We start from the raw sequence: 138,613 nt of genomic DNA, 5'->3' as shown, positions 1-138,613 counted from the left end.
AGAGCCGCGCTCGAGAGCAAAACCACCATTGGTGAAGTTCTCGGAATTCAAGAAAGGAATAAGGAAAAATTTCCTAATTCCACCAAGACGCCTACGGGCGAGGCAAGACGCGAACCGTCGGATCAAGCGCGCGAGGACCAGCACGAGGAACGGGAGGAAAGGCTCTCCGCGACGGCAACTACGACGCCGGAGCGGCGGATTGAGCCTCCCCCGCCGGACGTGGAGGAACTCGACCTGAGCCACGTGCCGGACCGGCTGCGCGAGCGGTTCCGTCGGATGTTGAAGAAGGATTCAAGGATGTGGGATGGGACGCTTGGCGAAATTAATACCACCGTCCATCGGATCGAGTTGGTCCCCGAGACTCGTCCCATCGCACAAGCCCCGTATCGGGCCGGGCCTAAAGCCCGCGAAGTAGAAGATGCCGAGGTGCAGAAGATGTTGGAGGCAGGAGTGATAGAACCAGCGCAGTCAGAATGGGCGTCGCCCGTGTTGCTGGTGCCAAAGCCGGATGGGTCAATGCGTTTTTGCGTAGACTACGGCAGGCTGAACGCAGTAACGGTGAAGGACACGTACCCCTTACCGCGCATGGATGAGTGCCTGGACTCGCTTGGTGACACCAAGGTTTTCTCCGCGTTGGACGCGATTTCGGGATATTGGCAGATGCCTATCCCTGAGGGCGACCGCGACAAGACCGCATTTTCGTGTCACTCAGGACTGTATCGCTTCTCAAGAATGCCCTTCGGGCTAACTAACGCGCCAGCGACGTTTCAGAGAGCAATGGATATCCTGCTCTCTCCGTTCCGTTGGAAATGCTGCTTGGTGTACCTAGACGACATAATCATTTTTAGCAAGTCGTGGGAGGAGCACATCGTGCACGTGGATGAAATACTTTCCGTATTGGAAAAGGCAGGTGTCAAGCTCAAGCTTCGCAAGTGCGAATTTTTCGTGGAAAAGATCAAGTACCTGGGCCACGTCGTCCGCCCAGGTACGCTAGAAGTCGATGTCGCGCGAACCGCCGCGTTGGAACAAGTGCGGTACCCGCGAACACAGACACAGCTCAGGAGCTTCCTGGGACTCTGCAATGTTTACCGCAGGTTCGTTCCGCATTATGCGAAAATCGCGCGGCCTCCAAACCAACTACTGAAGAAAGGACAACCGGTCCAGTTGGAAGGATTCGACGAACCGTGCAAGAAAGCTTTTCATAAGCTCAAGGACTCCATCTTGGCACCGCCAGTGTTGGCGCTGCCGAAGAAGGACCTACCCTACTCGGTAGATACCGATGCAAGCGACTACCAAATAGGCGCTGCACTATTTCAAACACACCCGGATGCGCAACGCAAACCCATCGGGTTCTTTTCAAGAACGTTAGCCGCAGCCGAGAGAAACTATTCTGTATCAGAAAAAGAATGTCTAGCGGTAATTTGGGCCGTACAGACTTTAAGACCATACCTATATGGCGAGCACTTCGTCGTGCATACCGACCATGCCTCATTGAGGTGGTTGATGAACGTAACCGACCCCAGCGGGAGATTAATCCGATGGAGGCTCCGCCTCTCGGAATTCGATTTTGAAATCAAGTACAAAAAGGGAAAGGCTAACAGCCAGGCGGACGCTTTGTCAAGGTTGCGAACCGCAGGAGAAACCGTCGACGAAATCGACGACGAAATCCCTTGCTTTATGGCCGAACCGGCCGAGGGTACAGTGGAGGACGAGGACAGTTTTGACGGGTTAGACGACATCCTCGCTCTTGAGGGGGGGACCGCCCCTGATCGCCTCGATCAATTCCAAGCTGTCACTCCGGAAGAGCTCATTCGCGAGCAAGCCGTCGACCCCTTTTGCAACCGCATCAAGGAAGAAATGGACGCCGGAAAGGTGAGAACGTTCAGCACGGAGACCGAGGAACTCGAAGGAACTCTATGCCGTACCGCGGCAGAGTTTGTACACGTGGTAATACCACAATCGTTAAGGGACCGCGTCCTAGGGTTGAGCCACTACGCAAAATTGGCAGGCCACCCGGGAGGCAGGAAACTTTACAAGACTTTGAGAAGATATTTTTATTGGCCTACGATGGCCCTAGACTGCTATGCAGTCGCGAAGAATTGCGCCGCATGCGCACGGGAAAGGGTGAAGTTAAGAAAAAACACGAATGAAATGAAGCTGTTCACGCCCAAAGCGCCGCTGGAATTTGTCGCCATCGACATCCTCGGCGAGCTAATTACAACTAAGCGAGGAAATCGGTATATTCTCGTGATCAGCGATCGATACTCCAAACTGGTACGGACCGTACCGTTGAAGAAGATATCAGCTGCGCACATCGCACAAGCCTTCGTTCACCATTGGGTATTCGTGTACGGACCGCCGGTCAAGCTGCTGTCCGACAATGGAACACAGTTCACGGCCCGGTTCTTTCAGAATGTCTGCCGAATTCTTGGCATACACAATGTGTTCACGACTACGTACCACCCGCAAGCCAACGGCCAAGTTGAGAGATTTAACCGCACGCTGACTTCCGCGTTGCGAAAATACGTTGGAGAGCATCCCAAGGACTGGGACTTGTTTAGCGACGCTGTGACGTTCGCCTACAACACACAAGGTCATCGAACCACGAACATTGCGCCCTTCGAGCTGGTGTTGGCTCGGGCGCCGAGAAACATTGCGTTACAAGCGCAACCAACTTTGGAGAACTTCAGCTCGTCACGAGCATACTACCTGAAATGGCAGTCGTGGTTGGAGAGCCTAATGCGAAGCGCCGATAGGAGTTTGCGAAAGGAACAAGCCCGATACAAGCGAAATTTCGACGCACGCCTTCGCAAGCCGCAATACGAGATCCCACCAGGGTCCTACGTGTTCCTCCGGAAGGAGCAGGGCACGGCTAGCGAACCGAAACATAAGCTCGCACAAGTCGCTACAGGGCCTTATCAGGTCAGAAGATCGGATCAACATACGGTAGTCATTGCCATTGGCGATCAGGAGGAACGCGTATCGCGAGACAGGGTGGAATTAGCCCCAAGCCCAATGGACCATGCGCCGATAACCGGCCTACGTCAAGCGCTACAGTTCCTGGGAGAGCCGGAGTTAAACGAAGAAGGAGAGGCAACGGAGGACGAGGAACGTCCTCACACCCGTGCGCCTACGACGGGGGACCAGGATAATTTAGTTGGTCAAACGCCGACAGCGGAGACACCTCCAAACCTACGCGAGCTCGGAACGTCCAGAGAAGAGGACGAGTTGGAAGATCTTCAGAAGGGGGAAGGAAACAGTTCAGAGAAAGGAGAGGAAACAGAGAACACGGAATATGTAATCGACCGGGTCGTCGACCACGATTATCAAAATGGTAATTTGATTCTCAAGGTGGAATGGTACGGTTATGCGCCCGAGGACGCGACGTGGGAGCCCATCGAGCAATTGCCCCGCAGTGCGGCCGTCACGTATTTCCGAAGGAAGAAATTACTCTTGCCGCCGCAAGTCGCACGCGCGAGACCAGGATGAGCTCCATACGCAATGTGATGATGGAAAGCGAAAAGAAGACGCGAGCCGCAACCAGTTTCCTATGTTTTACCTTCTTCACTATTCTGTTTCGTTTTTGTTTTTTTTGGTTGTTTTGTTTTTTTATGTTTATTTTCCCTTCCCGAGACGCACCTAGGTCGGTCATTCCGGAAGGATCGTGCGAAATATCAGAAGAACACGACAGGCGCCCAAGGGCGACAAGGGACTGCGAACCGCCGATCGTGATTAAGGCTACACGCTGTATCTCGAGTCGAGGAAGGAGAGGACGGATCACGTGAAGGAAGTTCAGAGAGACAAGTGTCGCGAGGAAAAACGCGGAACACAGAAGGGTTGTGTGAATTTTAACAATGATCCGGGAACGGCACCGACGATTGAGAGGCATAGGGCGTTAAGAAAGGCGTGAAGTCGAGTTCGAGAGACTGAGACGGCCGGCAACACACCACCGGTGTCGCCCACGCCCAGAATGAGTCGAGTAGAAGCCCTGATGTGAACGTCGTTGACGTACAGCGATCGATCGTGCGATACCACGCCTAGCGTTTGTCTGATTCTTTTGTCGTCAATTCTTTTTTTTTGTTTTGTATCGCGCAGAAGGACGCGCACGGAAGCGAGAAAGGGTAAATTCCTGTCGACAAGACAACCTCCCGTAGTTCGGGGGGGAGCCAAAAGGGATAACGCCGAGTCGGTCGGAATGCTGTCCCGCGCAGGAAGAACGAGAAGGTGTGGAAAAGAGGCAGTTGAAATGCGCGGCTACGAGCACGTGAACGAGACGAATCAAGAGGACGTGGAGGATATGAAGCGCACCGCGGAGAGAGAGAGTAGCGATAGTCGCCGGCATCGCGATCACAGGAAATGAGAGAAGGAAACTGGAATGAGTTAGGCGATTCTGCATCGGACCCCCTCACATGAATGAAGCCGCGTGCGCTGCCATGCCATGAAATGGAAAAATTTACTGTAGTCTCAGGCTGAGGTAATACACCTCCCTGGATACGATCACGCGTTACCGCCGCGCACACGTGAAGGGACGCTTGGATCAGTGACACGTCCTCGTGGGGCATGATTTAATCAAAAAAATGGGGATGCCGGCAGGGAGCTGCTGGACGGGCGGTGAAAGTTGAAAATTGAACACTGGTCAGTCTTCGAAATTTTAATCAAAATTAAGGGAAAGTACGGAACTGTCGGTCATACAAGAACGGGGTGTCGCTTGCTATAGCCAACGGCACAAGTATCCGAGGCCGTCCGGAAGCCCCGTCACCAACCATCGCCCGCGACGCTGACCACAACACAGAACGACAACGCCGCCGGACTCGTTTCAAAGGCGGTGACTACGATCGGCGAACTGAGAGACCGACGCTCGACGAGCGGGAGGGTCCTCCCACACGAGCACATGACATGCAGACTTCGAAGAAGACCGCGTGTAAGTTGTCGCCCACACTCGCCTAGGAAGGCTGCCCCTTCCTGCGCCAGACCGCGAATATTTTCGTGAAAGACTTCGTCGTTCGAGGCAGCAACAAAAGAAAGAAAAACAGGTAAAAAAGAGACAAGGGAAACGGCATTTGCTTTCTTCATTTATGAGGTGAAGGAGAGTCACTCCCCAGTCTCCTCCTCGCACGCCCTAGAGGACCACTGCGGCGAGAACGACTCCAGCGGAGAGAATGGGTAGCTCGACGAGCTCGATTACGGTGATCGGTCCGTCGGTCATGACGACTGCCGATGTCACAGCTCACGTCAATTTTTTTTTACCCCGAGCGACCAACCGTGGGGGTCCCTCCCCTTTGCTTTCCATGTCCTTTTACCCTCTTTTCTTTGATTCCCCTCCCTATTCCCCTACCTTTCTACTTTATTATTTCTTTCTGTCCTCCTTCTATCTGTTTTTTTGCGAAGGCAGTGAAGTACAACGAAACACAGGGAGGAGATGGAGAGTGTCGTTGTTCAAGCCTGGGGCAAGGGACGCGTCCACCACGTACCAAGATCGAAGATGTCGCGAGTGGCCTTGGCAAGGGCGACGACGCTCCCCAAGATCGCCAAAATTCCCCAACTCCCTCTAAGACACAACTAGAGGGGGACTGTCAAGCCCCCTCGCAATGGAGGACCAGAGAGATATGTTCTGCCTCTACGCTCAATTTTATTTGGACTAGATATGTACCCGAACCGGGATGCAACGCACGAAGACAGTAGAGGCATCGCACGAATGGCCTGTCTCACGGAGATCGTGGTCGACCACGAATGGAATTTTTCCTAGTATGGGAGCAGAGACAAGGACGGTCAAATAACATAATCGTCGCGCTGGTGACGCAGTGGCCATTGTTTTCCCACTTAAAGGGGAAATTCGAAGGGACGATGCTTTTCAAGCTCGTTCCCAGTCGCGAGAAAGAGGGAAGCCCCACTCTAGATGGGAAAAAGGGTCCCTCCGATACGAGGGAAACGTGTGCAGCAAGACGCTGTCATACAAGAAGACATAAATATATAAGGGGGCGACGCCCCGTACACTCGGACAGCGGGGTTACCCGATACCATTTCTTACTTTATTTATTGATGCATTTGGAAGGATGGAAGTCCTCGAAGAGGACGGCAGTTTTCCGCCCCCATAGGAACGAGGTAGAAAATGGGGGAATGACGAGTGAGCAACATTGACAGGATCACCGGTGCGTGCTTCAATCTTGAAGGCTTCCGAGGGATTGGGCTGAGGCCCAACGCACAGGACGAGGAGGTTCGCGTACTGTAGAGTGGTTCAAACTACGATTCGACGATACATTATATGAGGCGGTCGAAGACCAAGGAAGCCGAGTGGAGAGACACTACGTGGGGGACCCGTTCGAGGTCCTCTAAGATGAGATCCCGTTATGAAGCCGAATGGGGGCGTCCCCGTCGTCGGTCGCTCGCAATTAATGACAAGGTAACAGAGAGCGTCGCTACGCCAAGTGTGTGCCTACGTGATGGAAGATACCAGGCGGAGAGTGAATGAACTGATGATGGAAAAGGTGGCGTGGGACGAAGAAATACTAAACTCACGGCCCTACGGAGTAACCATGATGAAGTGAAGTGGACAGGAGACCAAGTACAACGAGGACAAAATTTATTACTCACTATTGTTTCAATCACAGGGGCGCGACATTCTGCGTCATACTGTAGACGAACGCGTACCCGGTCTCGTTGAGAGTATTTGAGGGAGACTGAAGAAGCTCCACACAACGCTTTCTATTTTAAAGGCGCTACATAGCTATAGCAAGCTCAAAAGGATGGGAAAAGATATGTGAGAGCCTGCGTAGCCTCTGCGTATTGGTCGAATGGGCGAAATGTGTGCGGAGAAGAACGCGCATGGAGGGACAAGTTTGTGTCTTGATCGCTGTCATTTGTTGGACCCCTTGGGGCAACTCAAGGGAGGAGTAAAACGGATTATCAATAAGAGGGAAGATCGGCACCATCGGGAAAGAGGATGCGACCGCAGAGATGGTACGCCAACAAAAAAAAGAGGAGGGAAATGTGACGAGGAAAAAGAGAAGGAAATGGCAGAATGGGGATGCGACCGCAGAGGCGGGGCACATACAAAAAAAGAGGAGGAAAGTGAAGGTAACGGGGGATACGCAGGTGATTCATTTTATTATCCAAAAGCTACAGGATGACGTCAATAACCAGACGTCACCCCAAACGGGTAATAATCCGAGAACGGATCACGGGAAGTCGCTCTAAGCGGCAGGTCATTGGGGCGGCACACCCAAGGATTTTTCCTTTGGGAGTGAGGTAACGAGTCGAGCAAGGACTCGCAAATCATCGAGGGAAGCCCCTTGGAGAGCTTCACCTTCGATGCAATGAGCGCGGAGCAATGTGCAGTAGATGTCAATGGCTCCGTCGCTCTTTTTGGGAATTGATGGGGACGGTGGGGAAGACAACGCTTCCCTAACCGACAGAGTTTCGGTATGCCCTGCCGAGGGGATATCGACAGCAGGAGGAGCAGTGGCAGGGGCTGCAGGGAGAGGGGAATCTGGAGCAGACGGTCGGGGGCAAACGTCGTCTGCGCGGGGATCTACGGCTCGTAGGGGAGCTACGTCAGGGGTTGGAACTTGGTTGCCGAATTGGCGACTGAGGCGCGCTTCGGAGGGAGAGCACAAGGCGGATGTCCAAGGGTTGAACCAGACAAAGTCGCCCGCCGCACTGTGACTTCGTCCGGGAGAAAAGGACGGGCGTCGCCTCGCGAAGGATCGGGATGAGTTGATAGGGGGGACAACATCCCAGTCGACCTGATTGATCTTTTCGAGTAAGGAGTGCAGTTCGAAGTTGGTGTCACCTCCGCCCAAGGGCACAGTATAGTCCAAAAGGCACATGAGCTCGACGAGCTTCGGAGGAAGATACCAAAGCCGCCAACAATCGTACGCCTCCCAGAGCAAGGTGGCGGCTACCTTCACGCACCACTCCGTCAAAAAGACAACCCACAACCCGTGACGAGGATCAATGAGATGGCTTCCAAAGTAGGTAAGGATGGGACCGAGCTCTGCCCAAAACCCTTGGCAGACCTCAAATTGTCCCCACCACGAGGGGAGTTGCTGGTACCGGTTGGGATAGTGTGACCGAGCAACTTCCCCCGCCTCAACCATTTGGTAAGCTAGGAAATATCCCGTGTCCGATCTCATCTTACGCTCGAATCGGACCGTATGCTGGAAGAAGGGGATGTTCCCGCGTTTCGTATATCGGAAATTGAGGGGGAGGATTGCGCGCGTGTATGACAGGGCATCGTTAGTCACCGTCAGTTGGTTATGCCACAGGCGGTCCGCCTCGAGCACGGGGTTACCCCGTGTCCAGCTGAAGAGGTTGTCAAGGTAATCACGCTCCCCCTCCGTGCGAAACTTCCACGTGTCACATCCGAAGGACGGAGGGATGAGGGCATCGGATAGGGATAGGTCGAGGCGGTCGAGGACGGCTTCCATTAACCGCAGGGATAGTCCCTGTCGGCCACGAGGGGAGGAACGACGCAGGATAGAAGGGGGAATGGCGACACGGGCACGCCAATCGTAGGAGGAAATGGCTTGAAGGGGAAGGTGACCCGGTAACATCCCCGCCCCGTCGGCAAAGTCGCGCCCGATGTGTAGTATAATCACCCCCAACGACGAGGGGGGTGAGTACTGACAGTTCGGAAAGACCCCGATCGGCGGGAAGACAGAAGCACGGCCCACCCACGGTACCGAGCACGGGCTCGAGGTAGCGGTGGTAGAGCGGGATCGGGGAGGACGCGCGCACGCGCGAGCGGTTCTACGCCTCGACGCCCCGGAGCGGTACTGGGTGACGATCCAGTACCGACGGGCGGAGGCGGAGCCGGCTCGTGGGCGTGCCACGCGCGTCCTCAACCCGCGCGCAGTGCTACTCCTAGGTAAAACGGACGGAAGTACCTAAAAGTAAGCGGGCGGACCAAGGTGGAGGATCCTTGACAAGTCCCTCCTTGTCGTCCTCCACCGCCGGCGGTCCGCTCATATTTAATGTACATTGTAGTCTATCATAACTCTACAGTAGTGCCGGTCTACCGACACTGTAACGCTGTCAGCCGGCGGGGATTACATTCCACGTGTAGTACGCGTCCCGTACACGAGGAGGACTCGTGTGAGCGCGCATGGCTGTAAGGCTCGTTGCCTTACTGTCCCTGATCCGATCCTAATCTAATTTCCGTTTGGGGTTATACCACACGATGCTAGTGACGTCGCGCACGTCGATGGCGGAAAACCAAGGAGTGGCCGCGTACAGTAAGGGATAGTCGCGCATGGATTTGCCTTGGAGCTCGGCTAGTGAGGGGTATCGACAAGGGGCTGATGAAGGATGGAGATCGGGATGAAAGACCGGTTCAGGAACGTTGGTGTTCGGGGGAAGTCGGGGTATAGAAGGAAGGTCGCTAGGAATGGAAGGCGTGTGTGAGAAGCCCACACCGCGGCGACCGCGGGTGGTGTGTCCGACAGTGGGATCCGATGAAGGAAACATGGAGATCGTCTTACTCTCACGCGAGCGGTGACCGATGGTCGGAAGAAAAAGGAAGAAGTTGGGAAGCAAGGGAGTGAAGCCGCTGCGCGAGAGCGCTCAGAAGGGGGATATGTAGTGCAATACGCACCTGGAAAGGGGGGTGAAAAGAAAGGAAAACATTTGGATATGAAAAGTAGTCCGGGTTTGGGGGACACACGTGTGAATAATTGCACAGTTTTAATTTTTAATTATTTTATTTTATTTAGTTAATTAGTTGGCATTAATTTTGCTGACACTAGATTAGATATAGAATCTAGAGCCGGGAGCTACTGTACTCGCCCCGGCGGGGCTCTATATAACTTAGCCCTTTGACCGAACAAGTCAATAAACCAACCCGAGTTGCCGGAGTTGAATGTCGCCTTGGTCGAAGTCCGTCTCTACCAAGACGCTCCCTTTTACCTAAGCCTACGGCATCCTCTATCGCTCGGGGTTCCCTTTTCTCTTTCCTTTATTTCCCTATCCTTTTCTATCTCTAATTCTACCTATTTTCCCTTATCTTGTGTTGGTGCCATCGGCCTCGGTTGCGACCGAACCGGTGTAGGTGTTTCGAGCCATCGGGCGACACAGTTGACGTAGCGCTGCTACTGTGACCCATTTTCCGACGGAGACTGTTGCAACGACGTCTCCCTCGAAGGGCTCCGTCGTATTACGAGCCAGTGTTGGTACCATCGGTGTCGGTTGCGACCGAACCGGTGTAGGTGTTTCGAGCCATCGGGCGGCACGGTTGACGTAGCGCTGCTACTTTCATTTCATCCCGTCGGGCTGCGTTGCGACTCCCCCGTCGAGGGCCTTGTCGCGTTACAAGGTGTCGAAGAAGCTCAACGAGCATTGGCCTTACAACCCAGTGGAACCGGGGTACCTACGTACGCGCCCCCCTCCACACTCGTCGAGCAGATCTCTTCGCAAGTCTCTACCACACCGATCCCGGGCCGGGCTATTTCTCTGTGCCCCCCCCCCCCATCAGGGATCTGAGCTACTACGAATCGCAAGCTCGTTTAAACGGAGAAGGGAGAGTCGGACACTCCGTAGCGCTGTGCCCTCGGCAGTTCTTCTTTTTGTTGCTGTTGTTGTTTTTGCTGGACCATCGGACCGCGGTCTCTGCCCGACAGGCGCATTGCACTACAGTCGCGCCCGGCGACAGGCCGAGCCGCGCGTAGTGCAGGTGCAGCCGGGGGGGCGTGGTTGCGGTTGGTGCGGAGAGAGGAGATGGCGGGCGGGGGAGGGGAGCAGACCCCCTTTTATGAGGGGCGGAGCACGGGCGGATAGACTTCACCGCTTGAATGCTGCGTTTTCGTTGCTGGGACGCGTGGCGCCGCGCCACGCGTCGGCTGGGCGAATGGACATGAGGAGAGGGGCCCCGGCGATGCATCGCTGAGGTTCGGGTCATCGTGGAGGCGGAAGTGCCCCGAAAGTGACGTCGCTTCCACGTGGACGGATCGTGATGTACCGGATGCACCGGAAAGCAAAACGCCCACTCGCCTACTTCCATCAAATGCCGGGCAAATGCGGCATGTGCGACTGCAATGCAACGTACAGTACCAACGGTACTGTAGGCCCAATCCTCCACTTGCTCTCAGGAGCAAGGCTCAGAAAGGGTTTGAGACCAAACCCTTTCTGAGCTGTCCTTCCTGGACCCCCCCGCCCATCTGCTCCTCGTGCTCCGTGTCCGGCAGATCACCGCTTCCTCCAAAGCCACCTTACCTTGATCCCCCCCTTCCCTTCCCTATACACGCCTTCGCTTCGCCCACCCCCCAGCCTCCGCCCACCATGCCTTCCCCCCCCCACTCCGCCCGGCACCGGCGCCTCCTCTCGCACCTGCTGCGCGCGCAATCGCACACCGCCAGCACGTAAAACTACACGCTCCCCACCTCGCACATAGCGCTGCACCCACTGCGCGACCGCGCCTCCTCGAACCTGCTCGTTGTGAATCCCCGCTCCCCGCCGCGCCACCTATCCTTCCGCGACCTGCCCGCGCTGCTCCCCGCGCAATCCTTGCTGCTCCTCAACTCCTCGCGCGTCGTCCCGACCCGCGTCCCGATGCGCAACCTCACCACCGGTGCCCCGGCCGAGCTCATGCTGCTGCACCCGTACCGGCACGCCGACCCCGCCGCCGCGCTGCGCCGCCCGCCCCACGCCCAGGTCTGGCGCGCCTACATCCGCGGCAAAAAGGTCCGCGCGCAAGACCGCCTCGTCCTGCGCGCGGGCGACGCCGTCGCCGCCCACGTCCTCGCGCGCGAGCGCCAGGCCACCACCGTCCGCTTCGAGCTTCCCATAGCCCGCCGCCCCGAACACGGAGCCTCGCTGGCAGACGTCTTGGCCCACGTCGGAGAAACCCCGCTCCCGCCCTACCTCAAACGCCACGCAGAGCCGGACGACGAAGAGAACTACCAGACCGTGTACGCGTCCACGGCCGGGTCCGCCGCTGCCCCGACCGCTGGCTTGCATATGACCGATCGCATTATGGAGCGGCGGCGGGAGCGAGGCGTGCAGATGGAGGACGTCGTGCTGCATGTTGGCGCGGGCACTTTTGCTCCGGTTACGGCGGAGACTGTCGGAGGCCATGATATGCATGCGGAGCTGATGAGTTTGCGCAGGGCCTGCGTGGAGAGAGTGGGTAGGCACGTGGAGAGCCGCAGCCCCATTTTCGCAATGGTAGGAGGAGATTAATGTAATTTGTGTTCTTTGAGAGGCGTGTTGGGCCTGTGTGCTGACTTATTTTTGTTTCTGTTGATACGTTCGTGTTTTTGCGTAAGTGGACTACGTCTGTGCGCGCGCTCGAGTCTATGTACTGGTTTAGCGTGCGTTTGCTCGTGGAAGAGGGCGTGGGCGCAAGGGCGACCATCCATGTCGGACAGTGGGAGCCATATGAGAGGATGGATGAGCTTGGCAAGGACGCGCTCCCGACACCGCACCAGGCTATGCAGGCCGTGTTACAGTGGCATCGCGAAATGGATGTGCCCATATTCGGAACGACCTAACTTCTTATCGTTCCGGAATACCCGTTTCAAATGTACGTTTGCGAGGTGCGCACGGCGGCTCGGCAAGGAAGCTTTGGGTGAGAACTGTCACTAACATGAGTCCATTTCACGTTACCGGTTCCAGTAGAAAGCCAGAGCAAACCAATTGGTTTGCTCTGGCTTTCTACTCGTCACTGTTGTATACCGACGTGCTTGCGGGTTGCTATTCCGGAATTAATTTGGATGCTGGGTATGAGTGCACAATTAATCGAGTTTGTCTACTTCTTTTCTCTATCTGCATATCGAAAATTGTGCTCTCGCTGCCGTCCAAATTCGTGAGTACCACAAGTAATGTGATCCAGTCAACGAAGGCTACTTCGTCCTTTTCAATCCGGAGGAAACTGATTTGTACGGATTTGTACGGATTTGTCCATCATTCGTGTATCATCAGCAACTATCCGGCCCCTATCTCGCAAGACGATTCTCATGTTGAGCAACGCGTCACCAGCACACTCATTCTTATCAGTATCTACGAGTCGTCGTGCTTTGTACTGCTTCTCGGTCCATTGCGAAATGTCTCGCAGTTCTTCATGGAGCGCTTTGTTGGGGAGATGGGGGGAAGAGCAAAGTCACGTAAGCATCCAGAGACGAACTTGTTCCACAAAAGCCATACCCTTCTGTGCCTGAAGTTGCTGTCTGGTGGAATCCATCAGGGTCGAACTCCGAACGGACCAGTCTCCTCTTTCTTCGAGACGCGAGCCAGTCATGCGGGTGTGGAGACAAAAAGTGCTAGTCGTCGCGACCAGGCCTTGGCGTTCTTCCGGACAAACACGAAGGAGTTTTATGCGCACTGCAGACTAGGTGGACTAAGGCTTCACAGTAAAGTGAAACTTTTACGGGAAGACGGCGATTCACGATTGAAACAGCTACGGAGTTTCGTCGCCGGGAGAGAGACGGAACCGCAAGACAAAACTTTTGCGTCTTTGGGTTGTTTCAATCGGAGAATGAAAGCACTGATTCAAGCGCACATTGTGAAAGCCCGGTACAGGCCTTTTTCGGATACGTTGACGAGATTTGGGAAGTTGCAGTATTCGTAGATGAGTCAAACATAACTGAGACTTTTTTCCTCGTGCGCGTCGATTGGGAATATGATATCATAAGGGATGAGAGGATGGAACTGCTATATAAGAATGGGCACTCGAGACGCGGGAAACCGCGAACTTTGGAAACATGCGCTTGCATCGACAGGCTGTTTGGGTTTATGGATATTGGTGATCGCACGTACTTGGTTGATCGCAAATCAAGCTACTATTTTCGAGACATACCAAAACAAGATTTGATGGGAATCAGGAGAATCGTTACGTAGAAAAGGGGTCATTTCCAGTTTCAGTTGTGGTTGTGGTATCGCGCGTGAATTTCGTTGACTCAGGTGATAAGATTCGACGTTGCTCTAAACTCCTTCCAGTGATCTTCTCAACCCATAACTCTCTTGCTGACACCTATGGTATTGGTCCGTTTGTCTTTTCCGGTCGCATCTGTTGATTTCCACAGTTTTACATGGTACAATACTCAATTTACAGGAACGGCAGTCGCTCCGATCCGCTCACTCTGGCACTGCAGATACTTGCAAATATGTGCCTCCCTTCTAATCGCTGGCATAACTGAGACGTTTTCTGGTACGTAATCAATCAGATCTTTTCGGACTCTAGAACTCCTCACAAATATTGCTCTATTTGACACAGAATACATCTCTATGCACTGCTCCTCTTGTCATGTCTGGTGTACACTCCTTTTGGGTTTTCGTATAATTACTTCTGCGTTACTCATTTCTCTGATTTGAACATGGTTGCATTGCAAGAAACATTCACTGACTATCGTGTCATTTCAATGGTTTTTCTGATACATTGAACTCGCGGACAACTATTGAACAGGAATAATACATGCTACGAATAATGACTGAGCGCAGGGGGCGGCGTCCGCGTTCCGCATGGGGCGTGGAAGGTGCGTGCTGCCGCTGAAGGGAGGCGCGGCGGGATGTGCGGCGCTCTAATGATGACGAGTGGCGACTTTGTTTGAGCCGGGGAGCGAGTCCAGCACGGCACTGTGGCGCACGGCGGCATGCGCAGGGCTTGCGTGGTTGCGCGTCGTGCGTTGGCTTGGGCCGTCGGCAAGTCACGCACGGCCGCGCGGAGCGTGGCGGGGGAGACGTCGGTGCTGCTGCGCTCCCATTCGCACGCATGTAGGACGGAGAAGGCGCGATGTGCTTTCGCGCGAAGAACGTTCTTGGAGGGGGCGTTGCGCGACGTGTTCGCAGCCAAAATCGGGTGCGCGCCAACCTTCAGGAAGGAAGGCATGGGCGCTGTCTCTATGAACCGGCGCTTGTAACCTAGCCCGCCCGGCCGCCCCGGTTTCTTCGTCCCCGCGGAAGAAGAGGTGCGCGCGCCCACAAGGAAATCTCAGGGAATCCAGAAATTACAACAATGACAGGAAACATGAGAATGTAAACACATTTGTAAACCAATAGTGCGAATGAAAGATGAGCTAACAAGAGCCAATCGTATCAATCTATCTATCTTGTGCAACGGGCGTTCTCCTAATGACACTTGTCAAATTTGGGTATGTTGCAATGCACCATCGCAAATGCACCACTTGTCATGACACCATTGGGGCAGACTCTGCGTACACAAGCGTCCATGATGTATCCAGAATGCATCTGTTCTGAGCCAATAAACATCCAAAATGTACCTGAAAAGATCCAACTAAGATCTAAAATAGATTTAAAGGGCATCCAAACAACATCCAAAAGTTATCTTTAAACGGTGTCTCTTTGAGGCATCTATTAAGCATTTCCAGGGCCATGCATCCAACAAACATCTTTTAGATGTCTATATACCTTACTGGGCGTACCGGAAAAGGACAGATTGGATTAGAAGTAGGGGAGGTGGATGCCTCAGTTTACCTCCAGCCCGGAACCTCCCAATCCTATACCCCCTAGTGAGACGGTGGCTCCGGATGGACTACAGGAGCTGTACTCACTGTATCCAGCTTGCGGTAGCTTACGGAAACTAGAATTAAACTACTCTACTAACCCGCGGATCAGTCGCGCACCACTTGTAAAACTGCACTAGCTGGTGCCAATAACTACACGTGGGTGCCCACGTGGCCAATTATACACGTACTGGCCACGTATGTACCGTATCGGTTAACGTCGTACTACTGTAGTCGGGCAGGGCTCCTGACGCCCGCCCGGTACGGTAGCGGTCATAAAAATTGCACTAAACTCTGCTGAGTTTAGTGCAATTTTTATGACCGAGCATCAGACATGCAATCAAGGCTAAACTCCGACTCGCGACAAAGTACAACATCGAACCTGGCGACGATGCTTTAGTTCACCTTGAAAATGAGCCCGAATGGAAAGGTCTGTATGCCGTCCGAAGGATCATCAACGAGAAGGTTTACGTCGACTGGAAGAGAACGGAGAAACAGTTCAAAAGTGCCCAGGTTATTCCAGCACCACAATGCCAAGGAGATAAGGAGCTGCAAAGACTTTTCGACGGAATTGCCCAATTTCGATCCAATCGACCCCAGCGATTTTGTCACTGAGGTTTTACACCGTGCCGATCCTCGTGCACATTCTGTAATTTTTGACATGCCAAAGAAGCAGGAGATGGAAGAACTCGCCAGCCGCGTAGTTTACGAAATTATTTGTAAGAAAGGTATTCCTGAAAACGCAAATATTCTTGGCGGTCATTTTGTCCTCGCCATCAAAAATTAAAGACTGAACAAGAAGTCTACAAGGCGCGATATGTTGTCCAAGGGCATAACGATATCGAAAGAACCTATTGGTACACGACAGAAAAAATTTGCGCCAGTCCACTATTTGCGTGCTAATGGGCATTGCAGCCATTTTCGGTTTTTGCATCGGGTCTCTGGACGTGTCGCAAGCCTACCTACAATCAGCAGACAAGTTGATGCGAGAGGTTTATGTGAAACCGTTGCGCGAATTTAGGCTATCAAAGAACCAGTCTCTGCACGTTCTTAAGCTCCTATATGATATTTCAGACTCAAGAGACTATTGCCACGTCACGTTTACCAGGCACTTGACGGAAGATCTCGATATGACACATACCGCTAGTAACCTCTCTCTGTTTTCAAGTTACTTCATGACGAGATATCAGGTAGTACCGGTGCGTACGTAGATGATACCATCGGCACTGGCACCCCCGCATTCGAAAAGGTCTCCCGCTTTGGTCCAAACAAACGAGAATTAGACTCAACCACATTCGCCGTAATCGAAATGATTTCAATTCCGGCGAACGTGGATGCGGTCGATTATCAACCGTACAGAGTACGGATCCATTACGCACCAAAGGCGTTTTGCCACGAAGACGAAAAAACTACAACTTGACTGCACGTACAAACAATACCGTTCTAAACGGTAGGAGCTGGCTCGGGTTGTCCATACCCGACCCAAAATTGCCTCTTATGTCAATCTTGCCGCTCAAGTCATTGAAAATAAATCGGGACGAAAGGACGTTCTGAAAATCGACGAGGTTATTCGTCATATTCACAGTACAGCAACACGAGGCATTCGAAAGCACAAGATAGAATACTGTAGCATAACGGCGGTTCAAAAGAAGATTTAGATGAGATCAATACGAGCCGCGCGCGCGCACACGTGTACACCACGTGTACCGCGCTTGTACCCCATGTGTACGGGGGCGCGTACACACACGTGCACACGTGTACTACACGTGTGTGATGCTAGCATACCCACATGTTCTATGCGCGACGTGCACACGTGTGCTGTCAGCCCCGACGCCTGACAGCGTTACAATGGAGTCCGACCTGCACTACAGTAGTCCGCTACAGTACTTCGGTACTGTAATGTTATGATAGATTGCCATGTATATCAAATAGCGGAGTGGACCAGCGGTGGCGAAGGGGGACAAGCACGGCCTTGTCCACGACCTTCCGTCTAGGTCCGCTGCACGGCCTATTCTAAACTAGCGCTCCTTTTCAGCGCGCGTCTAGACGGAACTAAGCGGGTACGAGACACGCAAGCACGCGAGCGAGCCTAGATCTGCCTCCGCCCGTCAGCGTTAGTACGGTACCCAGTGCTGCTGCGGGGTGTCGAGGCGTAGATCGACCCGCGCGTGCGCGCGTCGTCATCCGTCCAGGCGCTACAACGCTACCCGGGCCCGCTTCCCGGTTCCGTAGCTGGCTGTGCATCCCCCGTGTTCTCGCCCGACAGGGTCTTCCCCGAACTGTGCAGACGCCCCTATCCGTTGGGGGTGATTTTGCTACAAATACAATACGGTCTTGGGCAGAGTGTATACAGATTCGTTCGTCTCGAACACCCCCGATCTCAAGCCACAGTTGGGCTTTGTCATAGTCCTTTCCGACTAGTCTGGACGCGTGAATCTCTTGCATATCGCTAGCGACAAGGGCCGCCGCGTCACTCATTATGTTACGGGTGCTCAAGTCCTCGCCTTTGCCGATGGTTTTGATTTTGCCTTCCTCTAACGGCACGATCTGCGACGCATCATGAAACATAAGCTTCCTTTGGCGATGTTTACAAAATCGGCCACTCTTTTTAAGACGATTGTAAAATCGACGACTACTACAGAAGATATTGATGATCGATGTAGAGGCGGCGTTAGAAGCCTATGGACGACAGCATATCAGTTGTGTTAGATGGATATGGTCACAGGACAACCCAGCCGACGAACTGACTGAGCGGGGAAATGCGAACCACTAGAAAGATTCTTCGACAATGAATATCTCAACGTGCCCGTGTAGCAATGGATTATTCGATTTCTTTCAGAGGAATGCGCTTCCAACGGAGACCATGCGAACTGGGACAATTTTCCTCGACTTACATCATCAGAAATCCCCGATAATCGAACTGTATTGTCATAGACCTTTATGAGATCCCCTATCCAATGGCGAGGTTCCGTGTGCATTGATCTAATTTGCAATTCACCTGCGCTAAAAATGAGGGTGGCAGTAGACGATAAGGAGATGGCGGAAGGTCGAGGATTTCGCACTGTCTGTATTGCTCAATTGATAACTGACAGTCAATTGAGCAAGCGAGAACGACGGCGAATATCTTAGCAGCGAACTACGAGCTACAGCTTGAAGGAGAAAAAGATTGGACAGAATAAACATATCTTGTTAGCATACTGCAACAATTTCCACCCCTAACCCGCGAGTTCTGCTGTTCCGCCTCGCGCAGCTCGCGCTATCGAGAGCAGCGCAAGCTCTGCGCGAGCCTGCTGCCCGAGTCAATATCCAAGCCCCGTCAGTCGCTACGGGTAAAGGTAGGTGGCCCTAATTCTTGGCCAGTGCCCCTAATCATTTGGCCACCTTGTTCGTTACGTAATAATAATCGAAATTATAATAATTATGCACTCTCGGTCCACACAATGGCCCTTCTCATCTCTTCTGAATGCGGTTGTGCCAAAACATGTAGTGGAATTCAAAAACAAATCAAACCAATCGATTCAGCTGTGTCCAAAACAGCGGAATACGATCTATCAGATCCTAGATCCTCATGAATACAGTGAGAGGGCGGGTTTCTGGGATCAATGTCGCCATAACCCCGCCTTCTCATTCACAAGCAGGCACCAAACTAGAATTGCAGCCCTCCTTTCACTGTTCCCCCACTTTTCCTTGTTCCTTCTCCTCAATTTTCCATCCCTGCGATAGCATCAGACGGCATTATGCGCCGTCCGCATGTACCTCGGCGCCGTGAAGACCGCAAATGTCTTGCGGTTCAAGAGTGCCGGGCAGGCCGAATGTCCGCAAGAGATGCCGCAAAGTGGTTTCAAATTCCGCGGTCCACAGTCCAGTACGCCGCAGCAACGCTAAACAAAACAATTACGAAGCAGGCTGGGCGACCAGGCGCGCTAACTGATCAAGAATAGACACCAATTCTCGCTCTCCTTACTGATTACGCAAACAAAGGAATACCGATGGACTCCCATCATGTGAGACAGGCCGTCGCAATCATGGTGTCTCACATGACGCCAGCAAGACAAGCGTTACTGCCATTTCGCGAGGTACAACCGGGTAGAAAGTGGGTACGAAACTTCATTAATAGGCACAACAAACTCATCAAAATTTCGAAACCAACAAAGCAAGAAGCCGAGAGATTCGCCGCATGTAGTGGGGAGGTCTTGGCCACGCATTTTGCTACCGTCGAGAGAATAATTGCTGAATACGACATCGACGCTGAACGTATGTGGAATTTGGACGAGTGTGGAGTTACACCTAGCAAGGATGTCAATGCCAGGTCAAGATCAAGAAAAATTATGCCCCGCAGTTGCTCGCAAGACATAAAAGTCCCCCGCTTCTCGTACGACAAGAGAGTAACGATGATGCCCACAATATCCGCAGCTGGCAGTACAGGGCCATGTCTATTCGTTTTTAAAGGAAAAAGAATTCCTTTCAGGAATGTGTTGCATCATGGAACTGTGGTGTCAGAAACACCTTTATGCGTACTACCGCGGGGTTCTCTTGGTGCACTGCGTGAGGATTGCCGAGGCGTTGATCAAACGAATTTTCTCAACTGGGCACGCTGTTTTGTGGACAGTGTTAGCGAATTGACAGCAAATGGGAGGAAGGTTCTACTCATTTATGATGCTTACCGCTCTCATTTATCACTTGGTGTTCTACAGTTGTTTCATAAAGGCAACATCATCGTGTACGCTTTGCCCGCCCATACCAGCGGGAAGACACAACCGTTAGACGTGGTAGTGTTCAGTGTGTTCAAGGGAGAACTGAACAAAGTCATGAATTCAGTTTCTACAAGGGAGGAAGGTGAGAGTTGGGATGTCTTTAAATTATGCATGCTAATAAGGCATGCATATGAGAAAGCATTGTCTTGGGGAAATATCAAGGCAGCATTTTGCAGAGCGGGATTATGGCCTCTCGACAGTCGGAAGCTCCTATCTGTTCCACGCCCAGCCGCGCCTGGCAGTTTAGAAAAAATACTGGATGAGGGCCAGTTAGCTGATTTATTTGAAAATAAAAGGGCAGTGCTAAGGGAACAAGTGCTTGGCGAAGAAGCTGTTCTACAGTCAAGGGGATATGTTGACACTACATGCGGCCAAGTCATGACGTCAGCGAATGCCCTGACTCTGATTGAAGCGCATGTCAATCGCAAAAGACGTGCCACAGCATCGGCGAAATTGGTCGCCAAGCAGAAGGAATTGGTGGAACAGAGGAAAGTAGTGGCGTGGGAGAAAAGGAGGGCATTGCTGCGAGAGTTTGTGGAGCTGAGGAGGGCAAAGCAATGTGGGGAATCGATAGAAACATATAGAAATCATGTGCGACCCCTCGGAGAACGACGAGCTTCTGCCAAACTCATTGCTGCACGTCGCGCACACGATGCTGCAACAGGCGGTGGTGGATCGAGTGAGTGACGTGGACCCAATAAACGTTACATAATTTTGGCAGTCCACCGGGCCAATTCCGATCAGTGACCGATCTTTAGGCACTTTTTGCCAAATTTCCCTTGCTTCAGTGTGGAATGTTGCCTGTCACCTTTCTTTGGTGGCGTTTCGCTTTAGCGGAAACGATTGGTGGACTTTGATAGAGCTTCAAGTCACGATTCCAACGGTCCAGAAACCATGTTCTCCGGCCCTCATTTCCTAGTTTTGTTTTTTAAATTACTACCGGTGGCCAAGAATTAGGGCCACCTACCTTTACACTGTAGGACCACCCCATCGGACCGTATATCCGACAGTATCCCGCTGATGCCAAAGTGATAAAATATGTTCACCAAAATTTCGTGATAAAATATGAGAGATCACCAGTGATTGGAGAACGCCGCCGCTTTGTCAACTTTTCTCATCTCCACCTTCACTGAAGTCACCGATGATTCGCGCGACTTCGCTCGTCACATCTTGTGCCCATTGCGGGATAAACCCTTTCATTCGTCCCCTAATGAAGCGAACGCCTGTCTCTGCAGATGACGGGCATGTCTTTGAGAGCTCATTTGACACTCACGTTTCGCCCAGCACCATCGACCTTGCCATTATCCAAGCCAATCACCCGATCCCCGCAAACAATTCCGTTAATTCCAATGGTATGTCGTCATCTAGCATCCCTTCCTCTCCGGTCAGGAACTGTTCGCTCCCGAATTGTCCTCCCTTGCAGAGATATGGCAATACAGGAGCTGATATCAATAGTCCGACACCAATGGCACTACGTTTTTACGTCGTGACCAAGAAGAGCACAACAACAATGCAGAGTTGTTACCAAGAATCACCTCTGTGCAGCCAATATCTGCAACCGGCTCTTTAGATCGAGAAAACTACACAACAGCCGACGTACAGTTCCGCAGAACAACTTTACCGAGTGCGTCCGGCATTGAAACGACTTCAACGGAAAGGGGTGAATGCAGTAATCAGAATGACAATTCAAATCAATTTTAGGATAATATGAGTTTACCTCGCCGATCTCAGCGACGAGGCGTACACGCACGTGCGCGTAGACGCATCACTGCGACCTATTCCCATTTTGTTTCACTCAGAATCTCAGATGAAAATGATGTTCCGTTTTCTCAAGACTTCCTTGAGGTTCTGGATAGTTCTTCTATTGGCGATCGAAATCAGGAAGGTTCGGACCACGAAAGCCTAACATCTGATGAAATGCTCCATGCAAATTTTATGAATGAGACAGTATCAGATGAACCGGAGATGCGTGTGTCCCCATCTTTGGGAACAACGCTAACACCTCCGCTCTTGAAGACATGGATTCGGGAATTTTTGCAGAGCCTTTGGACGACGACTGTAATGCTGAGCAAGATGATTGCATTCGTAATGCAGACTGCGGTGAAGGAAACGATACTGGTTTGACCGCACGCCAGCAATCTGACACAAGTCTTAATTGTCTCGCCTGACATCTTGAGCAAAGTATTGTACCAGGCACGCGGTCACACGAAGTTGAGCATTCTGATGCCCTTGTTGCTGAATCGAACATCATGTTTACCCAAAGATCCAGGTATGTGTATGATTTGAGTACCAGTGCGGCTCAAGCGACAACTGCCCTTGAGGAGGCTCCTCAAGAGATCGTGGTCCTACTGGTAGATTGCCTAACTGGGTCTACTGTAGTCCGTTCGCCTCACTTTCAATAGAAGTGGATGATGTGGACAAAGAACGACGTGTAGAGCCACGATATGTACTGGAGGTAAGTGAAATATTGCGAAAGGTGGAACGGGATGTGCAAGGTGGTACGCGTCGGAAAGTGAGATCATTTTCTGGATTTACTACAGGTTTCGGAAATGACGTTGGAAGAAGTGAGACTGCTTCCTTTTCACGACTTGAAGCTCTCGATATTTTCTTACCACAAAGCTTGCTGGAGAAGCTGAGAATGTGAATTAACAGAGCGCTTTCTGAAAGAGGCCAGGATCTCGTGGGAATTGACGAGCTCAGGGGGATAATTATCTTCCATGTCTTGTGTGCGTCTTATGGAAGATCGGCGAAAACTGTCGCAGGCAAGGATGAGACCGGCTGCTTTCTGCACCTGGGAGTATCTGCAAAGCGGTATTGGCAAGTTTGGAGTGCGTTGAGCGGATTCAAAGAGAAGCGATCCAGCCCATATAAACGCTGGGCGTAAAAGGCGATCTAGACGCTGAATCCGTAGTGATTAAAGAGTATTTGGAGACATTAATCACAGATACTTCGTGAATCAGTAGAAAAAAGTGAAGAAAAAATCTCATAGATATGGTATTCCCGTTACATGTTTTTGCCGGTGGAGATACTCAGGCAATACCTAGTTGGTTACAATAAAAAGCATGTCGTTGGAATGTCCGTGAAAGGAAGACGCCACTGCTGTGCCCGATGGAGTTCGTTGAGCCAGCGCGCGTCACCACGGTTGAATTTGCGTTAATTTCCAGTTTTCATTGTCACCAATTTGGTCATCAGCGGGGCTTGGCATCACGTGGGAACGTGCACAAAGATTGCAACCGTTGCGTATCTAATCTTCAAATGATGCTTAATTACCAACCGGGATTTTTGCATAATTTCTGGAGTGTATCACCTCCTCCACCACCTTTCCCGCTAAGCACAGAAAACAAAATCCTTTCCATTCGCACTTGGTCCATATCCCTAGTACGCCAAATGCGCACTTAAGTGAGCATTTGACAGTTTTCAAGAAATGCGTAAAGTTACCAAATGCGCACTTAAGTGAGCATTTGGGCCTTAGAATTGCCCCTTTTGTCAGCTCATTGTAGCCCAATGGTGCAGAGAACATCTTTATGACGCACAGACCTACATTCCAGCAAAAGAACGGAGCATTTTCCATGTTCATTCATTTTCATTGGACAAATGGTTGCCGCCCTACATTCGAGTCAATCACGAACGCCGACCACCCCCACGCCCATTGCCTTCGCCTTACTCCACCACGAAACCCTTCTCTGAAGCCTACAATCTACCTGTTTCTTGCTCCTTTCATTTCTCACACCCTTTCGCGCCTCGTGATACTGCCCAAACCTCTCTGGACCACGTCTCATTCTTTAATCTGCGTGTGCCTTGACGCGCCTTTCTCTACATCCGTCCACTTTGCCTGCGTGTTCATCGCCCGCTTGCAGTCGCGTATCGCTTGGCCCTCCTGCATTCCACGCCTCAGTAAGTGTCAGAACACGGCGTGCTGTACCTTCAAATCCTTCAAATCCCTCTATCTCTTATCAAGAAGCACAAACAACACAGTGATACATTACGTGCTCCTGCTGCAGTGGGTCCCAAAATGGCAGCGGTAATAAGAGACGTACCTGCAGATTATGTCGCTCCTTCTTCCCATGCGGATGATTTTCCAGCATCTGGAGAGAATCAAGATGGGGGGCAGGATGACCAAGGACAATTTAGAAGTCGTAGACGAGGCTCAGGGCGTGGGCGAGGGCAGGGCTCAGGGCGTGGGCGAGGGCAAGGCTCGAGGCGTGTTCGATGTCGTAGGATGGGGCGTGTAAGAGGGCGAGGGTTTGGAAGCGTGCGTGGTCGGGGAAGAGGGGCCGCCGGAGGTCGCAGGGATTCGACTTTTGAAGACCCTTCCAAGGGATGGCGCTTGCGAAAACCGGCATCCCACGGGGTCATGCTCGAAAGTGAGTTTTCAAGGAGCATAATAGTGGAGAGGGCGCGTTTGTTCTGTACTTCGCCGATGAGTCAACTGAGGACTGCACCAGTTGCAAATGAAGTGAATTTAACAAAGGCTGGGCATGTCATTTTACCGATGGACGACTTGTTGCAACAGTGCAGGAAGTGGATGAATGAGCACAAAGCACTGCATTATCTCGGAACACATCGGATCGGTCTCGATGATCTCTATCGGTATGTTGCAGTTCTGCTTACATCGCACCTGACCGAGTTGAGCTTTGAGAAAACAGTTGACTTGTTTACCCGCCCCAACTTCAATCTACCTTCTACTCATCGCGTCTGCTTCATCAGCAGAAACATTCTGGCTCACTCGGAAACTTGTAGGGGTAGAGGCGAGAGTGCATGGAGCGCGGAGCGGGATGAGAATCAATATCTAGATGCGTTCGAGAAGGCCGCGTATGAAATGACTCGCAAAATCTTTTTTTCACCCGTCCACACTTTTGCGACGCTAGACGACGATTTATACGGTACTAGGGCGCGCGACAACCAGGTCAAGACACTGAGCATGAGAAAGGCCGATCGTGAAGATCATGCGGCCGATGCGATTGCAGATGCTCTTTTTCGCGTAACAATTGCAGTTCGTTTTCGTCGGAGAGGCGAATCCCAGTCTACGAACGTTCTCGAGCCTATTCGCACATTGATAGAGGGCAGAGGGGAGCAATGTCTTCATGGTTTGGTGATCACAGCTGACAGAGGGTACGGAAGCGAGTCACTGATTCGCACGCTTCTGCAACATGGCATTGGATCCATACTTGTAATGCCGCAGCATTTGTTTCGTTGCCATCCGTTTGTGGGCAAGTCCTTCCTCAGTGTCAATAGGCAAGACGAAGAAGAAGGAGATAGCGACTCTGGCCAGGCAATTGAGGAGGATGTACTCGAAAGCGCTGTGCTCGCATTTGACACTCACGAAACAGCATCTGCTCATGCCCGAGGGACTTCCAACGACGGGGCAGGGCAGCTGGCGCAAGTGACCTTGCAGGATATCGGACCAGGCGAGAGACGTTCACAGGATGAAATGGATGGTACAAACGGAATTGGCGCCCGCAGGACAGAGCTCGACCGTCGGCGCAAGTTTGTAATTGATGACCACCCGGAAGCTGTACTGGCATCGTTTTTTGCTATCACGTCTGTAAAACCATCTTCTCGGGGACACTCGACTTCCCGCACACCGGGTCGGTCGGAGGTTACCGCTGTTGCAGTCAGAGAAAACGGCACAAAGCATTTTAGTAAGGTGCTTCGATTTTTTTACTGCGGCCCGACTGCTATCGCTCGGACTATAGAGACATGGGTGGCGGTTCCGAGAACAGAGCCCGTTACGCACATGCTTTTCAGCAACCGTGATGACGAAGGATTAATCGTCACTCCTTCTCCTAGTTCTTCAAGTGACAAAGACATGGTGGAGCATCTGTTGCTTCAGAGATGCTCCGTTCTTGTAGTAGGCCAGCGATGTGCTGACTGGTTTGTCATACGACAATTTCGGTTAGCGGGAACAAGTCCCGGGACCATACTTCTCGCAGACAGCACAGTTCGCGAGTGCGTCGGTCTCCCACAACGACAAGGTTTTGACGAAATAACTTCATCAGAACGGCTTAAATCCCTTTCCCGGACCTGGTTTAGTGCTTCACGGTCGACTGAAGCAATGAAGCGTGGGTCTATGAACGAGCGGGCTGTGTTTTCAGCACTGTCATCTAAACCATTTGTGCAGGCCGTGTACGAGTGCGGTATGCTCTCGAGGGCAGACGCAGATTGGATGGCTTGCTCGCCGGATGGAATCGCACTCATCGACACTGGCCAGCTGGGGATTTCTGAAGACGTAGCTGCCCATTCATCGATTGAGCTCGCATCAGTTGAGATCAAGACCAACGTTGGAAAATCAAGTTTAGACAGAGCGATCGGCATGGCGACAGTAGATGTAAAAACTTGCAGAGTTGGAGATGCCACATGGAAGAAATACGTTCCAACGGAACACATGGGACAGGTACTTCATCAACTGCTGGTGCTATCAGTGCACTATCTAGTCTGTGTGTCTGCGGCTGAGGTTGGAATCACGTACATTTTGGTCGTACAGTGTAGTGCTGATACTTTACACATTTGTATCGAAGCCTTGCGGAGACGTCTGGAGTCATCTATTGCCTGGGCACACAATGAGGAACCACAGGTACCCCATTTTGCGGACAGAAACTCTTGCCGTACTATTGAGGAGCTCTTTCCTTTCTGGAGGACGATGAACAAGTACGTGAAAGAGAAGTGCGCATTTCCGCCTCTCAAACTGTTCAAGCATGCCGCTCAAAGTCTTTATTCGAAGACGAAAGGCGGAGTCGATGGTAGCACACAGGCGCTGTCGATACTTCGCTCATCGACATCTGCGGTCGCATGGGAGCAAAAAATTGTGTCACAGACATTCAAGTCGTTGGCTGTAAATGCATTTATTGCGTGGAGAATGGCCCAAGTAGAACATTTGCTTCAAACCGCGGAAGCCTTTGTAGACCTTGACCACTATCTTCACGCCTTAAAAATGTTCAGAGTCTTGCAGATTTTGTCTTTGATGTTTGACAAGAGTTGCTGGTGTATGCGGACCAACTGGAAAAGGAGAAAAGTCGGCAAGAAGACGACACTGAGAAAGTCACTGATGCTGAGGCAGCTCGACTTTTTGCCTTGGCACGAAAGCGTCGGGGAAAGCGGCTTATATTTTTTAACACGTCGGACAGGATTAAGTTGCGTCTGCACGTTCACCCACATAAACAAAGGCGGCTACCAGGGACACCGAAGTATTGCTGCTTTTGTGGCAGCGGTAAATCTGGGGCAAAGCGACATAGAACAACCTTTATTTGCACTGCCTGTGATGCACCTCTTTGTACCAGAGTACACAATGGGCAGCGTAAGAGCTGCTGGAGCATCTGGCATGAATCAAAGAAGCTGAAGCCGAGGGATGGAGGAGCCAGTTCTTTATAAGCGTAGCAAGGACTACAGTGGTGTAGACGGGCACAATTAGGGAAGAGTAAGAGCCTGGTACGTGCGAAGAGTGAGGGCAGCGCTGAGGGTATGCCGAACCTGCGAAATCAGTACTACAAAATAAATTCAAATGCTCACTAAAGTGCGTGCGCATTTGATAAATTTGGACGTAGATGTTGGCTGCAAAATGACTGTTTCTCGAAGCCGTTCATAGCGACAGAAAATTATATTCCTTCATGGAAACTTGGCATAGTGGTAGTGGCACATGTCTTCTATTGTCTCCAGAAGTTTCAAACTCTTAAGCCTCACAACGCGTGAACTACGTGTGTTCAAATGATTTGCGCACTCAAGTGCGCATTTAAAACGTGTACTAGTGTCTAGACGACCGGCAATTTGCCTCATATGAGGTCAAATGCTCTACAGTAAAATTTAAACAACATTTAAGATTTTCCCAAGTATAGAACAAAAGGAGCACAATTTTTACGAAGTAGAACTTTGAACGACTATAAAGACGACTATAAACGACTAGTTAGTAACTGAAAAGCCAGCTCAGTGGTCTGCGAGGATCGCTGAGTCTTAGAGGCCGGGGTTCAACTCCTCGCTGAGCACTTTCGTGGTCGAAAAATCCCTTCGGGGATCTCGATGGTTCTTGTTCGTGACCTGCAGCCCAGGACGCTTTATAGCGCCCACTCGAACATGAGATTGAATACGGTGATATCTCATAAAGGGGCATTCCGACACGGCTACAGGTCTTCCAAGCAAGTCTTTAGACGCAGGATAGAACCATAGGGGGCAAAAGGAGTTTTTATCTCTTTTGCTCTATTACTCAAATGCTGACCAATTTAGTTAGTTTTAATGGCCGAGAACGCCTTAAGCACTAGTAGTGCTTACCTTTGTAAGTAAGATCGTGTCGTTCGTCGACATGTTTCTTAAAACAGTCACGCGCAGTCTGGTGATGACATAGGTATACTTCTTTGTCAAAATATACCTTGCAGGCTGAGCAAATAAACTTTGACTTTTTTGTACCTTTGCAGATACTGCATCTGGATTGATAAAGAGCACAAGTCTCCTCGCCGGATGCGCGTTTCCGCTTGCGAGTGGTTGGAGTTAGGTGAGTACCAATTCCACTGCCAAACCCAACATCTTCATCTTCAACAGCACTGTCTGATTCTCGCTGACGTAACGATATACGATCATATTTGTTATCAATCAACTGGTCAGCAAGCTCACAATAAAACTGATTTGGAGACATCTTAGAACCATCTCCTTTTGCACCTGCATACAGTTTCCATGCATCCACAATGCAAATGGCCAATAAAAAAGTGTTGACACGCATAGACCACTCCTTGACTTCGAACTTCTTTTCCAAGCCGAGATCATCCTGACGAGGTCTGCAGTGGCGGTCAATCTGAGAGCAAGTTTCATAATACTGCTCGCAGACTGAGGGAATACAGATAGACAATTCCTCTTTTCTTGTCACGCCATGACGTGTACGCCATCTATCGCGGTAGATTGGAGTTCCTTCGTTGGATGTTCCGACAGAATTAATAAAAGATCTACGGTCTCGGTCCACCCACACCACTGCCATAAGGTGAGGTCCGGCCACCGGCTTCGAAACTAGTGTGACGTGCTCTCCCTTTTTAGCAATCTCCAGATGAGATAGATATTTCACCGGATATTTCTTGGTAGATGTCTTCACCACACCTGTGAATCTAAGACCTTTCTCATAAAGTGATTCAGCCGTGCGGACAGAAGCAAAGTACGAATCCGCGCAGACAACACGATTGGTGTGAAACCATGGCTGTAACAAGTCACTGCGGTTCCGTGTAAGTGGTCACTTTCAAAATCCTTTTAAGAAGTCTCCTCAGCTGAGACGACGTTCTCAATTCTTATTATGATTCCACTTTTTCCACATGCAGCAGTCTTCAACTCATAGCCATTCTCGGGTTTTCGGTCCATGGCAACATAATGAGGAAGACCGGTTTCAATCCAATCTCCTCCAAGTCCATACCAGCGTGACATACTCTCATCAACGCAGGTGTTCTGTGATGGAATCACATGTGATGCTCTGTGATCATTGATTGCGACCATAAAGTCCCTGATCATACCCCATCTGTCATTTGAGACAGCTGGAAAGCTGAATGTGACATTCTGACGAAGCTCCTCGAATCTTCTGCGGGCCATGATGTTTCCGAATTGAGATTGCGGGAGATATTTGCTGGTTTCCTGTGAGCTCCAAAGAGACCTTCTGGTGCTGAATTCAATCCGAGTTATAAGGATTAGCACCCCGAAAAACTTTAAAATTTCACCTCTTGTAGTCAAGCAAAGTCTCCTTCATTCCATTCCATCGTTGGTGTAAGAAACCATTAACGCTAAGTGCTCCTGTGGGAACATCCACATGAAGTAGTCCATGGGATGCATTTGAGATGGACTGTGACCACGGGATATAATCTCATCAATCGGTCCAATCACCTTCCATCTTGTCGGCGGTATCATACCATTTAAATGCATCGTGATTTCCTCACGATTCCAGGCCCGGTCGTGGACATTCATGAGTCCATCTTGAGAATCCATTTCGTCACTCTCGGAGATCCTCGTACTCAGGCTGAGTGCTCCTTCCAGTGGCGTCACGTGGTCCTGTGTAGGCTCCGATCGCGCATAATGTTCAGTTTCTTGATGGATATGATCTTCAGGGTCGTCATCGATCAGGTCCATCACTTCACCAGCCTTGATGTTAGCTATGCGAAGCCTGACTTCCTTGAAGCCATCTGATAATTCCCATTTAGCCCTGACTGAAGTGACACTGCGACCCTTCACTTTGTCAGTTTTCATGCCAATGACAGTTCCCGTGACCAACTTGATCTTCCAGGCGGCTCCATACATGCCACGACATTTACTCTGAGCTGTGACCAATCTTACACGAGTGTAGACGCGGTTACCTGCAATAATTCGAGGATCATTGACGCTCACCATTTTGAAGAAATTTAGGGAAGAGGAAGACGAAAGTGTTGATTAGGGAAGAATGAGATACGGAATTGAATGTTTTCTGGTTTGCCAACGTTTAGTACTCTAGTCTTAAGCTTTTCACTACAGTAGCGATAAATTTCTACAATTATTCGAATTGCAAAAGCCCGCTTAAAAACTGACCTCATATGAGGTCATTTGTCACCTAGACACTAGGGATATTACCGCCAAACATGGGCGCTAGTTCGCTCGTCCAGACCTCGATGGCCACTTGTTTTGTGATTGTCGGCCACTCTAGCGAGGATGTTTTTTGAATGTTTTTGCAGTATTTCGCAATTAGGCAAATCTTGAAAAATGATACCGTTTTGGCGTGTTAGAAAAAGGTTCAGCCCTTCTCATTGTTCGCTAGAGCCAAACGGCGAGTGATGATGAAATGCGCAAAAACAAATAATAATAATACAGAGAAAACTCTCGATACAGTGACCGCTCGTGACAGTGACCCCCCTCGGTACAGTGACCGATGGCCAGAAAATTCTTGCCACCATTGCCCTGTGTGCTCAAAAAGCCCACTTTCGTTTTCTACAGTGACCCCCTCACTACAGTGACCTTTCCTGTTGAGTGACCCGTATTTGCAGTGGGTCACTGTAGAAAAGTATATTTTTAATTAAAATTTGTAAGGTCACTCACGTGACGAGCTCGGAAAAAATGAGTCGACTGTTGACTGACGACGAGAGCGCTTGCGATAGCCAACAATGTTCTCTATCTCAATGAGTATGACACAGTGTCGTACTCGATGCTGATGTCAGGGCTTACGTCAGTGGCCTTCGCGGTAGCGAGAAGGCAGTTTTTGGATGGCCCTCAGCTCGTTGTTGGTGACACAAAGGTTGTTTTTTGGCTACTTTCAAGACTATTTGAGTTTCGCGCCAGCTTTGAGCTGCATCAGATGGGTGCAGGCCCCAGTTTTATTAGCTTTTTAAGTTGTCAGCTCTGTCAGCTGGACTTCACCCCTTTGTTTGGGGCCGTTGCGGGGCACCTGCATCCAGCTCCAGTACAGTGACCCCCACCGGTACAGTGACCCTAATGGCCTTTCCGGGTCGCCACCTTAGGGGTCCCTGTATCGAGATTTTTCTCTGTAGTATCTGTCTGTAGATGCGCATGTACAGTAGAAAACCAGTTTGCGCGCACCAAATTCATATCTACACAGTAAAATCGTAATTCACTAGGAAATGTGCAGTACAGTGGCTTTACCACATTATTGATTAAAATCGAAGAGAACACAATGCATTACCAGTACAGTACTGTTGCGGTTATCCCAACCGCGTGGCACTCGCGACCAGTTCAATGAGGGCATCCACCCAAACTCTTTACTTCCTGACTGTTCGCTGTCTCCCCCCCTTCTATCTTCCGGAGGGCGTGCTTAAGTACTCTCTACTCCCTGCGAGAAGCTCTCTATCCCTGTCTCCCTTGCTTCCTCGTCCATCGTCCCTGTCTCTCCACCGCCGCCTCACATCACCCCCTTTCCTTTCGCCACGCTCCGGTGGCGTCGACTACACCCCCTCTTCCCCCGCTCCTGTCGGACTCTTGCGTTTCGGTTCCCTACCCAGGTGGTGCGTATCCACATTTCGGTTCGCAGTCCAGTTTTACACGTATCCACGTGCCGTTCCGCAACAGTACTCTAAAACAAACCCCGTAAATGGAAGGAGATGCGCACGTAACACCTCCCTACTCCGCGTCACTGTCATCAAACATTGCACGACGCGTGCCACTAGACATGCGAACGCGGGGATTTTCTGTGTTTTCAACGTGTACACGGCGCCTCTTTCGCATCTGACTAGTTGATATGGCCCGTAGGCGACTACGTAAACCAGTGCTGTGCTACCCGTCCTCGAAGCGGAGAGGGCGGGCCCTGACACTCAGATTGGTCAACGCTAGGCACGCTTTGAACACGTGCTCGTACAATCCCTCTCCCCAGCGCCAATTATGAGAGAGTACAGTCCATAAACTGCACATTCTCCCAAAGTAGTTTTCTATTATGACACGATCAGAAGATACTTGGCGATTTTAGTCCACGTCATCCAATGACAGCGTTAAACGTGCCGGAGTTCGCACTGGGTGCACCACACGTAGATCTTCGGCTGCACCTTGATATGCCTTGTCCGCCAGTATGGCCCAGTAGTCATCCATAAATTCGCTTAATCGTCCCTCATCTGTAAACCGCAAATCACGTAACCCCTTTTTAGATGCCTGCTCATGAAAGGGTCTATTACGACGAAATATCTCCAGATCCGACACGGAGCCCGGATAGTGCTCCGTGCACCCAGTTGCAAGACCAGTAGGAAGTACCGAAACTTCCACTTTGTACCCATACAGCTTATGCTTACCGGAGAAGTATGGCTTCCCCTCTGATATATTTCAACTTGGACGATTGCTCTGCTGAAAAGTGACGTCGACAGCATATCTGGCGTATTCAAAATTCGAAAACACCCGGTCCTCCAGACGACACTTGGCCATTGTCCATTTTTCCTCGACGCGTGCCACACATCATACATTTTTTCTGATATCATACGTAGAAATCCAGTTATTAAAAGTTCGAAAGTAGAACATTTAACAGAAAATAGACGAGCTGTAAAGTTCCATTGCTGACCATGCTTGAGTACAGTAAGTGTCATAAAGAGAACATCCTGGGCCTTGTACTGTGTTCTTTTACCTCTGCCAACATTCCAATTCTTTGACACGTAGTCTTCAATCGTAACCCATAGTTCGAAGAATTGAGAGGAATCAAAATTACACATTGCCTTAATAAATTGAGAACCTCTGTCATTGTAAAACGTGTCATCGTAAATCGGACAATTGGAGTCGTTCTTATCATTGCTGGCGACCACGTCGTCATCAATGTGATCGACGATTTCATTGACGTGTCGGTTGGTGATATCCGAAAGAGCCTGAACAGCGCGGGAGGGATTCATTTTTTGAAATAGTAAATGGAGTGGGAGAAATGAGGAGCAGCTGCAAGAAGTGGGTTTTCTATATCAACTGCGCAGTTGTTCCATTTTATAGTGTTTAGTTTGAGTAGACTGAAACTGCGAGGCATATCTCACAAAAAGGCGGGCTTTTCCGTTTTTGAAAGTTGACTCGCAATTGCAGATATGATGCACAACTTATGCTATAATCTGCGTTTCTGCATTATTTGCACACTTAGTTTAATTTTCTACTGATATTCCCCAAACTCAAAGGGCTTTCACGCAACTGCAATACTTGAGGTACTGTACGTAGCTATCCCACTGCTTGGTGGCAACAGTGGCTACGTACTCGGGGAGTCCCCCTAATCTGAACGATATCAAACATTTTAATAATAAAATACGAAGGAAACGTTCCACGACCTCGCCTTTCCAACTCATACATCGCAGAAAGAACTGCGCCAGATCCAGTTCCAGCGTCACGCCGATTTATTCGTCAGCGATATTTACATTGAGTCCCCCTCGCACCAAGTTCACCTTCAATCAGAGGCAAGATACCACTCTGTCTTGAACGCAGAGTCATAACCAGAAGCCACAATTTTTAACTGAAATTTTCCATCTCAACTGACGAGATCAAGCCGCTACATTTATTTTTCATTGATGCAAAGAAGAACAAGACTCGGTCGCCACCTTGAATTCAAGCTTGCGCCTCACCGCTAAGCTCTGACGCACTTTCAGTGTTCTTGGCATCACGTTCGGATCCCCATACCTTTTCACTCGAGACTAAAGCTTCCTTTGCTCAAACTTGACCCGCTCTCGCCGCACTCTCTCCACGGCGAGCGCTTCACGAGCACTTTTATCTGCAGCATAAAGAAGTTTGCGCGCATTCGTACTGCGTTTCCTCTCCTCCTGTTCTTTGAAGAGCTTCATCGCCTCTTGACTGCATAGACTCAGCCCCTTAGATGTGTCCAAATAGCCACACTTTGAAACTTTTGGTCTCAAACCGATGGTGTCTTCCGTGTTAGCTCAAGCATTTCCTCCATTTCTTTCACTGATAAAATGCGGGAAGCGTCTTCGGAACTGTACGGTCGTGGGGTTCTTAACAGTCTGTGAGGATCTACAGGCCACAAACCGGCCTTTTCAAAAGCAGAGATTATATTCGCACGTGTGAACCACGCCTCGTACGCCTCACGCATCGGTTTGAGGAAGTCAAACTTGTCCAGCTCACTTGCAGTTATTGTAGTCGACGTAGCGCAAATTTACTTGTTTAGATGGTGCTTAAATGGTCCAAATAGCCCAACATCCAGCGGTTGAGTAGACCCGCTCGTGTGCGAGGGAAGAGCATATGCGATTACTCCTCCCTTTTCGAGTGTTTCTAATACTTCTATTCCCATGTGAATTCTGTAACCATCGTACAGCAGGAGTACTTTACGCCCATCCTGCGTCAAGTCCGCTACCTCCTTGACAAACCGTGTAGCCCATTGTCTGAATTTTTTTTGTCCATTTCGGACACCTCTGCGCGTGCTGTGATGTATGCACCACGAGGAATACAATCGGCAAGCGACTCACAAACGTCCCGGTTGCTTACATCGATGATACGATACATTAACGAGCAGACTTCGACAACAAACAAGGGATTGGCAGTATCCCCATTGGAAAATATAACTGGCATGATTGTCACTCTCTTAACATTTTTAAATTTGGGAGCTCGTTGTTGCGGAAGTGTGTATCAGGTAATATAGGTTGACATGCGGTTAGTTCCAGTTCCTCGCTCCAGGGAACATCCGGACTCATCCAAATTTGCCAAGCGTTCTGCATCTATATTATGATCTTTCATGAGCGCTTCGATTTGCGCAAATGTGTTGTCAAGACGTCAGCATTTGTCGCAGCCCATCGGACAGGTTCTTGTGGTTTCGCCTTTCCAAGCTTAATTTGAGCAATATGGCGTGCTGTAAAGAGGCGAACAAATTTCTTTTCGGGGCGACAGTTAACAGATGGGAGCTTGGAACGCCGTTCGAACGGCATGGCCCGAACTAAAAGTTCTACTGTGTCAGTAAGATTATCTCGTGTCAGTGGGTGTCCACGGTTTGAGAATCGCTTCAACACACTTACAATCTTTTTTTCTTCTTCTTCGGTGAGCAGCGTGCGTGTTTTGGTTGGAGGACTATGGCGTCGGTCCGGGCGATATTGGAACGTAGAGAGTGGAAGTTTCGCAATTCGAGCAGCCTGTCGTCGAGTGACTCCCTGGTCCGTCGCCACATAGGCGGCGTCCAACATCTGTTTTTCTCGAGTCTCTCGACGCTGGCGTTTTGTCATGGTTGATGGGTCAAGGGAGTAATTGGACTTAGTGGTGGTTCGCCATCAAGGAACAGAAAATATTCCCATCGGCAATCTGTAGAGACACTGGAATTGCTCGTGATGAGCATTTGGGAGCCATGGTGTTCGACTCAGGATTTCAAATTTTGTTTCCCAAGCAAAAGAACCGCTCATTTGCTATTTTTTGGAACTGTTTAGGCCGTGCGGGCCACCATTGCAGACTTATGACGCTTTTTACAGTAACCCTTTGTGCGAAATACTGGCATGGCGGCTTGATTGTTAGATTTTCAGTTGATTTTATGCATTTTGTCCGTTGTTCAATTGTCTATGGCCTTGTGCGATTTAGGGGGCACGCCCCGAGGACGCTCTTCGGGCTCTTTGCAGACGCAAAAGGAAATTCGAATGAGCAGAAACTGTCAATATTTTCATATGTTTTAATTAAATGTGCCCACGTGAGGCCATATGTTTCAGCGGCTACACCGTGGGCTATGAGATCGTCCACGTGTACAGTTGAAACTATTTTGACACGTGTAAGTGCTGAGCAATGCTGAGCGTTTGAGCGAAGTTTTGTGCCGCCCAGCTCCACAGCTCCCTTGTACCAACCAAGGCGGCTTCCCAACCTCATTAACACGCATGGGCTCCCTCGTCTCTAAGCGCGCTGCTACCGCCGCCACCGCCGCCACAGCTGCTGCCGCCGCTGCAAAACGTTCCTCAGCCCCCTCTCCACCCCTCGTCAAACCCGCACCCACGGTCACACCCACTGTCCGCCCCTCCACTGCCCCTCATCAGCGCAAAACGCCCGACGAATGGGCCGCAACCCTCTCGCAAATTACCCACTCCATAACCTCCACCTCTTACCCGAACACCTCGCCAGCCACGGCAGTTAGTCCAGGCGCCAATCATCCCGCTCAGCGGAGCAAACTCACCGTTGCCAAGCTCCCCGGTCGCGGCGGGGAGCCCCACAAGCGGCTGGAGGACGTCGCTGGAAGACTGTCGCAAAACCAAGTTATCGCCCTCTTCAATATGCGCAAGAAGGATCCCCACAACTGGGGGCCTCATCGAATGGCAGAGCGGTTTGGCGTCGACGAAACGCAAGTGACAAATTTGCTTAGGTTCACTAGGACTTATACGGGAAGACTGGATCCGGATGGCAGGGTTAGGGCCTACTATAAGGCTGATTTGGAGGACACTATTAATGCGTTTGAGCGTGATTGAAAAACTCATCGACACGGTTATGTTGCTCCGGTGATCACCCGACACATGCGCCAATCCGTGGCTTGGACGTAGATCGCAGTTGCGGGGGACTTGCAAGTAGTGACGGAAGCTCATGTCGATGCGATTTCGTAACAAGTCGTCATCTCGATTGCCATTCAATCCGTTATTATTGTTCTCACGGGCCTTGCTTGCATGGGTCTTTGTATGCAGCCGGAAATTCCGTCATGCGACCTGCCTGACGTGAATGCGAATATTGATGACCCATGCGAGGCAGGAGGTGAAGTTATCGGGTCAGACTCTGTGTTCTGGGGCAAAGACGGACCACTCCTGGAATTGGCCCAGCCTCTATATTCGATCGGTGCAGCGAGAATTCCGTGGGTACGCGAATCTCTATGTATTCAAGTCAACCGAAATGTTTGTACGGTTTCTAGGGCTGAATAATCTTCAGTACGGTCTTGTCGTAGAACAATTTTCGGCGATGGTGTGACCTGATGGAGATAAGAATTTCACAGATTCGCGCTGGTTCGCTTCTACTTGTTTGCTTGCGTGTTGCATCAATATTGTATCATGTGCTTTGAGAACAAAATCGACCAATGTAGAGCGATGACTGAATGCGGTCAAATGCGGGCAAGACAGAGAAAACAGAGGATGAGCTCTGACAAGCGAAGATGGGCATGAGACTGTACGCCCATGTACATTACCGGAAGTGAACGTCAATTCTGCACGCTGCAATGCAAGACGTGAATTGCCAAGGGATACGATGTTGAACATCGTATCGAGGCCTAGCGTACCACTTATGCAACCATGCAACGTCATACGAGTTGCAGTCTGTAGGCGTGAGGGGCTGGTGCGAGTCTTATTCTCTGTTCCACCCCGGGTGTTGCGCGCACCTGCGATTGCGAGTTTTGTTCTGCCAAAGCATTATGAATCATTCCGTGCACATGCCCTAGAGTCAGCGATCAAACGAAAGAGCCTCGCAACTTAGCGGCCGAGCCTTTTTCCGAATCCAGAAAGCTCATCTGATTTCTCTCTTTAGCAGCTCGTTTGTACTAGAAGGATACATGTGATGACCGCGCACGTTGGTGTGCTGCAATATAAAATGGGCTTTCAAAGCTCAAAGTTTGATCGCACATTGCGAGCATTTCTCCGTTTTAGAATGGTGAAGTGTACAGAATTCCAAGTACTGTAGGGTTTTTTTTTTGGCGCGTACCGCTTCAGTATGAGGCGCTCCAGCGCAGCACCTCTCTTCGCGCCGAGTTTGTCTGTACTTAAGTTCAAGCAAACCCGAACATCTCTCAAATCCTTCGCTCGACCGCACGTATTGCATACCACGCGCGTGCGACGAAGTCCGTTTCCCACCGGATTGCAGGCAAGAAATCAGCCCAAGATGTTGAAGCTCATCACTGCGATCCCAAGCCGTCTCCACCAGCTGGCGTCATCAATCCTCGTGTTCTTGATGTTCAGACCCCCTCTTCGCGGGCTATTACTGCCCTTCCTGGGCCGTCCGGAGGGTATTCGCGGCGCGCTGCTCGCCCGTTTCATCTTCCCCGCGCTTAACCGCTCCACGCAGGACTCCATCGTGGTGGTAGCGGACCCACCCGAGGATGCGCGTGTGCTCGAGCTTGGCTTCGCCAAGGGCGATCTGCTGCAGAGTTTGATCGACCGCGGCGTCAAGCCACCTGTGTATGGGCTGGATATCATGCGTGATATGGTTGCGTTGTGCCGCAGCAAGTTGGGCAAGCATGCAGTGCTCGGGAGCGCGAATATTGAGGAGGAGGGGCTCGTCGCTCCGGGGTTGACGTATGGGCAGCTGTTCGAAGCAGAGGACTGCGAAAGGGCGGGGTTCAGCGCGAGTGAAGTGGTTGCGCCGTTTGATCAGGTGATCATGACGAATGTGTTTTACTTCTTCTCAGACGAAGGGATTTACCATGCCGCGAAGAATTTGTGGGCGTTGCTGCGAGATGGGGGGAAGGTTCTGACGGTTAGCAGTCCGGTTGAGGACTACTCGGAAGGATTTCAGGCGATGGGGTTTGAGGGAGACATGTCCAGTGCGAGGTATATGGATGCGATGCAAGCGGCGGGTTTCAAGACGCACAAGGAGGAAGATGCGAACGGGGAGACTACGACACTTGTTTCTGTGAAATGTCAGGAATGACAAGGCGGAGCAGGGAAATGGGGTGGTTTGGACATGCGGAGACATTGAAGTGGAGGGCTTACATGCATGACGTGGACGGATGGAAGACCTGGTTTGATTGGAGTGGCGTCATTGATGGGCGCAGCAGATGGGTGATGATTAGGAGGGGCGTGTGAGAAGCAGCAGGTCATGTTTTGATACATGCTTGATGAGTAGGAAGAGAGGCAGGGGCGGGGGTGAGGCGGCCGGAGTCTGGGATACTCGTTCAACGGTGCAGGGTGCCATCTAGGTTGGCCTGGTGTGGTGCTAGATCTCCAGATCGGGTTGGACGTTGGAATGGCTATCCCCTTTGGGATTTGTCAGGGTTGTAGTTGTGCACTGCCAGAGTGGGTGAGGATACCGTACCTATGCGATGCGTTGGCTGAGGTATTGGGTGTCTTCGTTTATTCCGGACGGTTCGAGATGTCGAGCAAGGTAATGCGGTACAAGCGGGAGTACAATACCGTAGCGAAGTGTAGGATACTGGACCATTTGGGAATCGACGCTGGCGGCAGTTCATTGCCGAAAACGCGGGATTATTACTCACTTGAGTAATCCCGCGTTATCGGCATACTTGTATTGAATGTCATGAGAGCCATACGTGCACACGTAGCACACGCATGACAGCACGATCAGCTCACCTCACTCGCCACCGCCTACGGATCCCTACAGGTTGTAGTGTCTGAGAGTGAGGGAGGGTCTTAACTTGCCCGAGTTTGCCCGGGTTTGCTTGCCCCGAGCCATGATTTGCACTACTATTGGCTACTGGGCGTTAATATATGATTTGAAACTAAGTACTACCCTACACTGCAAGCTCAAGTTATGTCAGTGTGTAATGACAAATGTCAATCATATATTGGCTACTTTTGTAAGTTTGTAACTTTCGAATTTGGACGCTGTGCTCCGGTGGACGCAGTGCTTGCCCCTTGCCGAAAACATCCTCAACTCCCACTTTGCAAAAATCTATGCACCTGCCATCTCGCAAAGGCAACCCAACTCTACGAAGCACCTCTCTGCCGACTACTTTCCTGAAAATGGCTTCCACACCTCAATGCCACGTGCGCCGTTCTCCGCGCCTCTGGCGCATCTCTCTGACTCCCACCATTCGGAAGACGGGGGCCACCAACGCAAAGTCTCTCACTATTGCTTCCTCGTCTGCAGCGGACGTTTCTGACCAAATATTATCTCCCCCTCCATACGGTATGTACGGCTGAATTCTTTGTCGTTAAAAATCCTGTTGGCTCTGACAAAAGTCCATCCCCGTCCGAGATCTAAGGGCTTTGTGAATTTTCGGGGTCGAGGATAGTTTGAAATAGCTTGGTGCAATGAAAGGAGGGAGAATAGAGCTGCGGTTGCGGTTAGTGCGGTCGTAGCAGTGATGATTCTATTGCCGTGCATTGCGTAGGAGTGATTAGATTGAGAAGAAAGGAGGGGAGGCGAACGGCGATACTGGACAGTGGTTGTAGATCCGTTTTTTGACCAAACAGCGCCGGCGATAGATACGCTATCCCGCGGAGTAGTAAGGAGAGAAGTAATTTAGGGGGTGAGATCAATTATTTATCCCGGTGATCTGGGATCACCCGCAATGGCCACGTTCTGGGTCGGAAGCGAGCGACGCTGCAGCGTCTCGCGTCCATGTCGACGCGTCCCTGGGGCGAAGTTGTTTGACGCTGCAGCATGTCACGTCCCTGTCGATGCGTCCTCGGAGCGAATTTGTAGAACCCACAGTGTCCTCCCCGTTGCGTTCTGGCAATTTATGGCGCTGTATGCCTCTGTAAGTCAGCACCGTCGCTCTGGGACACCTGTCCACTACTAACGTAAGGGGAAGGCGTGTACTTACATTAATAAATTAATAAATGACCGGCAAACTCGGGCAAGCAAAGCAAACCCGGGCAAGTTAAGACCCTCCCTGACAGGGGCTTGTTCTCATATGAGGACAGCTCTTTTTTTTGCAAAAAAATATAAATTAAACTGAACATTCAAAAAGCCACCTTGAGCACTATTTCCTTGACGTGCTTGTTTTCGGCAATAGAATCTTGCAGAACACTGGGATAGCAGCTTTGAATGCGCGTAAAGCTTAGGAATATAATGCAAATTGAGTAACAGGATTGCCTTTTTGAACTGGCGTTTTTGGTTTCCAAGTTATTTTACATGCGGTTTTAGGGTGGTTTAAAAAAAAGCTTCTTTTCTAGACATATCTGAAAACGACCACGAAGAACATGCAATTCTCACAAACTTCTTTCTGGTCCTAAGTCAGAACTCAAGTACGGTGGCGGGTGTGGGTATCATTTTCTTTCTTGTCGGGGAAGCGAAAGTCAAGAATAAAATAGGTCAAATACTGTACTCATGTGAGACGAAAGTCCTCACATGGGTACATGTGTCACTCAGACACTAGAGCCTCCCTTTATAGGGTACGCACAGGTATTACGCATCAGTAAACAGAGGCATCAGTACACAGATGCTGGACGGTGCGGTGTAGGCGGGAAAAGGGGGGAGACACACAACATCCCCAGTGCCCACCCAACAGGTACCACACAACAACACCAACGTGGGTGTACGGTACACGTGCAGCATTGACGCTCAGCGCAAGGGAAGCAATCTCACGCGAGTTGGAATCCCTGTCAACAGAGGCGCCTTCTCGCCCTTCTTGCTTCTACGACGCCGAGGACCACATCTACAGTACAGTGTAGATGTACAGTACAGTGTCGGCGGTTCTCGCGCATCAGAAACAACGCCACCTCTTCTGACTGAGGCGGGGACCTACTGCAGGGCCGCGAATGCGATATTTAGGCATACACTTGAGCGCGATAACGAGGAATGGGACCCCTCGAAACCAGCCACGACTTGCGTACATTAGTAGAGCTCAAGGTGAGTTCCCGAAAACACTGCGCAACTTTTGAGAGGAGGGGGGGCAGGAAGGGTGATGTACCGTAGAGAGGCAGATGGTTATCTGCATGACGGGCAATTCCAGTTTGTCTAACGGTCAGGCTAGAGCCTGACTGTCGCCGTGGTGGTTCCCAATAGAGCCCGCGAAACCGCCGCCGCCTGCTGCAGTACGTGCAACGCGTGGACGCTCTTGACATCGAGAGGCGCGCGGGGCATCTGCGGCGTGCAACGTTGCGTGTGCTCGACTGTATCACATCTGCTTGTATCTGCTTGTACAGTAGTCAACCGCATCCGCAGTGAAGTAACGAAGGGAGCAAAAGAAGATGTGCTGTACAGTACCAGGAGATGAAGAAAGCGAGCCTCATTCAAAGGCTGCATTCGCCTCCTCATTGCACGCTGGCAACTTGCATCGTGGTCGAGTTATCTCGGGCCATCTTTTTAGGATTCTGGTTGAGATAGCACGGAGATTGCGCTACGGCCCGATTGAAAGGCCAGCAGGCCGCCCTTTCCTCTCCACTGGCGGCGAGTCCAGTGCTGCATACAGCTCTCCACTGGAGGCGAGTCCAGTTCTGCATATAGCTCCTCATGACCTCTCAGCGGCCATACGCCTCTCCCCAAGGCTCGAACGACGCAAGATCAGCAGTCTACGGCTACACGCTTGCCATCACATACAATGTATCCTTCTGAGGCTATGCCTCACCGTAGTGTCGGCACTGTACAATACCACAGTTTACGTGCAGCGACTCCGCTGCATGTGCGCTTGTCTAAAACCTGTCCATCTGCCCTCACCATCCCCTCTTAGACAGTCTCCAGCGTAAAAGGGGTTTGCGCAAAGGAGTTTTACAATGACGGCAGGACACGCGACTGTATTGCCTAACTGTATTGCCTAACTCTCGCAGCGCGTCTCACGCATCTCGCGCACATCCTGAGCGGCATGCAGTCCCTTAGCAAGTGTTCATTACGGTGCATTTCCGTACGGTAATCCGTCGCAGCTCCCTCTCCATCATCCCTTCATCCAGTCCGCATGCCACATGCCCCCCGCGCTCCAACCAAAAGGGGAACACCACCCTCTCCGCTCGCGCGCGGCTCGCGACAACGTCGCTCCCCTACTTCCCGCACGGAACAAGGATTGGATAATATCCGCGTGGGATGCGCCAATCAAGGGCGGCACGATTCTTTGCATTCGTAGAGAAGGATGCATCTGCCCGGCACGACAGTACTGTGGGCGACTCCTCACGAGATATGAAGTGCTTCTTTGATGATGCCCGTTTCACACCTTTTACGCTGGGTTCCCGTTTCTATGGTACCAGCACACACGCCCCCCCGATGCCCGTCAACACTTGTCCCGGTGCCCACTGAATATACCGCCACCCCGCAATGTAGATGGATGCCAGTAGCAGGGAAAGATACCCTCTCCCCTATGTTGCAGAGCTTACCAGTTTTGAGAGGTCCTGCGGATGACGACCTGTCGCACCCTTTTCCCTTTCTGCTTGATACAGTCACACCCCTCAAAATAGAACCGCTCCCCTCCTCTCCCCCATCCGCACCCGTCTCCCTCCTCTCTTCCCTGTCCTGCTCCCACTTAACAACCTCACAATGGCAGTCTACGCTACCCCAGCCGAGCTCGAACACCTCCGCACAGCTCCTGCTACTCCGTTGACTCGTCGCCCCCGCTTCAGGCGCTTCCACGGCCACTCCTCCCCTCCTCCTCCCTCCCCCGATACCGCTAGCGCCTTCGACTGCCCCGCGGAGGACATCCCAAGCGAAAGGTGGCGCGAGGATATCTACTCTGAGTTTGACGCCCGCCCTCGCAGAAGAAAATCCGACAAGCTCAGAAAGCTGTGGCGCAAAATGTCAGAGGACACAGAAGGGGTGAAAGAGTTTTTGTCATTCGCAGGGCAAGGGCTAGCACAGATAGGACTTGTTTGGGGGGGTGCTTTCTTCCTTATGAATCTGCCAACAAAGCCCAAGAGGGGTGCATGGTGAGGGAGACTACGTCGCATTCTTCCGCATAACTCTCGGCGTTCAGATGGGGACACATCGCCCGGGAGCGAGGGTTATGCGAAATGGAGCTGCACTTTTTCAAGTTACTGGCTGACTGTCGTTGAAAGGCAAGTTTGAACATCGCCGTACTCTGAATGGAGACAGCTGACTTCTTTCACGAATGACGAGGTCGCGCACCGAACATGGCTTATCAATAGTTTTGAGTGTTGTTTCTCAATTGGAAGCAATTCTCAGCAGTTGCCGCAGACAGGGCCATGCATTACGGTCAAGGATACTGCTCACGGTTTGTTGTCTCCGTCACAAATCAGATGTTTCTTCAGAGCCTCGGAAGCTCCGTTGGACTACTTTTTAGCGCTCATCGCTTGGCAACTAAAACTCGCTTTTTCCGAGGGCGAGATAGCCAGGAGGATGACGTGGGTGAAAGCTTGGTCCTCCGCTCCATTTATATTTCTTTGGCACTGTGCTGTACGCCCTACGCCCTGTCATGTCGCTTCTTGGATGCAAAACATAAGCAGGCACTCCACGTACTGTACAGGGCGATACCCAAGCATCCGCTCCTTGCGCGGAAGAAGTATTTCCGTCCTTGAACCGCATAGGAGTGAGCTTGCTGCTGGATGAGAGTCGAGACAAGCACGAAACAAGAGTCACGCCTGAGGGTATCGTGTCGGTTGGGACGTGGCATGTGTTAAATGCCCGTGAAATTTTTTTTGTTTCGCCTCTCGCGCTTATTGTAGAATCATTGATAAAAGTAAAGAAACTGCTCTCCAGAGAGGCTGTTTTCCCCAAGCTTGCCTTTGTGGCTGAGAGTTCCTACGTGCAGTGAATGCTTGCGAGGACGGTTCTGCTTGGAGGGGTCGAGTGCATTGCTGCCGAAATAAAAGGCACAGTCAGAGATGCAGGGCAATCCGACAAACACAGTTTCATGGGTGCCATACGTCACGATGGAGTCCCAGGGCATTCATAGTCGGGTCAATGATCAAGAGGAAAGGATGGCTACACAGAAGGCAAGTTGTACGGCGGCAACTGGTTCTGCAGCCGGAAGGAGAACGCATGCAAAAATCAGTTGCTGCGTATTGCAAATAAACTAATGATAGTTCGTCACTTAATGCGATCTTCCATGACAGCGTACAGCATGCTTTGCTGTTTACTCCACAGTAGTGTTTCTTGAACGAGGCGAGAAGCGATTCGGCTCAGAAAATGCCAGCGTTTTTGCTCCATTAATTAATTGCATTAAATCGATTATTTAGATACGAAGCTGTGTGTACTGGCCCTTCTTCATTATTTGAGCATGCGCAATTTCTTTCCGGGTTGTGTTTTGACAAAGACTCCCACCTACTTCTCTAGAGTAGAAAAACACTCAAATTAATTCCCATGTTGATTGATTAAACGACCGACGCATCACGAATGCTAGTGTCTAGGTGACAAATGGCCTCATATGAGGCCAGTTTTTAGGCGGGCTTTTGCAATTCGAATAATTGTAGAAATTTATCGCTACTGTAGTGAAAAGCTTACGACTAGAGTACTAAACGTTGGCAAACCAGAAAACATTCAATTCCGTATCGCAGTGTCACTTCAGTCAGGGCTAAATGGGAATTATCAGATGGCGTCAGGAAGTCAGGATTCGCATAGCTAACATCAAGGCTGGTGAAGTGATGGACCTGATCGATGACGACCCTGAAGATCATATCCATCAAGAAACTGAACATTATGCTCGATCGGAGCCTACACAGGACCGCGTGACGCCAATGGAAGGAGCACTCAGCCCGAGTACGAGGATCTCCGAGAGTGACGAAATGGATTCCCAAGATGGACTCATGAATGTCCACGACCGGGCCTGGAATCGTGAGGAAGTCACGATGCATTTAAATGGTATGATACCGCCGAAAATATGGAAGGTGATTGGACCGATTGATGAGATTATATCCCGTCGTCACAGTCCATCTCAAATGCATCCCATAGACTACTTCATGTGGATGTTCCCACAGGAGCACTTGGCGTTAATGGTTTCTTACACCAACGATGGAATGGAATGAAGGAGACTTTGCTTGACTACAAGAGGTGAAATTTTGAAGTTTTTCGGGGTGCTAATTCTTATAACTCGGATTGAATTCAGCACCAGAAGGTCTCTTTGGAGCTCACAGGAAACCAGCAAATATCTCCCGCAATCTCAATTCGGAAACATCATGTCCCGCAGAAGATTCGAGGAGCTTCGTCAGAATGTCACGTTCAGCTTTCCAGCTGTCTCAAATAACAGATGGGGTATGATCAGGGACTTCATGGTCGCAATCAATGATCAAAGAGCATCACATGTGATTCCATCACAGAACATCTGCGTTGATGAGAGTATGTCACGCTGGTATGGACTTGGAGGAGATTGGATTGAAACCAGTCTTCCTCATTATGTTGCCATGGATCGAAAACCCGAGAATGGCAGTGAGTTGAAGACTGCTGCATGTGGAAAAAGTGGAATCATAATAAGAATTGAGAACGTCGTCTCAGCTGAGGAGACTTCTTAAAAGAATTTTGAAAGTGACCACTTACACGGAACCGCAGTGACTTTGAGGTTGTTACAGCCATGGTTTCACACCAATCGTGTTGTCTGCGCGAGTTCGTACTTTGCTTCTGTCCACACGGCTGAATCACTTTATGAGAAAGGTCTTAGATTCACAGGTGTGGTGAAGACGTCTACCAAGAAATATCCGATGAAATATCTATCTCATCTGGAGATTGCTGAAAAGGGAGACCACGTCACACTAGTTTTGAAGCCGGTGGCCGGGCCTCACCTTATGGCAGTGATGTGGATGGACCGAAACCGTAGATCTTTTATTAGTTCTGTCGGAACATCCAACGAAAGAACTCCAATCTACCGCGATAGATGGCGTACAAGTCATGGCGTGACAAGAAAAGAGGAATTGTCTATCCGTATTCCCTCAGTCTGCGAGCAGTATTATGAAACTTGCTCTCAGATTGACCGCCACAACAGATCTCGTCAGGATGATCTCGGCTTGGAAAAGAAGTTGGAAGTCAAGGAGTGGTATATGCGTGTCAACACTTTTTTATTGGCCATTTGCATTGTGGATGCATGGAAACTGTATGCAGGTGCAAAAGGAGATGGTTCTAAGATGTCTCCAAATCAGTTTTATTGTGAGCTTGCTGACCAGTTGATTGATAACAAATATGATCGTATATCGTTACGTCAGCGAGAATCAGACAGTGCTGTTGAAGATGAAGATGTTGGGTTTGGCAGTGGAATTGGTACTCACCTAACTCCAACCACTCGCAAGCGGAAACGCGCATCCGGCGAGGAGACTTGCGCTCTTTATCAATCCAGATGCAATATCTGCAAAGGTACAAAAAAGTCAAAGTTTATTTGCTCAGCCTACAAGGTATATTTTGACAAAGAAGTATACCTATGTCATCACCAGACTGCGCGTGACTGTTTTAAGAAACATGTCGACGAACGACACGACCTTACTTACAAAGGTAAGCACTATTAGTGCTTAAGGCGTTCTCGGCCATTAAAACTAACTAAATTCGTCAGCATTTGAGTAATAGAGCAAAAAGAGATAAAAACTCCTTTTGCCCCCTATGGTTCTATCCTGCGTCTAAAGACTTGCTTGGAAGACCTGTAGCCGTGTCCGAATGCCCCTTTATGAGATATCACCGTATTCAATCTCATGTTCGAGTGGGCGCTATAAAGCGTCCTGGGCTGCAGGTCACGAACAAGAACCATCGAGATCCCCGAAGGGATTTTTCGACCACTAGAGTGCTCAGCGAGGAGTTGAACCCCGGCCTCTAAGACTCAGAGCCCGTCCCAACACAGCATATCACATCAGTGGCAATCGCGCAGAGCCTCCTGATTGGTTGCTGCTGATACAAATATTAACATGGCAGTCTTAGTAAGAGGTAGTAAGCTCCCTTTCTCCTGGAGTGTAAGCCTCACAGAAAGGCAATTTCATTGGACAACAAATAGATTGAGACAACTCAAAAGCAAGCGACCACAGTAAAAACGGTCTTAAACGCGCTGAACAGAGTCAGTAAAATGCCCAGCGGAAAGTGGGGATGATCTCCCCAACATCACACTATCATCCGTGCAACAAACCGTCTCCCGTCTTGCACCACCTTTTGTCGACTCCACCTCCATAATATCTCCAGCACTCCTGGATGCCATATCCCCCTTCACACCCTTTTTCAACCGAATATCGCCGGCGCATATCCCACCTCATGAATAGAGACGAAATCACGTCTTCTCCGGGAAAGACGAGGTCCTCGGGATCTGAAGAGTTGGCCCTAATCGTCCCACCTCTTGACTTGGAATTTGCCTCCCTTTCAGGAGACGAAGATCATATAAACCCGATATCGATTCAGCCAGCACCGCAAATCTATCCTTCACAAACCCCAATCAAAGAAGTGAATTGGACGTTCTTATCTGTAACTTCAATTTATACCGATGAGGAGTTTTCCGGCGCATTTCGATTATCTCTTCCCATCTTCGCGAAATTGTTGCGACTTATTCAGCGTAAAATTCAGAAAAACATTGAGATAGGTCAAAGGTCAAAGAGAACAACTGTCATGCCAGATATGCGCCTCGGAATCACCCTACGCCTACTAGCTGGAGCAGATATGTGGGACCTCATATCAAGCTACCACGTGAGGAAATCTACTATCCACAGAATTTTTGAGGACACTGTAAGTGTGCTAAATGTGGTCCTCCAGCTTCCTGGACTGCCGAAAACAATAGGAGATCTCTATACATCATCGATCGCTTTCAAAACCTCAAGAAAAACACTTAGTCCGTTGGACGGGTGTGTCGGGGCTCTAGATGGTCTGGCAGTTAAAATCACTAAACCAAGGGAGGAAGAAAACCCCGCGTCGTACTACAACAGAAAAGGGTTTTACGCCCTTTGTGTGCAAGCTATGGTAGACTCCAATTATCGTTTTCTGACATACTCCTGTCGCTGCGTGGGTTCGACTCATGACTCGCTCAGTCATGAGACCTCAAGTTTAGGAAGATATCTCCAGGAGGGTCGTTTGTGCGAAGAATTTTGGATTGCCGCTGACGACGCATATTTGTGCACTGAAACTGTCATAACACCTGTACCAAGCTCGCAGGTTACAGAGACAGAAGATGCGTTCCAGTTCTACCACTCGTCACTACGAATGCACGTAGAGCAGGCGTTTGGGGTTTTAGTAGCCAAATGGGGCATTTTGCAAAGGCCCTTGCGTTTCGCAGTACGGAAGTCATCACGAATTGTGTGTACTGCCATGAAAATACACAATTTCGTTGTCGATGAAGGCGGTTCGAGGCGAGAAGGTATGACAGCAGTGGAGTTTAGACAGGTTTACACAGAAAGCTTGAGGTGGCACAGACAAATGACGCGTTCAGCAAACACAGGAAGGGAAACAGGACGAAGAATGGAGGGTTCGAGAAAACGTGACAGTCTCATAGATCTGGTAAAGGCAAAACGATTGGAACGACCTCCTGTACGCCAACGCCACAAATAAATATTCTTCCCCCTGTACAAGTAGTGCTGCAATTGGATTATTCGAAATGGTTGACGTGGGAAGCTATAGAAGGTCATGGCCTTCTAGACGAGCTCTGGCGCTGGCGATACTGAGGAAGGGACACGAACAGAAATGGAACGAGGTACGCAAGGAGAAAAGTTGAAATATGGGAATGGAGTGGAAAAGGGGAAGCTGGGGTTGACTAAGGTGAGATGGAGCTGGAGTTCAGGACGGGGAGTTTAGACTGTGAGGATGGCGAGGGAAGCAAGAAGCTGCAGTTGGTGATGGAGCCAGGATGCTGGAGATGGTGAGAGAGAACTAAAGCCGAAGATGGGAAGGCAGGGACGACTCTGGGGATGGTCAGGGAGAAGAGAGCTGAGAATGGTGAGGGAGGGGGGAGACTACAGTTGGTGAGGGAGGTAAGAAGCTGCGTTTAATGAGGGAGATGGCAAGCGGAGGATGGGAAAGGAGGGACGACTTTGGGGATGTGAAGAGAGTTAGGAAGCTGGAGCTAGTCAGGTAGAGAAAGACAGAGAAAGAGAGAGAGACAGAGAAAGAGAGACAGACGGAGAGACAGAGAGACGGAGAAAGTGAGATATGGGAATGGTGGGAGAGGAGGGGAGAGGAGGAGTTTGCAAGTGGGGACGCACGAGTGGATGTTGATGATCATTCGATTTGTTGCTACAGTAGTTTGAAGGACCCACTCTATTTGTACATTTTATACATCTCATTGTTTGTGCTGACCTTCTGCTTTAATGTAATTAGCCTAAAATATATATCTTAAGGTTTTCAATATATACTATCATTTTTTTTCACGTGGGCACCTCGCAGTGACCAATCATATGGCCTAACTTGATATCGGAAAGAAAGGCATGGTTATGTTGGGACTGGCCCTCAGCGATCCTCGCAGACCACTGAGCTGGCTTTTCAGTTACTAACTAGTCGTTTATTGTTGTCTTTATAGTCGTTCAAAGTTCTACTTCGTAAAAATTGTGGTCCTTTTGTTCTATACTTTCGAAAATCTTAAATGTTGTTTAAATTTTACTGTAGAGCATTTGACCTCATATGAGGCAAATTGCCGGTCGTCTAGACACTAGTGTCTAGGTGACAAAGGACCTCATATGAGGTCACTTTTCAACTTATTTTTTCTCGACTTGCGCTAGCTCAACAAGATGGAAAAAGATACTCTCTCCACCGCAGTTGACTTCTGCGTTGCGGAAGAGTGGAGTTTGGTGAGATCTGCAAGTCTTTTCCAGCCATTTTTAAAATGCCCAAAAAGGGAGCCTTTTTGACCAACCTCAAAACGTTTTTATTTTGATATCTTCGAAACCAAAACGCCTGTTTAAAAATTCAACTGATCATTGAAACTTCATTAGATTCTTAGTCTCTCTGTGCATTGACAACCGCCATCCCAATGTTTTGCAAGATGTTATTGCCGAGGGCGTATACGTTAAAGAAATGGTGTCCAAACTGACTTTTTAAAAGTTTCGATTTAATTTATATATTTTTGCAAAAAAAAGCTGGCCTCATATGGGACCATGACTGACCTCATATGACGTCAAATTGACGGTCGTCTAGACACTAGACAAACAGTTGATTTACAATGTCAAAAATAGCTGCATTCTTTTTCGTTCAGCAAGAGATTTAGATATGAGTTCATCTCCATGTTATGCTTGCCCACAGTTTTAGCTATTTTGCATTGCCCTTCATTTAGAAACCTTCATTTATGAGGGAAATGAATTATGAAACTAAGTTGTGAAATATCCACTACACAAACTCCGTTCCAAGTCAAGGACTGACCTTCTACCATGAGTCTTCATGTTGTTTTGACAATACGAATGCAGAGTTGTTTACTCCTGGTCTCACTTCTGCAAAACTGATGTCCGTTCATGCTAAATATAAACTTTGGAAACTTGGAGTTGTTGCTCTTGACATTTTTTGGGAAGTCTCTTACATGCTCAGAAAATATTGAGGAGGCATACGGTTCTTTCCGATTGCATTTTCAAAAAATGCAGTCGGTAAAATTTGTGTATTGGGACATACAGTATTCGGACAGGTTAAAGTCCTGAGGTTGAGACAGAGTACGCGACTCTTTTCGGCTTTTTGGTGATAGTCTGAGCATTCGCAAAGCATGTTTATGACGCGCACAGAGAGGGAGACAGGACGGAACTTGTCTATGTCCTTTCTTTTCCTTCATTCATGTGTTGGTATGTTCGCTGGGCCCCCTTTACGTTGCAAACACTGAAATATTTTGCTGCATATATGACAGACGTGTTCGGCTCAAATACCTCTAAAGCAGAGCACGACAGAGGTAAAGGAACTCAATCAGAAAAGGCTCTAGTAAAAACACAAGCGTCGCGACAAGAGGCGCTCCTCCTCTCGCCTATTTCCACACTTGCAGGCTGGAGTAGATTAATCCACCTGCTTTCTTTCAGCCTCCTTCGGCGCCCGACAACAATCACGAAACGCTCGCTTCTGATCACGGTCATGGAACAAATACCTACCCATTCCCGACTGTTTTGGATGGCAAGGATAATGTTTCGTTTCTCGCAAAACAAGCCTTGAGTGTTTATTGTACGCCCCACGTACAGCAACGCTTCTTAAAGACATGTGCTTTTAAACTGTATTCTGCAGGGCACAATGTTCATCAGAGGACTAAGTATCCTGCAAGGGCTACCAGGAACAGGAAACTGATATCAACTACTGTACAGCTTGATAATCCTGTACAGTACCGTTACAATGGTACAACAACTACCCTTTGGAGGGGTAACACGGGCGTGACAGGCGCAGTAAAGCTTATTTTACTGTACTTGTACAGTTGTAGGGAATCCCTGCTGCACCCCTACTAGGGATGCAGCATCCCTTCTATGGATGCAGCATCCCCACTAGGGATGCGGCAACACATCATGTTACGAACGCAGTGGTGCAAATTTGGATACCGTGCTAGTGGCGCTGCCAATGGGAGAGCGTTTTGTCCTTACTATATTGGTACAGTATCCGTTTGCTAGACAACCCGTGGATGCCTGTACGGTGGTACTAAAGAGCGTTTCGCAGTATTCCACTCTTCGCAAAACATGCCATGGCTCTTACACCGGACGGGCGCTTTCCACAGGTACCGATGCGGTTGCATTGTTGTCCAGCACTCAATGCATTTGCCCTGATTGGATTGACAATTCGCTTGCCCCGAGGTCGAGGAAAGAGGAGAGAGGGAGAGAGACAGAAAGAAGACAAAGGAATGCTGCGGAGGGCAAGTATGACCTGTATGCAAATTGATTTCTTGGACCATGACTGGCTCTAACATACGTTCTAATAATCCTCTTCTTACTTTTGCAAGAAGCGGTATGCTTTAACTGAGGGAAGCATTTTTGTTCGCAAAACCAAACACATTGTTTTACTGTTGTGGAGGATGGCATTTATTTATTGATACCACTTCGCTATTATATTGATAATGTTGGATTGAGGTGCTCATTTATCGCTTTCAGCCAGACTGCAACTTTTGATGAAGTTCCTGCTCCAGAAACGGTATGTTGTGTAAATTGCGTTGGTAATTGATGTCGCCTGAATGCAGTTTTAAATGCTGTGCATCAATTTTTCTACATCGCTGACAGTTTTTATAACTGAGTCCAACATTTTTTCGAAGCTATTTATGTTGTATTTCCTCTGCTTTTTCCTTTTTATTGTACCTCGATTACAAGCCTGAAAACTATTCAGACATGATTTCTTAGAATGGGTTTTTGTGCATTTCAAAGAGACGTCGACCATCAATTTGATTGCATCATCCTCTACCTACAATAGGAGATGAGTGACGAGGCCTACTAGTCACCCCCCCCCCCCCCCCCCCCCCCCCCCCCCCCCGTGTGTGTTTCATTGTAGAATGTAAATCTACAATGAAACGCAGGCATACCAGCGTCTTGCTGCGAATTGTTTTGTTAATCTGTCTGTTTTCACACTCTGACGAGATGACAAAGCTCTGCTGACACGTCAATAGATTCGCACATCTCCGTAAAATTGCGCTCTCCGCAAAAACTTCGTTGCTTGATGGTGCTCAATTTACACATTACAGACACGTGGCGCTGGGAGCATAATACAAACCTGTTTGCATATAACGTCTGCTCGTACAGTCAGACACTAAAAGTATATAAAAAGAAGGGTACAGGACCATGATCATGAAAACAGAGTATGTACGTATGACGCTGATAAGCGCCTGCCATGCTTAGCACGCAAACAAGGATTCAGCATTAAGTTTCTTCAACCTGGAAACTACAGCAGTGAGAATTGTTCAGGAAACAAGATCGATTACGACACCAAGTTTTTGCTTGAATTGGTATGACCACAACAGTTTTTCCGCCAACGCTGCTCCGGCCTCTTCTCTTCGAAAAAACATGAGAGGCATTCAACTGCATGGGAATATGGGTAGAGGCAAAAAAACGAAAATGCTTGGCCCGTAGTATTCCAGAGGAAGACAAGGCCCAGCATGAACATAAGTTCGGTTTGCCCTTCATTCGTCTCTCGGATCCCCTGGGGGAGAAAAGCTCGAGACTTTCTGCGCGCGCCCTGCAAAACATGTAACCCGCAGCAAGTGGAGAGTCGCATATGAGCAAGTCTGCATATATATTACAACCAAGAGGCACCCAGTTTGAAGCAAGTAGCAATCAGTTTGATGAGGACTACATTGCACCTGAAAAGCAGCCTAATGGAGCGTCTACGGTATCGAGACATATTTTTCCGGGATGCCCTTCGGAGCAAAGGAAACGTGCTCTTTGCTGCTACACTACCAGAGAACAACAACATTTGCAACCTGTGCTCCATTCTCATGCGCCACCGGCCCCTCGGCCTGGGGTATGAGAGATCTGTTGAATTGAATTTCGTTTCTTAATTGGGAGCCTCCTTTCACTGCAAACGACACCTCAATTTCTCCACATCGACAATTGGCACCGATTCAATGAAGGATCAAGACGAAAATTGGCTCAGCGCATTGCCATTGGGCAATCAATGAGTTTCCGATTGCGCCCGGATCGAGTCGCGATGGTATTCATTTCTGTCTCCTTCTCAAGCGTTTCTGCGTTCCGGGTAATTAGGCCATTATTTTCGATGTATCGTGTATCTAACTTGACACGGGGCACGTGTGCGCGTTGCAATTTTAGAATTTCAAGTCATCAGAGGTATACTGAATCCATATCGTTGACAGAGCAGGGGCAGATGCAGCACACGAGCAATTTTCGGGTTGTTGTACCGCACTGTTCGTGGCTACACTAACAATGCAAATTACGGAGTAACTGGATACACTTTAGGCACAATAACTTTGATATTCACGTTTCTTCCGCGGCTGGCATGCATGCGTCTGCGACAAGGCTGCGCATCCTAAAAACCGTATTTCTGTTCCGTCGATAGGGGCAAGAAAAAGCGTTTCCGGGGAGTTTCTAGGAAAATGAAGCGCTCTTCCAGGCTTGACAAAAAAAATGAGAGCAACGATGAGGAGGGTAGAAGAATCAGGGCCTGAGCGCAAGAGGTGTTTTATATGAAATTAAAACGTTAAAACATGGCTAGTCAAGATCCAATAGTTTTTTAATGTGCGGTAAGCATATCTCTGCAGTCGTTTGCTTCCCTACCATTTGGAGTTTGTGGTGCTCGTTATTTGCTCGTTATGTGGTACGTTTTTGATAATGCATTATAAAGTTTACCTACGTACTGCGCAAAGGAACTACTGATGTTAATAATGGCACTTACGATCGTGGTCCTCTACGTGAAGGTCTTTTACAAGTAGCAAACAGGCTGGTGATGTATACGAAATGAGTAAGGCAGCTCTGATAAGACTAGTGAGGGGTTCGCAGAATGAGACGGTCGCCTCGGTACTTGGCAGTAGACGTCACTGGTATAAATAGGATAGTTGTTCTGTTGGTGACAAAGAATGGAGCTCTGGTAACAAAGACCAGCACGAAGACATTCTCACGGAGCTTGAGGGCCCTCACTGCACAGCGCCTGCGTCTATGGTAATGGAAAGCAGTCAGTGGAATCTTCTTCTCTCGGTAAGGTGTGTGTCCTAGTCCAGTACAGTATGTCCAGCACAGCACAACCATTACCAATATGGAGGCGGAAGATCACTGGCGAGTGAGTACCGATTGTTTCGAGAGGGGGGTACGGATGTAGTTTTTCGCTGAAAAGGAGTGTACTGATAAAGGATGCTCGAGCAACACAGCAGGACGCAGGCTAGGAAGAACCAACCCTTTTGACTTTACAGGCCATATCCAACGCGAAAAAGACGCTCTATTCTCTGCCAGTCCTCGATGGCCTTGCATAAATGCTTTGTTCAGAGTTGCTTTCGGGCTGAGTCCCGGAGCTGTTGCCATCTGCTCTTTGCTGATTTGAGCTCAGGGGGAACCGATTTTTAGGTTTCTCACAGGGCATTCCTTCGCGACTTACGTACACCGCACAAAATAATGTGAAAAACAGCTTTCTTCGGCGCCCTGTACAGTACTTTTGCGTCTCCTGTTTTTCGGCACCTTCCCCCCGTCCCCAGCTTTAGCCTCACATTATCCGCGCTAGTCGGAAACAGGGTATTGTACGCACGTACAGGAAAGATAAGCTAACCTTAACCATCATATTAATGTTTGTCCACTGTGCAGTAGCAGAAGGTAGCAGTACCGCATACCATCTACTGTATCCTTTCCGTGACAAATGGACTTGTTTCTTTCCAGCCCCCCCCCCCCCGCCCAGAGCTTCTCCTGCGGTATCGAGACCGACATGAGACAAAACGTGAACGCCCATGAGATTGGTTTGTGTCCCTCTCTCCAGGAATCTGCTTCTCAACGCTCCATGTGGCACGATAAAAAGGCAGTGCCCTGAGCACCAACGTCAAGTCTGGTCACACACTATACCGCCGCAGCCAACTTCTACCTTTACGTTGCACGTCTCGTCGAACACTCTGTCAATCGTTCCCGCTTACCGACTCTCCACGTTTCCGCTCAACACTTCAGGTACACCGGCAAGTGCTTCCATACCCTTCGTGTAGACCTCTCGTCTCTGCCCTTCTTCCTACATTCTTGGTGCTAAGCAACTCCTTGTGCTGCCGCGCCCCATGCTACCCGCTATGGATTTCTCTTCCCCCAACCTCGTCACGAGGGTACTCTTTGCCACTCTTGTCCTCGTGGCCGCCTCATACCCTTCTTTGCGTGTTAATGACAACGGCCCATCGCCTCAAAGCACTTCCCTTCTCGGAACACGCCTCACAGCCCAGAGGAGACACGATACTCCTGTTGCAGTTCCTCAACCTGCTTCCATGCACTTCAGTTATGTTAGCTTTTGGAAGAATCACTTTCAACCGCGTGGCGAACCGCGATCACAATTACCCAGCGATGAAATTGATAGTTCAACTGTGGTTCCGGACAAAGACAGTAAGAAATTTACTTGGGACCCATGTGGCCATACGGGCGACTGCGAGCCTGACCGTCGTTGCTTGGACTTGGAACAAGCTGAAAATGGCAAATTCGCCAATTGTGAAAAGGGGAAGTCACATGACAGATGCTTCTGTGTCCCACTGCAAAATACCAATGGCGAAGGAAAGATTTTTGGCGAATGTGATGGATCCGCAGACTGCGTTCCTGAAGAGTTTTGTACGAAAGAGGACCTGGTTGATCACCCATTCTGTATCTCTCGCACTTACATCGGCAATACAAATGAGTTTCCGGAGTTTGAGTCACAATCTGCGCCGCCAGAAGATCAGCCTGCTTCTAATGTTAAACCCCAATCTGAAGAAGATGGTGAATCACTGCCGAATGACGTGTGTGTGGACGCCAAGGCACTGGAGCATTTACCCTCGCACAATCTTGTATTCCAGAGACATGCAACCGCCAAGGTGTTGTGCGACGCGAACCGAAGTTGTGCCACTCCTGGGCACATGGTAACATATAAGCGCGAGGCAATGATGATGCGCACATACTGCGGCTTGGTCGGGTGCAAGGAAGATATCATGGCAGTGAATAGTCCTCGCTACAGGCGGGGGCTTAGCATCAAATCGAAAACGACATGGCTCGAGTACTCGTCATTTGCTGCAAGGTACCAGACTAAAGCCGAGGAAATGCTGATCAGAATTGCTGTGCACGTTGGATTGTGAGATAAGTCTGGTGTAGAGGTTTATATATATTTTATGTCGTTCGATGCATGAGTTTTGCAGCAGAGCTTTTGCAAGTATTCCTGGACGTGAACTTGAACATTAAAATTGAAATTATATGCAATAGCTCTCCAACGTTTGCCATAGATGTTCGTATAAATTAGAGATAGGCATGGATACTCTCTCTAACGCCTGTATCTTGCTGAACCAACGGACGTTGTGAGAAACTTAGGTGAGCCCGTTGAAAAATGCGTCGCGAAGTTGTTGCGGAAGGAATTTTTTTTCTCTTCATCCATAAACGAAGTACAGTGGTATAGATGCTTGACTGTATTAGTAAGCCCCTTGCGCAAACTAGATGTACTAAGATGCGTTGTCGAACCGCATCAAGCATTAGTTCAGAGTTGGTGCGCGTGGCAACCCTGAAAATGTCAAGCATGCGGTGTTTGATGAACAGTTCACTGCTCCGCTTGGTTTTACTGACGGGAATTTTAATCCGGATAAAACTGTTGAAATTTTCCAAAAAAAGACTACGCGATCGACGAAACGACTGCACAGGTTGCTGCCTGCCTATCGTCGTCGACCCGCGCCGCCAGCCTAGCTCGAACCGAACCATCCTCACCTGTCCCGTCTGACCGACGTCCCGCCCCACTCATCATCGCCCGTGCTCCTGCGCTACCCTCCCCCCTCTCCCCCACATAACACACTCCCCCATCGCCATGGACAGTGGTTTCTGGCGTCGCGGTGGCACGCCGCAGCAGACTTTCACTGAAGCAGATATCGCTGCCGCCGACGACCGCGCCGGGTCCGAGTACCGCGAGATCCCTGAGATCGTTGAACAATTCGTCCGCTACATGTACAAATGCTTTCTTGATCGCAATACTAGCGAACTCCACACCCTGTATGAAACTGTCTTCGCCCGTCTCACCGAGCACTACTACAAGGCCTCGACCTGGCCTTCGTCAGAAATGATTTCGCGGCTCGTTGATAACGACGCAAACTTTCTCATGTTTTACAACGAGCTCTACTACAGGCACCTATTTTCCAAGATGCAGCCGAGTCTGGCCCAGCGCTACGAAGGTTGGATGAACTATCGCGCTTTGTTCAACCATTTTATGCAGGACGGCATGGTTGATTACGACCTCCCCGTATCTTGGATCTGGGACATCATTGATGAGTTTATCTACCAGTTTGAGTCCTGGTGCCAGTATCGTGCGAAGCTTATGAACAAGAGCTCCGAAGAGATCCAATATCTCCGCCAGAATGACAGCATTTGGAGCGTCCAGACCGTCCTGTCGCTTCTGCATTACCTCGTCAACAAGTCCAATATCATTTCTTGGTTGCTCAATAACGGCGACCCTACCGGCTCGGATGATCCCGACAGCGAAACCTTCGACATTAGTACGCTGGCCGTCTATCGTTACATCGGCTATTTTGCGATCATCGGACTGCTACGAGTTAACACTTTGCTCGGTGACTACCGCCTCGCTCTCATGGTTTTGCAACCACTGGATTTTGACGTTTCTAGTGCTTTGTTTACCCACGTCACTGCTTGTCACGTCTCAATTTACTACTACATGGGCTTTTGTTATATCATGCTGCGTCGTTATGAGGATGCTGCTCGCATATTTTCATCTACCGTACTGCACATCGGCCGTATCAAGCACAACCACACGAGAAGCTACCAATACGAGCAAATTAATAAGCGAAACGATCAGATGATGGCACTTCTCGCTCTTTGCTTGACTTTGCAACCCCTGCAAGTTGACGAAAGTATGATGTCGATGGTGAGAGAAAAGGCGGGCGATCGCCTTGCTCGTCTCCGCCAAGGCGAGCCCCATGCTTTCGAAGATTTGTTCATTTACGCTAGTCCGAAGTTCATATGCCCCGCCGCGCCAGACTATGACGTCATTGATGATACCAATATGGAGGCGCCACGGCTGCAGACAAAGCTATTCATGGAGGAGGTCAAATCACAGCTGCTGCTTCCTGAGATTCGTTCCTATCTGAAGTTGTACACCAAGATTGAGATCGAGAAGCTTGCAGCGTTGATGGATGTGGATGAGAGCACTCTTCGAAGCCATCTGCATGCATTGAAACATAAGAGCTGGACAATGACGGGCAGCTTCCATGGACCCCCGCTACAGGGTGAATGGAAGACGTCGTCAGACGTGGGATTCCATGTGGAAAGAAATGTGGTGCACATTTCAGACACAAAGACTTCATCGAGATACGGCGAATATTTCATACAGAACATCGGCAAACTGGACGACTTGTACAGCCAGCTAAAGCGCAGAATGCCGGGCGCCACTACATCTGCTAGCAAGGCAAGATCAGCACGGGTAGCATAATGTCGAAGATTAAACGAGAGTTAACACGGAACTTCAATTGCAACTATTCTAGTGTGCTTATCGGTTGAATGAGCAATTACATGGTACAGTTAGTTTGTTTTGGGTTTGTCAGAGTTTGTCAGAGTGCTGAACCATAGACCTGTGGACGGTGGTACGAATTTGTGCCTTGGAGAGGAGACAGGAATCTCCCCAAGGATTGCACTTCGCTCCTGTATATTCCTCTGCATCCGCTGATGATATGTGAAACCAAACATGCCACCGGCAATGACCGGCAGAATCGCATACATCAAATAGAACAGCCACACCACATTGTTAGGTTTCTTCACGTCCTGACCTTCCACTTCAGCATTCAGCAAGATCTCTTCCGACAAGGGCTGATTGCAGATCTCCTCATGCAATTGCTCCTCGAGCCTTTTCGAAGCCCGTATGACCTGCAGCGAGGCGCCTTCAACATTCGCAACTGAAAGCGTCTCCACCGCCCGCTCCCACGCTCCATACAAGAGCTGTAAACTATCTCGCACTACAGCGCGACTATCTGCAATCGCACTGCCTTTCTCATGCGGAATCAAACGCGGATCCAAGCCTTCAAAGTTGAGCAAGTCAACCGCCTTCCTTGCCGCGCTAGCCTCCGACCAATCCAGTTCCTGTCTCAGCACATTGCGGCGCACAATGTCGTGCAGCAGGACTGAATTCTTGCGTTTCCTTGCATCTAAATACCCTAGCTCATGTCGATTGACGCCACAAATCATCTCCAACACATCCTTCGCTGCCTCCGAAGTCGTAGTTGCATACGTCTTTTCCTTTGCATCGCGGAGTCGATTCTCAATCATGAAGACGGCGTTTTTCTCCACAACCATCGATCGCACGCTCTCGCCTGTTTTAAAGTGCGTAACCCGCGAATCATCGGCGAATGAAAACAACACCATCGGCACATGTGCTACAAACGACTTGTCCACAAAATATGCAGCGCCTTCCGTCTCATTCTGCACCAAATCTACATTCAAGCTCTCGCTGTCCAGCGCGATATCCAAGCCTTCGACGGAAAAGGCCCGTGCCAAGGCCATGGCCATGACCAGATCATTCTCGACATCAACGTGCTCGACAGCAATGGACACGCGCTTCTCCCCCGCGCCGCGAAACACATCCTGCACGAGCTGGTGAAAGACTGCGGGATCAAAGGTCGAGCCCAACGGCTTGTTCGCCTTGCTGTCGCCCGACACGCCGCCCATCCTCCCCACCACGGCGCTGACATCCACGAGCTTCAATGTGAAGGCCAAGGTGGTTTCGTGCGGAAAGCGACGCATGTTTGGGGACACGGACGGGGTGAACAAGGCGGCAGCAATGTCGGCCAACTTGTCGGCGTACAATGCCGGCTCCCTTCCGAGGGCGAGCAGCTGCTCGCCAGGGGTGGACTCTGCAGAATTATCCAGAAAGTAGGGCTTGGCGTCGACATCGAGAACGGCGAGGCGGTTTTCCGTAGACACAGCAATGGTCCTTGGTGGGGCGCCTTGCTCGGCGACATATCCCCTCTGCGGAGCCACGGATGCGGCGTTGTAGAGCACGAGCGTATAGACGCGAGGTCCCTCGGAGGGTGTGAAGGCGTGATCGGTGCGGAGGATGTGGTAGAAAGCGTCTGCGACGGCCGCGGACGAAGCGAACATGGAGGAAGAGTTGTGTATGGCGGCGGTAAGGGCGGCGTCGAGACGGGGGAGGGTGGCGGGGTGGGCGGTGGAGAGGGAGAAGGTGTAAAAGAGCTCTAGAACCGAGCAAGTGGGGGAAGGCGGGGCCGGGTGGCGCAGGATGCGCGAGAGGGAGGAGACGAAGGAGGAAGTCAGAGTGGGGGAGTCGCGGAGGAAGATGGGGGTGTAGCCGGCGAGCAGGAGGTTGATGTGGATGGGAAGGGCCGTGGAGGAGTTGTACGGGCGGCATGGAGGGGGGCTCGCATGGGAAAGGGTTGGAGGGAGGAGAAGGACGAGGACGAGGACGAGGACGAGGGGAGAGAAGCAGAGGGGCGGGAGTAGAGGACGACGCATTGCATTTCGTTTGGACGGCGGTGGAGGAGGCGGTGGAGGAGGCGGTGGGTGCGGAGGTGGTGAAGGTGGGGAGCGGGGGGGGGCCTTGCGGGTTTCTTCGTTGCTGGTTGTCAAGGGCGATGGTCCGCGCACACTTTTTCTTTAATTTTTGGGCGCCCATTGAGCACAGGATCAAAACTATTTCCCCCCCGGTCTTGCCAATGCTCGTCCGCGCAAGCTCAACTTGGGTTGCGCCAACCTGCACGCGAGCATCAAAGCACCATGCGCTCCTTCTTCTCCCGAACCTGCCCTCCCGATCCGCCCCACACCATTACCAGGGGGAGCTTGATTGCCCGCTCGCATCCAACTGGGCGGTGTGTAGCAGCCAAAGCGATCCACTGCCGCGCAAGCTCAACCTGTTGCGCCAGCCTGCACGCGGGCATCAAAGCACTATGCGCTCCTTCTTCTCCCAAACTTGCCCTCCCGATCCGCCCAACAGCGTCTCTCGGGCTCGCCCACTTCTGTCGCCATCCCTCTCACGACGTCCACGAACTTGTTCGTGGCCCCTGTCATGAAAAGGCATTGCGTATGGCGTATATATAGTCCGCACACGTGTACAAAACGTCATCGCATATCGGAGTACTCGTGTACACGTGCGCTTCACTCAACTCCTCCGGGCCCCGGTTCGGGCCACGCATCCAGCAGCACCCGCGTGCTAAACTCTACTTCGACGGGACACTGGCGCCACGCTTTGTGCGCTTCGTGCAACCTCTTGAAGATGCCCTCCCCAATGTTTCTCTGAAACTTCACCTTCCTCTCGCCACGCACAGGCAAACAGACCGTCTCTTCCAATCTATATAAAACCTCCCCCCGCTTTCGCCCCATCTTGCCCCAGCAGACACACTCTTTGTCGTCCAAAATCCTCATGATAATCTCCAAATACTTGTACTCCTGCGAAAGCAGCACGCCAGCCCTCAGCTCCACCGTCACCGTCATGTCCACGGGAGGCCGTGCCTCCGTCGTCACTATCAGGTGTATGGCCGAATGAGCGTAAAACTTCTGCGGACTCCTCCATTCCTCCGAATCTGCTTCCAACGATTTCCTATTCGTCCCAGCCGGTCCAAACAGATAGTACTCGGAACGCGGCATGATGGACCATACGTTCACCATCCAAGAAAACGACATCTCATACCTGCCATGCGACGGCTCCAAAAGCGACCTAGCCAGCAGCCGGTGCGCGCGTAGCGAGCAGTCTTCACGCGCGTCCCTCGCGCCGTCCAGTAGGTAGCGCTGGCGCAACGACATGGGACGTACCATCTCGAGTAGCTTGAGCGTCGTGTCGTCGTCGTCAATGCGCGGTTCCAGATCGCGCATCAACATGTCCAGCAGCTGCGCTTGTATGTCCTGGTTCCTCGTTTTCGTTAAGGCGCGCAACAGCGTCGGCAGCGCAGACTGTGACAGCGCTAGATCCCAGATTCCAGGGAAACCGGGACACTCCCGGACGTTGAAATGCTCCTCGCCGGCGTCGGCGTGGCTTGCTTCCGTGTGGACCATGGCGAATCGCGAAAAGGAGACGCCCACAAGGTTCCAGAAGACCTCGACAAATGAAGGTGCCACGGCAGGTAAGGCGACAACAGGGACCGCGCAGAGAAGAGCTTCCTCGTCATCTAGAAGGTTAAAGGCAACGACATACGCGCAGATGCCTTGAAGCAAGTCGTGCAGCTGCCATCTATGAGCCGCTGCGGCTATGCGAAAGACAGCGCCATGTTTTCGGTCATCAAGCTCTACCGGGCAGGCATACAGAAAGGCTCGAATAGCAGCAAAGGAGTCCGGGTCATCCTCATCTGACAGTTCGACGAGGCGCTCGGCACTCTCGCGGAAGTTTGCCGAGACGAGGACGGCCAACGGGCCGCCCGCGTGAAGCAAGCGCGACTTGTGGATGAAGAGCGGGGGTGCCGGGGCGGGTAAGCGGAAAGTTATGAGGGTGTCAGGTTCGTTTCGTGACTCGCAGAAACTGCATAGGGACTGGAGACAACTGGCGGTGGGGGTTAGGGTGGTGCCCTTCAGAATCCAAGAGTTGGAGAATGAGTCAATGATCCTTTCGTGCGCGTCAGGGGGGGGGACTGGTGACATGGTGTCCGACTGCAAGGCTGCGGAGGAGACTTTTTTCTCCAAAGCCGATGGGTGTGCTGTACCCTTCAAGGTATACAAGCCGATGGGTGTGCTGTACCCTTCAAGGTATACAAGCCGATGGGTGTACCGTACAGTACCCTTGAAGGGTACCTTCAAAAGGTATACACAGAGCCCCGGACCGTCTGGCACTGTACCAGAAACAAAAACTTGACACGTGTGTGATTACACGTGTGACACTCACTTTTCAGCCCCGCACACTACAAACAAGGTACAGTATGCCAGCAATGTCAACCTGCTCCTGACCCGAGGAGGATTCCATAGTATTGCCAGGGGTCCTCTCTGGTCTTCAAACTCTTCATCTTCAACCTTCCAAGGTCACGCACGCCCAGCAAGAGAAGAGCAATAAAAAAAGTGTTGGGAGACGTCGTTGATCTTTTGCGAATCAAAGCACAAGGCTGTGGAGTACCCCGGAGAGCTGACAGCATTTCGTAACTTTCTTTCATGTTTGTCTTTGTATGTTTGTTTTTCTTTCATGTCTTTCTTTCAATTTTGCCCTGCGCGGCGATTTTGCCCTGCGCGGCGATTTTGCCCTCCGCGGCGATTTTGCCCTCCGCGGCGATTTTGCCCTCCGCGGCGAGGACGGGGCCATTCGGGGTGGCCGAGGGCCAGTCTAGCTTCGGGGGAGCTTCGTAGCAGAAAGATCGCCAGCGAGGGGTCTCGAGCACTTTAGTCCCGACACTCTCGGTTGGGTGTTGGGCTTTCAAGGCTATTGTGGTAAAAGGGAGTGCCGGGCACTCCCTTTTACCACACTGTGCACACTGTGCACAGTATATGTAGTAGCGAAATCCAACAGCTATGAAGGCGAGGATGAGTTTTGGGCACGGGCTCCAATAAGGTTGCGACACGTGAACATGGATAATTATCTGGGCGCTTGTGTCTTCACACGTGGACACGTGCACTTGTTGTATCTCAACTGAGATCAATATGCAATCCTCCGTCACATCCGATCAATCCCTTGCCGATGTCCAGCTCGCACTACCCTAGACATACCTTGCAACTTGCGACTTCAACCGGGCGGCCCTCCTTCCCTCCCACCCTCCAGCGCAACGCTCCCGACCACCACCATGCGCTTCTGGCGGACATCCCCGCCGCCTCCGCCGCTCCCGCCGACCATCCTCGAGCTGTACCTGGCGCACCGCCCGGACGCCGCGCTGGAGCCTTCGACCTTCGCCTCGCGCCGCGTCGCGCTGCCGGCCCAGACCCCGACCCAGGCCCTGGTCAAGACGCTCTACTTGTCGTGCGACCCGGCCATGCGCGTGTGGCTCAGCCCGGCCCGCTCGTACATGCCGCCGGTCCCGGAGGGCGCGCGTATGCGCGCCTTCGGCGTGGGCGAGGTCGTGCGCCCCGGCCCGGCCCTGCGCGTCGGCGACCTCGTCGAGGGCATGCTGGGCTGGGGCGAGTACGCCGCCCTCGAGGAGGACAAGCTCAAGCGCGTCGCAGTCCCCAGGGGCCTGCCGCCCTCCGTCATGCTCGGCGTGCTCGGCATCACCGGCCTCACGGCCTACTTCGGCCTGCTCCAGGTCGGCGCCCTCAAGCGCGGCGAGACGGTCGTCGTGTCCGCGGCCGCGGGTGCCACGGGGAGCGTCGTGTGCCAGATCGCGAAGAACGTGTACGGATGTCGCGTGGTCGGCATCGCTGGGGGGACCGTCAAGTGCCGCTATTTGGAGGACGTGTTGGGCGTCGCTGCCGTAGACTATAAGAGCGAGGAGGGCGTGGACGCCGGGCTGAAGCGCGTGCTCGGGAAGAGCCGCATCGACGTGTACTTCGATAACGTCGGCGGGAAGACGCTTGAGGCCGCGCTGCGCAGGATCGCGCAGGGGGCGAGGATCGTCGTGTGCGGCGCCATCAGCGGGTATAATAAGAAGGAGCTTCAGCCCGGGCCGTATAATTACGTCAACTTGATCTCGTATGGGGCGACGATGAGGGGCTTTTTGCTGCGCGAGTTTGAAAAGGAGTTTGACAGAGCTAAGGCAGATCTGTCGAGGTGGATCAGGGAGGGCAAGGTTGATTTCAGGGAGGATGTGGTAAATGGGCTGGAGAACGCTCCGGAGGGGATGAAGAGACTGTTCGAGGGGAAGAACATCGGCAAGGTCGTGATTCGTGTCGCCGAGGGAGGCACCGGTGTCCAAGCAAAGCTCTAGAGAGAGAGAGAGAGAGAGAGAGAGAGAGAGAGAGAGAGAGAGAGAGAAAGAAAAAGAGAGAAAGAAAAAGAGAGAAGGTACGGGTACGGCACAAGCTGCACGCCAGCAGCGGCGGTTGTGTCGAGATGGCAAGCAAGATGGTCGCGGCATGAATAATTGGAAACACAGATGATGTCAAATTCTAAAATCTCCGCCCATCACCCTCCACCTCACGAGTCCCACAAGCCCCCCTCCTCCCCTCCACCACCTCTCCGCTTCAGACAAATGTCGTGCCCCTCCCTCCCTCCCTGGGAGGCCGACACACTCACTCTGCGCCCCTCGCGCGCCTACCTCGACCTCTTCTGTTCGCACTACCGCGCCATCGACACGGCCGACCCGCTCTTGCACTTCCGCTTTACGCCCTCTGCGCCGGAACAACCTGTCCACCACTCGCGCCTTCTGTTCGTTGGCGGTCCACTCGCCGCACTCGCCACCCGCGACTTTCGCGAGAAGAACAGTGCTGTTGTCACCCTGTCCCCGCTCGATGCGCCGGACGTCTTCGCCCTCATCCGCCGCTTTCTCTACGCCGCACCCCTCCCGCTCGAAGACGTCGCCGTTGACAGATTGTTGCGTCTCGCCAGAGCCACCCATCGATGGCAGCTAACACCCCTTTTCGAGGCCCTCTGCACGTTTGTAGCGGAGCAGGGCTTTTTGGATGACCCGCAGAATGTCCTGCAGGCCGCCGACTTGTCCACCCTCCCCGACGTCCCGCCCCTCTTCGTGACCACCTTCTGGACAGCTGCTGCCAAGGCCTTCGATGATTTTGGCCCGCAGCCACTTCCGAAGCGAGGGCGTTGCCGCCTTGCGTTGGAAGATAGCGATGATGAAGACGCTGCGTCGTCCAGCGAGCAGAACCCCGGCACCAGCGCCAAGTCAGCCGATATCCCGCCTATTCTCGCCCGCCTTTGCCCCAGATTTCCGCACATTTGGGACATAGCCTTATCACAGCAAATACTCCCCTCCTTCCTGCTCTCTGTCAGCTCCTTCTCTAAGCGCGACCTCACAATCGACTTGCTCGACCTTCTCGTGCAGTATATCGAGCCGCGTCTTGCCAGCGACGACGTCCTCGTTCGCCTCTTTTCTGCACTGGACCCGGGCGCTGTGAGCGCGGAAAGGCTCTTCGAGCGGCCTTCTCTCGTGAGTGAGTGCTCGCCGCGCGCGATGCGACTGCTGGCCAAATCGATACTGTCCGCGTCGCATCTCAAGCATGAGATGTCGTTTTCGTGGGAGATCCCGTCCATGGTTTCTGGCATGGTGCGCAAGACCTTCTTTTTTGGCGCTTGTTCATACGCGGGTAAGGATAACGCGTTTAGTGCACTATCGGCGCGCGTGCATATAGAAGAAGATAAGGGGCTGTACAGCACAGAGTCGTGCGTACTGTTTAATCTAGATGCACTTGTGACGGGCGGTTCACCAAGCATGTTTCATTTGCAGTGGGATGTTGGGCACGCTTTCCCGCTCAAAGATAAGGACATGGACTTACGCGTTGCCATCATCGACTCGGATTGCTCATGCCCGTGCTATCGCGCGAGGGGGGGGAAGGAAGTGCAACTGGCTAAGGGTCTGTATGAACCGAACTTGTATGAATGGAAGCGGAGCGAGAAGGTGGAGCGGTCGAACAAGATTTCGGTCGTTCTTCCCAAGGACTCATTCGAGGCGCTGAGGGAGAGACACAACTATAGCACAAGTAACCCGCTTACAATTTGGCTGCACGTGAGATTACGATAGCTATTGTCCGGAAACGTGCCTTGTCCTGTCTCAGTTGGACGATATCTGGCGAAAAATCTGTTTCGTTGCACGCAGCATGCCCTGTGCCACTGAACAGGACTTTCAAGAGGTGCCAGCGCCATTCGTTAAGTGTAGCGACGCAAGTACAATAAGCTTGATTTTTGCGCTGAAGTTATTCAGACCTTTACATAAGACTGCAAGGCTGAGAAGAAATCGCAGTTGCAGATAGTGTATGTCCAACCTTGTTAATATCCACGATCTAGAGGCCCGCGCGAACAGCTAACCTAATGACCGACTCTTCGATACTGCTTTCATACCTCGCAGAAAAAGTAGTGTACTCAAGCCCACCTGTTCTCGACGCGACCCTCAAAGCCTTCCTGTACGTCGGACTGTTAACATCAATAACATCGTTTTCACATCCGACCTTCTCACAATACCTGCGCATCATCATCGTCTCACCCTTGAACACAACAACATGCCCTGGAGTGGCGCAGCTTCCAGTCGCATCGCACAACACGCGGGCCTTGACGTGGCTGCCGTAAACCAACTCCCCAGCGCCGAGATGTGCCAACGCCCTGGCATCCACGCACCCATCCTCCTCCTCCTCCTCCCCGTCCTCATCCTCTTCCCCCTCATCCTCTTCCCCCTCATCCTCTTCCTCTTCGTCCTCGTTTTGATCGTCACCCTTTGCGGCCGACGTCGGCGCCGGCGCCGGCCTGGGGTCGTCCCCAGACTCGTCAGGGTTGACAGGTGGGAAGCTGTCCGGATGCCTCAGATACGTGTTTGAGATACAGAGCTTTTCCCTGACACCGTCCGGCTGGGAGCAGAACTCGCCGTCCATGCAGACAGGCTCCCTTTCACAACCTAGAAATTGCGGGTGCGGGACGTCGGTCGGGAAGCAGAAGCAAATGTCGTCCGGGGCGGCAAAGTTCTCACACGGGCCAAAATTGGTGCTAGTGACCCAAATACAGCGGCGGACGCCTTTGCAGTGGCCTTGCTCGCGACAAAAGTCCAGGGTGTAGTTTTCGGCTTTTGGGCGCGGGAGGGGGGACGAGTCTGCTACGGCGCCATGCACATCGGCGGGGGAGCTGATGCGGGTAATGTCGTTGCTGAGCGGGACGAGGAGAGTTTTGGGATCCACGGCGCGTATGGTTTGGACGAGATGGGCGTAGGGGGGTGGGGGGGCTGCGGAGGAAAGGAGGACAAGGGCGGAAAGGAGGGCGACGGGGAGAAGGGCGAAGGGAGAAGGCATGATAGGGTGGGCGGTGGGAAGCGCAGATCGGCGGGGAAACGGATATGGGCGTGGGTGATGGGCGTGGGTGAAATTGCAGGAAGTCGGGGTCGTGCAAGGCGTTGACGGGGTCGGAGACGGGAGTTGCAGGTGATAGCGAAAGTCGCCGGTAGTGAGAAGGGGGGCGACTCCGTCTTTATTACCCGAAGGGTAGATGTGGCGGGCAAGAAATGCTCCGTAGACAAAAACGCGGAGTATGACACAGTAGGCTACGTAGTATGGTTTAGATAGAAATGTAATCAGGATTTAAAGGCCTAGTGAAATGTTAACACGTCTTAATTACGAAGAGTGGTGAGTGCTAGGCGTGTTTCGTCCAATCGCGCGGCTGGGGAGCCTTTACAGAAGGGAGGAGGATCCCGAGAAGATGGCCGCCTTCTGGGCAGTGTACCACATGGCCGGCGGTGCTTCCGGGGTGCGCTTCTGGGGATGTTCACGAGTCCTTGCGAGCACAAAGATGGCTTGCGAGCACAAAGATGGGGGCCATGCGCATGCCATGCGAGTGGTGCGACCAACCACCGGTTCGGAGAACCCGCTCCTGTGATCATTGGATCATTGTCACTGTATTGGGTGCATCCAGAAAATAGCACTCTAACACTTGAACGAACCGCGTGCGTGGCGTGCCGCTCTTTGACGGCCCCCGGCACTTGTTTAGAGGACCGGCGACTTGTGCGTGCAGAAGTGGAGTCTGCGTAAAACTTTACGGAGCCATGGGTACAGCACCCTCGGAACTGTACCCTCCTCACCGCACGTGCCCACATGCGTTAATGTTACAGTACTGTACAACAGATGTCGCCATGCATCGCCGTAAAGTTTACCTCTTGCTTATATCTTACAGTGTTGCGGTTTCATAGTCCCATGGTACCCTTGGTACTGTACTGTACTTACCCTACACGTTTCACACTTGCGCGTCCCCTTGCGCCCCTTCGCCTGCCTTCGCCAGCTCTGCATGATGATCTTCGCGACGCTTACGCCTCATTCATACTCGCTTCGTACATGAGAGCATTCTGCCGAAAAACTTCCCTCCTCCTCTTCCCGATATCCTGCATCCTCACGCATTTCCGATCCCGCGTTGTACTACACTGTAGTACAATACCAACGGTATATCACTTTTTTCAAAAGTACTGCATCAGAGCAATAGCCAGCTGTACGGCAAAGTAGTCGTCTTTCGCCGACTTTCTGTAGGAAGCGTGTGCCTCTCACCGCAGACGCTCACCAGATTCGCTTGTTTTAGAGCTCCGCCGCGTCCCTTCTCCGTCCCGACATAACTTCCAATCTGCCTTCTCCATCGATTCACAACATGCTGAACCTGCTTGTCCTCTTCGGTGCAGTCGTGTCAATTTCACACTCATCGACTCAATTCAACCCTCCATTGGGGAATTCACTTGTACAGTATACAGTACATGCGTTTCAGAACTCTTTCCATGGTAAAAGGAACCAATAAGATCGAATTCGCATCACGCGTAAATCAGACACGACTCTCAAACATGTTTTTTACGTGCTGAATTTAGTTCACAGTGCGATTAGTCATTCGTGAAGGGGAACACCCTCCGTATGATTCATTCTGACCTTATTAGATGTGCAGTACAAGAAAAGCTGGACGTTTGTTAGAAAATTGAATACTGTACCATCAACTCGCAACTAAAGACCACTGACTGCTCCGAGAAGGGAGAGTTTGAGAATGGACCAGGGTCGTGGCTCGCCACGGATGAGCCATTGTGAAGTGTTCAAATATGACATGGAAGAATGCTAGGGGGAAACCTACTAGCCTTGGGCACTTTACAAAGCGAGAAACCACATGTGGTATAGTATTAACTAGTGTCTATCGGACCGTTAGTCCTCATATGAGGACAAAAGTTATATTTATTTTTTCTAGACAACGCAACGCCCGATTTCACTTGTGTTTTTTGTAACCAAAAGGCCAGTACTACAGGAAAAACACTTGCTTGTCGATTCTGGCGAAAACCAACTCGTTGACGCACATAAAGGTGTTCAAAAGAAAAGATTGGCTTACAGTACCCATTTTTCTTTTAGCAAATTTTATAGCAGTTGTGTTGACAGCTAAAAGGGGGGCTGCGCGCGTAGGGGAGAGAGAAAAGCGAGATGTTTATTTCAAGAGGGGGGGTCGGTCCGGGTGTCGTTGTTGTTCTCCCCCATTGCGGTGTGTCGCGGCGCGCCCCTTTCTCTTATAGAGGGGCCGCCATCATCTTCCACCCCACAGGACCGCCGCCCTTCAAAGGGAGATTGTCCACGTGTACACCTGGCGTACACGCGAACCAACAAAATCACCCTTTTGAAGGCTTTGGTCCTGGGGCCACTCCTAGGCACTGTACCCTGTACAGTACCCCAAATCTCCTTCACACGACCCCCTCCCTAGCCCTACGCCCGGGCAGGGGCAACATATATACTGACCGATGGCCGGTCCTTTGCCCCTGGTGCTCGGCTTGAGTCAAGAAACCGGTGCTCGACCTTGACGATCCAATTGACACAATTTAGTGTCACCATCGACACCCTTCCCCCAATCGCTCCACGTATACACGTGTACAGCTCATCATCACTGTAAGCTTCCACTTCTATCATTAACCTACCCACCTTCTCTAGTTTTCACACAACTAACTTCGGTATTCCTGCGTTTTTCTTGAAGAACCTGACACCGCGTCAGGTCCTAGTTGCCTCCGGTTTTAGAGATCGCTGATTGCTTGTGTGGCAGTACTCAGGTGAGGTTTTAGTCCTCGAGTCTGCCCCTTGCAAGAAACCTGATCTAACGAGGATGGCGAAAACCAAGCAGACGGCGCGCCGCAGTACTGGCGGCAAGGCGCCTCGTAAACAACTCGCGTCGAAGGCGGCGAGAGTATCCGTTGAAGAGCTCAACGCTCGTGAGAGAATAATGTGGCTATTGTCGCAACGAACGGACGTAATGAAGGTGTCGAAGAATGAAGAAGCTTCGCCTCGTTTTCCGTACCATGTATGGGTTGGAACGAGGCTGACAAGGTATGACTTGGATTTGACCGAAATGCTCCGCCTTTTCGGTTAACATGTTCTCGTCCACATAAGTGCGCGAGGAAAGCACGGGGTCTCGGTAAATGAGTTTTCCCGAGTCGGGTTGACTGAATCGATTGACGATGAGCGTGCCTATGATCACGTGGAGGATGAAACTTGGAATATTGAGTCCATCTGCTATGATAGACTCGCAAATAAGTACGTCGCCATCGACGCACGCGACAAGTCGAAGCACTCCATCCTGCTTTATACCCTACAAGTCTGTGGCGGGAACAAATCTTCTGGCCACCAGATCCAGAACGACAAGTTCTACACCAACGGCAGAGACCATTTGTCAGCTTACCTTCTCATTGATGAGTGGTGCCAGAAGTATCCTGGGCGCTGGTTGGCAATGTCCACTTCCGGTGCCCGAACAGAGAGCTCTTTGGCGTCTTCTTTCCATCTCCACAACCTTGGTGCTACTCCCTATCAAGATCGGACTGATCTATGCATCCCAGCTGCCGTTTGCAATTCGATGCGTGCTCTCGGCGCGCGAAAGCTTGCCGATTCGTATTGGAAGCACTTCAAGGAAAATTCGAAGTCGTTTGTGCAGCATGGGAGTCTTCCGCGACGTATTCGTGATCTGAGAGATGCCAACAAGCATCTCAAACGAGAGGAAGTAGTTCTCAAGCATACCTTCGGATCGGTCCCAACGATAGGCAGACTTCTTGCTTTCAGTTTTCAGCTTGCGACGTTTGCGACGCTTAGTGGAAGCGCTAAGCGCTCTTGTGGTGGAAGCACGGACAAGACAGACCTTTCGCATTTCACGAATTTCGAGCAGACTAACTCCATCACCAAGACAGAGTTTCAAAGCTTAAAGGGAGAAGGGCATGGGGTACGGTTCCATACAATCCAATATGATATGATCGTTTGAAGATACGCACACCGTATGCAACTTGTTTGAACTCCCCTCAAGCGTGACAACAAACACTCCCGACTCGACATCCAGAAGTCTGCCTATCGTTGGGACCGATCCGAAGGTATGCTTGAGAACTACTTCCTATCGTTTGAGATGCTTGTTGGCATCTCTCAGATCACGAATACGTCGCGGAAGACTCCCATGCTGCACAAACGACTTCGAATTTTCCTTGAAGTGCTTCCAATACGAATCGGCAAGCTTTCGCGCGCCGAGAGCACGCATCGAATTGCAAACGGCAGCTGGGATGCATAGATCAGTCCGATCTTGATAGGGAGTAGCACCAAGGTTGTGGAGATGGAAAGAAGACGCCAAAGAGCTCTCTGTTCGGGCACCGGAAGTGGACATTGCCAACCAGCGCCCAGGATACTTCTGGCACCACTCATCAATGAGAAGGTAAGCTGACAAATGGTCTCTGCCGTTGGTGTAGAACTTGTCGTTCTGGATCTGGTGGCCAGAAGATTTGTTCCCGCCACAGACTTGTAGGGTATAAAGCAGGATGGAGTGCTTCGACTTGTCGCGTGCGTCGATGGCGACGTACTTATTTGCGAGTCTATCATAGCAGATGGACTCAATATTCCAAGTTTCATCCTCCACGTGATCATAGGCACGCTCATCGTCAATCGATTCAGTCAACCCGACTCGGGAAAACTCATTTACCGAGACCCCGTGCTTTCCTCGCGCACTTATGTGGACGAGAACATGTTAACCGAAAAGGCGGAGCATTTCGGTCAAATCCAAGTCATACCTTGTCAGCCTCGTTCCAACCCATACATGGTACGGAAAACGAGGCGAAGCTTCTTCATTCTTCGACACCTTCATTACGTCCGTTCGTTGCGACAATAGCCACATTATTCTCTCACGAGCGTTGAGCTCTTCAACGGATACTCTCGCCGCCTTCGACGCGAGTTGTTTACGAGGCGCCTTGCCGCCAGTACTGCGGCGCGCCGTCTGCTTGGTTTTCGCCATCGTCGTTAGATCAGGTTTCTTGCAAGGGGCAGACTCGAGGACTAAAACCTCACCTGAGTACTGCCACACAAGCAATCAGCGATCTCTAGAACCGGAGGCAACTAGGACCTGACGCGGTGTCAGGTTCTTCAAGAAAAACGCAGGAATACCGAAGTTAGTTGCGTGAAAACTAGAGAAGGTGGGTAGGTTAATGATAGAAGTGGAAGCTTACAGTGATGATGAGCTGTACACGTGTATACGTGGAGCGATTGGGGGAAGGGTGTCGATGGTGACACTAAATTGTGTCAATTGGATCGTCAAGGTCGAGCACCGGTTTCTTGACTCAAGCCGAGCACCAGGGGCAAAGGACCGGCCATCGGTCAGTATATATGTTGCCCCTGCCCGGGCGTAGGGCTAGGGAGGGGGTCGTGTGAAGGAGATTTGGGGTACTGTACAGGGTACAGTACCTAGGAGTGGCCCCAGGACCAAAGCCTTCAAAAGGGTGATTTTGTTGGTTCGCGTGTACGCCAGGTGTACACGTGGACAATCTCCCTTTGAAGGGCGGCGGTCCTGTGGGGTGGAAGATGATGGCGGCCCCTCTATAAGAGAAAGGGGCGCGCCGCGACACACCGCAATGGGGGAGAACAACAACGACACCCGGACCGACCCCCCCTCTTGAAATAAACATCTCGCTTTTCTCTCTCCCCTACGCGCGCGCCCCCCTTTTTAGCTGTCAACATGGTACTCTTGTGGAGGGGGGGCAAAGAGGACGGCTCCCTGTCACAGTTTGACGGGTCGAAGCCGGCCGACGTCCACAAGTTCTTCTTCGTGTTCGAAAATGTTGCCACCTCTGGTAAGTCGGACGAAGAAAGGGCATCTGAACTCCTTCGCTACCTGGAAGGAGATGCATTCGACTTCTTTTATCAAGCCTTTGTCAAGAACGGAGATATCAGTGCAGATAGCTCCGACTACCAGAAGGTCAAGAAGGCCTTGGTCGAGCGGTTCGCCCCGGTTGAATCACATGAAGATGTGATTCGGGAAGCGATGGCCGCTCGCCTTTCTTTTGGGGATCTCAGGGTCCCTTCGAAACTCAGACCGTCTCTACGAGAAGGCGGGATTCAACGACGAAGCGAAGTTCGGACTGCTTCGCAACGCCGTGATGGAACATCTCGAGTTGGCCCAGTTTGCCATCTATCGAGGTGCGAAGACCTACAAGGCCCTATTCGATGAAATCATGGACTTCCGGTCTGGTCGCTGCGCCTTTCAGGCGGCGGCGAACTACTTGTGCAATTCGCACTACCAGGGTTCAGAGAGCTCGCAAGTTATGTATGAGCCGAGAGGGCAAGGTGGGTCAAAAAGGGTCATGATGCGTTCAAAAGCTCCCTTGTCTCCACTCGAGACGAAGGTTGACGCTTTAGCTGATCGACTAGCCGATATTTCCCTTATTATCAAGAAGAATCAGTCGAGGGATGACGCAACAGCATTCCGCCCCGCCCACGATCGTACTTGTTCTTTTTGCAAACGACCGGGTCATGGCGCTAATAGATGCATTGCGAATCCGCATAGGGACACGAAATGCCCTCGCTGCGGAAAATTTGGTCATTCAGAGACAAGCTGTTGGGCTAGAATTGGTCCACAGAGGGGAGGTAGCAGTGCCTACCCTCCTCAGAAGACCCAGACGGATATTGCTGTGTCGGGTACACGGACGGGCTCCGCAGGAAACCAGGTGAGTGTTGTGACGCACGACCACCTCCCTGCTGATGAGAAGTTAGTGGCATCAGTCAAGAGAAACGCCGATGGAGAGCAGGTGGCCAAGACGCGAAAGGATGGTGGCGGCGAGCCAATCCCGTCCCTTCTCAACCCGCGTAAGTACTGGACTCCGAACCACATGAGGAAACCTCCTAAGCCCGGCCGTCGAACAAGAAAGAAGAGGACAAGTAAGAAGAACGCCGTCCAAGAGCACTCGGGGAAGTACGATGTGGTTTCTTCCCTCGCGAACGCCCCCTCTGGTTTGACATTCGGTCAACTGATTCGAGGAGATGGCGACGAGGCCAAGAAAGAGATCCGTCGTTTGTTCAACAGTCGCCCTAGACGCCCCGTAGCTGCTTCGATCGGTACTTTGCCGAAACGTCTGAAAGTAGTTTCGGTACAAGTCTACGGGACGTATAAGTTCGAAGTAATGCCCTTTGGATTGATGAATGGGCCTTCGACATTTCAGAGAATGATGGATACAATCTTTCGCGGAGTGCAGTTTGTGCGTGTGTACCTCGATGAAGTTGTGGTGTTCTCTAAGACTATAGAAGAACATCTTCGGCACCTGCAGCATGTATTTGATGTGCTTGACGAGGCTGGTCTTAAGCTTAAGCTGACAAAGTGTAGCTTCACCCAGGCGAAGATCAAGTTGCTCGGTCATATTGTCGACAAAGGCGGGATTGCCGTTGACCCGAGCAAGGTCGAAGTAATTCGGAGTGCACCGATCCCGACCACTACGACTGAACTTAGGAGCTTTCTCGGGTTAGCAAGCTACTACCGTCGTTTCATCTGCAAGTTTGCGGATATTGCTGCGGTACTCCATGCCGCTACATCCGAAAACGGCAGATTGAAATGGACCGGAGAAATGCAAGAAGCCTTTGATGAACTACGCATAAAGTTAACTTCTCCGCCAGTCTTGGCTTACCCAGACTTCTAGAAGCCCTTCGTCGTTGAGACGGATGCATCATCGGTGTCCGTCGGGGCTGTGTTGGCTCAAAAGAAGGAAGATGGGAAAATACACCCCATCCAGTACGCAAGCCGTACTATGAATACATCTGAGCGCAAGTACTCCGCTTGTGAGCGTGAGGCGCTTGCGGTTATCTTTGCTTTGAAGAAATTTCATGTTTACGTGCTTTCGTCTACACCTTTCAAGTTGATTACTGATCACCGGGCTCTTAGTTACGCCTTTCGCAAGAAAGACATCCACGGTCGTTTGGCCCGTTGGCTAGACTTCTTAGCCGAGTACGACTTCACCGTGGAATATCGTCGTGGATCCGCAAATAGTGCAGCTGACTACCTTTCTCGCATTCAGCCCAAGAACGGCGACAACCCAACTTGCCAGGAAGAGGGAGACCTTGCCCTCGCTATCACGACCCCGATCTACTCTCTAGAAGATCTAGAAGAGTCTTGCCAAGATATCATGTCCTATCTGCCAGGCGAAACACCGGTTGGGTTGGATGATTACAGGAAGTCTCGCATGAAGAATAATGCGAAGAACTTTCTAGTGTGGGAGTCGAAGTTGTTCCGCCGCACCATTCATGGTCTTCGTGTTGTTGCCCCAATTTCCGATCGCGAAAAGGTACAGAAGGGTTTCCATGACGACATTGGTCATTGGGACTTGAAGACCACTCGTCAATTTGTCACGGAAAGGTACTGGTGGCCGACCGTTTGTATGGACGTGGGAGACTACGTGAAGAGTTGTGACGGGTGTCAGAAGGCGCGTCCGATTCCCAAATACAAGACTACTTTGCGGCTTCCCATCACAAGCTTGTTTGATGTTTTCTCTATTGACTTTGCTGGCCCCTTCCCTGCCACCTCGTCCGGAAATCGCTTCATGTTGGTTGCGGTCGAACACCTCACAGAATGACCAATTGCCCTATCCACTGCTGATAGTACTGCTCAAGTGGTTCTTGACTTAGTCAAGAGAGAAATCATGTACTCATTCGGCCCCCCACAAGAGTACCATGTTGACAGCTAAAAAGGGGGGCTGCGCGCGTAGGGGAGAGAGAAAAGCGAGATGTTTATTTCAAGAGGGGGGGTCGGTCCGGGTGTCGTTGTTGTTCTCCCCCATTGCGGTGTGTCGCGGCGCGCCCCTTTCTCTTATAGAGGGGCCGCCATCATCTTCCACCCCACAGGACCGCCGCCCTTCAAAGGGAGATTGTCCACGTGTACACCTGGCGTACACGCGAACCAACAAAATCACCCTTTTGAAGGCTTTGGTCCTGGGGCCACTCCTAGGTACTGTACCCTGTACAGTACCCCAAATCTCACTCACAAGTTGCATAGAAACATTCCGTATAGTGCTTCCTATTCCGTTCTACCTTTAGAAAAGTTTTTAAAGCGAGTCAACCTACCAAAGAAAAGTAGAAACCGTGGGCATCAAAGTTGAAAAGAAATAAAATTCGCCGATTTGAATGTTATGATAACGCTTGGTCGGATAAACACTTCACCCAGTTACTGCAAATAATCTCACCTACACTATCAGGGTGACTCAAATCAAACCTTGGTTACACCTATTGGCGTCACTTGCACTATTTTCCCGGTGACACTAAAACAGAACAAAACGCACTTAAGCAGTAAATAGTGCAACTGACGCTATATCCCTAATGCTCCATGTGGCCAGTATACTGGACATAACATAAAAATTAAAAAAGTCAGATTTGCTCTTATGTCTAGTATACTGGCCACAAGAGCGTTTTTAACCATGTATGGACAGTCCATTAACTCTATATTCCAGAGGGTGTAAGGCACAAGTTAATCTCATTCCACGAGAGTCGTCTTACAGGAGGCATCTTGACTTTCAATATTCGAAATCGGATAAATTCTCGAAGAGATACAAACAACCCCCCCTCCACTACTTGTCAACATCAGCCCCTCTGAACTCTCTTCCTCAAATGGCTTCTCTTGATCTCATCGACGTTTTCATTGAGGACGAATCTACTCAATTGAATGTGCAGCAACTGGACGCAGATGCACAAGGCGCTGTTGGCGTTGCTGGGCCTGGTACGAGCACGCCTGTGCCAATAGCGGAAGGTGTCCCAAACGTAGGCCCTTTATCTAGACGAAGAGGGCGTGGAACGGGAGCTACCGCGACTACAGGCCAGGAACGCGCATTAACAGGCGGCGTAACGCGCCGTGGGAGAGGGACAGGTTGGGGGAGAGCTAGGTGGCGGGAACCCGGACGAGGGCGCGGACGGGCTCGAGGAAGGGGGAGAGGTCGTGGGCGGGGCGGCTCTGCTCAGAATAATTCACACGTTCGTGACCCGAGCATCTGATGGACAAAAATCAGGCAGCCTTGTTCTTCCGTAATGATGGAAAGAGAATTTACTGCAAGCATGATAGATGAGCAGGCGAGATTGTTCTGCAAGTCCGCCATTGTCAACATGAAAATGAAATGTACTGCAAAATGCCTATCCCTGACGAGGGCCGGGCTTGTGGTTTTATTTATGAATGATGTCCTAAAGCAATTTGTGCAATGGGTTAACGAGGGACTTGCACTGCGAGGTGAGAGTGAGACAAAGGTGGCACTCACGGAAGCTATGTCTCAGTACTACTATTTTGGCATTGTACGGCGTTCAGTTTTGAGAAGGCCATTTCTATTCTACGTTTATCGGGAAGCACTGTTCCATCGTTGGAACGGGCACGCTTCTTTGCAACTAACATAGTCGCTTATTCTCTAACAGGGAGAGGGAATGATAGCAATTTTGTTGGGCACTCGCAACGAGACCAAACAAGGCAATTATCTGAGTTTGAAACTTTGGCATTTAAGGAACCTAAAACGGTCTTTTTCTCCCCACTGCACCTTTTTGCAACTCTAGATGACGACCTTTTTTGAATAAGGGCTGGTGATAATCAAGTGAAAATGATAAGTAGCCGGAAAGCGGATAAAGAGGGCCATTCAGCTGGTTCCATAACAGATGCATTGTTCAGAGTCGTGTTGGGAATACGTTTCAGGCGCAGATGTGAGAAACAGTTGGACTCTGTTCGGAAACTGATCAAGACTCTTGTCGATGGTCGAGGAGAAGAATCTCTAAATGGTTGTGTTGTGACAGCAGATAGGGGGTATGGGAAGGAGGCGTTTATGAAAATTCTAACGGAGCACAAGCTGGGTTCTATACTGGTCATGCCAGAGCACTTGACAAAATGTCATCCATTTGTTGCACGTTCTTTTCTGAAGCCATTTAGGGATGATGACATAGAGAAGTTTGGGAGCGATTCACCACCTACGGCGGAGGCGGTACACGGACCAAGCACCCCGAGAGATACCCCGTCGTCGGAGGCCGTGTCTCCAGTCCCTAATGTACATAATGAAGAAGGCGTTTCTAGTACTGTAGACGATGGTACTTCTTCAACTGTGGCTGGAAAAGGAACTGTTGGGGCTGATCAACACCTGATTAATGACCGCCGTAAGAATTTCATTATTGATGATTCTCCTGAGCTTGGACCGGTATCTTTTTTTGCGCGTAAGCGAGTGTCCGAGTGTGCGAGGCTGGAAATACAAAAGGTATCAGCAATAGCTTTTCGTGAGCATGGAACAGAGAAGTATGGAAATGTCCCACGGTTCCTGTACACTGTGCCAGAACATGTACAGGACCGGTTGAATACGTGGTTCGCTGTTCCAAAAGCTGGAATGGACACCATTCGCACTTTATTCGGGAGTGAAGGAACTGAGAGTAATGTTTTGAAGGCGGAAATAGAGACCCACCTTTCGGGTACATGTGAGATATTGACAGTTGGTCAAATGTGTGCCGACTGGTTTGTGCTCGGTCAGTTTAGGGTGACGGGGACAAATGCTGGAATTGTGCTTCTGAAAAGATCTGCATTCAGAACAATAATAGGACTTGAAACTACAAATGCACATAATGAAATGACGTGTAGGGAGTGGTTTGAAGTGTTCTTCAAGGGATGGTTCAGTTCCAAGGTTGTAGTGCAATACCCGTCTCGGGTAGGAGGGAGGAAGGAAGTGAAAAAGGAAAAAAATTGGATACTGTAGTCTGGGTTTGGGGGACACACGTGTGCGATGAAGCGTACGATTATTTTAATTATTTAATTTATTTACTAATTAGATCTAGAATCTAGAGCCGGGAGCTACTGTACTCGCCCCGGCGGGGCTCTATATAACTTAGCCCTTTGACCGAACAAGTCAATAAACCAACCCGAGTTGCAGGAGTTGAATGTCGCCTTGGTCGAAGTCCGTCTCTACCAAGACGCTCCCTTTTACCTAAGCCTACGGCATCCTCTATCGCTCGGGGTTCCCTTTTCTCTTTTTTTTATTTCCCTATCCTTTTCTATCTCTAATTCTACCTATTTTCCCCTTATCTTGTGTTGGTGCCATCGGCCTCAGTTGCGACCGAACCGGTGTAGGTGTCTTTGCCGTCGGGCGACACAGTTGACGTAGCGCTGCTACTGTGACCCATTTTCCGACGGTGACCGTTGTAACTACGTCTCCCTCGAAGGGCTCCGTCGTGTTACGAGCCAGTGTTGGTGCCATCGGCCTCGGTTGCGACCGAATCGGTGTAGGTGTTTCGAGCCATCGGGCGGCACAGTTGACGTAGCGCTGCTACTTTCATTTCATCCCGTCGGGCTGCGTTGCGACGCCCCCGTCGAAGGCCTTGTCTCGTTACAAGGTGTCGAAGAAGCTCAACGAGCATTGGCCTTACAACCCAGTGGAACCGGGGTATCTACGTACGCGCCCCACCCCACACTCGTCGAGCAGTTCTCTTCGCAAGTCTCTACCACACCGATCCCGGGCCGGGCTATTTCTCTGTGCCCCCCCCCCCATCAGGGATCTGAGCTACTACGAGTCGCAAGCTCGTTTAAACGGAGAAGGGAGAGTCGGACACTCCGTAGCGCTGTGCCATCGGCAGTTCTTCTTTTTGTTGCTGTTGTTGTTTTTGCTGGACTATCGGACCGCGGTCTCTGCCCGACAGGCGCATTGCACTAAAAAAGTGGTCTCCCGACCTAGAAATTTGTCTACTGTGCAGGAGACCTGATCAAGAATTTCGCCTACGAAAGTCCAGGTCTGAAGACGCACTACAAAAGTGGTCTCCCGACCTAGAAATTGTTTTATCTACGACAAGGAAGTGGTCTGGGTAACGGACACTTTTTAATTTTCTTTTGTCTGTAACTTTTTTGCTGCGTAGGTCCGCTCGTACGAGCGATGTCAACAAGCGCACCCGGGGACGTCGGTCCCGGGGCGAGCAGAGCCGGATCGGCACGAGCGTCGAAGATCCCGAGGGGTCCTCGCACCCGGAGCCAGGCCAATACGGCCACGGACCCCGGAGATCAAGAATCCCCTACGGGGATAGCCGCCGACAAGACTGACCTCGACGAGAAGTTGGAGAAGATGAGCAGCGAAATTCGCGAAGAAGCGAAGAAAAATCTCGAGGCTGAATTAGCCCTCGTCCGGAAGCAACTAGAGTTGCAAGCATCCGAGTTCCACACCGTTTTAGGAGAGCTATCGGCTCGAGTGGATCTCGTCGAGAAGGAGCGAGGAGGTGCGACCGACGGTCTGGAGCCGGAGGTCCTAGCCTCGTTGAAAATTTCGGTCAAGGACGCGAGGCGCGACGCGAATCAAGCCTTGGAGTCCTTAGGAAAATTTAGAACAAGCATCCATGACCGATTCGATCGCGCCGCGCAACGTCTCAAGGACCTCGAGCAGGCCGCGGACCAAGCTCCGCAAGGATCGGACGACGAGCCGCTCCCTTCGGGTAGAGAGGGCGACCGTCGGTCGAAGAAGGACAAGCCCGCTCGGCAGCGGAGTTCTAAGTCGAATCCCTCGAAGAAGGACAAGCGACGTGCAAGCAAGGGTCACTGTAGTGACGATCCGGAGAAACGCGACTCACAGTCGGAGTCGCTTGGTCCCTCCGAAGATGGTAACGGCGGTTCGTCGAACCATTCGGGCGATTCCGAACGCCGTTCAGAAGACGGAAACGGAATTTCGTCAAGCAAGAAAATTTCCTCCAGACGAGGCGGAGTCACTTCGTCCGCCTCGCGGAGAGACAAGGACGCGGAGCCCGAAGATGTCGCAACGCGGCGTGGGCCGCGATGGGAGGAGTTGGAGGAGCTGAATCCGACCAACTCCCTCTTCAAGAAGTTACTTTCGTACCGAACGTACCGCTTGCGGAACCCGCAGACATATTTGTCAAGTTCCCGGCGGACCGCCGTGCGAAAAATCAGGAGAGATATTCCGCCTAAGGTGAAGAAGGACAACACGTTCACAGGTGAAGACGGGGTCCTTGTGTTGGATTTTTTGGCAAAATTAGTTCAGGAGTTCGATACTCAAGAAATGAACGAGGGGCAAGCGATCCGCCTGTTGCCTGAATTTTTAAGCGGCATCGCCTTGAGACAGTACACTTCGGTGTCTCAGACGGCCGGGGCCCATCACGGAAAGATATCCGTTTGGCCGGAGGCCGTACAGTGGTTGTTGAGGAGTTTCGCAACCGACGAGGCGATCCGTCAAGCCGTGCTCGCATTGCGAGAAGTTCAGCAAAGACCGTCTGAAGACGAGATGGAATTTTATATCCGTCTGACGGACGCAAGCAATCGATGTGGAAACGTACATTCGATGGAAGAACAGATGACGATGTTTATTGAAGGACTCGATTCGAGTATCAAGCCGATGGTATCTCAATACCGGCAAGACAATCGGGACGTTTCATTTTTGAGACTAGTTAATTACGCGAAGGCGCATGGCTCGGCGAGCCGCGCTAAGGACAAGAAGACCAAGAAGGTTACGATTCAGACGCCGTCGACGTTCAGGGCGGAGAAGAAGCCGAGGGCTTCTTATCCTAGTCGCAAAAGTCACGCCGCAGTCCATTTAGCCGAGTCCATGTCCGCGTCAGATGAGCGCGGTGCGCACGGAAGCAGCGAAAATCATTATGAAGGAGCGTTAGTAGCCGAAGGCGAGTTCATTGAGCCATCGGAGGGCTACGGACACGAGGACTACGGGGACAGCGGGTCGTCAACTTTACCGACGCCTGCATACACGACGGAGTCGTTTTCAGAGCCCACGGATCCCGTGATGATGTTTCGGGGGCGCGGCCACACGCCGGCGCCGCGCATTCCGATGGAAGACAAGGGTACGACGTTTCGAAGGCCAGGCTGGATGGGAAGGCCGCAACGTCAAGGAAGGCCGCCGGCCCGTGGAGGACCTAGGCCGCAATATACCGTCAAGACGCACGGTCTGGTGTGCTATCATTGCTATGAAAAGGGGCACGCCGCGCCAACGTGCATTGTTTCCCTCCGGGAAATGCACCGAGTTTTGGAAAATTATGAGGCGTTGTCTCCGATGGAGAGGTTAGGGATACCATCGACGAGTTACCTGAAGGTCAAGAATTGGTTCGATTCGCAGACGGCGAGCACGCCGAGTGCTTCAACGCCGAGGTCGAACCAACCCTTCAGAGGGCCCATCGCGGGGCCCGCGCCGTCGGATGTGAGAAGGATCCCGCAGCGGAAGGAAAACTAGAGAGGGAAATCTCGCATGAGTCGCAAGAGGCACAGGGTCGACGTACTGTGCTCGGGGCTCAGCCCCGTTCCCCGTCTCTAAAGGAAAAATCAGGCCTCGAGGAGGAGGTTGTTGGATTGGTGGATAAGCCCAAAGGGCCAGCTCCAGTCAAGAAAATTTTGAGCCGAGCCCGAGATCATCCGCTGGAAGAAGTTCGAAGACCCTGGTACAGGGTTAAGCGAAGGGAGTGTCCCGAGAAGATTTTGGTTCTTGCGCGAAAAAACTACAAAGTTTACGCGGACATCGGACCCACAATTGGATTGATGAGCCGGGTGTTGTCTGTTTTAGACACCGGCGCGGGACCAAACCTTGTGCGAAAATCGGAACTCCCAGCTGGAATGGAATCTCTAGTTTCCTACGGACCGACCCAAGATATCGGCGACGCGAACAATAGGCCACTCCGGACTCTCGGCACAATTAGAATGCCTGTGAGGCTTGGAAAATTTGTGGCCGCAGCCGAGTTTATTGTATGCGAAAAACTAGCCGTCCCGCTAATTGTAGGCGCGGACTACTGTGACCGGTTTGTGGAAGCAATTTATCCAAGGAAGAAAACGGTTGAGTTGGCGGATTTCTCGGAGGTCCCGATAGTTAGGCGGTTCTCGACGAGAAAAGGGAAGAAGAATCTCGTCGCGGGAGAGGACGAGAATGATGGAAAGGGGGAGCGAATTTCCCCAAGGTAAAAGTGGCAAGAGCCACGACTATCGAGCCAGGGACGCAACGCGTCGTGGAATGCACCTCGAAGAGGGCGGGCTTGGTTGTGGTTCAGCCGTACTCGTCGTTGTACGAAAGGCACGGGTTGACGTGCACGAATGGTATCGTTCAGGTTGAGCCTGACAGGCCATTTCGTTTACTCGTTGCGAATTTTAGGACGTACCCTGTCAGGGTGCAAAAAGGCCAAGTGGTGGCAGAATTATTACTGCACCCGAGAGCCACGCTCTAGAGCAAAACCACCATTGTTGAAGTTCTCGGAATTCAAGAAAGGAAGAAGGAAAATTTTCCTAATTCCACCAAGACGCCTACGGGCGAGACAAGATGCGAACCGTCGGATCAAGCGCGCAAGGACCAGCCAGAAGAACGGTCGGCAGGGCTCTCCGCCTCGGCATCTACGAAGCCGCAACGCAGGATTGAGACGCCACCGCCGAACGTGGAGGACCTCGACCTGAGCCACGTGCCGGAACGGCTGCGCGAGCGGTTCCGTCGGATGTTGAAGAAGTATTCAAGGATGTGGGATGGGACGCTTGGCGAAATTAATACCACCGTCCATCGGATCGAGTTGGTCCCCGAGACTCGCCCCATCGCACAAGCCCCGTATCGGGCCTGACCTAAAGCCCGCGAAGTAGAAGATGCAGAGGCGCAGAAGATGTTGGAGGCAGGAGTGATAGAACCAGCGCAGTCAGAATGGGCGTCGCCCGTGTTGCTGGTGCCCAAGCCGGATGGGTCAATGCGTTTTTGCGTAGACTACCGCAGGCTGAACGCAGTGACGGTGAAGGACAGGTACCCCTTACCGCGCATGGATGAGTGCCTGGACTCGCTTGGTGACACCAAGGTTTTCTCCGCGTTGGACGCGATCTCGGGATATTGGCAGATGCCTATCCCTGAGCGCGACCGCGACAAGACCGCATTTTCGTGTCACTCAGGACTGTATCGCTTCTCAAGAATGCCCTTCGGGCTAACTAACGCGCCAGCGACGTTTCAGAGAGCAATGGATATCCTGCTCTCTCCGTTCCGTTGGAAGTGCTGTTTGGTGTATCTGGACGACATAATAATTTTTAGCAAGTCGTGGGAGGAGCATATCGTGCACGTGGATGAAATACTTTCTGTATTGGAGAAGGCAGGTGTGAAGCTCAAGCTTCGCAAGTGTGAATTTTTCGTCGAAAAGATCAAGTACCTGGGCCATGTCGTTCGGCCAGGTACATTGGAAGTGGACGATGCGCGAACCGTGGCATTGGAACAAGTGAGGTACCCTCAAACGCAGACCCAGCTCAGGAGCTTCTTGGGACTTTGTAATGTCTACCGCAGATTCGTTCCGCATTATGCGAAAATCGCACATCCGCTCAATCAACTGTTGAAGAAAGGACAACCGGTCCAGTTGGAAGGATTCGACGAACCGTGCAAGAAAGCTTTTCATAAGCTCAAGGACGCCATCTTGGCACCGCCGGTGTTGGCGCTGCCGAAGAAGGACCTACCCTACTCGGTAGATACCGATGCAAGCGACTACCAAATAGGCGCTGCACTATTTCAAACACACCCGGATGCGCAACGCAAACCCATCGGGTTCTTTTCAAGAACGTTAGCCGCAGCCGAGAGAAACTATTCTGTATCAGAAAAAGAATGTGTAGCGGTAATTTGGGCCGTACAGACTTTAAGACCATATCTATATGGCGAGCACTTCGTCGTGCATACCGACCATGCCTCATTGAGGTGGTTGATGAACGTAACCGACCCCAGCGGGAGATTAATCCGATGGAGGCTACGCCTCTCGGAATTCGATTTTGAAATCAAGTACAAAAAGGGAAAGGCTAACAGCCAGGCGGACGCTTTGTCAAGGTTGCGAACTGCAGGAGAAACCGTCGACGAAATCGACGACGAAATCCCTTGCTTTATGGCCGAACCGGCCGAGGGTACAGTGGAGGACGAGGAAAGTATTGACGCGGCAGACGACATCCTCGCTCTTGAGGGGGGGACCGCCCCTGATCGCCTCGATCAATTCCAAGCTGTCACTCCGGAGGGGCTCATTCGCGAGCAAGCCGTCGACCCCTTCTGCAACCGCATCAAGGAAGAAATGGACGCCGGAAAGGTGAGAACGTTCAGCACGGAGACCAAGGAACTCGCAGGAACTCTATGCCGTACCGCGGCAGAGTTTGTACAAGTGGTAATACCACAATCGTTAAGAGACCGCGTCCTAGGGTTGAGCCACTACGCAAAATTGGCAGGACACCCGCGAGGCAGGAAACTTTACAAGACTTTGAGAAGGTATTTTGTTGGCCTACGATGGCCCTAGACTGCTATGCAGTCGCGAAGAATTGCGCCGCATGTGCGCGGGAAAGGGTGAAGTTAAGAAAAAACACGAATGAAATGAAGCTGTTCACGCCCAAAGCGCCGCTGGAATTTGTCGCCATCGACATCCTCGGCGAGCTAATTACAACTAAGCGAGGAAATCGGTATATTCTCGTGATCAGCGATCGATACTCGAAACTGGTACGAACCGTACCGTTGAAGAAGATATCAGCTGCGCACATCGCACAAGCCTTCGTTCACCATTGGGTATTCGTGTACGGACCGCCGGTCAAGCTGCTGTCCGACAATGGAACACAGTTCACGGCCCGGTTCTTTCAGAACGTCTGTCGAATTCTCGGCATCCGCAATGTGTTCACGACTACGTACCACCCGCAATCCAACGGCCAAGTTGAGAGATTTAACCGCACGCTGACTTCCGCGTTGCGAAAATACGTTGGAGAGCACCCCAAGGACTGGGACTCATTTAGCGACGCTGTGACGTTCGCCTACAACACACAAGTTCATCGAACTACGAACATTGCGCCCTTCGAGCTGGTGTTGGCTCGGGCGCCGAGAAACATTGCGTTACAACCGCAACTAACATTGGATAATTTCAGCTCGTCACGAGCATACTACCTGAAATGGCAGTCGTGGTTGGAGAGCCTAATGCGAGGCGCCGATAGGAGTTTGCGGAAGAAACAAGCCCGGTACAAGCGAAATTTCGACGCACGCCTTCGCAAACCGCAATATGAGATCCCACCGGGGTCCTACGTGTTCCTCCGGAAGGAGCAGGGCACAGCTAGCGAACCGAAACACAAGCTGGCACAAGTCGCTACAGGACCTTATCAGGTTAAAAGATCGGATCAACATACGGTAGTCATTGCCATTGGCGATCAGGAGGAACGCGTATCGCGAGACAGGGTGGAGTTAGCCCCAAGCCCGATGGACTACGCGCCGATAACTGGCCTACGTCAAGCGCTACAGTTCCTGGGAGCGCCGAAGATCAACGAAGAAGGAGAAGTAATGGAGGACGAGGAATGTCCTCACACCCGTGCGCCTACGTCAGGGGACCAGGACAATCTAATTAGTCAAGCGCCGACAGCGGAGACATCTCCGGACCTACGCCATTTCGGAAAGTCTAGAGAAGAGGACGAGTTGGAAGATCTTCAGGAGGGGGAAGGGCACAGTTCAGAGAAAGGAGAGGAAACGGAAAATACGGAATACGTAATCGATCGGGTCGCCGACCACGATTATCAAAATGGTAATTTGATTCTCAAGGTGGAATGGTACGGCTATACGCCCGAGGACGCCACGTGGGAGCCCATTGAGCAATTACCCCGCAGCGAGGCCGTCACGTATTTCCGGAGAAAGAAACTGCCCCTCCCGCCGCAAGTCGCACGCGCGAGACCAGGATGAGCTCCATACGCAATGTGATGATGGAAAGCGAAAAGAAGACGCGTGCCGCAACCAGTTTCCTATGTTTTTACCTTCTTAACTATTCTGTTTCGTTTTTTTTGGTTGTTTTGTTTTTTTATGTTTGTTTTCCCTTCCCGAGAAGCACCTAGGTCGGTCATTCCGGAAGGATCGTGCGTAATGTCAGAAGAACACGACAGGCGCCCAAGGGCGACAAGGGACTGCGAACCGCCGATCGTGATTAAGGCTACACGCTGTATCTCGAGTCGAGGAAGGAGAGGACGGATCACGTGAAGGAAGTTCAGAGAGACAAGTGTCGCGAGGAAAAACGCGGAACACAGAAGGGTTGTGTGAATTTTAACAATGATCCGGGAACGGCACCGACGATTGAGAGGCATAGGGCGTTAAGAAAGGCGTGAAGTCGAGTTCGAGAGACTGGGACGGCCGGCAACACACCACCGGTGTCGCCCACGCCCAGAATGAGTCGAAGAGAAGCCCTGATGGGAACGTCGTTGACGTACAGCGATCGATCGTGCGATACCACGCCTAGCGTTTGTCTGATTCTTTTGTCGTCAATTCTTTTTTTTGTTTTGTATCGCGCAAAAGGACGCGCACGGAAGCGAGAAAGGGTAAATTCCTGTCGACAAGACAACCTCCCGTAGTTCGGGGGGGAGCCAAAAGGGATAACGCCGAGTCGGTCGGAATGCTGTCCCGAGCAGGAAGAACGAGAAGGTGTGGAAAAGAGGCAGTTGAAATGCGCGGGCACGCGCACGTGAACGAGACGAATCAAGAGGACATGGACGATGTGAAGCGCACCGCGGAGAGAGAGAGTAGCGATAGTCGCTGGCATCGCGATCACAGGAAATGAGAGAACCAAACTGGAATGAGTTAGGCGATTCTGCATCGGACCCCCTCACATGAATGAAGCAGCGTGCGCTGCCATGCCATGAAATGGAAAAATTTACTGTAGTCTCAGGCTGAGGTAATACACCTCCTTGGATACGATCACGCGTTGCCGCCGCGCACACGTGAAGGGACGCTTGGATCAGTGACACGCCCTCGTGGGGCATGATTTAATCAAAAAAATGGGGATGCCGGCAGGGAGCTGCTGGACGGGCGGTGAAAGTTGAAAATTGAACACTGGTCAGTCTTCGAAATTTTAATCAAAATTAAGGGAAGGTACGGAACTTGTCGGTCATACGGGAACGAGGTGTCGCTTGCTATAGCCAACGGCACAAGTATCCGAGGCCGTCCGGAAGCCCTGTCACCAACCATCGCGCGCGACGCTGACCACAACACAGAACGACGACGCCGCTGGAAACGTTTCAAAGGCGGTGACTACGATCGGCGAACTGAGAGACCGACGCTCGACGAGCGGGAGGGTCCTCCCACACGAGCACATGACATGCAGACTTCGAAGAAGACCGCGTGTAAGTTGTCGCACACACTCGCCTAGGAAGGCTGCCCCTTCCTGCGCCAGACCGCGAATATTTTCATGAAAGACTTCGTCGTTCGAGGCAGCAACAAAGGAAAGAAAAACAGGTAAACAAGAGACAAGGGAAACGGCATTTGCTTTCTTCATTTATGAGGTAACGGAGAGTCACTCCCCAGTCTCCTCCTCGCACGCCCTAGAGGACCACTGCGGCGAGAACGACTCCAGCGGAGAGAATGGGTAGCTCGACGAGCTCGATTACGGTGATCAGTCCGTCGGTCATGACGACTGCCGATGTCACAGCTCACGTCAATTTTTTTTACCCCGAGCGACCAACCGTGAGGGTCCCTCCCCTTTCCTTTCCATGTCCTTTTATCCTCTTTTCTTTGATTCCCCTCCCTATTCCCCTACCTTTCTACTTTATTATTTCTTTCTGTCCTCCTTCTATCTGTTTTTTTTGCGAAGGCAGTGAAGTACAACGAAACACAGGGAGGAGATGGAGAGTGTCGTTGTTCAAGCCTGGGGCAAGGGACGCGTCCCCCACGTACCAAGATCGAAGATGTCGCGAGTGGCCTTGGCAAGGGCGACGACGCTCCCCAAGATCACCAAAATTCCCCAACTCCCTCTAAGACACAACTATAGGACGACTGTCAAGCCCCCTCGCGATGGAGGACCAGAGAGACATGTTCTGCCTCTACGCTCAATTTTATTTGGACTAGATATGTACCCGAACCGGGATGCAACGCACGAAGACAGTAGAGGCATCGCACGAATGGCCTGTCTCACGGAGATCGTGGTCGACCACGAATGGAATTTTTCCCAGTATAGGAGCAGAGACAAGGACGGTCAAATAACACAATCGTCGCGCTGGTGACGCAGTCGCCATTGTTTTCCCACTTAAAGGGAAATTCGAAGGGACGATGCTTTTCAAGCTCGTTCCCAGTCGCGAGAAAGAGGGAAGCCCCACTCTTGACGGGAAAAAGGGTCCCTCCGATACGAGGGCAACATGTGCAGCAAGACGCTGTCATACAAGAAGACATAAATATATAAGGGGGCGACGCCCCGTATACTCGGACAGCGGGGTTGCCCGATACCATTTCTTACTTTATTTATTGACGCATTTGGAAGGATGGAAGTCCTCGAAGAGGACGGCAGTTTTCCGCCCTCATAGGAACGAGGTAGAAAATGGGGGAATGACGAGTGAGCAACATTGACAGGATCACCGGTGCGTGATTCAATCTTGAAGGCTTCCGAGGGATTGGGCTGAGGCCCAACGCACAGGACGAGGAGGTTCGCGTACTGTAGAGTGGTTCAAACTACGATTCGACGATACATTATATGAGGCGGTCGAGGACCAAGGAAGCCGAGTGGAGAGCCACTACGTGGGGGACCCGTTCGAAGTCCTCTAAGATGAGATCCCGTTATGAAGCCGAATGGGGGCGTCCCCGTCGTCGGTCGCTCGCAATTAATGACAAAGTAACAGAGAGCGTCGCTACGCCAAGTGTGTGCCTACGTGATGGAAGATACCAGGCGGAGAGTGAATGAACTGATGATGGAAAAGGTGGCGTGGGACGAAGAAATACTAAACTCACAGCCCTACGCAGTAACCATGATGAAGTGTCGTGGACAGGAGACCAAGTACAACGAGGAGAAAATTTATTACTCACTATTGTTTCAATCACAGGGGCGCGACATTCTGCGTCATACTGTAGACGAACGCGTACCCGGTCTCGTTGAGAGTATTTGAGGGAGACTGAAGAAGCTCCACACAACGCTTTCTATTTTAGAGGCGCTACATAGCTATAGCAAGCTCAAAAGGATGGGAGAAGATATGTGAGAGCCTGCGTAGCCTCTGCGTATTGATCAAATGGGCGACATGTGTGCGGAGAAGAACGCGCATGGAGGGACAAGTTTGTGTCTTGATCGCTGTCATTTGTTGGACCCCCTGGGGCAACTCATGGGAGGAGTAAAACGGATTATCAATAAGAGGGAAGATCGGCACCATCGGGAAAGAGGAACGCGACAGCGGTGATGGTGCGCCAACAAAAAAAGAGGAGGGAAATGTGACGAGGAAAAAGAGAAGGAAATGGCAGAATGGGGATGCGACCGCAGAGGCGGGGCGCATACAAAAAAAGAGGAGGAAATTAAAAGTCCGAGGAAACGGGCGGAGTCGGAGACTCCAAAGAGGACATCGGTCTCTCGACGAGGAGTTCAGCCGGACAATGGATCAGCCCGACATTCGAGGAAGAGTGTACCTGCATGTACCGTTCCGCGTTTCGCTAACGAACGGTACGCGGAAAGAAAAGAGGAGGAAAGTGAAGGTAACGGGGGATACGCAGGTGATTCATTTTATTATCCAAAAGCTACAGGATGACGTCAATAACCAGATGTCACCCCAAACGGGTAATAATCCGAGAACGGATCACGGGAAGTCGCTCTAAGCGGCAGGTCATTGGGGCGGTACAACCAAGGATTTTTCCTTTGGGAGTGAGGTAACGACTCGAGCAAGGACTCGCAAATCATCGAGGGAAGCCCCTTGGAGAGCTTCACTTTCGATGCCATGAGCGCGGAGCAATGTGCAGTAGATGTCAATGGCTCCGTCGCTCTTTTTGGGAATTGATGGGGACGGTGGGGAAGACAACGCTTCCCTAACCGACAGAGTTTCGGTATGCCCTGCAGAGGGGATATCGACAGCAGGAGGAGCAGCGGCAGGGGCTGCAGGGAGAGGGGAATCTGGAGCAGACAGTCGGGGGCAAACGTCGTCTGCGCCGGGATCTATGGCTCGTATGGGAGCTACGTCAGGGGTTGGAACTTGGTTGCCGAATTGGCGACTGAGGCGCACGTCGATGGCGGAAAACCAAGGAGTGGCCGCGTACAGTAAGGGATAGTCGCGCATGGATTTACCTTGGAGCTCGGCTAGTGCGGGGTATCGACAAGGGGCTGATGAAGGATGGAGATCGGGATGAAAGACCGGTTCAGGAACGTTGGTGTTCGGGGGAAGTCGGGGTATGGAAGGAAGGTCTCTAGGAATGGAAGGCGTGTGTGAGAAGCCCACACCGAGGCGACCGCCGGCGGTATGTCCGACAGTGGGATCCGATGAAGGAAACATGGAGATCGTCTTACTCTCACGCGAGCGGCGACCGATGGTCGGGAGAAAAAGGAAGAAGTTGGGAAGCAAGGGAGTGAAGCCGCTGCGCGAGAGCGCTCAGAAGGGGGATATGTAGTGCAATACGCACCTGGAAAGGGGGGTGAAAAGAAAGGAAAACATTTGGATATGAAAAGTAGTCCGGGTTTGAGGGACACACGTGTGAATAATTGCACAGTTTTAATTTTTAATTATTTTATTTTATTTAGTTAATTAGTTGGCATTAATTTTGCTGACACTAGATTAGATGTAAAATCTAGAGCCGGGACCTACTGTACTCGCCCCGGCGGGGCTCTATATAACTTAGCCCTTTGACCGAACAAGTCAATAAACCAACCCGAGTTGCCGGAGTTGAATGTCGCCTTGGTCGAAGTCCGTCTCTACCAAGACGCCCCCTTTTACCTAAGCCTACGGCATCCTCTATCGCTCGGGGGTCCCCTTCCTTTTCCCTTTATTTCCCAATCGAACCCGAGTTGCCGGAGTTGAATGTCGCCTTGGTCGAAGTCCGTCTCTATCAAGACGCTCCCTTTTACCTAAGCCTACGGCATCCTCTATCGCTCGGGGTTCCCTTTTCTCCTTCTTTTATTTCCCTATCCTTTTCTATCTCTAATTCTACCTATTTTTCCCTTATCTTGTGTTGGTGCCATCGGCCTCGGTTGCGACCGAACCGGTGTAGGTGTTTCGAGCCATCGGGCGACACAGTTGACGTAGCGCTGCTACTGTGACCCATTTTCCGACGGAGACCGTTGCAACGACGTCTCCCTCGAAGGGCTCCGTCGTATTACGAGCCAGTGTTGGTACCATCGGTGTCGGTTGCGACCGAACCGGTGTAGGTGTTTCGAGCCATGGGGCGGCACGGTTGACGTAGCGCTGCTACTTTCATTTCATCCCGTCGGGCTGCGTTGCGACGCCCCCGTCGAAGGCCTTGTCGCCTTACAAGGTGTCGAAGAAGCTCAACGAGCATTGGCCTTACAACCCAGTGGAACCGGGGTACCTACGTACGCGCCCCACCCCACACTCGTCGAGCAGATCTCCTCGCAAGTCTCTACCACATCGATCCCGGGCCGGGCTATTTCTCTGTGCCCCCCCCATCAGGGATCGGAGCTACTACGAGTCGCAAGCTCTTTTAAACGGAGAAGGGAGAGTCGGACACTCCGTAGCGCTGTGCCATCCGCAGTTCTTCTTTTTGTTGCTGTTGTTGTTTTTGCTGGACCATCGGACCGCGGTCTCTGCCCGACAGGCGCATTGCACTACAATCAATAGAGTGGTTGGCAAAGATTGCTGCCATCACATAGAAATATGATGTATCCAAGCTGAGAAGAGACGTCAAAGTTGTTTTCACACGAAGCATCTGAATAAACTCTGATATGCAACTGTTTATCGTCGAGTTAGGGATACCTTAATGGTAGGTATGGCTCTTTCTTGAGTCGTCTTATGGTGCGGTTGATGTATCGGATTTGAAGTTTGGGGTCCGTAGCAAATTGTGATTCAGTACCTTGGGCGGCTTGTGCAATAGAGAAACTAGTATCTGGTCTAGTGCACGTAATCCAAGCTAATTTGGCTCTTACTTATCTGTATGACTTGTACGTGGCCGTGTTTAAGAGCTTCTCTATCTTGCGGATGTACGAAGTTTGGTGAATCTTATATTCGGAATCCTTTTCCTCAACCTGTACTCCGACGAAATTAAACTTGTCGTAAGCTCTTCCCTTACAATTTAACTTCTCTTCTGTCTTGTGGGCGAGATCTGAATAGTCCTTGGTACCTGCTTGGAGGGCATCGTCTACGTAGGTAATGCACATGCCATCAAGCTTGTCCCGCACGCATTTGAAGAAAAATGTTCCATCATAGGTTGTTCCGGTCATGTTCAGGTCTTCCTTTATATGATTTCTAATGGTACGGCCCCAGTAATCGACACTGCTAGCAAGACCGTACAAAGGTTTTAGCAACTTGTCCTGTTTCAGTTCAAATTCTCCAGTCGGTTTGATGTATACATCCCTCATAAGTTCTTCTGCGCTTTGAAGGTATGCTTGAGTGACATCTGTTGAGAATAGTCGAAATCCGAATATTGCTATCAATCCGATCAAAATTCGTGTGGAGTGTTGCCTTGGTGTGGCAGTATCGTGTACAAGGGACGTTTTTAGCTTATCCCTGTATCCCTGAACTACAAAACGGGCTTTCCATACTTCGTCTTTAGTGCTTTCATCCTTTATTGCTAGTACAAATCTACCACCTAGAATGTTTGTGTTCTTAGGCACTTCTGACTTGCAGAAAAGCTTCCAAGTTCCCTTTTCAATCAAACCTTTCAGCTCCATTTTCTTTGCGGCTCTGAATCTTTCATCGGTCGATCTAGGGTCACCAGGTTTGATCACTTCAATGAGTTCTACATCAAAAATGGATGGCTTGGGTCTGTTTACAGACTTAAACGGCTGCAATATCGTAGTAAGGAACTCGTCCCGTGAGAGCATGTCTGTTGGTTCAGAGCTTTCTCGAACATAAGGTTTAACTTGTTGTATGTTCATGGTCTCATGCCATAGCCCGTCGCTGCTCTTGACATCAACTATTTTGTCCCTTATACCTGTGATGATAGCAAGTCCAATCCATTCTTTACTTCTTTCTTGATACACAAGTACTTCTTGACCTAATTCAAATACGAAATCGGTTGCAGTTGGGATTATTTTAGTGAGAGCAGCAAGAATGCGCCTCTCTCCCACTACAGCATTCAATTGCATTTGTGACTTCGAAAGTGCAAGCATTCTTTCTTTCTGAGCGGGTATATCTGAGCTAATGATTGGGAATCGTGGTATTATCCCGAATACAACTAGTGAGGGAACCAGTGCGTTATCTCCGTTGGTATCGTTCATGGCTTTGATTGACAGTTTCAATGCAATGTTGCGGTCAATTTGAGGAAAATCGAATATTATCTTTCGATAAATTCTTCGGAGGGGTGCGTGTAGTCTTTCTCCAATGCCTAATGAGTTGTAAGCTTCGACTCCTGAAATTCAAAGTTCTATCCCAACGCTTTCTGCCATTTCCTTCCACCTAGGCGAAGTGAAAACGGATCCCGCATGAGTTCTGACGCGGTTAGGGAATCTTGTATACAGAGTGCACCACGCTTCAAGGAAATCAAGCCATATTCCGTTAACTGATCGTCCGTAATTGTGACTCTGAGAGTCTAAGAATACGGCCAAGCTGAAACGATTTGCTGTGTCGACAAAATGCAGAATTACTTTTCCTTCAATGAACATCAGATCCATTGATATTTCTTCACCGAACTTAACTTCTTGCAGTGTGGGTAACGTGGTCTTGAATCTAGTTGGTTGTGATCCAAGCCTTTGATAGGTATTGCATGACTTAGAAATTTCTTTCAAGACTTTTGTGGTGGCCTCAGAAGTTTCGCGTCCGTTGGGTGTCGAAAATCTCTATGAAGTTTGACCAGTTCACTTCCTGAGAATAGCACTGCGTCTTCCCGTTTCCATTCCAGGTAGACATGTCCAAACTTCCTTACGACTGGGACAGAAATGTTTCCCGGAGAACTGATTAGTACATTTCTTGTCGTATCCAAGTATAGTTGAAGTTTATCGAGCAAATCCAATCCCAAAAGAAATGGTACATTCGCTCTAACTACGTCAATCTCAATTGGCACAAATCCGTTCTTGAGAAACGGTAATCGAGTTGATATTGATCCGATTGACTTCTGCACATCAACACTGAATCTGTACTGGTTGAAGTTCGCTTTTATTTTGAACTTACGTCCAACAAATCTTCAGTATGCTTTGGCTTGCAGTAGTCCGATAACAGTGTGTTGTGCTCCAGCTTCGATGCAAGCTCCCTGCCAGTCTTTCCTGCCTTCATCCAAATTGATTCTCATCTGTGAAAGACCTCGGCGAGAGTTTAACACATAACTGTTCATTGCATCGCTGGAGGATTTTCTGAGACGCCGGTTTCTTCGTATGTCATGGGAAATCCTTGACCTACGCGAGATGTTGTACCGGGACCGTTTTTTCTTGAGGACAGTCCCGTAGTAAGGGTCATTTTCTTTCGACTTCAAACTACGACGATAAATTAGACTGCCTCTTCTCAAAAATCCTCTGGATCAAGGACTGATTCAATTCCCCGATTCTCAGAACCAGTAACGTTGAATAGTTGTCCTCCTTTATCGGGATGTTCATGCGTCTCATCCTCAGACGACTTTGAGTCCTCCTGCTTGAAGTTTTCTCCTGTAAGGGCAGCAGAAGGGTCTTCTTCGTCTGTAGAGAACAGCGCGTCCTCCACTTGTTGACAGAGTTCGAAAACAATTTGATGGCTTCTCCTCCGATATCTCCTGACTTGCGATGAGATATTTCGCATCTAGTTGCGAGGTTGGCGGCAATCCCTGATGAAATGGTTGGGATCCTGACAGTTGTTGCATAGCCTGGGTTTGCCGTAACGGTATAACCCATTTTGACCGGCTTTTGTGCTGTCTTGAGAGGGCCTGAATGGGGCATGTGGTATAAACCCGTGCCACTGTAGTACACTTTTCGCGCTACTCGTGTACACGTGTATCTAGATAACTCAAGTGCCACGACGTACAGTACGAAGCCCATTTACACCAGCCTTCCTCGCTTTCGACACGCGCACGCGTGGACCTACTACCGCGCTTGTACCCTTGTGTACTATGACGCGGCCTCGTGAGCTCTAGACGTTACATCTCGACCGCGATCTAGTACAGTATATAGTGTCGTTGGCGCTTGCGCAGGGTGTGTTTGGGGACAAGCAACCAAGGACCAAGGACGCGACTCTCGTTCTTGGTTTTGCGCAGAACACTCGACTAATTTCTTCTCGTTCACGCTCTCTCGTTTCCTAGCTCGCGCCCTAGGACTCTCGTGGTAACGTCTCGTGTTACTTCCCCGCTCGCGCGCACGGTTCGCTGGCTGTGTGTTAGCCCCGCTGGGTCGAGAGCACCGCGTCGTTCGCTTCTAGTTTCCGTGGTTCGCGAGCACACCCGAGTTCTATAGTCGCCCGAAAGCATCTACCACTTTCCCCTAACTACCTAGTACACGAACGCACGAACGACCCTTATTTTAGCACGTGACCACGTTTCCCGTTCTACTACACTGGTCTCCCGACCTATAAGTGTACTTCCCTTTCTCTTTTCACGATTTCCTTCCTTCTCCTTCCGTGGCAGTCTTCCCCTTCACCTCTTCCTTGTTCCGAGATGCCACCCAAGACCCGATCTGCAGCCCGATCGGCACCGCTCGCGATACCACGAGGAGCGCTAGAAACAGCGAGCAATCCACATGGGAACAAGTCTACATGCGCACCGGTTGACACGTTGGCGAGGTTTGAGATTCGCGATGATCTACGCGCAATGCTCGAGGGCACCGTGGAATCGCCCGACGTCCTGCCGCTCATGTACCTCGATTTTCGTGAGCGCCTCAATTCGCTTGCATCAAGAGTTTCCGCTCGAAGTGAGCTAGAATCTCGTCTCAAGTCTACTGGAGAATCCCACCGGAAATCAAGACCTACTTCTATCCGTCCGCACAGAGCTACGCGAGGTACGTGAAAGCCTCGAGGCTCGACGTGAAATTCTCAAGATCTACATCTTCAAGTTACAGTGAATGCCAACGAATTCCGAGAAATCAGGACCTTACTCGCGGCCATCATGTCCGAAAACACGATTATTCGTAACCGCCTGCGAATTCTCGAGTCCTCGAGAATGCATGTTCGAGAAGAATCCGTCCCACCGTCTCCTAATCATAATTCCCCGAATCGTGTACAAGAACAAGATCCACAGTCTGAAGCTCAAGCTGGCCGTGCTGCCAATGAACCTCCCGTCTCGCGCACTCTAGAGGAGTTCTTCCGCGGAGTCGGCGGCCCAACGAATCAAGAACACTCGATAGGAGCCCATCAAGATGCCGTGACTGCGAAACTACACTCGCGACGGGCGCCTGCACGGTCACTTGTGACTACTTGTGAGGCTCTAATGCCTTTGATGCCCGACCACGTGGGTCCGTCGCAAGACATGGGCAAGACTCTCGAAGGCCCTTACTGTGCTGGGATCGCCCCACAACGGACCCTGCTCGCCCCATTCACGATTGTGGTGTCCTACAGACATTACCGGTTACGAGATACACGAGCTACTCTTCCGGTGACCAAGAGCGAGAGTGTCTACTGCGTAAAACGCAGATTAGACGCGCTATTCCCGTCATTCCAGCCATTCGACGGCACGAACCCTATCAAGCTCTTGCAGTTCCTCGCCTTGATTCGTGACGGCTTCGATGACCTACACGCTCCCGAAGGCCTAGCCTCCATCACGATCTCGTATTACCTCATGGGTTCCGCAAAAGATATGTACACGAATCAAAGTCTCTCCCGGAGTTTGCTCCTCGAATTCAGCTCTAGCTGGTTCGTGGCCGTTCGTGGTACAGGCCCTAATCAAGCGTTATTTGCCAGATGACGTGCTACAACGCGCTTACGAGAAGGTCACTGACGCGAGACAGAAGCCTGAAGAAGACGAGAGCAAGTTTACCGATCGTTTAATTGCCGCTGCACGAGATTGTTGCAATGTATTCGAGGATCGCGAACTCGTGAATTACTACATTCGTGGCCTTCTCCCTTTGACTTGTGATGCTGTAACCGAGGCAGTAAGGCAGCAAACCGTGAATGAACAAGGCGATATAACTGATGCGCGCCGCGTTGCGCATGCCGAGGGTAACACGTTTCGAGCTCGTCGCACACAAAGTAATTCAAGCACGGTTAAACTCAAGTCCCGCGGTCACGTTATGACGATGCCAGAACCCGAGGACAGCACCCGTCGTTATGTTCCCACGTCGTCATTTGTCCGAGATCCCACTCCAAGCCACGTGATACACGCCCCGATGAACTACTGGCCAGATATGCGGTCCCGAGATCCCAAGTCTGCGTTACAAGTAGCCACTAATCTCGAAGCCCTATTATTTGCGGGCGATTCTCGCGAACGCCGAAATTATACCGCACCGGTGAGCTCTTCTACCGAGAACTCTCAAGCCCAATCGATTGATAATCTTCGTGAGCCCGTACACAAGATTAAAATCGCGGTGCCGAAGTTGAGTGAAGAGCAAGCTCGCGACGCTCTCAGCGTGATCCCCACGGACTACTGAGGCTTAAACTGCTGGACTTGCAAGAATGCCGGGCATTCCACGTTCACGTGCCCGACGCTAACACCCGAGCAGCGCATCTACTACGCGTATTGCTACTTCATGTACAAGTGAAAGGATAACCCAACGGCCCCAGAATGGCTTCGCCAATTCTTCGATACTCGAATGACACGCCCGAGACCAGAGGTTCGTACAAGTACAGGAACCAAGGTCCAGCTCACGATGCTCCTCGACACGATTTTCGCCAAACCCGTGGCCACCCTCGACGTAAGGATCGCGATAACCTAAACCGCGGCGTCAGGTTTGAAAGGCCGGGTGGAGTCTACGTCACGGCGCAGGTTCGCGATGAGCACACAGCACCTTGGCGAGATCAAGAAAACGCGGCCTCCACGTCAAGTGAAGACCGCGACAAGACCACGTTCACAACTCACATGGCAACATTTTGCCACACGAGGATGCTGTTTGGTCTTCGGAACGCACCGGCGACCTTCCAACGAGCTCTTGATATAATACTTTCAGGCGTAAGATGGCAGACCTGCCTCATATATATAGATGACGTCATCGTGTTTTCTCATGATAGATCGTCCCACATCCAGCACGTGGATCAAATACTCGCACTATTAAGGAACGCGGGTGTCTCGCTCAAGCTCGAGAAATGTTCGTTCTTCCAGCCAAAGGTTAATTACCTAGGACACGTTATTACGCCAAGAAAGCTTTCTGTTTCCAATGGAAACATGGCTGGTTTCGTGGATGCGATCTTCCCGAGGACTTCCACCCAGATGAGGTCATTCCTTGGAGCCGCGAATGTATACCGTCATTTCATCAAGAATTTCTCGGGAATCGCGAAGCCATTGAACTCGATGCTCACGAAAGATGCTAATCCGAATTGGTACGTACCAGAGGAGGATGCCATCTCGGCTTCCGAAGCCCTCAAATCACGTCTTATCTCGCCGCCCGTGCTCGCGCTCCCGCAACGTGACCGCCCGTACAAGATCGACACGGACGCGTGTGCCTATCAACTCGGGGCAGCCCTCCTGCAACAACAAGACCTTGAAGACGAGAGTGCATGGAGTCCCGTGGGATACTGGTCTAAGACCTTGAACAGCGCTGAGCAAAATTATAGTGCCACGGAACTTGAATGTTTCCCGGTGGTCTGGGCCATTAAGACCTTAAGGCCATATCTAGAAGGCACGAAATTCACGGTTCGCACGGACCACGATGCCCTACAGCGGTTGCTGACTCTTACAGAACCATCCGGTGAACTAATGCGATGGCGTTTGCGCCTTTCCGAGTTCGACTTCAAGATCGTGTACCGCCCGGGACGTGTTCATCAGGTACCACATGCCCTTTCAAGATTAGTCAGTCCTACACGTGACACGAAACCCGTGGAGGATAACATCCCTACATTCGGGGACCACCTCGATCCCGTACTTATTGCGACCCGTGGACGAAGCTCGAGAACACGCGCGACTACGAACCACGGAGACGTAGCATCAGCAAATCCTTCCCATGCCCATGACGAGATCCTCGATGACACATTCGATGAAGCCATCGCTATCTTCGACCCCACTATTGCAGATGAAGAAATTGAGACTGCAAGCGTAGTCGCGGACGTGCCTATGCCAATCACGATTCCCGAGCTTTTGGAAGCACAACGCGCAGACGATCTTTGTCAAACCGTGCTATCACGTCAGTTTTGAAAACACGATTCCCTCTTTCGTGAAGGGGACGATGGCCTGCTACGGCGGGCACATCCCCGACTTTCCGACGTCGAACAAATCGTGCTTCCTGCCAACTTAAGGCCCGGTGTTCTTAAACTTGCACATTACTCCAAGCTCGCCGGGCATCCTGGACAAACAAGAATGTATCATTAGGTGAGAAAGACTAACTATTGGCCTCACATGGCAGCGGACATCTACGCCACCGTGAGAAATTGCACTACGAAGTAAATCTGGCCCGTAACGTTACGATTAATTTAAGTTTTGATTTGGCCGTACCAATGATAGTCAAGACATTTTTTGAGCAAAATTTTTGATACTGATTTTGCACCAAATTCCCTGCAAGCCATAATCTATTGGTACTCTTCCAATACCTTGCCGTCGCTGGGCCAGCTGAAAAAAATCGCAGATTTACCATTGGACATGGCAGTGCCTCATTGTAATATTTGGCGGTACTGCCATACGTACTGGGCTGATCCATCTCAAAAACATCCCAGATTAACCACTGGGCATGGGCATGCAGTAGTTTATTGCGTTTTGGTACTGCCAAACAGACTGGAATGATCCTACGTTTGTGTCTGGTCGGCGATGTGCACACGTAGGATCGGGTCATTGCACCGCACCCGTGGTACCAGTTGTCATATAGGATGGGAGCAGTGTGAATTGCGAGCAAGAGTCAGTAGTCGGTTTACCACTATGTTAGCTCCTTATCTAAATACGCTACGCAGCGCAATATACAGTCTCCTTGCCGCTTCAAGCTCCGACGACCAACTATTGTGGGGACAAGCGCATTTGTAAACTGAAGTAGGGTAGATACTGCGTGCAGCACGCCTGTCCGGCCGGACTGATTCGCGAAGCGTCAACGACAACTTACAATCCATCCAACACTTTCACGCAACAAGAACTGCCTAACTTCCGGCGCCAACGCCATGTGACACTTCCAATTATGACGGAGTTCAGTTTCCATGACTTCAAGTTCCGACGACCAACTGTTGTGGTGCCGCCCCAATGATCTGCCGCTTAGAGCGACTTCCCTGGGATCCGTTCTCGGATTATTACCCATTTGGGGTGACGTCTGGTTATCGACGTCATCCTGTAGCTTTTGGATAATAAAATGAATCACCTGCTTATCTCCCGTTACCTTCACTTTCCTCCTCTTTTTTTCTCTCTCTTTTTTTTGTATGCGTCCCGCCTCTGCGGTCGCATCCCCATTTTGCCATTCCCTACTCTTTTTTTCTCGTCACATTTCCCTCCTCTTTCTCACACGTTCTCTTTCTGCCATCCTCCTATCACAGCGTGCGTCTCCCATTTTCCTCCTCATTCTCCCAAATTTCCCTTTTGGTGTGAGGCTGTCCTCACACGGTTCTCATAAAAAAATACAATATGGTCGACGCCATACGAGCGACGTCATCCCTCAACTGTTATTGCGACGCCGCTGTAGACGTCCGTTATCACGGTCAACCAAGTCGTAGGGGGGTTTTGAGGTTCACAAAAAAAATATGGATCGTTATCAACCTGCCTGACCCGTTCGGTCGCGCTCGCTTGAGTCGGTTATTCCCGACACCGGGTTCTACTGTACGGTCCCCGTAGTGCCAAACGATAGCGTTGCTTCTCAATGCCCATGGATAGTTACACCCTCATTGCAGTTTCAGATAAGTCGCCCGTTTCCATTTTTTTTCATTTGCACAACCTGGCGAGATCGTCCCGAGCTTGTCACCATGCGTAATCAATTCAGTCATAGCAGCGGTCCCGTCTACGATTCTTGTCAAAGCAGACCTGTCGAATTCCTCTCCTCCCTTGTTTGCGTGTGCTGAAAGTGAACTGTCGCGTGCGAATTCCCCTCTGTTCTCCGCATATCACTGTTCTCTCCCTTCCCCTTTTCCTGGTGTAAGTTGGGAACCGGAAGCCATCCTGCAAATGAACGCGAGACTTACTGCTTCCATCAAATGGAAATTCGCCATCCACAACTGAAGGGGTGTTTTGCACATGATTCTCACGATCCGTGGAGACCACCTTAACAGACTGTCGTCGACAGCGGAACGTGCGACATTACGTTCTCTTTTTTTTCTTCGCCCCGTTAGATCCCTCGAGACAATTCCTGTCGATTTCCCCGTGCAGTAGTTGCGGACTCCCGCAACTCGTCATTTGTCGCCTGAGGCCTGCTTAGTCGTGCAATAAAAATATTAATAGGGGGGGGGTTATGGCGGGGTGTGGGGACAAGAACCTCATTCTTTTCCTCGTTCGGTTGTGGTGCGACCGAGGCCACTCGTGTCCACGAAACGTTAACAGAAATCTGTGGCCATTGTTCTAATCTCCCTCGCGTCGACACTGCAACAATAAAAAGATTCATAAAGGGCGTCGGAGCTCGTATCACTTCATGACATTCCTGTCTTTGACGAATACGATCTTCTTCGTACGAGGTGCCACGAAATGTGACCTCCTCGAAGTGGTTCTGCTCTCGCGCAGGCTTTAGAGCCTACAGTACCAAATCTTCGATAGCTGGTAAAGTCCTTGCGAGGATTACTGGCCATTTGCACACCGTCCTCGTTTTCGGTAGTCGTGTCCGTCTTCCTCGCGGGTCCACGAAACGTTTGTCCTTCTACACGTGAGCCATCGTTTCCCTTCGGCGAGCGCCGTCCTGCTCTCGCGATCGGATGCTGTACTTTGATGTGTGTCTTATCGCTGGTTCCTGCTCATCCCCAGAAGGAAAAATAGTAATAAAGGGAGTCGAGACGGAATTAAAGTTGGGTAGAAGGTCGACGGGCATCCTTCACGATTTCCAACACGTCTTTCCGCGACGCGGATCGTACTGTCAGCTTTGTACCCCTCGGGTCTTTCTCTTGATCGTCCTTCGCGCACCTCGGAGAGTCATCCCTCTCGTTCCGGGTCCCGGTTGAGCCCCCTCTTGATCGTAACATGTCGGCTGACCGGCGTCCGTAGTGTGAGGTGGGGTGGGGGGGGGTCACATCTAGGATGTGACAAAACAAAATAGAAAGCAACCCCAAAAAACAAAAACATTGACAAAAGAAAGGAGATAAGCGCGATTGGATGACGTTGTCTCGACAGAGGCAACGTTCGTCGTGGTCGCGAACAGTGTGCAGCTCACTTATCCCAAAAAGGCTCAGCGTCCCATGCGCTCGACCGCGTCGCTTTCTCCTTAAAATTAATTGAAAATTCCGAGCGGTGTCCTGTGTTCCACTTGGGCATCGCGACACTTGTCGATATTTGTGGGGTGTTGTTGCTGTGTACTCGGGGAGGTCCCGCGGCTTACGCGGTGGGCCATCCAACAACAACTGCCTGCCCTTCGGACTCTCCCCTCGTATCGTGGTGCGTCTCTTCATCCTCAAGAGGTACGCCTCCCGTTGTCACACACCCTTCATCAACCAAAACCTTGATCACCCACCGCGCACTAACAAGCAAACAGCTCAGCTCTGCTCAGCAGTCAACAAATATTTTCGAAAAAATATCGCTTGTCCGCCCCGCTACCCTCGAGACCTTGATCGTCAACAATAACTTTGACCACAGTCATTTCTTCCTGTAGCTGTCAGACAGCTTCTGACACCACCTTTGGTTCCAGCTAGGGCCTCCACCCGCGGTCGTCTTCGTAGACTGCGAGATCCTGCGTAAGATCATGAGGACTTACCACTTGGCCTTTCCTGTTCGCCAAATCTCGAAAGTCAACCGACCCCACACTGTTCATATGCGTCGCATACTTTCTTGCGATGCCAGCATCACGTTTTCCCCATGAATCCCTCAACTCTGCCAGACGGATCATATCCGGTTTGTTCATGACACGCAATGCGCGGTGCGTATCCTCGAAAGACGAAGACCTTTTGCTGCCACGGGCGTCCAGAACCTGTACAGACGAGCGAAGCTTTGCGTAGAGCGATTCGTACTCGTCCCTTGCTTCCTGTGCGCCGATTTTCCCCTGTCCCTCTGGTCTCTTTGAGCGTTTTCAGGTACCACCTTCACAACTCCGGTATATTTCCGGTGCAACCCTCTCTTGATTTTTCTTTTTGACCGTTACTCCTGTAGCCCCGCTCTGTCGATGTCGGATCTCTTGTGGGGTACAAAACCTTGCCTGTTGGCGCACCATTTCGCGCGGCGATGCTGGCAGCGTGGGAGAGTTTTAGCAAGATCCTCTCATCATTTTTGTTGCGCGACCATATATTTTCGAAAACGAACCGGCTTCGACGACCTGCAACTCAACTTTGAACCCCTGTTAGCACCTCCTCCAGCTCGGTCAGATTGGACAGATTGTCCTCTCCTTCACGTCCCCTAGAGATGCAAACAGCATGGCAGAATCGTTGTTTCAGCTCTGCCTCTCTGGCGTCTTGCCTTAGAGTCGAAAAATACCCCCCCCGTTCGTAAAGCGCGTGTGTAGTGCCTCATCTCCTTCTGGCTCCATCCACGACGTAGGAACACCCGTCGTGGAGTCATGTTCTCCTACGTCTCTTAGCTCCTCCTCGGCCTTGCCCTGAATGGTGAGAATCCCGCGACGCGGGCGTCGGCCGTAACTTTGTCAAAGGCGGAATTGATCTCGAAGATCATCGCCTCTTCAATGTCCTCCTTGGACTTCTCATAGACTTGCTGACGGACCTCCGCGGTGCGGGGTCGTGTCCCTAACGTCTCAAAAATAAAATAAAATAGAACAACACAAAAGCAATCACAAATAAAACAAAAACGAGACCGAACAGTTATGAAGGTAAGAGTGAAGGAGGTGGACTATCCAGGCTATGTCCCCGTTCTCCCAGCGTTCTTTTCTCGCTTGGCACATCGTTACGCGACTTCCGACCTGAGTATCTCATCACGACGCTCATCCTACTCGTGCGCGCGCTGCGTCTACTTGCGGGTTGGCTGTCTGAAGGCCCCTCACCTGGTTCGTTCCATCTCGTCATTCTCCTTTTCTTGACCCTCAGGTCGGCTCGCTCTGCCCCGCGCGGATTACCGCACTGACACTGACATGTGAAATTCTGGGTTACCACTATCCTGATTGCGCTTGCGCGATCTGCGCGGGCAAGGATAATCTTTTCCTTCGGAAATACGTGACGGCTGCGCTGCGGGGCAATTGCTCAATGGGCTCCCACGTCGCGTCCTCTGGCGTATAACCGTACCATTCCACCTTGAGAATTAATTTGTCCCCGTCGTAGCCGTGGTCCACGATCTTGTCGATCACATACTCCTGACTCTCAGTTCCTTCTTCCTGCGTGTCCAACTGTCGTTCCCCCTTCCGAAGAGCCAGAGGCTCATCCTCATTTCTGGACTTTCCGAACTCTCGTAGACTTGGAGGTGTCTCCGCTGTCGGCGTTTGACCAACTAAATTATCCTGGTCCCCTGACGTAGGCGCACGGGTGTGAGGACGTTCGTCGTCCTCCCGTACCTCTCCTTCTTCGTTTAGTTCCGGCTCTCCCAAGAACTGTAACACTTGACGTAGGCCAGTTATTGGCGCATAGTCCATCGGGCTCGGGGCTAACTCCACCCTGTCTCGCGATACGCGTTCCTCCTGATCGCCAATGGCAATGACTACCGTATGTTGGTCCGATCTTCTGACCTGATAAGGTCCTGTAGCGACTTGTGCCAGCTTGTGTTTCGGTTCGCTAGCCGTGCCCTGCTCCTTCCGGAGGAACACGTAGGACCCCGGTGGGATCTCGTATTGCGGTTTTCGAAGGCGTGCGTCGAAATTTCGCTTGTACCGGGCTTGTTCCTTTCGCAAACTCCTATCGGCGCTTCGCATTAGGCTCTCCAACCACGACTGCCATTTCAGGTAGTATGCTCGTGACGAGCTGAAATTCTCCAATGTTGGTTGCGCTTGTAACGCAATGTTTCTCCGCGCCCGAGCCAACACCAGCTCGAAGGGCGCAATGTTCGTAGTTCGATGAACTTGTGTGTTGCAGGCAAACGTCACAGCGTCGCTAAATAAGTCCCAGTCCTTGGGATGCTCTCCAACGTATTTTCGCAACGCGGAAGTCAGCGTGCGGTTAAATCTCTCAACTTGGCAGTTGGCTTGCGGGTGGTACGTAGTCGTGAACACATTGCGGATGCCGAGAATTCGACAGACGTTCTGAAAGAACCGGGCCGTAAACTGTGTTCCATTGTCGGACAGCAGCTTGACCGGCGGTCCGTACACGAATACCCAATGGTGAACGAAGGCTTGTGCGATGTGCGCAGCTGATATCTTCTTCAACGGTACGGTTCGTACCAGTTTCGAGTATCGATCGCTAATCACGAGAATATACCGATTTCCTCGCTTAGTTGTAATTAGCTCGCCGAGGATGTCGATGGCGACAAATTCCAGCGGAGCTTTGGGCGTGAACAGCTTCATTTCCTTCGTGTTTTTTCTTAACTTCACCCTTTCCCGCGCACATGCGGCGCAATTTTTCGCGACTGCATAGCAGTCTAGGGCCATCGTAGGCCAATAAAAATATCTTCTCAATGTCTTGTAAAGTTTCCTGCCTCGCGGGTGTCCCGCCCATTTTGCGTAGTGGCTCAACCCTAGGACGCGGTCCCTTAACGATTGTGGTATTACCACTTGTAGAAACTCCGCCGCGGTACGGCATAGAGTTCCTTCGAGTTCCTCGGTCTCCGTGCTGAACGTTCTCACCTTTCCGGCGTCCATTTCTTCCTTGATGCGGTTGCAGAAGGGGTCGACGGCTTGCTCGCGAATGAGCTCCTCCGGAGTGACAGCTTGGAATTGATCGAGGCGATCAGGGGCGGTCCCCCCCTCAAGGGCGAGGATGTCGTCTGCCGCGTCAATACTTTCCTCGTCCTCCACTGTACCCTCGGCCGGTTCGGCCATAAAGTATGGGATTTCGTCGTCGATGTCGTCGACGGTTTCTCCTGCGGTTCGCAACCTTGACAAAGCGTTCGCCTGGCTGTTAGCCTTTCCCTTTTTGTACTTGATTTCAAAATCGAATTCCGCGAGGCGTAGCCTCCATCGGATTAATCTCCCGCTGGGGTCGGTTACGTTCATCAACCACCTCAATGAGGCATGGTCGGTATGCACGACGAAGTGCTCGCCATATAGATATGGTCTTAAAGTCTGTACGGCCCAAATTACCGCTACACATTCTTTTTCTGATACAGAATAGTTTCTCTCGGCTGCGGCTAACGTTCTTGAAAAGAACCCGATGGGTTTGCGTTGCGCATCCGGGTGTGTTTGAAATAGTGCAGCGCCTATTTGGTAGTCGCTTGCATCGGTATCTACCGAGTAGGGTAGGTCCTTCTTCGGCAGCGCCAACACCGGCGGTGCCAAGATGGCGTCCTTGAGCTTATGAAAAGCTTTCTTGCACGGTTCGTCGAATCCTTCCAACTGGACCGGTTGTCTCTTCTTCAACAGTTGATTGAGCGGATGTGCGATTTTTGCATAATGCGGAACGAATCTGCGGTAGACATTGCAGAGTCCCAGGAAGCTCCTGAGCTGTGTCTGCGTTTGAGGGTACCTCATTTGTTCCAATGCGACGGTTCGCGCAGCGTCCACTTCCAATGTACCTGGCCGAACGACATGGCCCAGGTACTTGATCTTTTCGACGAAAAATTCACACTTGCGAAGCTTGAGCTTCACACCTGCCTTCTCCAATACAGAAAGTATCTCATCCACGTGCACGATGTGCTCCTCCCATGACTTGCTAAAAGTTATTATGTCGTCCAGATACACCAAACAGCACTTCCAACGGAACGGAGAGAGCAGGATATCCATTGCTCTCTGAAACGTCGCTGGCGCGTTAGTTAGCCCGAAGGGCATTCTTGAGAAGCGATACAGTCCTGAGTGACACGAAAATGCGGTCTTGTCGCGGTCGCGCTCAGGGATAGGCATCTGCCAATATCCCGAGATCGCGTCCAACGCGAAGAAAACCTTGGTGTCACCAAGCTAGTCCAGGCACTCATCCATGCGCGGTAAGGGGTACCTGTCCTTCACCGTCACTGCGTTCAGCCTGCGGTAGTCTACGCAAAAACGCATTGACCCGTCCGGCTTGGGCACCAGCAACACGGGCGACGCCCATTCTGACTGCGCTGGTTCTATCACTCCTGCCTCCAACATCTTCTTCACCTCTGCATCTTCTACTTCGCGGGCTTTAGGCTCGGCCCGATACGGGGCTTGTGCGATGGGACGAGTCTCGGGGACCAACTCGATCCGATGGACGGTGGTATTAATTTCGCCAAGCGTCCCATCCCACATCCTTGAATACTTCTTCAACATCCGACGGAACCGCTCGCGCAGCCGTTCCGGCACGTGGCTCAGGTCGACGTCCTCCACGTACGGCGGTGGCCGCTCAATCCTGCGTTGCGGCTTCGTAGATGCCGAGGCGGAGAGCCCTGCCGACCATTCTTCTGGATGGTCCTCGCGCGCTTGATGCGACGGTTCGCATCTTGACTCGTTCGTAGGCGTCTTGGTGGAATTAGGAAAATTTTCGTTCTTCCTTTCTTGAATTCCGAGAACTTCACCAATGGTGGTTTTGCTCTCGAGCGCGGCTCTCGGGTGCGGTAATAATTCTGCCACCACTTGGACTTTTTGCACCCTGACAGGGTACGCCCTAAATTCGCAACGGGTAAACGAAATGGCCTGTCAGGCTCAACCTGAACGACACCATTCGTGCACGTCAACCCGTGCCTTTCGTACAACGACGAGTACGGCTGAACCACAACCAAGCCCGCCCTCTTCGAGGTGCATTCCACGACGCGTTGCGTCCCTGGCTCGATAGTCGTGGCTCTTGCCACTTTTACCTTGGGGAAATTCGCTCCCCCTTTCCATCATTCTCGTCCTCTCCCGCGACGAGATTCTTCTTCCCTTTTCTCGTCGAGAACCGCCTAACTATCGGGACCTCCGAGAAATCCGCCAACTCAACCGTTTTCTTCCTTGGATAAATTGCTTCCACAAACCGGTCACAGTAGTCCGCGCCTAGAATTAGCGGGACGGCTAGTTTTTCGCATACAATAAACTCGGCTGCGGCCACAAATTTTCCAAGCTTCACAGGCATTCTAATTGTGCCGAGAGTCCGGAGTGGCCTATTGTTCGCGTCGCCGATATCTTGGGTCGATCCGTAGGACACTAGAGATTCCATTCCAGCTGGGAGTTCCGATTTTCGCACAAGGTTTGGTCCTGCGCCGGTGTCTAAAACAGACAACACCCGGCTCATCAATCCGATTGTGGGTCCGATGTCCGCGTAAACTTTGTAGTTTTTTCGCGCAAGAACCAAAATCTTCTCGGGACACTCCCTTCGCTTAACCCTGTACCAGGGTCTTCGAACTTCTTCCAGCGGATGATCTCGGGCTCGGCTCAAAATTTTCTTGACTTGAGCTGGCCCTTTGGGCTTATCCACCAATCCAAAAACCTCCTCCTCGAGGCCTGATTTTTTCTTTAGAGACGGGGAACGGGGCTGAGCCCCGGGCACAGTACGTCGACCCTGTGCCTCTCGCGACTCATGCGAGATTCCCCTCTCTAGTTTTCCTGCCGCTGCGGGATCCTTCTCACATCCGACGGCGCGGGCCCCGCGGTGGGCCCTCTGAAGGGTTGGCTCGACCTCGGCGTTGAAGCACTCGGCGTGCTCGCCATCTGCGAATCGAACCAATTCTTGACCTTCAGGTAACTCGTCGATGGTATCCCTAACCTCTCCATCGGAGACAACGCCTCATAATTTTCCAAAACTCGGTGCATTTCCCGGAGGGAAAGAATGCACGTTGGCGCGGCGTGCCCCTTTTCATAGCAATGATAGCACACCAGACCGTGCGTCTTGACGGTATATTGCGGCCTAGGTCCTCCACGGGCCGGCGGCCTTCCTTGACGTTGCGGCCTTCCCATCCAGCCTGGCCTTCGAAACGTCGTACCCTTGTCTTCCATCGGAATGCGCGGCGCCGGCGTGTGGCCGCGCCCCCGAAACATCATCACGGGATCTGTGGGCTCTGAAAACGACTCCGTCGTGTATGCAGGCGTCGGTAAAGTTGACGACCCGCTGTCCCCGTAGTCCTCGTGTCCGTAGCCCTCCGATGGCTCAATGAACTTGCCTTCGGCTACTAACGCTCCTTCGTAGTGATTTTTGCTACTTCCATGCGCACCGCGCTCATCTGACGCGGACATGGACTCGGCTAAATGGACTGCGGCGTGACTTTTGCGACTAGGATAAGAAGCCCTCGGCTTCTTCCCCGCCCTGAACGTCGACGGCGTCTGAATCGTAACCTTCTTGGTCTTCTTGTCCTTAGCGCGGCTCGCCGAGCCATGCGCCTTCGCGTAATTAACTAGTCTCAAAAATGAAACGTCCCGATTGTCTTGCCGGTATTGAGATACCATCGGCTTGATACTCGAATCGAGTCCTTCAATAAACATCGTCATCTGTTCTTCCATCGAATGTACGTTTCCACATCGATTGCTTGCGTCCGTCAGACGGATATAAAATTCCATCTCGTCTTCAGACGGTCTTTGCTGAACTTCTCGCAATGCGAGCACGGCTTGACGGATCGCCTCGTCGGTTGCGAAACTCCTCAACAACCACTGTACGGCCTCCGGCCAAACGGATATCTTTCCGTGATGGGCCCCGGCCGTCTGAGACACCGAAGTGTACTGTCTCAAGGCGATGCCGCTTAAAAATTCAGGCAACAGGCGGATCGCTTGCCCCTCGTTCATTTCTTGAGTATCGAACTCCTGAACTAATTTTGCCAAAAAATCCAACACAAGGACCCCGTCTTCACCTGTGAACGTGTTGTCCTTCTTCACCTTAGGCGGAATATCTCTCCTGATTTTTCGCACGGCGGTCCGCCGGGAACTTGACAAATATGTCTGCGGGTTCCGCAAGCGGTACGTTCGGTACGAAAGTAACTTCTTGAAGAGGTAGTTGGTCGGATTCAGCTCCTCCAACTCCTCCCATCGCGGCCCACGCCGCGTTGCGACATCTTCGGGCTCCGCGTCCTTGTCTCTCCGCGAGGCGGACGAAGTGACTCCGCCTCGTCTGGAGGAAATTTTCTTGCTTGACGAAATTCCGTTTCCGTCTTCTGAACGGCGTTCGGAATCGCCCGAATGGTTCGACGAACCGCCGTTACCATCTTCGGAGGGACCAAGCGACTCCGACTGTGAGTCGCGTTTCTCCGGATCGTCACTACAGTGACCCTTGCTTGCACGTCGCTTGTCCTTCTTCGATAGCTTCGACTTGGAACTCCGCTGCCGAGCGGGCTTGTCCTTCTTCGACCGACGGTCGCCCTCTCTACCCGAAGGGAGCGGCTCGTCGTCCGATCCTTGCGGAGCTTGATCCGCGGCCTGCTCGAGGTCCTTGAGACGTTGCACGGCGCGATCGAATCGGTCATCGATGCTTGTTCTAAATTTTCCTAAGGACTCCAAGGCTTGATTCGCGTCGCGCCTCGCGTCCTTGACCGAAATTTTCAACGAGGCTAGGACCTCCGGCTCCAGACCGTCGGTCGCATCTCCTCGCTCCTTCTCGACGAGATCCACTCGAGCCGATAGCTCTCCCAAAACGGTGTGGAACTCGGATGCTTGCAACTCCAGTTGCTTCCGGACGAGGGCTAATTCAGCCTCGAGATTTTTCTTCGCTTCTTCGCGAATTTCGCTGCTAATCTTCTCCAACTTCTCGTCGAGGTCAGTCTTGTCGGCGGCTATCCCCGTAAGGGATTCTTGATCTCCGGGGTCCGTGGCCGTATTGGCCTGGCTCCGGGTGCGAGGACCCCTCGGGATCCTCGACGCTCGTGCCGATCCGGCTCTGCTCGCCCCAGGACCGACGTCCCCGGGTGCGCTTGTTGACATCGCTCGTACGAGCGGACCTACGCAGCAAAAAAGTTACAAACAAAAAGAAAATAGAAAAAGAGTCCGTTACCCAGACCACTTTTGTAGTGCGTCTCCAGACCTGGACTTTCGTAGGAAAAAGTCTTGATCAGGTCTCCTGTACACCAAAAATTCTAGGTCGGGTTTGCTGTAGCTAATTTTAGGTCGGGAGACCACTTTTGTAGTGCGTCTCCAGACCGGGACTGTCGTTGACACAATTCTAGGTCGGGAGACCACTTTTGTAGTGCAATGCGCCTGTCGGGCAGAGACCGCGGTCCGATGGTCCATCAAAAACGACAACAGCAACAAAAAGAAGAACTGCCGATGGCGCAGCGCTACGGAGTGTCCGACTCTCCCTTCTCCGTTTAAAAGAGCTTGCGACTCGTAGTAGCTCGGATCCCTGATGGGGGGGGGGGCACAGAGAAATAGCCCGGCCCGGGATCGATGTGGTAGAGACTTGCGAAGAGATCTGCTCGACGAGTGTGGGGTGGGGCGCGTACGTAGGTACCCCGGTTCCACTGGGTTGTAAGGCCAATGCTCGTTGAGCTTCTTCGACACCTTGTAAGGCGACAAGGCCTTCGACGGGGGCGTCGCAACGCAGCCCGACGGGATGAAATGAAAGTAGCAGCGCTACGTCAACCGTGCCGCCCCATGGCTCGAAACACCTACACCGGTTCGGTCGCAACCGACACCGATGGTACCAACACTAGCTCGTAATACGACGGAGCCCTTCGAGAGAGACGTCGTTGCAACGGTCTCCGTCGGAAAATGGGTCACAGTAGCAGCGCTACGTCAACTGTGTCGCCGGATGGCTCGAAACACCTACACCGGTTCGGTCGCAACCGAGGCCGATGGCACCAACACAAGATAAGGGAAAAATAGGTAGAATTAGAGATAGAAAAGGATAGGGAAATAAAAGAAGGAGAAAAGGGAACCCCGAGCGATAGAGGATGCCGTAGGCTTAGGTAAAAGGGAGCGTCTTGATAGAGACGGACTTCGACCAAGGCGACATTCAACTCCGGCAACTCGGGTTCGATTGGGAAATAAAGGGAAAAGGAAGGGGACCCCCGAGCGATAGAGGATGCCGTAGGCTTAGGTAAAAGGGGGCGTCTTGGTAGAGACGGACTTCGACCAAGGCGACATTCAACTCCGGCAACTCGGGTTGGTTTATTGACTTGTTCGGTCAAAGGGCTAAGTTATATAGAGCCCCGCCGGGGCGAGTACAGTAGGTCCCGGCTCTAGATTCTACATCTAATCTAGTGTCAGCAAAATTAATGCCAACTAATTAACTAAATAAAATAAAATAATTAAAAATTAAAACTGTGCAATTATTCACACGTGTGTCCCTCAAACCCGGACTACTTTTCATATCCAAATGTTTTCCTTTCTTTTCACCCCCCTTTCCAGGTGCGTATTGCACTACATTGATCATCTCATAAGGATAAGAGAGTGTCAAGATCAGTTTTAGGCAGCGAAAAAATGGCGTTTGCTGACTCATTTGACATGGCTTTCATTCTCAGCCATGACATACGGAGGATGATGAACATAAAGATACCTCTCATGATGGTCACGGATAGTCTTTCACTATTTGATGTTATCACAAAGGCAACAACCACGGTTGAGAAAAGGCTGATAATTGACCTGGAGGTAGTCAAAAAGGCGTACCAACACAATGAAATGGAACAGATCGGATTCATTTGATCTGAACACAATCTAGCCAACTGCTTGACAAAGGCTAACGGAAACAACTCTCTCATCAACAACCTCAAAAAGTGCACGAATCTGCATCCTGTGAACCAGTGGATTGACAGAAGCCACAATGAGGATACGTCACGTCAGAGGTAGAGGGATTGTAGGAAATTATTGTATGACGGTGACCCACACAGGATGAATGAAATGCACCTCGACGCAAATAATGTAGTGAACAAAAACGGGACCATTTTTAATAATCTCAGCTGTCAACCTGCAGTGCATCCTCTCCTAAAAATGTTTCGATAGTGCAAAAACGTTACATGAGGAGAGGACAAAGCATCTGCCTGAAGTAGTATAAATAAGGGAAGAGTCGAGGGAGACTAGCTTCCAAGACAAGCAAGAACGAAAACGAAAAAGCCTCAGCAATAAAAAAGGGCGATTCCCTTTATTCCCCCGGTCCTGCTGGTTAACCCTTTTATTGTCTCCCCCCTTTTTTCTAGTTTTGCCACAGATCTCGGCCCACTGACACAGGGTAGCACTATATCGCGACTCCCCCCTGTACACCCAATTACTTCATTTAGTCTCCCCTATACTAATTCGGTGATGGATTTTAGAGCGAACGCACAAAAATTACTGTACGGGACACTATTTCTGTAGTGACACTAATAAAACACAAACCTCAAATGGTGTCACACACACTAATGTTGTGCACAATTTTAGTGTCCCTGCCAAAATTCTATTCACTTGCCCCTGAAGAGGTCATTGCATGGTCTGGCGGGTTCACAGGCTCGCTATCAAAGTGCTGGCGATGGAAACGGATAATTGACTGCAGTTTGGGAGTTAGTTGTTGCTCTTCCCAAAGTCCGTTTGTGTTGAGGGCAAGACCACACATAATCATCACCTTACGGGCGTATGTTATCCTATTCTCGTCCCGCTGCCTGTTAACCCTATCCGTAGCTTTTTTTGCTAGCGACAAGAAAAATCGTTTTCCAGGATTCTTAATCCTTCCAGATGAATCGGACCATTGGTTCTTCATAATTTCGTCGATCTTATACTCCTCCCACATCGTTTTCCACTCAACCTTGATTTTATGGATAATAAAAGAGTCACTCGGCTGCGAAAGATGGGTCGTGTTCGGATGAAAATACAGAAATTCCGTGTTGATCTCACGAAGCGCTTTCATTTGCTCTTCAGTCTGATTGTGCCCACTGCAATTATCCAAAAAGAGCATCCGCTTTCTTCCGTTTGGAAGACTCCACATAACCCTCCGCTCCCGAAGCCATTGAGGTAGCACGGTTGTACCAATCCAGCCTTTGGGCCCAGTGCGATAGGCTACGACTGGAATATTATCACGTACACCCCCTATGGGATAGTTACGATCTTTGTTTCTGAAAACGATGAACGGCGGCTCTATTTTGGCGTCCCGACCTCCACTTAACTGTACAAGCATAGTCATCCCCTCGCCCCCAGACACTACATCGGCGTACTTGACCTCCTCATCGCCTGTAAATCTGAGCGTGGTTACGTTATCCATGTCGATCACGCAATGCGTTTCGTCGTCATTTTCGTCGTCATTTTCGTCTATCTGCCTTTTCTTGAATAGTCGAGCGAGATAACCCTAGCGGTAAGCAACTTCCCTCTCAAGCCGGAGTTCCTTGGCTGGTGATAGATTTTTTCCCACATTGAGACCGGCAGTGAATTCGAAATTTGTCAGTAAACTGTTGTACAAAGCGAGGTTTAACCAACTTAATGATAGGCTTGCCACTTGAGGGATCTGTCATATTTGCTGAATACTCGTGTGTATCGGAGTTCTGCAAATTGTATCTGCATAGAGAACCAAGATTTCGATAATTAAACTGACTCCGAGTTTCCTGAGCCGATCAAACTCTGAGCACCAGTTGCGATAGAGCGCAACCTTCCAAGCCAGGAGTTTACGACCACGACCAAATACAGCCTTGATGCAAATACGTTTCAGATCTGATGAGGTGTTGCGGCAGATAACACAGGGGTGACGTGATGATCGGCTGGAGTCTGGGCTGTCCATCTCAATATATTTGGATCTGTCTTTCCAGATACGCGAAGCCTTATGTAGATCGGCATTGTTGTTGCCGCGAAAGAGATCCGGAAACTGCTTGACTGCACGACTTCAAATGTTCCTGGCACAAAGCGGTGGCAAAAGTGCTGCTTGCACCATCCATTTACAGATCCTGATGCGCTGTGATGCGCTCAGCACGTGCTGCAATGCCCTCTTTCCGCTATGTGAGCGAGACAGTACTTCTGCTGGTTCTACGCTAGCGGCAGGCGCAGAAACGGGAGCAGCTGTGGCAGTTGGCACGTTATTCAAGTCAGGTTGTGCGGTTTGTCGTGCAGCACGGAGTGCTGATCCCCTTTCAAATGCTGCCAACATTGGAGATCCTCGGACGGGCATGGTAATATTGCCGACACCGGGAGCGACGAGGATGTGCGAGTGCGAAGGGTTGTGGCCTCTCTTGGGAGGTGAGTCATTGAAAGGGGAAACTTACTATAGGTATGCATGCGCCGACTTCTAAGGGGATCGATCGAATGTCGCTGAAGAGGCCATCGCCGACCGCATCAGTCACACGCACTATTGGGTGTGCACACATGAATAACTGTGCGGGACTCTAATTATACTTCCGTCCCCGTGGAGTGTACAAGAAATAGTGTGACACACACTATTGCGGTAGTGACACTAATATTATGGGGAGAGTAAATGAGGTAACTGGGTGTAGCCGATTTCGTGTCAATACAGTACAAAGGCCGACCCAATCACTGTTGCGAAGGCAGACAACGACGCACATCAAACACCGTCACCGCCCTTGACCAACACGTCACTGGTCAAGCTGGTCACCAGCACTCCGAGCCGTCTCCTCGGGCCCGCCTCTCGTTGTTTTGCTAAAAAATATAAATACCTCCCGATCCTTTTTTTGATCTCCAACACGTCTTTTTTAGAACAACGGGAAAGAAGAGTAGAATGTTCTCTATGGGAAGGTCTTTTCGCCTGAGGTCCATCCCTCGATTCTGAGAAGTATTTAAGCTTTCATCGAGCTTTCATATTGGTCGGGATAGCTTCACGAACCATCGCTCAGGTGCTACAACTTCTACTTTCTATCTGTCCGCGAATTTCCGAGATATGAGAATAAAAGTCAAAGTCTTGCAGAAAAAAGTCATGAGAGGAAATCTATATTGGTGTAAAACAATGAAGCCAAATATCTTCTCTTACCATTCGACATTAGTTGTCCTAAACTTTCCAGAAGTTCTGAATTCTGCACGGAGATAGATACCTGTATGCTTGTGTGCTTCCAATAAAAAATTGCCACTACTGTTGTAAAAGTAGTGAAAAACCTGTCCGATACCTCATGTGTAGAGAATAATTATAAAGCCTCAGGAAAATCTCACTCCATGCAGCAATTATGATTACGTTTGCCGGACCGCATTTGCACATGATGGAAAGTTTTAACGGAGATAAAGCAACAAGTTACTCTTCATTTCATCTGATAATATTCTAAGGGGGAGTTCTCTCTTTTGTCTCTTGGTCCATATATATATGGGCTTCAGAGAGCACGATAAGTGTTTCGTGCTACGGGCTCTGTCCCATTTGTCTCATAGAAGCTGAACATGTCGAAAACGTAAAAGCAGGTTGTTGGCTTTCACGTCTGGGCTCAAATCTCGATACTCTCTTTTACTATAGATACCTGAGCCCCATTGACGAATTGCTTGTGAACACGAATGTCAATGCTCGACAGGACAGTATAACATTCAAAACACACATATATGATCAACTGGGCAATTTTCCAGCTCGATGAAGACAAGTATCAGCAAAGAGATCATCAATGGTTGGGCATGACGTGATGTATCATGGACACACTCCTTTACTGTACGAAGGTGGCATAAACATCATAATAGAGAGTGCGTTATTCTTTCTGTTGAAATGATGACAAAGAAGTTCAATGGCCTGTATATCTCAGATTCATTTTTTTCACTGCTGAAAACTTGTCTCCACATCGTTTGCCATTCCTCACTGCAGAACAGTATAAGAAAATGTTCCCCAGTCTCCAAGTTAAACTTCCTGGAAATTAGATTGGATCGCCACGAAGCAATGGCTTTCCAACGTGGAGTCAATGCCAGCAAGTTTGCAGCCCCACTTCTCCAGAACAGCCCTATGGCACGAACGGACCTCGAGTGTTCGGACCTCGTTTAGGAAGGCATACCAAATTTTGCCGTACTCCGGGGCATCAGGAATGGCGATCCTCCCCAAGCCCGCCTCATTGAGCGCTTCCTGTGATGTCGAACTTGTGGCTTACCTCGCACCTTCGATTATGTCTCTAACGAACTTAAGATTCCTGTGGACATCTCGGCGCGTTACACGATTCGGATGACCGCCGATGAAAATCTCAAAATCAAGTCGGAGGGCCTGCTTATGTGCGTCTAGGCAAGCTCCCAGGTCGTCTGATAGTGAGAACAAGGCATATGGAGACCATCCTGGGAAGACGATATCTACCAACATTGCAATACCCGGAAGCTTGCCGGTTGGCGGTATATGTATGAGCAAATCGCTCTGGTATGACCGCCGGTCAATTCCATTTTGATCTTAAAGCCCTTTCCGAAGAGCAAGGTGTGACCCTCCTTTCTTACAACTGCCGTAGGCACGGGGCACGATTCGACTTGGACCTGCTCAGCAATTCATAAGCAGCCTCCGAGGCCCATATTGTTAGTGGGACATCTGGAAACTTGCTTTTGGCGTAATTGAAATACCGTGTCCCGGCTCCGATATGGTCGAAGTGAGCGTGCGAGTAAATCATATCGATACGGGAGGGGGTAGCGCCATTAAGCACTTGCTCTGTAGCCGTGGTGACAAGTGTCATTGTAGCATTAGGTGTGTTGGAGCCGGCACTTTCTGGAAAGTCGACAAGGGCAAGACGAGAGGCACGGAATATGATAAGAATGAGGTAAACTCCATCATCGTAAAAGAAGGCGCTGAGGCGCAGTTTGGAGAGTTTGAAAGTGCCTTGTGGGAGGGGGGGCGCGGCTAGTCGACGGGGAGTGGGAAGGATTTGGCAGGGCTTCTCCTTGTTGAGGTTGGAGAGGCAAGTGTGGAGAGAGGCGCGACAGTCACTCGTCGAAGAGGTGCGTTGGACGTGAGGGGTGGAGTGTATGAAATTGCCAGGGTGTGTGAAGGAGGATGAGTGGGACTGGGCAAGGCCGAACAGGGAGAAGATTAGTGCTGGTAAGACGAGGGTGTGGCTGAAGAAAGACACCATGTTCGCTTCCGACGTAGAGGTGCAACGTGGAGGTGCGAAATGCGAAGAAGGGGAGTTTGGCGACGGATGGAGAGGCGTAGTGGGGTTTTTATACCTCAATGGCGAACTGCCTCTGAACGAGAATCTGACCTCTGTGGTATCATGACGGTGTTGGAAGGAGCCAAATCATGGAATTGGGCACCACAGATGTCGTGGGAATGCGAGGGCTGAGAGAAAAAGTGACACCCGTTTCACCTACCTTACATGTACTTGGGTACGTTATAGAGGAGGCGTGGTCTACAGTAGCATCAGACCTCTTACTCAAGCTGTTCAAAAGCCTACCCCGTCGCATGCATGCAGTGATGGATGCTTGCGGCGGTGCGACGAAGTATTACAGTGCAACCTCCCAATAAGAGTGCTGTTCGTAAAAGACAAAGATACCCGTAGACAGAGGTTTATCACAACGGGAGGCGTTATTATCATAACTCTGTCCTAAAAAATCACTGATTCTCGTTTGACAAAATGCCTCCCACGCTTGACATCTCAGTCCCCGTTGCACCTTTTCCAACCCCCGTAGAACCGCCCCAGAGGTGTCATAATTGCTCATAACGACGTCAGCAGAAGCCAAAATGCGCAACTGCTCACGAAGGGGAGGCATAAACACTTCCTCATCGCCTTCTTCTGTGTTCCACTAATCTTCTTCGGGACCGGAGATAAAAACAACCACATCGCCGTCTGTGACTGTCTCTGTAGACTCCATTTCTGATTTGTGGTGAAGTAGGTACTCCACTCGCATTCGCTCGCTGCTATCCTGTACAACTTGATCAATTTTGATGTCAAGATTGCGAAGGTCACGGTGCAACACCATTTAACCGTTCACAGCAACATCCTCACCTACGACCTTGGTGTCACACCAGCAGTTTCGACTAATCCTACTGTCCATTTCTTCCCATGCTTTTTTATCCAACGCATACCTTGTAGCACATCAACCTTGTATATATTCTTCTCTCCGAAATCAATAAAATCAAGAGCTTTGCCCATTTGCGATCTCCTGTAGCGACACTTCAAAGCAGCGATAATTCCCGCATCGCATGGCTGCATGATTGATGTGATATTCGAAGGAAGGAAAACAATCGTCGTGTTGGACAAGTTCAATGTGTCTACCTCTGTCATCGTTACATGTGCGGAACAGTTGTCTAGCAAGAGAAAGCCCTCCTTCCTTTCTGAATCATCCTTGAATTGAATAATTGGAGCCACTCGAAAACGTGCCTTTGTCATCCAAGCCTTGGCATTATTTCTCTAGTCGAACCCTAGCTCCTCTCTACTTTTCCCCCGAAAAGCACGCGGTGATCGAGCGTTTCTAATTATCCGCAGTGGAACCAAATCACTTCCACTGGCGTTGCAGCAGGCCAGACACGTGATTCTTGCCTTATCCTTTTTAGATCCACTAAGTTGTGTGGCGGTAATAGTCTTGTTGAGTGCTAATCCGTACTGCAGACCGAATTCGTCGGCGCTATAAATGTCGTCTAAATTGTAGCCGTCAAGCATCGTCCTGATGAGAGGCAGTGCTCTCTCGGCCTCAGTAAACGCAGCCGATGCCTGCTCGCCATGATATGATATGCGTCTTAATACATGCCTTTTCTTAAACTTTTGAAGCTAGCCGTTGGAAAAACGGAGCTCTGGAGCCGTTTCGTCGTTCGTTGTCAATTTCCAAAGACGTTCTGCCTTCTGCTTGATGATATTATCCCGAAAGGGCGATGTTGCGGCTTGCTCAGTCGCTGATCCATACAGCAAGAGCTTCATCAAATCGTGAAGACAACGGGTTCCGAAGAGATTTAGAATTTGTGGTGTAATAATATGGATCCTTCCGGTTCGGGTTTTACCCCGTCACGGAGGGGGTGTCCACGGCAGCGGTAAAATTACAACACCACCAACCTCTCTTTGAGGGCGGCGGTTATGACTCCGGTAAACGGACGAGTGGAATTGCGACCCCGGAGGGGATAGGGCTCAATGGGCATACGCTTCCACCAGGCGGTGGAACGACCAAACTGGGGACCGTGTGCTTCCGGCCCTCAAGAATAACCCGTGCGGGACGATCTCCCTCTTTCTCCTAAGTTCTCGCCCCGGGGGTCGCTACCCCCTTTTGACTCTGGGAGCGTACTGCCTCGGCCCCTAAGTACGTCGACCTCCGGCGACCGGGCAGTACAGTAGTGATCCACTTCTACTTTGGATCACTACAGTGGAGTACCTCTACTGTACTCCACCGGGGAGTAATCTGCACAGCAGCACACGTGCCTGGGCTCCTGCCACCTGTACTCGCAGGCAGAGCGCGCACCACGTGTGCTAGCTGGGACTCCCCCTGCTGACACTCCCATCACACTAATTTCTACGCCCCTACAGTAGGAACTACTAGTCTACTGTACCCGATCGGGACGTTATACGTACGGCGGTACACGTGGCCATTCCGGCGCCACCTGTCACCCGTGGCGGTACGTGCACCCCGTGTACAAGCTGAATTACCCCCCTGCCTTTCCAATATCGTCTGATCACCCCTACGGGATCTCCCTCCGGGTCATTACGTTTACCGACACCGGTCCGTACCCGTTCTCCCACGCACCCCTCTTCTTTGAGTGCGCCACGTCCTCGGGGCGGCCATTACGTTCGTGGCCCACGCCCGTTAGCCTCCTTCAAGCGGCCGTTGTTCGGACGTTACCGACGCCACGGGGCCATTGCGAAACTGGCCCAAGCCGTTCTGAATACCCAGCGCCTCACGCGCTCGGCCCGACACGCCCTCCTTACGCCACGCCTCTGCACGGCGGCACTCGACCTCGCGGTACTCCTCCGAACTCGGACACACGGTATATTCCCGTCAAGCCTTCCGTGCCCTTTCGGGAGTCCTCGCTGCTTCTGTCCTTTGAGGAAGGCCGGCACATTCCCGTGTGACAGAGGGGAGCCGGTGACCTCTCTCGCGTCCGCCCGTCCTGTGGTCGTGTCGCTTCTCCCGCCCCTTGCGTTATTCTTCGCCATCGGACGACTCCCTCCCACGCAATGATTAGGAGGCAGGCCCGCCGCTGAAGGGGCGTGGGCTACGGAGCAACGCCTTTCAGGCCGACAAGTGCGCACAGTACCTCCACGGACGTAATTCAGGGCGAAACCCACTGGGGCGCCCCTCCGCCGCCGGGACGAATTCCGCGAACGGTGGCTATAAATACGGACGCGGCGGCCTCCCTACCGCCTACAAGTCCGCCGCTTGACCCCACGTCCTTCATCTCGGAACCCTCTCGAGCACCTCCGGCGCCTCCAGGTATGTCTCCTCTCACGCCCGGGTCGGCGTCCCGCTGGGTCAACCCGGCAAAGGAGTACGACCATCGTCAGCGCAGCACCCCGGCAGAGGCTTCCCAACGTCCTTCCGTGGTGCCGTACCCGGTCGAACAGTACGTGGGCTGGTCCCATTGGTACTTTGACGCTCTCCGGTTTCAAGAAGTCTGTCAAGACGGAATCAGCCTCCCGAACGGGTATCGCCAAAGCCGGGACGAAGCGTGGACGGCTCGCTGGCGCCATCTACCCCTGACACCGAACGACCGGACGCGCACGCATGGACGGGCCGATCTATCCCATGTGCGTTGTTGGCCCGAAAGGGAGTATCGAATCCGTCTGCAGACCATCCTCTCCGGTCTTCAACATCTTCCGCGACCTGAGGACGTCGCCCCTGGTGGGAGTTTTCTCCCTGCGGGTCACAGCGTGCTCGGGCTCCTTGCCTTCGAGCCCCCGTATGACCAGTTATATTGGCTTCGCGATCGGCGCTGGTGGGGCCACAACTGTTCCGACGAGTCCCGTGTTCGGAATACGCAGTCGTTCTTCTATGGATGGCATAATTTGGAATTCATCGACATGCCTTCCCGACTCCGGCAGAACTACTACATCCGCGTGCCACCACAACCCTTCTATCGGGACGTCCCTCGGTCGCTCTGCGTGCCCACGCCAGCCGTTTTGGCGTATCACTGTAGTCTGGACCTTCAGAAGAGTCGCCTCCGTGCATGGCTTTGGCAGATCGTCGCCGTCGAGTGGGCCGTATCGTCTGGCATGGCCTTCCTTCACGCCGCCCGCTACGGGATTCAGATGAACGACAAGAACCGTGACTGGCGTCTCTTCCAGGACCGCGGTATCGCTTCCCCTGTGGGTCCACTGATGCCTCTGCCTACCGGGCTTATTTCGTACGTCCACGAGCTCGGCGTACAGAATATCGTCCGAGGAACGGAATTCGACCCTCACGAGACGGAGACGCTTTTGCGATACGCCGCCGAAACCGATTGGACGAAGACCCCGGGGTTCCTTTGGTACGACTATGAGACCGACCGGTTCGCGCCTATGCCGCGTCACCCTGGTGGGCATGACGACGGCAAAGCATATCCCACTCGGGTCGTCCTTCCCGAGCCTCGTCGCTCCCCCTGGCCGGTATTGGAAGTCGCTGATTATTACCCCCGAGGGAAAGGATTCGTTCCGGAGTGCTTTCATCCTCCCGAGGTCGCCGCGGATGCCGTCCCGATTTTTCCTCCGAATAGTCGCGGGGCTGTCTCGGCCGTGGCGTCCCTTTACGGGGGCGAGTCCGTCGCTGCGCCTCCCGAAGGAAGGGGACCGGACTATTCTGGCGACGACGATGTTCCCTCTCTGGTACCGGTGGCTCCTCTGAGGTCCGTGCTGCCTCCCGACGACGGGGGTGGAGCGGCCCAATCGGCTGCTGCGGTTGTGGAGGACATCGTTGAAGTTCCCGCCTCCAGCCCGCCTGCCGGTGCGACGGCTAGCTTCGTCGCCGCAAGGCCCGAACTCGTCCTAGAGACGTTCGACCAAGTGGACGTACCGCCCATTGTGGATGACAAGAGTATCTTGAGAATGCCCAGACCTATGGGGCTGAACCGGCTGCTACGATTCCGGCCGTCCTTCGTCAAGCGGCGACCCTCATACGGGACTCTCATACCCTTGAGCGTACCCGTTCGGCTCTGAATGAGGTTCAGTCTGCCCTTAGCGGGATTCTGCAGGCCCGCGTTCGGGACGTGACCGACGGCGCTATTTCGGACGTCCTCGTCCGGTTCGGGCTCGAGCCTGACCGTTCTGCCGGAAGCGGGGCCGACGGGGCCTCAGCCTCCAATTCTGCTGGCGCCCCTTCTCGTAAGCGTCCTCGTCCGGGTACTCCTACCTCCAAATAAACTGCCTTCGCATTTCTTTCGTACGCTCTCCCGTACAGGGTTTCTTCCAGCGGCAATCGTCGTCGCTGCGTCCATGATATCCATGTGGGGTCGGGGCTTCGCCTTCGTTAGGCTAGGGACTGCCCGATCGGGGTTTTCCTTCGCACTAAAAATCGGCCTTTTTGCCAGTAAAACGTGCCTGATTTTCTCGTCTTCGAGGCTTGTCCTTGTAAATTAACGAGCTCCCATTGGACGTTCCCTGAAATCTTCGTGCCTCAAACCGTCTCCTTGAACCGCCACCAATTTCCCTTTGGGCGTTCCCATTGGGCATTACCAATTTTGGTCGATTTTTCACGTAGCGTGCTCCACTCTCGTCCACCAGCTTGCCTCTGACTCGACCTTCGGAGGCGGAATTTGGAGCTTGTCGCCCTCCGTGGGATGACGGCTGCGTCAGTTTGCTCGCATCCTTTCCCCTTCTGCTGCTCTAGTCTTCGGCGCCGTCCCGACCGGGTCTCAATTGGTTTTCCCAGAGGCGTCTGCTCTCGTCATGGAGACCTTCCCAACGTGGTCTCGATTGGGTTTTCCCTGAGGGCTCCGGCCGTGGGGACATGCAATCCCGGACGGGTCTTTCTCGGTCCTAAATGTCCGTCTTGTCGGTCTTTCGCCGTTCTCCCGACAGGGTTTACAGGTATATCCCAAAACTCGGAAGTCTTACCCCTCTTCTTGGACTGACCGTCTCGGTCAGTTTCTAGCTCGGTATCGGCGGATGAAGTTCTCTGGGAGGTTATCCGCTCGCTCCCAGGTGTCCTCTTTGGGGCTATAGCCGAACCATTCGACGCGATAAAGTGGGGAGCCGTCGTCCGCCTCGCCATGGGCGACGATGCGGTCTATGGCGTGCTCTGTATCCGCTTCGGCCTCAGCGGGGTCCTGATGGACGGGGACCTCGCTGTCTGGGTCGATGGAGACCGTCCGGGTGGTCCGTGATACGGAGGCCCTTTCGGGTGGTGTGGTTCCGCTTGCCGGGGGTATCGCCATGGGCGTCGACCTTACGGACGAGGGGGCCTTCGGGATGGAGGGTTGCGGCACCTTTGTCACACGGTTTATGGATACTGCATCCAAGAGACCGTTGCGCTCAATCGTGACGGTGTCTCCGTCCACTGGCGCCTTTATGACCCTATAGGGACCTGTCGTTTTAGGAAGGAGTTTCCGGTGGCCGTCCTCATTCTCGAGCGGCGTCGCAGAAAAATCCGGGGGTCTGTCGAGAAAGACCTCCTGTCCGACCTCGAAGGAGGGTAACGTCCTTACGGCCTTGTCGAAATTTCTCTTGTACTGTGCTTGGGCGTGTGTCAACTTGGTACCCGCGCGGGAGAGAATCTTCCGCACCCGCTGTAGGGTGATTCGCTTCATTTGTGCCGATATCGGTTCACTCCCATTTGGGGACGGTATGGCGCTAGAAGGAGCTTGGACCGATATCCCTGGTGGGTGCCGCGTCAAGATGAGGTCAAAGGGGGTCGTACCCGTCGACTTGTGGACTTGCATATTGTACGCGTACGTCAGGGGTTGTACGTAATCGTCCCAGTCCCGTTGGTGTTCGGAGACGTAATGCCGCAATCGGGTCGCCAACGTCCGGTTGAACCTCTCGACCTGACCGTTAGTTTGCGGATGATAGGCCGTCGTGAGCACGTGCCGAATTCCAAGAAGGCCGCATACAGCTTCGAAGAATTTAGCTGTGAACTGGGGTCCGTTGTCGGTCAGTAGTGTATCCGGCATGCCATACGGGTACACCCACGCGTCAAGGAAGGTCTGGGCAACCTGCTGAGCTTGAGTCGTCCGAAGGGGTATAGCGCGGCACAGCTTGGTAAAGCGGTCCGTGATGACCAATATGTGGCGGTTCTCGTGTGGGGTTTTTGGCAAGGGTCCATACAGGTCCATGGCGACGAATTCTAGCGGCCCGGCGGCGGGGAACAACGTTAGCTTCTTCTGCTGGCGGTATTGCGTTCCCCTCACGCGGGCGCACGACCGGCAGTCGGCGACCGTCTGTTGGACGTCCGAAGCCATATGAGGCCAGTAGTACAGACGCCTCATTGTCTTTTACATCTTGCTCGTGCCGGGGTGTCCCTGTAATCTCGGGTAATGACTCAAGAAGGAGATTCTCGCCCTTAGGGACGCCGGGACCACGATCTGTATACTCCCGTCCAAGGGTGCGCGCCGGCACAGGAGGCCGTGTTGATTGACCTCGAACTGCGTTCCCGATTTCCCGACCTCTTTCATCATGGCCTTACAATACGAGTCTGTCTTCTGCTCCTTAATTAGGTCGTCTTGCATCACGGGCAATATCTCGGCATCATCATGCGCGAGAGTCATCACGTCCGGGTTGCCGGGATAACGAGGTGTCACGCCCTCGGAGGACAGTAGATCTCCTTGTACGTCTTCGTCTACCACGTAGCAAGGTATTTCATCCCTCAGGGTCGAAGTATCCAATCCGGTCGTCTCAAGCCGCGAGAGAGCGTCGGCTGCCTGGTGTTTAATCCCGGCACGGTGTTCGACTATGAAGTCGTATTCCGATAACCGGAGGCGCCAGCGGGCTAGTCGTCCCTTGGCATCGGCTAGGTTCAGGACCCACCTCAGGGAATCGTGGTCCGTTCGAACGGTAAATCTTTGTCCCTCCAGGTACGGCCGCAGGAGGAGAATAGCCCAAACAATGGCCAAACATTCCTTTCCGTCGTAGTGTAGTCGCGCTCCTGCTTCGTCAGGGCTCGACTCCAATACCCAATTGGGACGTAAACAGGACCCTCTTGGTCCTGCAGGAGAGTGCATCCCACCTGATGGTCACATGTGGCTGTGTCCAATTTGTAGCCCCCTTTCTGCTTGGGCAGTGCCAGGATTGGAGGTGACGTGAGACGACGTTTCAGCTCCTCGAACGCCTCGTGCTCTTCGTCCGTGAGGTCGCAGGATTTTGCGGGCTGTCCTTTCTCGAGTTTGCGATTCAAGGGGGTTGCAATGCGTGCAAAGTTTGGCACAAAGCGCCGGAATACGTTACAGAGACCGATAAAGGAACGGATTCCCGTCTGAGTTGTTGGCGCGTTGGCCTGACGGATTGCTTCGCACGTTCGTGAGCTCACCTCCAACTTTCCAGGTCGAATAACGTGACCCAGATAGTCCACCGAGGTTTGAAAGAAATGGCACTTGGGGAGTTTGAGGGACACTCCCGCATCTTTTAACATCCCCAAGATCGTCCTCATGTGGGTGAAGTGCTCCTGTAAGGTCTGGGAGTATACGATAACGTCGTCGAGATACACCAACGCGTATTGCCATCTAACCCGTGACAGGATAATGTCCACCGCCCTTTGGAAAGTCGCTGGGGCGTTCTTGAGACCAAACGGCATCCGGATGAATCGGTACAACCCCATATGGGACGTGAACGTCGTCTTATCCTTGTCAGCTTCATCCACCTCGACTTGCCAGTACCCGCTGTTGCAGTCGAGGGTGGAGAAGATGGTGGCGTCCCCAAGGGAGTCAATGCATTCGTCCATCCGCGGAATGGGGTAGGAGTCCCGACGGGTCAACGCATTAAGGCGCCGGTAGTCCACACAAAAGCGTAGGGTGCCGTCTTTCTTTGGCACCAGGACAACGGGGCTAGCCCATTCTGAGCTGGATGGCTCAATGACCCCCTCTTTTAACATCCGCTCAACCTCGGTCTTCTCGACGGCTCTGGCTAGATGCCCCGCCCGATAAGGGGGCTGATAAACAGGCCGGGCGCCGTCCTCGAGGTCTATCCGATGCTTGGCGCTCACTATGGTCCCCAATCGTCCGGACCACATGTCTTCGAACTCCCGTAACAGGTCCACAATTCGGGTACTATGGGTCTGGTATTCGGCGCCTATCTCTAGCTGCTCCGTCCAGTGATCCGGTCGACTACTTCGCTCCTCACCAACGTTTCCTTCTTCCCGTCCTGGCGAGGGTGGACCATCAAGGGGTTGAGGCCCAGCTCTCGAGCCCGTTGGGACGTTATCGTCAGCACCGCTTGGGGAGCCGGTAAGGCGAGCCCTATGACAGCTCCCTTCGGAATCCGTACCGGCCGATCACGGAAATTGCTCATGCGGACCCAAAACGGGAGCCCTGTGGGCTCCATTACCCCGTTCGCCATCAGGCTGAGGTTCTTCTTAACCGTTTTCGGGTGACACTGGAGGAACACCAGGCCTCTTGCCTCGGTGTTTACCAATACCGGCGCTTGTGACATCGGTGGCAGCACAATCTGCTTAGCCACCCGCACCTTGTTGGATCTCGTCCGTGTCGGCAGGTTCCCCATAGTTTTCCGATTCCCTTCGGGCCCCGGGGCGCTCCCCAGCAGGGTCACACTTCCTCCATTGCGGAAGACAACTCGCCTCTCTTTTGGCAAGATGCCCCTCACATGGCGATCGATAAACTCCGTCCCCAAAATGGCGCTCACCGCTACGTTGCTCGCCACTAAAAAATGCGTCCTCGTGGTCATATCTCCAATTCGGACGTGTAGCACCACCACCCCGCTAAGAGCCATTGCATTCTTCGAAGCGTCCGTTACCCGTGGGGTCGGTTTTCTCGCGGCGTTTTCTCTCCAATTCGGGGGAAGGACGCGCTCGTGGATAATGTTAGGGCCGGCTCCAGTGTCTAGGACACCCCTGATAGGAAACATAACCGTCGGTCGGCATCCGATTGACAGGTCTAATTTATAGTTCTCCTTTCTCAGGACGCAAACCGGGTCTCTTGCTACATTATTCCCACGAGGCTTTCCCTTCTGCCGGTGCCGGTGTGTCCTTCGGGTCGAGGATGCTCCCCTCCGGACGAGGCTCGGTTTAAGGGAGACAGAAGCCTCTACGCTTCCTCCCTGTCGTTTCCCGGTCTCCTTCCGTGGGTGCCGCCGGAATACGCGCCCGGTTCGATAATCTGGGTCCCCTGCGGGACCCCTGGAAACGAGGTTGTCCGGAAACTCGGTGACGAATTCGCCCTTGGTGAGCTACGAGCCCGTCCCCCGGGGCTGTAATTCCTCTGGGTGCGTCTCTGTTGGAAGTTTGCCTCCCGTTGGGTTAAAATACGAGCTCGGACGTCCGGTGGCATCCCATGACAGCAGGGTCTTTCCGGCGAAAGGCAGAGGCGGCAGGGCGTTCCGCTGCTCGCGTCCTGCTGAGGCGGCTCCCAACGCCGGGCGTCTCCTCCCTGAGGGGGTGTATTTGGCTTGGGCCACATACTGCTCCCACCGTCTGGTGCCGTCGAACCTGGAGAGGCTGTGAAGTACGTCGTGCGTGTCCCTGGGGGCGAGGGGAACGCGGCCGTCTCGACCGCCATCGCGAGCGGGCGCTCCGAGAAAACATCCACTTCCTCGAGGGGACCCGGTTCGGACGATTCTTCTGAGAGGAGCAGGCTACGCTGCTGGCGTCCTGTCCGGTGGCCCGAGCGGTCCCGGCTCCCTGCGGTCGCCGGGTAATTCTTTCCGCCCCGGTAGGCCGTTCCCATGCCCTCGGCGTACCGCGTTAGCTCCGTAAAAGCTATGCGGGGATGCGTCGTGAGGTGGTGACACACCTGCGTACGAATTGCCGGGAGGAGGCCCTCTGCGAAGAGCGACTTGAGCCGATTATTGGAGAAGACATTCTCACAGCGGAGGGCTTTTCTCCAGAGACGGTCGCCATACTCCGTCTCGGACATCCCCGAACTCTGTATAAAGTTCGTTACCTCGGCGTAGGCTTCTGCGATGACTTCATTCGTCGCGTATGTCCTGAGGAGGTAATTGACGACCTCCGGATAGGACGACAACACTTCGTCCCTACGGGCGTCGGCTACACCAGACTCCCCCACGATACGGGTCTGCACCTTTGCCAGGGCCGTGCCAGTCATGAAGAACTGGAAGCACCAGAGGGCCGCTCCCTCATGCACGCCGTTCTGATTGCACGCCGCCGTAAACCTGGAGAGGAAATTTAGCACTGCAATCGGGTCGTCTCCGCTGAAGGTCACGCCCTTCATCTGAAGAGCCATCCGCTTCCCGGCCCTCGAAACCGTGCTGGCAACTTTGGCGTTGTATCGTCCCGAACGGTTGTGCAGCCGATACCGGCGGTAATCCATGACCTTTTTAAAGAGGTCGTTTAGGGGGCGAATCCGACGCACATGCCTCACGTCTACTTCGAAATCGTCCCCAGAGGAGTCTGTTTCGTCCCTCGTGGCATCACTAGCTTCCGATCCGTCGGTCTCGTATCCCTTGCTCTTGGTCTTTCTCCGGTACTTCTGCGTCGGCAGCACTACGCGACCGGCCCCGGGCGGAAACGCGGGTGGCTGTCTCATCTCCTGGGCTTGAAGTCGGCCATCGCGCTCTTCTCCATCCCACGGGGTCTCACGTCCCATATGAAGGTATTGCGGCCGCGCGTTCCCAAGCATCAGCGACGGCGGTAATACGTCCGTTGCCGCCAACGGCAGTCGCTCCGCCGGCGGCGCTCGAGCGCGCACCTCTGCCCGGGTAACGTCCCCCACGGTTGACGTGATCGTGTCCCAAAAGGGGCCGCGTCCGACTACGTCGTCCACAGCGCTCCTGACGAGGGTCTGGCTGTGATCCTCAACGATCTTTCGGAGCGTGCTTGTCAATTGCGCCTCCACGGCAGCCGGGATTCGCTTGTCCAGCTCGGCCGTCAACCACGTGTTTAGGGCCGCCCTCTGGGTCAGGTCCCCTAGGTCCGGGTGGGCCTCTAAGGCGTCTCCGTGGATCGTCATCCTATTTGGACGTTCGTCGCCGATTATGGCGGGGGTCGGCTCGCTCTCTCCGCGTTGTCGGCCTTCGAGGGGCCCCTCCGCCGGCGTCGGTGGTAATGCCGCTCTGGTCTGCGATCGCGTCCTTGCGCGGGCCAAGCGCTCCACATGCGCCGCTCGTGCCTCGGCGCTTCTAACGGAGCCCGCGTTCTCTGTCGAGCCGTCCGTGCGACTTGGTTCGCCCAGCTGGGACCGATTTACTGCCTCGTCGTCCCTTCCGTCTCGGGGGAAGCCCCCCTGCGATCTTGCGTCTTCTCGTCCACTCATCTTGAAACGAGGCGGTGATTCTCGATCCCTTCCAATCTCAGTCGTCCGATTCGGAAATCAATAAAAGAATCCTAGAAATAGATTTCTAGGTCGGGAGACCAGTTGTAATAATATGGATCCTTCCGGTTCGGTTTTTACCCCGTCACGGAGGGGGTGTCCACGGCAGCGGTAAAATTACAACACCACCAACCTCTCTTTGAGGGCGGCGGTTATGACTCCGGTAAACGGACGAGTGGAATTGCGACCCCGGAGGGGATAGGGCTCAATGGGCATACGCTTCCACCAGGCGGTGGAACGACCAAACTGGGGACCGTGTGCTTCCGGCCCTCAAGAATAACCCGTGCGGGACGATCTCCCTCTTTCTCCTAAGTTCTCGCCCCGGGGGTCGCTACCCCCTTTTGACTCTGGGAGCGTACTGCCTCGGCCCCTAAGTACGTCGACCTCCGGCGACCGGGCAGTACAGTAGTGATCCACTTCTACTTTGGATCACTACAGTGGAGTACCTCTACTGTACTCCACCGGGGAGTAATCTGCACAGCAGCACACGTGCCTGGGCTCCTGCCACCTGTACTCGCAGGCAGAGCGCGCACCACGTGTGCTAGCTGGGACTCCCCCGGCTGACACTCCCATCACACTAATTTCTACGCCCCTACAGTAGGAACTACTAGTCTACTGTACCCGATCGGGACGTTATACGTACGGCGGTACACGTGGCCATTCTGCCGCCACCTGTCACCCGTGGCGGTACGTGCACCCCGTGTACAAGCTGAATTACCCCCCTGCCTTTCCAATATCGTCTGATCACCCCTACGGGATCTCCCTCCGGGTCGTTACGTTTACCTACACCGGTCGGTACCCGTTCTCCCACATGTGGATGCACTCGCCTCTAGCTTGCTGCGCATCGTGACGATGCGCGAGAAAGTAGACTGCGGAACAGGTCGGTTGAGTTGAAAGTAACGACCTGCCCATTCTCCCACAGAACGCTGATCACAGCGTTCCCCGTTGCGACGGCGAAGATCGTACTCGGCAAGCAGCTCTTTTTGCTGCGCGATAGTAAAGCGATTGCGTTCTGACATCACTTGGGCGGGATGGGGGAGAAGGGAAATTGTCCAGGGGATGAGATGGGGTGCCGCCTGCGACCGCACGCGATATCCCTAATGCCTGCCATGATCAGTACAATGATCAAGAGGCATTTTTGCCAATTTTGTGATTTCGGCCGCATGATCAGTATACTGATCAAGAGCCCCGTTTTAAGGGGCATTTTAGAACGTCCATAAAGAACCAATCGCATCCCTATGCATGTAAATGACTTCGTCACTACATTGAGCTCGCTGAGTTGAAGCAACCCGATTTTCAAGCTCTCAAATCGGTGGTGGCAATCCAAACCTGTGTCTCTCCCAGCACTTGGGTTCATGGAGATAGCTAACATAGTTCTTGACGCTGTTCTTCTGACCACAAAGGCTTCCCCGATCACCGGCACATTACCAGGGGCTAGCGCAAACGATACGCAATGCACAAAAACTGCAGGTGGGGCTTTGAAGAGGGCGCTGGCAGTCGCGGGAGAGGCCGTAGTTCGGATTTCAATCGACGACTTGGGAGCGGTCGTGGGTCAGGCGCAAGACGCGGAAGAGGGAGAGGAAGATCAAGGGGGCATCCGAGAGGAAGGCGTTTCCTTTCTTCTGGTCAAGGTCAGGGGAGAGAAGACCCCAGCAGGGGATGGACTTTGTGTAATGGTGATTGGGGTTCCGTTATGTTGCAGGAAGAGTTCGTCGACAAGGTTGTAAGTGAAAGGGCACGTCTGTTTCTAATGTCCGCAATAGATAGGTTGCACGTTCAGCGAACAGTTCGAGAGGTTCCCCGTGGTAGATGCGGCTTCGTTGTTTTATTCATGAACGCACTGCTATCGCAGTGCATGACGTGGTTAAACGAATATATCATCCTCGAGAAGCTTAACAAAGAACGCATTCGTTTAGACGACATGTACCGTTATGTTTCAGTACTCCTACTGTCTCATTGCACGGGTTTTAGTTTTCAGAAAACTATCTCACTAATGGGCAGTACCGGGAGCGTCTGTCCTTCTCTTGACAGAGTGCGATTTATTGCGAGCAACATTCTTGCATACTCCGCTACTGGCCGTGGTAACCAGGGGGATTCTACATGGCAATCACAACGTGACCAAACACAGTGTCTCTCCGAGTTTGAGGTATTGGCGTTTAGAGACACAAGAAAGATAGTTTTTACTCCTTTGCATTTACTTGCAACTCTCGATGACGAGCTTTATGGTACGAGAGCTGCAGATAATCAAGTGAAGAATTTAAGCTCGCGCAAAGCCGATCGAGAAGGCCATTCCGCAGACGCTATTGCTGATGCCTTGTTCAGAATCATCATGGCACTACGTTTTAGAAGAAGAGGTGAGACAGTAGTTGATTCTGTGCAAAAGCTAGTGAGCACTTTGACGGAAGGAAGGGGAGAGCAGGCCCTTGGGGGTTTTATTATAACGGCCGATCGAGGTTATGGGAAGGAATCTATTCTTAAATGTCTGATGGAATCTGGGATAGGCTCCACGCTCATAATGCCGGAACACATTCTCCGAGCTCATCCGTTCGTCGGTAAGTCGTTCCTTGATCCACTTCGTTATGATGTCGAGGACGACGATGAAGGAATGAATAATGCCAACATTGCACCAGGTAGCGTAAATGGCAACGACGCGCATACAAATGGTGACAACGACAATGGCATCAGGGAAATTGAAGCGCAAGAGGTCTCTGGGGACCAAGAGGGGCAGGGAAGCTCATCAGCACTGCCCCCGATGCGCAATGACAGGCGACGGGATTATATTGTATATGACTCCACTCAATTTGGTCCGGCATGCTTTTTGGGCCGAAACGCGTCAGACGAGACGGCTCCCGTGCAGTCGGTAATGACAAGATGACTGCCATTGCCATTCACGAGCATGGGAGCGACAAGTTTGCCAAAGTCATCAGGTTCCTTTACAATGTACCTACTTTAATTAATGACAATCTGAGAACATGGATTGCGGTACCGAAAGGCTGCATTTTGAACAAGGTTTTGTTCAATAAGCGTGACAATCTAGGAGCTGTTGTGCGTCCTCCGTCGCCCCCGAAGGATCAGAAAGACTTCGTCGAAGCTGAGGTCCTAAAGATGTGTACTGTTTTATCAGTGGGGCAAAGATGCACCGACTGGTTTGTTCTCAGGCAGTTTCGCATAACGGGTACAAACGCTGGAAAAATACTGATGAAAAGTGGACTTGTGCGAGCATGTTTAGGAATGCAAACTGAAAGGGAGGAGGAAGAACGCACGCCAGCGCAGTGGTTGAAGCTTTTTTGTGACGGGTGGTTTAGTGCAAAGGTATCCACAGAACCGATGATGAGAGGATCAGCAAATGAGGGGGCGGTCCTCAAGGCAATGGAACGGATGCCGTTTTTGCAAGTGGTGTATGAGTGTGGAATGTTGGGGATTAAAGGTAAAGACTGGTTGGCGTGCTCCCCGGACGCCTTGGCCCTCATTGATGTAGATAAGCTGGGGAATGATGCGTGGAGCGCGTCTGACGATGCAAACAGTGGCATCGCCTTTGGAGAACAAGTTTTAAATCTTGCTTCAGTTGAGATTAAGACTAGGGTTGCACCAGGAACTGTAGACTCTGCTCTAACGTTGGATGCTGCTAACATCATTACCTGTGACGTTGGGGACGAAAGGTTTCGCCAGTTTGTTCCAGCAAAACACATAGGGCAGCTGCTTCACCAAGCCTTGGTGACTGGGGTGCAATTTGTCATTTACATTGTCGCAGCAGAAACAGGTATTCTTTACACTGTCGTTGCGAAATGCTCACAAACAATTGCGGAGACCTCTAAGGAGGTGCTGCAGGCGAAAGCGGATTCTATCGTGACGTGGGCACATTTATACGATGCAGAGGTGGTGCCTCCAACCTTTGAAGATGCGGAACTATTATCCACACTCAAGTCAAGGCACTCTTTTTGGGGCGTTGTCAACGAATATGTGAAAGAAAAGGGTCCCTTCCCTCCCATAAAGCTTTTTAAGCATTCCTCTCAAAGCCTATACTCTAAAACAAAAGGAGGAGTAGATGGTGCGACGCAGGCAAGAGCAATGTTACGCTCATCAACATCACATTTTAGGTGGGAGCAGAAGTTGATTTCCCAGACCATCAAGACGTTGGCCATAAATGGATTTATAGCCTGGAGAATTTTTCAGAGACGGGATCTTCTCGAAGACAGAGCTTCCTTTCGATCTTTACACTCATGCAGAAACGCGCTTAATAAGGTCCAGGCGATGGCTGATTTTATTCATGATGTAGCTATTGAACTGCTTTCGTACGCAGATACGATTCAGGACAGTAGGGACGAAAGCGAAGATCAAGAACTAGGCGAAACTACTTCAGGAGATGCAACGCGATTAAGGAACTTGGCCGTAAACCGTCGTAGCAACAGACATATATTTTTAAATGCTCCTGACGGTGTGCGTTTTAGACTATCAGTTCAAGGGCATGAGCCAAAACAGCAGCCCAAAGCTTTGTATTGCGCGCTTTGTGAACAAAACGCGGAGGGCTGGAGAGGACACCGTTCTTCATACAAATGCAAACTTTGTGATGTTCATCTTTGCATGAGGGTGTACCCTGGTTTAAGGAAAAGTTGTTGGTCAGTGTGGCATTCGGCGACAGAACTAGTGACGCGGATCACTACTGCCCCATCCACATCTCGAAACAGAGCAAACGCAAATGGGTCTGCTCCGCAAAATGTGACCCCAAATCGCCGAGACCGGACCGATTCGGGTGGCTCTTTAGAACCTCCGAGGACTATAAGGCGCATTTTTGAGAGTGGCACTCCGCCGAGCACCCCGCGGCAAACACGACGTACTTCTCGACGGAGCTATCGCCGTGAAAGAAGCCAAAGTGCATGAGCATAAGTAAACAATAGCCTCAAGGGCTTCAGTTGGTCTATTTTGCACTTTTCGGACCGTGCTGCTGATCACTATACTGATCATGGGGGGTATTTTGGGTGTTTTTTCTTGGTTGAGAACCCGAAATTAGAGGATCTCTATCTTCCAAACCAGTAGTTTTGGCTCTTGAGACTCTGGGAAATGGTTGATATCGGGGTCTTCTACCCCTGAACCAAGTTTCGTGGCTGACGCTCAAATATGTATCGAACTTTTGTTGGGTGAAAGATCCATGAGCAGTATACTGATCATAGGCGGCCGGCATTAGGGATATGCAAAACCTTG

At 51.6% G+C, this 138,613-nt stretch overlaps 13 protein-coding genes; 7 read left to right on the top strand and 6 right to left on the bottom strand.

The window, feature by feature from the left end:
• The first annotated feature begins 11,541 nt into the window (after positions 1 to 11,541).
• CHC_T00006545001 (hypothetical protein) lies at positions 11,542 to 12,482 on the top strand. Its single transcript, XM_005718913.1, has 3 exons — positions 11,542 to 11,694; positions 11,770 to 12,156; positions 12,258 to 12,482. The coding sequence occupies exons 1-3, from the start codon at positions 11,542 to 11,544 to the stop codon at positions 12,480 to 12,482; spliced, it is 765 nt and encodes a 254-aa protein (XP_005718970.1).
• A 25,760-nt stretch (positions 12,483 to 38,242) lies between these two features.
• CHC_T00006544001 (hypothetical protein) lies at positions 38,243 to 39,794 on the top strand. XM_005718912.1 is given in 2 exon segments: positions 38,243 to 39,178; positions 39,179 to 39,794. 1 exon segment carries the CDS (start codon positions 38,243 to 38,245, stop codon positions 39,176 to 39,178), a length of 936 nt encoding a protein of 311 aa, XP_005718969.1. The 3' UTR covers positions 39,179 to 39,794.
• Positions 39,795 to 40,908: 1,114 nt separating this feature from the next.
• CHC_T00006543001 (hypothetical protein) lies at positions 40,909 to 41,175 on the bottom strand. XM_005718911.1 is given in 2 exon segments: positions 40,909 to 41,037; positions 41,038 to 41,175. 1 exon segment carries the CDS (start codon positions 41,173 to 41,175, stop codon positions 41,038 to 41,040), a length of 138 nt encoding a protein of 45 aa, XP_005718968.1. The 3' UTR covers positions 40,909 to 41,037.
• A 2,852-nt stretch (positions 41,176 to 44,027) lies between these two features.
• CHC_T00006542001 (hypothetical protein) lies at positions 44,028 to 44,207 on the bottom strand. The gene has a single exon (XM_005718910.1). The coding sequence runs from the start codon at positions 44,205 to 44,207 to the stop codon at positions 44,028 to 44,030; it is 180 nt and encodes a 59-aa protein (XP_005718967.1).
• Positions 44,208 to 44,558: 351 nt separating this feature from the next.
• CHC_T00006541001 (hypothetical protein) lies at positions 44,559 to 44,768 on the bottom strand. Its single transcript, XM_005718909.1, has one exon. It carries the CDS (start codon positions 44,766 to 44,768, stop codon positions 44,559 to 44,561), a length of 210 nt encoding a protein of 69 aa, XP_005718966.1.
• A 13,646-nt stretch (positions 44,769 to 58,414) lies between these two features.
• CHC_T00008880001 (Translation initiation factor eIF3, subunit L) lies at positions 58,415 to 60,077 on the top strand. XM_005718908.1 is given in 2 exon segments: positions 58,415 to 60,046; positions 60,047 to 60,077. 1 exon segment carries the CDS (start codon positions 58,415 to 58,417, stop codon positions 60,044 to 60,046), a length of 1,632 nt encoding a protein of 543 aa, XP_005718965.1. The 3' UTR covers positions 60,047 to 60,077.
• A 58-nt stretch (positions 60,078 to 60,135) lies between these two features.
• Positions 60,136 to 61,707, bottom strand: CHC_T00006540001 (hypothetical protein). The gene has a single exon (XM_005718907.1). It carries the CDS (start codon positions 61,705 to 61,707, stop codon positions 60,136 to 60,138), a length of 1,572 nt encoding a protein of 523 aa, XP_005718964.1.
• A 266-nt stretch (positions 61,708 to 61,973) lies between these two features.
• Positions 61,974 to 62,633, top strand: CHC_T00006539001 (hypothetical protein). The gene has a single exon (XM_005718906.1). The coding sequence runs from the start codon at positions 61,974 to 61,976 to the stop codon at positions 62,631 to 62,633; it is 660 nt and encodes a 219-aa protein (XP_005718963.1).
• Positions 62,634 to 62,718: 85 nt separating this feature from the next.
• Positions 62,719 to 64,191, bottom strand: CHC_T00006538001 (hypothetical protein). Its single transcript, XM_005718905.1, has one exon. The coding sequence runs from the start codon at positions 64,189 to 64,191 to the stop codon at positions 62,719 to 62,721; it is 1,473 nt and encodes a 490-aa protein (XP_005718962.1).
• A 1,124-nt stretch (positions 64,192 to 65,315) lies between these two features.
• On the top strand, positions 65,316 to 66,596 carry CHC_T00006537001 (hypothetical protein). XM_005718904.1 is given in 2 exon segments: positions 65,316 to 66,392; positions 66,393 to 66,596. The coding sequence occupies 1 exon segment, from the start codon at positions 65,316 to 65,318 to the stop codon at positions 66,390 to 66,392; it is 1,077 nt and encodes a 358-aa protein (XP_005718961.1). The 3' UTR covers positions 66,393 to 66,596.
• Positions 66,597 to 66,656: 60 nt separating this feature from the next.
• Positions 66,657 to 68,589, top strand: CHC_T00006536001 (hypothetical protein). XM_005718903.1 is given in 2 exon segments: positions 66,657 to 68,159; positions 68,160 to 68,589. The coding sequence occupies 1 exon segment, from the start codon at positions 66,657 to 66,659 to the stop codon at positions 68,157 to 68,159; it is 1,503 nt and encodes a 500-aa protein (XP_005718960.1). The 3' UTR covers positions 68,160 to 68,589.
• A 3,628-nt stretch (positions 68,590 to 72,217) lies between these two features.
• On the top strand, positions 72,218 to 72,481 carry CHC_T00006535001 (hypothetical protein). The gene has a single exon (XM_005718902.1). The coding sequence runs from the start codon at positions 72,218 to 72,220 to the stop codon at positions 72,479 to 72,481; it is 264 nt and encodes an 87-aa protein (XP_005718959.1).
• Positions 72,482 to 74,107: 1,626 nt separating this feature from the next.
• Positions 74,108 to 74,371, bottom strand: CHC_T00006534001 (hypothetical protein). Its single transcript, XM_005718901.1, has one exon. It carries the CDS (start codon positions 74,369 to 74,371, stop codon positions 74,108 to 74,110), a length of 264 nt encoding a protein of 87 aa, XP_005718958.1.
• Between the last annotated feature and the right edge of the window lie 64,242 nt (positions 74,372 to 138,613).

This window comes from Chondrus crispus, genomic scaffold, assembly GCF_000350225.1.
Source record: "Chondrus crispus Stackhouse genomic scaffold, scaffold_45, whole genome shotgun sequence".
Lineage (NCBI taxonomy): Eukaryota > Rhodophyta > Florideophyceae > Gigartinales > Gigartinaceae > Chondrus > Chondrus crispus.
The sequence above is the reverse complement of the archived record's forward strand: the minus strand, read 5'-3'. Positions and strand labels throughout refer to the sequence as shown.

Excerpts from the sequence above, each read along its gene's own strand:
- CHC_T00006539001 (XM_005718906.1), top strand. The coding sequence starts at position 61,974 with ATGGAGGGGGGCTCGCATGGGAAAGGGTTGGAGGGAGGAGAAGGACGA.
- CHC_T00006535001 (XM_005718902.1), top strand. The coding sequence starts at position 72,218 with ATGGCGAAAACCAAGCAGACGGCGCGCCGCAGTACTGGCGGCAAGGCG.
- CHC_T00006542001 (XM_005718910.1), bottom strand. The coding sequence starts at position 44,207 with ATGTTCAAACTTGCCTTTCAACGACAGTCAGCCAGTAACTTGAAAAAG.
- CHC_T00008880001 (XM_005718908.1), top strand. The coding sequence starts at position 58,415 with ATGGACAGTGGTTTCTGGCGTCGCGGTGGCACGCCGCAGCAGACTTTC.
- CHC_T00006538001 (XM_005718905.1), bottom strand. The coding sequence starts at position 64,191 with ATGTCACCAGTCCCCCCCCCTGACGCGCACGAAAGGATCATTGACTCA.
- CHC_T00006534001 (XM_005718901.1), bottom strand. The coding sequence starts at position 74,371 with ATGGCGAAAACCAAGCAGACGGCGCGCCGCAGTACTGGCGGCAAGGCG.
- CHC_T00006536001 (XM_005718903.1), top strand. The coding sequence starts at position 66,657 with ATGTCGTGCCCCTCCCTCCCTCCCTGGGAGGCCGACACACTCACTCTG.
- CHC_T00006540001 (XM_005718907.1), bottom strand. The coding sequence starts at position 61,707 with ATGTTCGCTTCGTCCGCGGCCGTCGCAGACGCTTTCTACCACATCCTC.
- CHC_T00006541001 (XM_005718909.1), bottom strand. The coding sequence starts at position 44,768 with ATGCCACGTCCCAACCGACACGATACCCTCAGGCGTGACTCTTGTTTC.
- CHC_T00006544001 (XM_005718912.1), top strand. The coding sequence starts at position 38,243 with ATGAGGCGCTCCAGCGCAGCACCTCTCTTCGCGCCGAGTTTGTCTGTA.
- CHC_T00006537001 (XM_005718904.1), top strand. The coding sequence starts at position 65,316 with ATGCGCTTCTGGCGGACATCCCCGCCGCCTCCGCCGCTCCCGCCGACC.
- CHC_T00006545001 (XM_005718913.1), top strand. The coding sequence starts at position 11,542 with ATGCGCAACCTCACCACCGGTGCCCCGGCCGAGCTCATGCTGCTGCAC. Across the intron at positions 11,695-11,769 it reads TCCGCGCGCAAGACCGCCTC|CTTCCCATAGCCCGCCGCCC; the intron begins GTCCTGCGCGCG and ends GTCCGCTTCGAG. Across the intron at positions 12,157-12,257 it reads GCAGCCCCATTTTCGCAATG|TGGACTACGTCTGTGCGCGC; the intron begins GTAGGAGGAGAT and ends TTTTTGCGTAAG.
- CHC_T00006543001 (XM_005718911.1), bottom strand. The coding sequence starts at position 41,175 with ATGTTCAGTTTAATTTATATTTTTTTGCAAAAAAAAGAGCTGTCCTCA.